Source organism: Artibeus jamaicensis, unplaced genomic scaffold, assembly GCF_021234435.1.
Source record: "Artibeus jamaicensis isolate MK-2021 breed Jamaican fruit bat unplaced genomic scaffold, CSHL_Jam_final contig_3174, whole genome shotgun sequence".
NCBI lineage: Eukaryota > Metazoa > Chordata > Mammalia > Chiroptera > Phyllostomidae > Artibeus > Artibeus jamaicensis.
The window spans coordinates 3,371,561-3,493,456 of NW_026521738.1; the positions used below are offsets into that span (position 1 = coordinate 3,371,561).

The 121,896-nt window shown below is 35.4% G+C and overlaps 1 protein-coding gene across 1 annotated transcript; it reads left to right on the plus strand.

The window, feature by feature from the left end:
• The first annotated feature begins 38,770 nt into the window (after positions 1-38,770).
• On the plus strand, positions 38,771-119,872 carry ZNF638 (zinc finger protein 638). Its single transcript, XM_037127228.2, has 28 exons — positions 38,771-38,866; positions 57,290-58,802; positions 63,234-63,295; positions 68,671-68,709; positions 70,025-70,317; positions 71,726-71,994; positions 73,832-73,978; positions 74,853-74,975; positions 83,666-83,721; positions 83,927-83,979; positions 87,386-87,436; positions 88,977-89,048; positions 89,941-90,027; positions 90,294-90,362; positions 90,719-90,759; positions 92,109-92,240; positions 94,156-94,284; positions 95,509-95,550; positions 96,042-96,176; positions 97,495-97,620; positions 102,658-102,695; positions 107,104-108,316; positions 109,213-109,278; positions 110,592-111,543; positions 112,375-112,479; positions 116,362-116,463; positions 117,209-117,327; positions 118,595-119,872. The coding sequence occupies exons 2-28, from the start codon at positions 57,492-57,494 to the stop codon at positions 118,658-118,660; spliced, it is 5,898 nt and encodes a 1,965-aa protein (XP_036983123.2). The 5' UTR covers positions 38,771-38,866; positions 57,290-57,491; the 3' UTR covers positions 118,661-119,872.
• The last annotated feature ends 2,024 nt before the right edge of the window (positions 119,873-121,896 follow it).

Genomic DNA, 121,896 nt, shown 5'->3' on the forward strand with positions numbered 1-121,896 from the left:
AGGGCCAGACTAAAAGTTTTCACCAAAACCACACCAAAAGCACAATTCATAAAAGAAAACATTGATTCATTAGAGTTCATCAAAGTTAAAAATTTTTGCTCTGCAAAAGACCTTGTTAAGAGGAAGAAAAGACATGCTACAGAGTGGGAGAAAACATTTGCAAACCACATTTCTGACAAAGGTCTAGGATATAGGATATATAAAGAATTCCAAAGCTAGAAAATGGGCAAATGACACAAGGAAACATTTTAACAAAAAGGATATACAGATGGCAGAAGCGAAACAGTGGAAGGAAGAATGAGCAAGAAAAAGATTCGTCCAGTGGGGAAAGAAGGCCGTGCTTCAATAGTTCTCATGCATGTTTTAGCTAGAGGTGAAGGTTCAAAATAATCACATGAAAAAGATGTTGAACATCATTAACCATTAGGGTAGTCCAAATTAAAACCACAATGACATATCATTATACAATTATTAGTATGGCTAAAATAAAAAATGGCAACAAATACCAATGCTGGAAAGGATGCCAAGAAACTGGATCACTTACACCTTGCTGGTGGGAATGTAGAATAGTACAGTCATTCCAGAAAACAATTTGGAAGTTTCTTTTCTTTCTTTAAGATTTAATTTTTTAGAGAGAGAGTGGAAGGGAGTGAGAAAGAGAGGGAGAGAAACATCAATTGGTTGCCCCTCATATGTGCCCAGACCAGGAACTGAACTCGCAACCCAGGCATGTGCCCTGACTGGAAAATGAACCTGTGACTTTTTGCTTTGCAGGACAATATCCAACTAACTGAGCTACATAGGTTAGGGAAATTTTGGCAGTTTTTTTTAAACCAACCATGCAATTACCATACAACCCAGGAATAATATTTGGGCTTTTATTTTTCCTAGAGAAATTAAAACTTTGTTTACACAAAAATCTATGCACTATGTCCCTAGCATCTGTATTCATAATAGCCAAAGACCGGAAACAACCTAATTGTTCTTCCACAGTTCTTTAAACTACAGTACACTCATATTGTGGAACACTATTTCAGCAATAAAAAGAACTGAATTACCGATACATGCAACAACTTAGGTGGATCTCCAGACTATTGTGCTAAATGAAAAGAGCCAATTCCAAAGGTTATATACCAGATGATTCCATTTATATAACATTCTTGAACTGACAAAATACAGACACGGTGAACAAACTAATGCCCCAAGTTATGGAAGGAGATAAGTACAAGAGGGAAGTAGGTATGGGTGTAAAAGGGCAACACAAGGGGTCCTTCTGGTAAAGGGAATGCTCTGTATCTGGACTGTGGCAATGTCAGTATCTTGGCTGTGATATTTTACTATAGTTCTGAAAGATGTTACCAAGAGGGAAAAGTAGATAAAGGATGCAAGAGGTGTCTCAGTATTTTTTCTTACAACTCCATGAGTCTCCAATTATGAAAAGTTTAGTTTAAAACATTTCTGCAAGTAAATTCAACAAAGTATCAGGATACAAAGTCAAAACACCAAGATCATTTGCATTTCTATATACAATGAACATCTGAAAAAGAAATGACAAAAACAATTCCATTTACAATAGCATCCAAAAGAATATAATACTTTGGAATTAGGTGAAAAATTGCATAATGAAAACCACAAAACATTACTGAAAGGAATTAAAGAAGACATAAAATGTCTTCTTTATTCATATTCATGTTCATGGCTTGTAAGACTTACTATTGTTAAAATGTTAATACTACTCAAATGATCTGCACATTCAATGCAGTCTCTCTTAAAATGTCAATGATATTCTTTGCAGATATAGAAAAATACATCTTAAAATTCATGTGGAATCTCAAGGGATCCTGAATAGCTAAAATAATCTTGAAAATGAAGAATAAAACTTGAGGATTCATACTTTGTAATTTCGAAATTTACTACAAAGCTACTGTAATTAAAACAGTGTGGTTTTGGCATAAAAACAAGGTTTTCATCTCCAAAATATATAAAGAACTCACATAACTCCACACCAGGAAGACAAACAATCCAATTAAAAATTCAGCAAAGGACCTGAACAGATACTTCTCCAAGGACATACAGAGGGCCCAAAGTCACATGAAAAAATGCTCACCATCACTGGCCATTAGAGAGATGCAAATTAAAACCATAGTGAGATATCATCTGACACTGGCCAGTATGGCCATCATTAATAAATCAGTAAACGACAAGTGCTGGCAAGGTTGTGGAGAAAAGGGAACCCTGTACACTGTTGGTGGTAATGCAGACTGGTGCAGCCACTGTGAAAAACGTTATGAAATTTCCTCAAAAACTAAAGATGGGACTGCCTTTTGATCCAGCAATTCCACTGCTGGGACTATACCCTAAGAAATCTGAAACACCAATTCAAAAGAACCTAGGCACCCCAGTGTTCACAGCAGCATTATTAACAATAGCCAAGTGCTGGAAACAGCCTAAGTGCCCATCAGTAAATGAATGGATCAAAAAACTGTGGTACATTTACACGATGGAATTCTATGCAGCAGAAAGAAAGAAGGAACTCCTACCCTTCGTGACAGCATGGACGGAACTGGAAAGCATTATGGTAAGTGAAATAAGCCAGGCGGTAAAAGACAAATACCATATGATCTCACCTATAAGTAGAACCTAATCAAGGAAATAAACAAATGAGCAAAACAGAATCAGAGACTTGGAAATAAAGAACAAACTGACAGTGACTAGAAGGGAGAGGGGAGGTGGGTAACAGAGGAAAGAAAGGGAAGGGGCAAGAAAAGGAACACGAATAGAGAACTCATGGGCATGGACAATGGGGGAGGGATTGAGTGTGGAATGGGGTGGGACAAGGTAGGGGTGAGCAATGGGGAAAAGGTGGGACAACTGTAAATGAACAAAAATAAAATAAATATTTAAAAAAACATGATGGCAGGAAAAAAGACAAGCATATAGAGAAACATAAAAACAGTCTGTATTCCAATAGAATAGAATGCAGAACCCAGAAACAAACATTTGCATATATGGTCAGATGATTTTTAAAAAATCCTTACCCAAGGAAATATTCTTATTGGTTTTAGAAAGAGGAATGGGCAAAGAGAGAAAGAGAGAGTGATATCAGTGAGAGAGAGAGACATCAATAAGAGAGAAACATCAATCCATTTCCTCCTGTATTCATCTCAACTGGGGGTTGAACCCACAACCTTGTTGTACAGGAACATACTCCAACCAACTGAGCCATCCAGCCAGGACTATGATCAAATGATTTTAAACAATGGGGCCTTCTCAAAAGGGAAAGGACAGTCTTTTCAACAAATGGTGCAGGGGAAACTGTATATTCATAATGCAAAAGAATGAAGTTGGACATCTACTTTACAATATTTAAAACATTTAACTCATAATATGTCAAGGCCATAAATGTAAGACCTAAACATACAGGCCCTGGCTGGGTAGCTCAGTTGGTTAGAGCCCCGGGCCAAGGTTGTGGGTTTGATCCCTGCTAAAGGCACATATGTTTTTCTCTCTCTCTGAAAAAAATCAATAAAATAAAAAATTTTTTTAGAAAGAAAGGATTGTTTCAGGCAAGGGCACCTTTCTTTGGGATAAGGGTAACTGGGGTCTTATCAGGCAGATTATATCACTGGTGTTGATCAAAAAATTCAAAATTGATTGGTTTAAGTACATTCCTGAAAGGGACTGAAACTGTAAGTCAGTCTTGATTTCTTGGCCTGGGGCAAACAAATCTACATTGGGCCTATTGTTTCTTTTTTTTTAAAGGCTATAAAAATGAACTTGACATTGAGAAAACTGACCCTAAAGAGAAGAGGGGAAAGGACTAATTTTGCCAGTAAATGATGCTGAAACATTCAGATAATATTATTTTAAAAAAGAAAGATAAAAAAAAACAAAAAAAACAAAAAAAACAAAACTTGGCCCAAACTCACACAATAACATAAGATTCATTTCTGGTTGATTGTAGTTTTAAATGTGAACAGCAAAAGGATAAAGTTCTTAGGTGATAATGTAGGAGACGTCTTCATAACCTTTGTATTGTAAAAGAGTTTTAAAAATAGGATCCAAATAATACTAACTATAAAGAGAAAGATAAGTAAATTGGACTACAATAAAAGAAAAATATTCTGCCCTGGCTGGTGTAGCTCAGTGGGTTGAGCCCAGGCCTGTGAAGTAAAGGGTCACCGGTTCGATTTCTAGTCAGAGCACATGCCTGGGTTGCAGGCCAGGTCCCCAGTAGGGGACACATGGGAGGAAACCACACATTGATGTTTCTCTCCCACTCTTTCTCCTTCCCTTCCCCTCTCTCTCAAAATAAATAAAATATTTTCAAAAAAATTAAAAATAAAAATAAAAATATTCTATTCATCAAAATGTACCATTAAGCCAATATAAAAAGATAAGACATAGCAAGGAGATATAAATATTTAGAAAACTCTAATTAATAATACTTAGTATATAGAATACAGAAAGAATGCCTACAAGTCAATAAGAAAAAGGTAAACAACCCAAAATAAATATAGGCAACAGTTTTAAATAGGACTTCACAAAGAAGCTATCCAAATAGCTAGTAAGTAGGGACATGCAAATTAAAACCTCAGTGAGATATCAATATACATTCATCAAAGTAGTTAAAATTAAAGACTTAGAACTCCAAGTATTGGTAAGAATGTGGAGCGACAGGTCCTATCTTAAGCTTCTGGTGGAGTGTGTAGGGGAAGGAAATAATTTTCCATCTACCCTTCCAGGTTCTTACTGAAACCAGTAAGAAAAGACAGAATTACAAGAGAAAAACAAACAATATTAATTATGTTTACACATATTTACTGTCAGGAGACCCACAAAAATATGAGTCTCAAAGAAGTGACTAGAGCAGGAAGCTTCATACTTTTTAAAGAAACATAAATTTGTGAAGAATTAACAAGGCAGAGGTATTTGGACTAAGGATACTAAATGGTGAAGAAATAACAAGGTTTGTTTATGCAGCCTTCTTGGCCCTTGTGTTCTCTGAGTCTGGTATGTATTCTCTGATCAGAATGCTTCCCTTTCTTCTGGTACAGGGAGGTTACCTTTCACATGGGAAATTTATCTCTTGCTTTGAGTGAGCAAAGATGGGGGTGGGGGTAGGTCAGAGCAACTTCAAACTCCTTCAGCTTAAGATCCATAATTTGAGGTAGCATGTTCTGAACACCATCATCTGTAAATTTGTAGAAAGCACTTTGGAAAAATGACTTGGTGTTATCTACTAAAGTTAAAGATATTCATACTCTATGACCCAGCATTTTTACTCCTTTGGTTTATATTAGGAAATCAACCATCAGTTTTATCAGTTTCCATGAGATTTTCTTTTTTTTTTACAGTTGACATACAATATTTTACTAGTTTCAGGTGTGCAACCCAGTGATTCAAATAACTTACAAAGTGATCACCCCAATAAATCTAGTACTCATCTAACACTATACATAGTTATTACAATGTTATTGACTATATTCCCTATGTGATGCTTTACATCCTGCGACTATTTTGTAGCTACCAATTTGTGTTCCTTAATTCCTTCATGATTTTCACCCATCCCCTCAACCCCCTCTCACTACTGGCAACCATCAAAATGTATCTGAATCTGTTTCTGTATATTTTGTTCTTTAGATCCTTCATATAAGTGTAGTCATATGATATTTGTCTTTGACTTATTTCACTCAGAACAATACCCTCTAGGTCCACCTATGTTGTTGCAAATGGCAAGATTTCATTATTTTTTATGGCCAAATCATATTCCATTGTATATATGTACCAACTTTTCTTTATTCATTTGTCTATTGATGGGGACTTAGACTGATCTCCTCTTGGCCATTCTGAATAATGCTGCAATGAACATATCAATTCATCTTTCTTTTTGAATTTTTGTCTTGAGTTTCTTCAGATAAATACTCAGAAGTGAAATTGCTGGGTCCTTTGTCTCCTGTTATACCCATTGTTTTAAAGTCTATTTTGTTTGGCATAAGTTTTGCTACCTCAGCTTTTTTGTTTATTTCCATCTTCATGAAATTTTTTTTTCATCCCTTTACTTTCAGTCTGTATGTCTTTCAATCTGAAGTGGGTCTCTTGTGACAGTATATGTAAAGGTCTTATTTTCTTATCCATTGAGACACCCCATGTCTTTTGATTGGTGCATTCATTCCATTTGCATTTAAAGTGATTATTGATAGATATGTATTTATTGCCCTTTTATTGTTCATATTTTTAATATTTTTTCTTCTTTTCCTTAAAGAAGACCCTTTAAAAACATTTTAAAAAATACTGGCTTAGTGGTGGTGAACTCCATTGGCTTCCCTCCCCCCCACTTTGGGAAGCTCTTTATCCTTCAATTCTAAATGATAGCTTTGTTGGGTAGAGTAATCTTCGTTGTAGGCCTTTTCTTTTCATCACTTTGAATATTTTGTGCCAATTCCTGATCATCTGCAAAGTTTCTGCTGAGAAATCACCAAACAGTTTTATGGGACCTCCCTTATGAGAAACTGCTTTTCCCTTGCTGCTTTTATGATTCTTTCATTGTCTTTAATCTTTGGCATTTTAATTATGATGTGTCTTAGTGTGGGTCTTTTTGCGTTCATCTTGTTTGGAACTCTCTGTGCTTCCTGGACTTGCGTGTCTACTTTCTTCGCCAAGTTAGGAAAGTATTCTGTTATTATTTTTTCAAATAGTTTTCCAATTTCTTGCTTCTGTTTTTTCCTTCCAGTACTCCCATCATGTGAAAGTTGGTACACTTGAAGTTGTCCCAGAGACCTCTCACTTATTTTTGTTGTTCTGATTGGGTGTTTTCTGCTATCTTATTTTCCAAATTGTTGATTTGATCCTCTGCTTTATCTAATGTACTGTTGATTCCTTCTCATGTGTTCTTCATTTCAGTTATTGTATTCTTTATTTCTAACCGGCTCTTTTTCATGTTTTCTATTTCTACTTTATGTTTCCCATCTCTTCATTGAAATTCTCACTGAGTTGATCTATTTTTCTCTTAAGTTCACTGAGCACCCTAATAACCAGTGTTTTGAACTCTGCCTCTGATAGATTGCTTATCTCCACTATGTTTAGTTCTTTTTTCTGGAGGCTTGTTCTGTTCTTTTGTTTGGGCCATATTTCTATGTCTCCTCATTTTGGCAGCCTCCCTGTGTTTGTTTCTATGTATTAGGTAGAGCTACTTTGACTCCCTGTCTTAATATCAAGGCCTCATATAGAAAAGCCACTGTTAACTGCGCACATGGGCCCATACATTAGATGGGATGGAGACCTAGGTAATGATTAGGGTGGGGCAACTTGTGTGAACCAGGTTGATGGAGACTCAGACATGGTGCCACCACACTGTGTGTGTCTCTGTGTTGGGGAGGGCTCAGAAAAGAACATATAGCTGCTGTCTAGCCTCTGGAGTTTTATCTGTGAGGAAGCTGTCCCCCAGCATATTTCAGTCCCTCCCATATGCCTCTGGTGCCATTCTAACTACTGCATCATTGCTGGAGCCCAGAGGGAGTGAGTCTGAGTAAGTCCTAAGTCTGTTGTGGGCCTTTAAGAGGAGACACCTAAGAATCCTGCAGTTTCTTGTACCATCCCAACCCCACTGGTTTTTACAGCCAGAAATTATGGAGTCTTATCTTCCTGTCTCTGGAGCCCTGGGCTTTGTGGTCTGGTGTGGGACTGGCATCCCTTGCTTCTGAGATATCACTCTTGATTTTTATCCATCACACATGGGTACAGGATTGGACCATTCCTACTCTTCACTTTTCCACATCCTGTGTCACTGCACATCTGACACATCTTTGTGTCACTGCCTCTCCATGTCTCTGCCCCTCCTACCTATCTGAATGAATGTGACTTCCTTAATTCCTTGGTTGTTGGACTTTCATACAGCCTGATTTTCTGACGGTTTTGAGTGATAATCATTTTGTAGTTTAGTTGCAATTTTTGCTGTGGTTGCTTGAATAGGTGAGCCATGTTTACCTTTGCTTCCATCTTGACTGGAAGTCCTGATTAACCTTTTCCAAACCCCTGACCTACCATTTTCTTCTCATTATAAAAAGGTTGGCTTGAGATTAGGTGTTAAGATGGTTTGGGGGGTGCATAATCCACTATCTTCTCAGATTGCCTGTCTCTGAATAAACCTCCCATAAATATTCAATCCTTGTCTCTACTTATTGGTTCTGGTAGTGACAGGCAGTATAAGTGCTGACTTTTCCTGTCTCAGTCATTTATGAGGAATGTCTGGGATTTCAGAAGCCCTCCATTTCATTTAGCCACAATATTCCCTGGTTTTCACAGCCAGAAGTTATTGGAATTTCTTGGCACTGGAACCCTTTGCTAAGGAGCCTAATACGGGCCTGAAACTCCTCGCTCCTCAAGTGGGACCTCTGCAACTATCCCTCCTGATTTTTTAACCTCTATATGTGGGTGTGGCACCTGCCCATTCATCATCTCCACCCTTTCTTCCAGTCTTGACATAGCTTTTTCTGTTTATCCTTAGTTATAGGACTTCTGTTCAGCTAGACTTCAGGCAGTTCTCAGTGATGATTCGGTAATTTAGTTGTAATTTTGATGTGGTCATGGGAGGTTGTGAGTACTGCTTTTACCAACTCTGCCATCTTGACAGGAAGCCATGGCCATGGGACTTTAAATGCTGAAATTGGGAGAGTTTTAGGCCACTTGGGACATTTGGTCTCCTAGTGTGTACTCAACAGAAACATGTACATGTGTACCAGGAAATGTGCGTGAGAATGTTTGTAGTATAATTATTTATCATAGTTCCAAACTAGAAACAACTTAAATGTCCTCCAACAATAGAGCAGATATGTTATAGTATGGTCAAAAAATGGAATATTATACAGCAATGAAAATATAACCATATAGGTGAATTTCACAAACATAATATTAAGTGAAGAAGCAATGTACGAGAAAATATAAGCTGTATGATTCTATTTATATGAAGTTCAAAAATAGAAAAACTATGCTCTGGCTGGTGTGGTTCAGTAGATTGAGTACCTGCCTGTGAACCAAGGGGTCACTTGTTCAATTCCCAGTCAGGGCACATGCCTGGGTTATGGGCCAGGTCCCCAGTAGAGTGTGCATGAGAGGCAACCATACATTGATGCATCTCTCCCTCTCTTCCTCCCTTCCCTTCTCTCTAAAAATGAATAAATAAAATATTTTTAAATAGAGAAACTAAAATGTTTAGGAATATAAGATATGATGGTAAAACTATAATGAAAAGCAAGGAATTATTAATTGTAACAGGCCCATAATAGTGTACTTTTGAAGAGGAGGGAAAGAGGGGATATTATTGAAAAGGGGCATAAGAAGATCTTATTGTTTAATTTCTTTACCTGGTGACAGTTATACAGATATTTATCCTGTCATGAGTTACTAAGTTACACATTTTTGTTTTGTTTTTTCCTGTATATACGTCATATTTTTCAAAGAGTACCTTTTTTTTCCCTCCCTCCCTCCCTCCCTCCCTCCCTCCCTCCCTCCCTCCCTCCCTCCCTCCCTTCCTTCTTCCTTTCTCCCTTCTTTCCTTCTATCTGAGACTTAGCACTGCTGGGGAATTATTAGAGATTAACAATACAAGTAAATTATTGCTCACCAGGAACACTACAGTAGTATCCTCTCACTGGTATCCTCCATAAACTATTGCAGACCTTCAAGCCATTGTGCACAATGAATTATATCTGGCAATTATCAGCCAGAATGACCTTTTCAAAATGTATATCTGATTGTGTTACTCTGGCCTAAAATCCTTCCACAAAGACTGGTTAAGTAAATGCTAGGATATCTCCATAAAATCAAACATTCTACAGTAGTTAAAAATAAGGAGATAGAGCCCTGAATGGTGTGGCTCAGTGGATTGAGCACCAGACTGGGAAGCGCAGGGTTGCTGGTTTGATTCCCAGTCAGGACACATGCCTGGGTTGTGGGCCAGGTCCCCAGCAGAGGGTGCATGAGAGGTAGCCACACATTGATGTTTCTCTCCCTCTCTTTCTCCCTCCCTTTATCTCTCTCTAAAAATAAATGAATAAAATGTTTAAAAAAAAAAGAATGATATAGAATTCTTTGTACTAATGTAATCTCAAAGAATTACTATTATTAGTACTACTAATAAATGAGTTTTATTGAGTCAAATAGCATTTTTCAAATGGCAAAGGAAAAAATAAAGAAAAAAACAAAACAAAAAAAAGAAAAAATAGGTAAAGGAGGGGGGTTGGGAAGATGAGTGAAAAAAGGTGAAAAAGATTAAGACATAGAACTTGCCAGTTTTAAAAAGAATCACAGGCATGTAAAGTACAGCATAGGGAATATAGACAATAATATTGTAATAACTATGTGTGGTGCCAGGTGGGTACTACACTAATTGGCTTAGTGGGGTGGTCACTTTCAAGGTATACAAATATCACTATGTTGAGACTAATATTATATGTCAACTGTAATTGAAAAATAAATTTCAAAAAATGGATAGAGGAATAGATACAGTGGAATTTCATCAATATTCTTTTATGTTGGTAAAAATCAACTAACTCATGTAGGTAAAAAGAAGAGAAATATATATTATTAAACCGGCAGGGGCCTGCCACTGTCCTTTTCCCCACTTTGTGAGTATGTAATCCATTCTGTAACAGTCTGTGGCTACGGCGTGTGAATGACTGTTAGGGTTTTACTGACCATTTATATAGAAGAGTTGTGTGTAATTCAGGAGGTCAGACAAGTGAACAGTGGTGGGACTTGCCACTACCAACTGTGCAGGACTATTTGTTTTAAGAGAGTGTCTCACACATTGCAGGGTTTTTTAGTATATCTGGCCCTCAACAACTAAATGCCAATAGTTCCTGAATTGTTGGGTCAACAAAAGAATCACCTCTACAGATCTTCAAACATTAGGTGTTGTGGTAGGGGTTAGGAGAAACTGTGTTGGGTTGAGAACACTAGAGGGAAAAAGAACTAATAAAAGGTCACAGAAAAAGCTGAGTAAAGAAGAATTAGAGAAACTGGCAACTTGGTCTACCAGATCGGTTGAACAGAACTGTGCATGCTGTATTTGAATAAAGATTTTAATGACTTTACAAAGATTATTTTGAGCATAAGCAAGGCATAAAAGCAGGCAAGGTGGTTGAACTTAAGTTCTATCTGATATTGAGGTTGGGCTTGCAGTTCCCATCACCAGGGAGTTTTGAGGAAGTGGGTTTAGCCTAAGGGACTCATCAGTCTTCCCCTCTGACCCTCACCCTGAAGTGTTTCCCTGGGACCTGCACTTATGTCTCCAGTGCCAGCATTTTCTTCCTCCCTCCCAGAGGAGGGGAAGGAGAAATACCTTTCAGAGGGGGGACCAACCCTGAGGTGAGGAAATTAGATAGTGACTAAATAATTCTGATTTGGTGTAATATGTTACTGGGTTAGACTAAGGAAACCCAGAATGAATTCAGCATAAAGAACTGTCTTCAGAGTATTCCACCTATGAAAAGGCACACAGACTTCCCCTGAGCAGGGCTTGGTGGAACAGCTTGCCTTGAAGAGGTTTTAGGTGTGGTCTGCCTTGGTCTAGTGCTTCAGTAATAGACAGGATTGTACCCAGTGTTAGTCACACTCTAAAAAAGATGTAGGAAAGTTCAGCAGCACACTGAGGGCGATCAAAATGATTTAAGAGCAGGCAAAATATCAGCCCTAAAATTGGCATTGAAATTTTTTCTGGAGCCCAGGCCAGAGGCATTTCAAGTTTTCAGTAGCAATACTATACAACACCACAAGATGGCAAAAGAACTCTGAAATACCTTTTATTTCTTTTTTAAATCTGGATTTAGGAGAGATCAGATGTTTCCTGATAAAACAAGGAAAAGAAAGTTTAAAAATGTTTGTATTTCAAAACTTGTGGAACGATTAAAATACTTGCTTTGGGAAATTTTTGCAGTCCTTGCTTATTTGTTTAGGCAAAAGATTTCGTACATGTTAAAGAGCAATATTGTGGTATCACTTATATGTGGATTAAAAAAAACTCCTCAAACCCATAGAAACAGAGTAGAAAAGTGGTTGTCAGGGCTGAGAGTTTGAGGAAGTAGGGAAAGGTTGGTAGAAGGGTCCACACGTTCCACTCTCAGATGGATAAGGTGGGGGGGGGGCGGAGAATGTAAAACATGGCGGTATAGGTGATAGCCCAGTATTATAGAACCGAAGTTTTCTAAACTTAACTATACTATTTCAAGTATCCCAAAGATATTGCATATGTTTGTATATTTGTATGATAAAATCATAAGTGTGAAATTAATGCCATGTACTTATCACTCATTTGAAGTAAGAAAATGTTAATGATACTTTTGAAGCCCCTCGTATTCCTGCTTATCCCATACCACTCCCTGAACTTCCCATTCTGACTTTTTGATTTCTTAATCTCTAACATTAAAAACATTTTCCCATTTATGTACATGTTTGTACATAATGTATTGCTTAGATTTACATGTGCCTTCCCATCAGGAGTATACAAGAATTAATGCTACTCCACATCTCCACCAACACTTGGCTTATTAGGTTTTGCCTGGTATGTACCAAGTGGTCCCTGCTGCAGTTACTCTGGCCTCCATAGTGTTACTCAGGACCTTCACACTTATTCTTTCCTCTGCCTGGAATGTTCTGTCCCCTGATATCCCCATGGTTTGCTCTGTTACCTCCTTCAGGCCTTACTCCACTGTCAGGTTCTCTCTGAGCCATTCCCAGTCCATCCCTTTTAAAATTTGGCATGCCTCTTCTACTCACTATCCATCTGCCTTCCCGGCTTCATTTTTCTCCAGAGTTCTAAATACCCTGCCTTTTCCCACTGGGACAAACCTGAACTCGACAAGGGCAGGGGTTTCGTGTGTCTTGTTCACTGTTGCATCACCAGAGCTTAGAGCAGTACCTTGCACAGGGTATACTTTACTAAATATTTGCTAGCTGAAAGGAATGAGTCTCATAGAAGTTTCAATTGCATTTTCTAAACAGTTAGATTGAGCAGAGTTCTATGGGTTATTTGTATTTCCCTACCTGTCAAATCTTTTGCCTTGTCAAATCTTCCTAATTTTCCTATCAGGTTGTTTAATACTTTATTGATTTTCAGGAGTTCCTTATAAATTCAGGTATAAACCTTTCTTAATTACTTGTGTGACAAATATTATTCTACTTCGTGATTTCATTTTTTAAAGATTTTATTTATGTTTTTAGAGAGAGGGAAACAGAGAGAGAAAGAGGGAGAGAAACATCAATGTGTGGTTGCCTCTTGCATGCCCCCTCCTGGGGACCTGGCCCACAGCCCAGGCATGCGCTCAGACTGGGAATCCAACCCATGACCCTTTGGTTCACAGGCTGGCATTCAATCCACTGAGTCACACCAGCCAGGGCTGTGATTTAATTTTTAACCTTTTTTAATGTTGGTCTTTTGATAAACATTTTTATTGAATTTACTGGGGTTACATTGGTTAATAAAATTATATACGTTTAAGGTGTACAATTATATAATATGTGATCTCTATATTGTATTATGTGTTCACCATCGCAAGTCATGTCCCTTTCCACCACCATTTATCCCCCCTTTTCCCTCTTCTACCTTTACCCACCCTCATTTCCCTCTGGTAATGACCATACAGTTGTCCGTTTATAAGGGTTTTACTTTTTGCTTAATCCCTTCACCTTTTTCACCCAGCCCCCCTACCTCCTTCACTCCAACAGTTATGCGTCTGTTTTTATATTGTTTGCTAGATTATTTTTTTCATTCGACTCCATATATAAGTGAAATCATATAGTATTTGTCTTTGTCTGACTGGCTTATTTCACTTAGTTTTATACCCTTCAGGTCATCCATACTGTCACAAAACATAAGATTTCCTTCTTTTTATGGCTGAGTAGTATTCCTTTGGGTAAATATACCACAGCTCTTTTACTCACTCATCTACTGATAGGCACTTGGGCTGCTTCCAAATCTTGGCTATTGTTAATAACACTGCAATGAACATAAGGGTGCATATATATTTGTATTCTTTCAAATTAGTGTTTGGGGTTTCTTTGAATAAATCCCTGGAAGTGGAATCACTGGGTCATCAATCAATTCCACTTTGATTTTTTGAGGTAATTCCATGCTGCTTTCCATAGTGGCTGCACCAATATGCATTCCCATAAATAGTGTACTAGGATTCCTTTTTCTCCACAACCTTGCCAGCACTTACTGTTTGTTCATTTATTAATAGTAGCCATTCTGACAGGTGCGAGGTGAAATCTCACTGTGGTTTTAATTTGGATTTCTCTGATGATTAGTGATGTTGATAATCTTTTCATAGGTCTATTGACTATCTGTATGTCCTCTCTGGAGAAGTATCTATTTAGATCCTTTGCCTGTTTTTTAATTTGATTATTTGGTTTCTGGTTTTGGGTTTTTGTTGCTTTATTTTCATTGTTGACACTATTACAGATGTCCCCATTCCCTGGAACCCCCTTGCTTACCTCCATCCAGCCCTCACCCCCCACTCTGTTCCCTCTGTCTATCGCCACCCTGTTGTCTGTGTCTATGAGTTATGCATCTATGTTCTTTGGCCAATTCCTTCATCATCTTTTATCCAGCCCCTCCTTCTCTCTGACAGCTGTCATTTTGTTCCATGTTTAAGATTTATAAGTTCTTTATAAATTGTAGATATTAATACCTTATCAGATGTATCAGTGAATATATTCTTTCATTCAGTGGATTGCCTTTTTATTCTGTTGGTAGTTTCCTTTGCTATGGAAAACTTTTTAGTTTGATGTAGTCCTATTTGTTTATTTTTCTTTTGTTCCCTTTGCTTGAGGAGATATATCAGAAAAAATACTGCTACAAGAAATATTCGAGATTTTACTGCCTATAATTTCTTCTAGAATTTTTATGGCTTCAAGTCTAATATTTAAGTCTTTAATCCATTTTGAGTTTATTCTTGTGTATGGTGTAAGAAGGTGGTCTAGGTTTTTTTTTTTTTTCACATATCTGTCCAATTCTTTCAACATCATTTATTGAACAGACTGTGTTTACTCCACTGTAAGTTCTTGCCTCCTTTGTCAAATGCTAATTGACCATAAAGGTGTGGGTTTATTTCTGGGCTCTCTATTTTGTTCCATTGATCTATATGTCCATTTGTATGCCAGTACCATGCTGTTTTGATTACTATAGCCTTGTAGTATATTTTCATATCAGGTGATGTGATTTCTCTAACTTTGATTTTCTTTCCCAAGATCACTGTGGCTATTTGTGGTCTTTTGTGATTTCATGTAAATTTTTGAAATATTTGTTTAGTTCTGTGAAATATGCCATTGGTCTCTTGATAGGAATTGCATTGAATCTATAGATTACTTTGGGCAGTATGGACATTTTAATGAAATTAATTCTTCCAATGTATGAAAGTGGTATTTACTTCCACTTATTTGTATCTTCTTCAGTTTCTTTCTTCATTGTCTTAAGACTTCCTGAGAAATAGAATCGGTCACCCTTTGGTTCATAGGCTGGCACTCAATCCACTGAACCGTACCAGCCAGGGTGCTGGATATTAATTTTGCATCCAGCTACTCACTGAATTTATTTATCAGTTCTAGTAGTTTTTTGGTGGAATCTTTAGGGTCCTCTGTATATAATACTATATCATATGTAAATAATGACAGTTTTACTTCTCCCTTTCCAGTTTAGATGTCTTTTACTTCTCCTTCTTGTCTGATTGCTGTGGCGAGGACTTCCAGTACTCTGTTGAATAAGAGTGGTAAAAGCAGACATTCCTATCTTGTTTCTGACCTTAAGGGAAATGCTTTTAGTCTTTGCCTATTGAGTATAATATTGACTGTAGTTTTGTCATATAGGGCCTTTATTATGTTGAGGTATGTTCCCTTTATTCCCACTTTTAAATCATAAATGGGTGCTGGATATCAAATGCTTTTCCTGCATCTATTGATGTGATCATGTGATTTTTATTCTTCATTTTGTTTATGTGGCGTATTATGGTTTTTGGTTTGCAGATATTATATTGACCTTGCATGCCTGGAATAAATCCCACCTTATTGTGGTGTATGATCTTTTTAATGTACATGAATCTGGCTTGCTAATATTTTGTTGAGGATTTTAGCATCTATGTTCATTGGGGATTTTGGCCCGTACATTTCTTTCTGTGTGGAGTCTTTATCTGGTTTTGGAATTAGGATAATGCTGGCCTCATAAAATGAGTTTTGGAGGCTTCCTGCCTCTTGAATTTTGGGGGGTATAGTTTGAGAATCATAGGCGTTAGTTCTTTTTTGTATGGTTGGTAAAATTCACTTGTGAAGCCGTCCAGTAAAGGGATTTTGTTTGTTGGGAGTTTTTGATTACTGCTTCAGTTATACTAGTTGTAATCTGTTTATTCAGATTCTCTGATGCTTCCTGATTCAGTTTTGCAAGATTGTATGTATCAGGGAATTTATCCATTTTGTTAGAATTGTCCAATTTGTTGGCATATAGTTGTTTGTAATATTTTCTTAGAATTCTTTGTTATTTCTGTGGAGTTTGTTGTTACTTCTCTTTCGTGTATGATTTTATTTATTTTGGTCCTTTCTCTTTCTTTATGAGTCTGGTTAGAGATTTGTAAATCTTATCTTTTCAAAGAATCAAGTCTTGGTTTCATCAATCTTCTGTATTTTTTTAGACTCTATTTCATTTATTTCTGCTCTGATTCTTTGTTTTTATTTTTAATCTAATATTTATTGTAGTTTTTCCATTATTATTTAGTCCCTGTATCATTTCCTTCCTTTTACTTACTCTGAGCTTTGTTTATTGTTCTTTTTAAAAATTTTTAGGTAAATTTAGATTGTTTATTTCAGATTTTTCTTGTTTCTTGAGACAGGCTTGTAATGCTATAAATTTCCCGCTCCAGGACTGCTTTTGCAGTGTCTTATAGATTTTAGATAGTTATATCCTTGTTTTTATTTGTTTCAAGGTATTTTTTGATTTCTTCCTTAATCTCATTGTCGATGCATTCATTGTTTAGTACCATGTTATTTAGCCTCCATGTGTCTTTGTGTGTTATTCAGTCATTTTATTTCTTGTGATTGATTTTTAGTTTCATACCATTATGGTCACATAAGATGCTTGATATGATTTTAATATTCTTAAATTTATCTAGACTTGTTTTGTGTCCTAACACGTGGTTTGTCATATAAAATATTCCATGTATACTTGAAAAGAAGTATATTCTGCTGCTTTGGGATGAAATGCTTTGAAGAAATTAATTAAATCCAACATAGTGTGTTGTTTAAGGCCACCATTTTCTTGCTGATTTTCTGTGTGGAAGATCTATTCATTGATGTCAGTGGGGTATTAAAATCCCCTACTATGATTGTATTACTGTCAGTCTCTCTCTTTCTGTCCATCAAGATTTGCCTTATATATTTAGATGCTCCTGTATAAATATATACAAGGTGCTCTTGTATATATTTATGTTGCAGGCATAAATATTTACAAGAGTTATATCCTCTTGTTTGAGTGTTCCCTTTATTATTATGTAGTGTCCTTTTTGTCTTTTACTGTAGCCTTTGTTTTAAAGTCTATTTTGTTAGATGTAAGTATTGCTACCCTAGCTTTTTTAAAATTTTCATTTGTATGAATATATTTTTCATCCCTTTACTTTTACTCTGTGTTAGTCTGTGTATATCTTTCCTTCTGAGGTGGGTCTCTTCTACACAGCATATATATGGGTCTTGTTTTCTTATCCATTTAGGTACCCTATGCCTTTGATCGGAGCACTTATGCCGTTTATATTTTAAGTGATTATTGATAGGCACATGTTTATTGCTATTTTTTAAATTATTTATTTATTTATCTTTACAGGGGAAGGGAATGAGAGAAAGAGAGAAATATCAATGTATGGTTGCCTCTTGTGAGTCCCCAGCCGGGAACTGGCCTGCAACCCAGGCATGTGCCCTGACTGGGAATCGAACTGCGATCGTGTGGTTCACAGGCCCGAGCTCAATCCACTGAGCTACACCAGCCAGGGGCTATTTTATTTTTTATAACTATGTTGTTGTTGTTGTTGTCCTCCTCCTCCTCCTCCTCCTCCTCCTCGTTCTTCTCCTATCTCTCCTCCTTATCCTTTTTCTTCTTTTTTAAGAAGACCCTTTTACATTTCTATAATACTGATTTGGTGGTAACAAACTCCTTTAGCTTTTTCTTGTCTGGGAATCTCTTTATTTCTCCCTCAAATTTAAATGATAGCCTTGCTGGGTAAAGTAGTCTTGGCTATTGGTCCTTCCTTTTCCTCATTTTGAATATTTCATGCCAATCCCTGACATGTTTCTTTTGAGAAGTTAACTGACAGTCTAATGCCTAATGGTAGTTTTCTTTTAGGTAATTAACTGCCTTTCTCTTGCTGGTTTTAACGTTTAATTCTCTTTTATCTTTGTAATTTTAACTACGATGTGTCTTGGACACATCTTGTTTGGTGCTGTGTGTGCTTCTTTACTTGCGTGTCTATTTCTCTCATGAAGCTAGGGAAGTTTTCAGTCATTACTTCTTTTCAGAGGCTCTTGGTCCCTGTTCTCTCTCCTCTCATTCTGGTACTTCTATGGTACAGATGTTTTTATGCTTCATGTTGTCCCAAAGGTCCCTTAAACTATATCTTTTTAAATGTTTTTCTTTTTACTCTTCTGATTGGGTGTTTTCTTCTGCAGTGATTCTGCCCTCTGCTTTATCCAACCTACTGTATTCCTTCTAATGTATTCTTTATTTCAGATATTGTATTCTTCATTTCTGATTTTTTTTAAGGTTTCGGTGTCTTTCTTTTTTAATCCTCACCTGAGGGTGTATTTTTACTGATTTTAGAGAGAGAAAGAAACATCAATCAGTTGCCTCTTGTACATTCCCCAACCAAGGATTGAACCTGCAATTTAGGTTTGTACCTTGACCAGGGATTGAACCTGAAACTTTTTGGTATACAGGATGACACTCCAACCAACTGAACCACCCAACCAGGGCTTGACATCCTCTTATATATTTACTATCTCTTTGGTTAAGTTTTCATTGATTTCATCCATTACTTCCCCTAAGTTCCTTAAGCATTTTTATAACCATTGTCTGGAGCTCTATATCTGTTAAATTGCTTGCCTGTATTTTATTTAGTTCACTTTCTGGAGAATTCTCTCATTCTTTCATTTGCGTCATGCTTCTTTGTCTCTCCATGTTGGCTGCCACTTTCTTTGTGTTTGTTTCTATGTGTTAGGTAGATCTGCTATGTCTCCCAGTCTCGGTAGGGGGACCTTATATAGTAGGTGTTATGTGGGCTCCTGTGGCACAGCCTTCTTGATCACCTGCACTAGGTGCTCCAGGAATGTTCCTTGTGTGGGTTACATTGTAATTTAGTTTTGATTGCTATTGGCCTGTTCGTGAGTGAGGTCAACCCTCAGGCTGGCTGACTGTGAGGATCAACTCCAACAACAGTGTATGAGGTGCTATGCAGGTACAGAATTTGCCTCCATAGGTTCTGGTGCCTGCTGAGAGCTCTCTTTGGATATGTCACTTGTGAAGCCAGTTAGATCCTGCTCTGATGTTGTTAAGCTGGCTGCTGGGTTCACTAGGTTTGGGGTCTCTTGGGAGGGACTCTGGTGCAGGTCAATGTCGTACAGTGCCTGTGACTGGCCTTCAGAAACCTATTTGGATCTATAAAGCAATTCGCAGTTTGTGGCTGCCTCTTTTGGGCCTGGGTATGTCTGGGAAGGATCAACTATGCATATAGGCTTGTTTTTTTTACCAGCATTGGACCTGGGGGCATGTCAGCAAATGTCCCTAGGAACCTCGAGGTTAGCTTCTTCCTGCCTCTGCCTGCTGGCTGCCTGTTAGGCTTAGTCACCGAAAGAGCCTCTGGGGATATACTTGTGTTGCATACATAGGTACTCAGTGAGTCACCAGGGCAAGAGGTGTTCTCCAGATCTATACAGGTTCAAGTCTTGGAGCCAGTTCTGGGTTTGAGGCCACTCAGCTTATGTCCCAGGCTATACTAAATCTAGCTGCCACGCATTGGGTGCTTGCACACATTTGTGGTGCAGCAGAGGTCTAGGGAGTCATCAGGGTAAGGCAGAAGAGTTTTTCAGACCTAAAGAGACTGAGATTAAGCTGTATGAAGCAAGGGCATGGGCATGCAACAGAAAAATTTCCTATCCTAGAGCTATGCAACTCTGTCTCTCCTAGGTTCTGTCATGAGCCAGATCTCAGTAGAAGGTCCACTGTGAGTTGAGAGAGGGGGAGGGGCTGTTCAGGCCTGGGGGAAAGTGGAGGGTGTGGCCTCATCTCAGAGCCACACAACTCAGATTGTCCCAGCCTCTGTCCAGAACGTGGCTGGGTGGAGCCACCAAAAGTTAAGTGGGTGGGGCTGCCCTCCAGGAGCTTGGAGAGTGGCACTATCTCATCTACTGGGTGGGAGAGGAGCCAGTCAGGATCACAGGTAAGTGAGAGGAATGGCCCCTGTCCCTAAGCCACACCACTTAGTTACTGACACCCCTTGAGTCTGCCCAGACCTCTAAACCTTGGCCCAGCCACTGACTCCTTAGCAGGGCAGAAGATCCACAAGTTAGGTCCACAAGAAGACAGGAGGGGTGGGCAATTGGTTTGCCACAGGCTGATGTCACACAGAGGGATATGCTCTACCCAAGAAAGATGGCGTCTGTGGTAGAGTGACTCAGCACAAACACAGGGGTTTCTAAGGGCTGTGCCCTGAGCTTTCTTCTCAGAGCCACAAACCCCAGTCTCTCCTCACACTGTAGTCTGTTCCACCCTCACTCTGCCAGAACCCAGGGGTGAGTGGCTGCAGACGAGTTTTTGTGCATTGGCCCTTTAAGAGTGTGCCTGAGTTTCTAGCGGACTCCATTCTCTCTCTGGCAAACAGAAACCCTACTGCTTTTTACAGCTAGATGTTATGTGGCACTTCTTCCAGGCTCTGGTGGTCTGGGCTGGGGAGCCTGCCTTGGGCTTGAGATCCCACGCTTTTTAGGGTGAACCCACCCCCAACACACACAGAGCTGAGGTAGCCTTCCAGAACCTCAGCCACCGCCTGTGGAAGCTGGAGCTAGCTCTTTTTGGGTCTCTGCATATCCTAACTGTCTCAATGTGGCTTCTTTTGTACAGCCTTGGTTACAAGATTTCGCTTCAGCTAGTTGGTTATTCAGGTTGATTGCTCTATATTTTAGTCCCAGGAGAAAGTGGGTGTGGCTGCCACCTACTCCACCATCATCTTGGATCCCCCTGATAAACATTTTTAATTTTTTCTTTTTTAGAGGAAAATGATACATAAACATTTTTAATTCTAAGTTAAATTCTTTAATATTTACCTTTACAGTTTGTGTTGTTTGAGTGTTGTGTGAGGAGTTTATTCCTATCCTGAAGTCATAAAGATACTTATCTATATCTTTTTGTAAAAGTTTTAAAGTTTTGCCTTTCATTTTCAAGGATCTTCTGGAATGGATTTGGGAGTATGCTATGAGATTGCTTAGGTCTTTCTCTGAGCTCTCTTTTTTGTTCCATTAGTGCTTATTTATTCTTGCATAATGCCACACTTTCTTATATATTATAATTTTCAATGTCTTTAGATATCTGGTAGGGCAATTCTCTTCTAATTTCTCTTCCATAGGAAAGTCTTAGCTATTCTTGGCTCATTATTCTTCCATAGCTTTTACAATTAGCTTATCAAATTCCAAAAAATTTGCAGTTAAGTTTCTGATTGAAGTTCAATTGAGTTTACACATGTATTTGTGCTCCGGCCCGCGGAGCAATCAACTGGGGCTCGACCACCTACCTAGAACAAATGGGTTGGGGGAACAAGAGGCGCGAAGAATGGCAGCAAGACAAAAGATTCTGATCAAGCTGCAAACTTTATTTTTCCGAACTGGGTATATATATAGGGGGGAGGGAGAGGAAGGAGATTAGGTTGCTTGCTATTGGCTAGCTTGAGACAAAGAAGGGCCCGCTTATTGATTACTTGGGTGCAACTGGTACTCGTGGACACCTCATGTGCCTGTAGCCGATTGGCTTGGGGAGCACACAGGTTCCTGTAATTAATGCAATGTTTTTAGCTAGAAGCCAGGTGTAAGGTTCCCAACATATTTGGGGGATATGTGCTATATATGTGCATATATTATTAACTGTTGCTACCTACAAGCATGGTACATAGCTCATGTTTACTTAGATATTCTTTAATATCTTTCAAAAAAGTTTCATAATTTTCTCCACATAGAATCTTTCATATAATTTTAAACATTATTTTGAAGATTCACTTTTGGCAGGCCCTGGCTGGGTAGCTCAGTTGGTTAGAGCGTCATCCTGATATGCCAAGGCTGTGAATTCAATCTCTGACCATGGCCCCAGCAACCCATGATTACATAAATAAGTAGAACAATAAATCGATCTCTCTTTTTCTCAAATCAATCAATAAAAAAATTTAAAGATTTATCCTTGGTACCTTAATTTAATCATTACCATAAATAGTTATTATTTAATTACACTTTCTGACCTTCTTTATTGATGTATAGGCATGGGGTTGATTTTGTAATTTGATCCTCTGTTACTTTGTTAAAAATATCTTATTAATTCTAGGTTTTTTTTTTTAATTTTAGTTATTTATCTGTTGATTCTTTGGAGTTTTTTATATATGCAATCATATCTTCAAAGAGTGATAATTCTATTTCTTTTTAATACTTGTGCCATTTTTTCTTGTCTTTCCTAGTTAACTAGACTCTCTAATATAATGCCAAAAAAGGCAGGGATAATGGGTATAGTGTGTTAAATAGTGTGCCTCAAAATTCACATCTACCTAGAACCTTAGGATGTAATGGACTGTGCCCTTATATGGAAATTGGATCATTGCATTTGAAAGTAAGAATTAAGATGAGATTATAAGGGATTAGGGTGGGCCCCAAATCCAATGACAGTGTCCTGAGAAGAAGCAGAAAAGGATACCAAAGACACAAAGAGATGAAGGTGGTGTGAAGATGGAAATATAAATTGTGGTAATTTATCTACAAGCCAAGGAATGCCAAGGACTCTCTGCAGGCACTGGAAGTTTGGAGAGAGGCCTGTCACAGTTTCTCTGTCAGAACTTTCAGAAGGAACCAACTCTACTAACACCCTGCTTTAGGACTTTTGGCCACCAGAAATGTGAGAATAAATTTCTGTTGTTTTAAGCCACCTAGTTTGTGGTTTGTTATTACATGCCCAGGAAACTAATACAATGGACATCTTTATCTTTTTTTGACATTATTGCCTTATTTATTTAGCGCTCTCCCTCCCTTAGCTTTAAATATGAAAGAATCTTATTTTTATTATATTCTTGTTAAAAGTTATTTTGAATAGGCAACAGATTCACATGATTCAAATTTAAAAGGTATAAAAGTCAACTGAGTACATTTGAAGATTTAATTGGCTTATTAAGCTATTCATGAATTGGACTGTATCCCATCTAGCAACAGAAGTATTGTAGAAAATGGAAGAGTATCATTAGCAAAAGAAGAAAAAGGGTTATTTTTAGTCCAGGACATCTTTTAAGGCAAAGGGAATAGCAAAAGTTTTACTTTGCAGATTGCTTCTTCTACCTTAGAAGGGGGAGAAGTGGATGAGAGCCCACATGCTACATTATTTTACTGACGCTTTACCAGAAAATTCCAGATGGGTTGATTAACATTACATTTTTAGGGAAGACCAAAATTGTAATTAGTTGAGGTATTAAGTCTAGGTTTGATATCATGGGCTTTTAGCACAGGTAACGCCATTTTGGTTCTGTAATTCTCTCTTTAACAAAAGGTATACTCCAGTCACCTACTGTACACAGTGTTCTGCCCTTTATTTTCACTTAATATAGTTCAGTGACCATTCCTGATCATTATACAAAGAGATTCCTTGCTCATTTCTATAACTTTGTAGTATTTTTATTGGATGTATGTACCATAGTTTAACTAATTTTTTTCTCAGTGAACATTTAGGATGTTTTCAATGTTTTGCAATAATAGTGCTCAATGAACAGCCTTAGATGTTAGTACAATTATGAGTATATCTGCTGGATAAATTCCTAGTAGTGGAAATGCTGTTTCAAAGAACATATGCTTCTGAAATTTTGGTAGATATTGCCAGATTGCCTTTTATAGAGATCACAACAATGTACACTCCAAATAGAAATACATGGGCATGCTGATTACTCACACTCTAACCAACATAGTCATGTTTTTGAATCTATGCTTATATGATAAGGGAGGTATCTTCATGTAATTTCAACTTACATTTTCTTATAAGTGAACTTGAGCATCTTTTCATATGCTTTTTACATTTCTTCGTCATATCCTTTGGCCATTTTACTATTGAGTTACTTTTTTCTTACTGATTTATAAGTGTTATATAAGGGAACTAGTCTTTTGTAATAGGACTTTCAAATACTTTCCTAGATACATTTCCTCTTTAATAATGTTTTCGTACTTTTTGATTTTGTGAAATTTTTGCAAGTTATTTCTTTCCATGGTATTAGTATGTAGTTGTGATAGATTCATAACCAGAAAAGAAATACAAATTTAATATGCCTGAGAGATTGTATTTTAAAAGAATCCTTATGTGACTTTGGCAATCTTTAGTCAAAATTGGGGGTCTCTTATTTGATATATTGGATTGGCCAAAAAGCCTGTTTAGTTTTTTCCATAAAATAAAAGACACATTTTACATTTTCACCAATTACTTTATTAATTTGGGTATTTTGAGTATGTCAGCTATCTCCCACTATTGGTTTCTAGTGGGCAGAGGCCAGGGGTGCTGCTAAACATCTTGCAATCTGCGACAGCCCCACAGCAAGGAATTATTTGGCCAAAATATCAATAGTACCAAGAAATTTCACAAACTACTTTTGACATGTTCAGTCAGTCACAGAACCTTCTCCATACACTGCACAGATTTTTTTTTGCATGTCAGTTGTGTTTTTACCTTTCCTGAAGTAATAAAGCATAATATGCCAAAAATGTTGCATATCTTCTTCCATCTCAATATTAAAATGGCTGCACAAAAATTCACCAATTTTGATAAGTTTTTTTTAAATGCATGCTGATATGGCAGCTGTCACAATATACAACCCAACAATATTGTTTGGAATGAAGTTAAAAGCAACTAAACACTACTAGAGCCATTGTACAGAAAAAATGTAATGGACTTTTTGGCCAACCCATTATGTTCTGGGTTTCAGGTAAAATTTTAAACCTGAGAACTGTATCCTGACTTATGCATAATTTTTTTAAAGTTTTCTTTGGCACAAGGAAAAAACTGTGGTCATTATAAAAAAATTAGAAAATAGACATACAAATAAAAATAAGCAGGAAGGAAACCCCTCAATCTCTCTCATTGTTAATGTCAGGCTTTTTATTTCATACAGGTATACTTTTGGATATGTGATTACATATTTTTTCCAATGGACACTTTAAACTTTTGCAGTTAATCTTAAAATTTAAAAATTTTATTTGTTGAATAATATAATATTCTATGGATATAAAAGAATGTGTGATCTGTCCTCAGTTATTTCTGTGAGCTCATTCTTTTATTTTATTTTTATTTTTAAAAACCATAACATTTATTGTGGAGCCAGTCATGGAAATCCTAGAGATGAACTGGAGGCTGCAACAGCTGCCCTGTTGGCTGTAGGAGGTGTTCCTTCCATAAACCATACCTGAATGCGAGGTATGCAGTTTTTAGGTGCCTCACGCAACCAATCTCGGTAGTGTTTTCTCATTTAGCCTTGGCACTCCAGTTGTACTTTCTCTTCCACTTGGTGGTAGTTGTGCTTCTTGCAGGTGGGCTTCCTTTTTTTTTTAAGAATTTATTTATTCATTTTTAGAGAGAGGGCGAGGGAGGGAGAGAAACATCCTTATTTGAAAGAAACATCTATTGGTTGCCTCCCTGACACCTGCAACCCAGGCATAATCAAACTGGCAACCTTCAGGCTGGTGCTCAGTCTGCTGAGCCACACCAGCCAGGGGCCACAGGTGGACTTCTGAAAGTGGTAGGCCTTGGAGCCACACCCAAGGCATAGTATGCACATCTTACTGTGCTGTAGTATCTTGCTTCTGCGGCCAAGACCAAAGAGCTCATTCTTTTATTATACTCATTAAATAGTATCTATCCTTAACACTTGGCCTTGCCCAGCTCTTCTCACTCAGTGTTATCACCCAAGGTAATCTCTTTGATGGCTCACAGCACCAATTATTGGATACGTGCCAGTGACTTCCAAATTTACAACTTAACTTATAAGCCTCTTCTGAGTCCCAGCCCAGGCATCTAAGTACTTATTTAGCATTTCTACTTGAGTCAAAGATACCTCAAACTCTACACATCCATTCTAGACAAAACTAATTAAAACCCCTCCCCCCTACCCTGGCAATCTTTCAGTATTTTGTATCTAAGAGAATGGTAAGATCACCTTGTTCCACTGACTAAGCCATAAACTTAGGAATCACCACTGATACATTCTTCACTTTTCTCCATATCTACTGCATTACCAAATGATACCATTTTTATTCTCCTAAACATCTCAAGTCTTTTTATTTCTTAGTGTCTTCAAAGCCAACATCTTAGTCTGTGCCACAGGTGGCAAGCCCAGGGCCCACAGGCCAAATCCAGCCCTTCACCTTGTGTTTATCTGGCCCGGCACCTTGTTTCTACCCAGCGGCAGCACCGAGCTCCTTGCCACTAGTTAAGGAGTAGTTACATTTACACAGTCCTAAAATTACACTCAGCCTTTTGAAGACAATCGTGACGCTGATGTGGCCCCGGGTGAAAATGAGTTTGATACCCTATGCTATGATCTTTGGTCAGAGCAACTGGTTTCCTGCATCTAGTCAGGCCCCCATCTTATACATTTTCTATATCATTGCTTCACAAAGTATCTGTGGTGAAGGACCAGCTTTAAAAAAATATCCAATCTGTCACAGAGCAGTATCTTTATAAAATACAATAAAAATAAATTACTTGTAAAAATGAAATGAAAAACAAAGCTGTACAAAAATAAAAGCTTTGTATTCTTATTAGATTTAACAGACATAAAATTGCTGTCAAATTGATATAAAAGTTTCCGAGCACTCAATTTTTGCACTTAACATGATGTGTACTGTTCTATCTCTAGTGCTTAGCATAATGCCTAGCATAGTAGAAGACACAAGTGAAATGAAAGACATAAATTTGGTAATTTGGGGACAATCAAGTTGTTTCCAATGAATGGCCACTATAAATACTACATGAACGTGTTACAGAACAGACCTGGGTGGAGGATGAATGATATACTATTACTGAATGGACCTACCTTGTGCTCCAGGGGTCCCCCACCCTGTACTAGTTTTGCCATACCTGCTGCCAGGGAAAGATGTCTCTCAATGCCAGAGATTGGTGAAAAGGAAAGGGATTATTTATTTAAAGAGTTATACAAGCTTAAGAGTAATAACTTAATGTCTTCACTGAGATCCCAAAGTCCTTTAGAATACCCACAAATGCACAGTCCTTCCTTCCCCTTCTGCCCAGTGTGGGGTACTGTTATCTCAGAAAAAGAAATAGAAGTCTATGGTTCTCCTCTGCCCGAGCCTCGAGGTCCCAAAAAGACCCCGCATGGTTGCCACACCTGGATTTAAATCCCAGCGACAATCACCTCCTGCTGCACCACTTCCGACTCCTCCCACAATTGGTCACAGCTGCCAGCATTCCCGTATTTTTCCAGCTTTACTGGGCTGCCATAGTAAGTACAGGCAGATGCAGCCCTGTGGTGTAGAGCCAATCATCTATGAGCTCTTATGCAGGCTCTGTAACCAGGGGGAGTTGCCTCCCTGTTACATCAGGGGTTGAAGTCACTCCCATCCCCCCTGGCTTGAAGTATGGCCACAGCTATTTAACATATCTATGAAACCAGTTAAAGGTTACAGATATGTTAAATGACTGTTCTAGAGGTTATCTGCAAAAGTGTTGCTATTCAAAACAACTCTCAATGGCCCTGCTCGGTGCATCCCATCCCCCAGCTCAGACTTGTGGGGGTGAGGACATCCTATATATTATTTTTTCTAAAATTTCCTGGACACCGAGTTCTGGATCCCATTACCTATTTTGGGCCCCCTGTTGGCTGCACCCTGTTACAAACATACCCATAATTATGTTTTCATCTCTAGGATCAATTCCTAAATATAGTATTTCTATATGCAGGGTAGAGATGTATTATTTAAAAGGTTTTTATTAAGCTAAATTGCCTTCCAGAAAAACTACATCCTATCCACATCAACACTAAATGTGAATGCTCATTTCTTTTCCTTGGTGATGAACCTCTTTCTCTGTTAAGCTCCTTCACTCAATTTAATTGCTTGTCTTGGCCTCTGTGTTAGGGCATCTTTAAGGTAAGGGAGCACAGCTTATCTTTCCCTTATCGCCAGTCTGCATTCCAGAGACCGGTTCATTATCCTTGTGGTATTTACCTTTATCTCAACTAGAGTAGTTTGAGGTAGGTGGAGGAGGCAGCAGGGACCTTGATTCTTCAGGCTGTCCAGGTTCTTTGGGTCTTCCCTGATCCTGATCACATCTCTCATTGTGTTTCATTTAGCTTGACAGAAATTTTGACTAACCTATTGTAGAAAGCCATTTTGGGATTGCTAACTGTAGGCAATAAAGGTATCTCTTGGCAAGGCTTGATGGTTTCCTATTTGCTTTCTGATGGACCTATTTGACTGAAGCTTGTTCTTTCTTGCAAGAATTAGATATCAGAAATAGCCAATTACTGTATGTGACTTTGAATATATTTTTTTTACTTTGAGATACAGAAAAAATGGATTCAAGCAAATAGATTTATTGTCTTACATAACTAGAGTCCAAAAGTAAGGTGGGCTTCAAATTGGTAAAGATCATCAATGACTCCTTTATATCATCATGGACCCAGGTTTATTCCTGTCTTCCTTTGCTATTCTCAGTGGAGGCTTTATCCTAAGACTGTCTTCTTGTGGTGGTGAGGGGGCCTGCCAGTAACTATAGAGGACAGAGACTTCCTTAGTGATGTCTTGGAGTAGAGGCAGGGAAGGGCTTTCCACTGAAGTGGAAAATCTTTTCTCTTAGTGGACCAACCTAGAGCACATCTAAAATGTTTCTAAGAACCTTTTTAAGCTTCAGATTTGATAGGCACAAAGTCATTCTTTCAAGTTGCAGCAGTTTACCAGATCCTTTGTAACCACAGAATGAGGTTACTTCCCAGGGGTCCTCAAGACATTACCTATTTTAAAGTCTATCATAGCCACCTTACCCCTTTTCTGTTATCAGTTTACATAGTATATGGGACTCTGGTTTTCAAGTGATAAATACACGACTCAAATTGGCTTAAGGAAAATGGGAATTTATTGATACCTGGAAGTGAAAAGGCTGTGGAATAGTCTGGCCTTGGGCATGGCTGGATATAAGGACTCAAGTGTTGTCTTCCATATCCTCCTTTTTCTCCCTAACAGATTTTCTCCAGTTGTAGTCACGAGGTTCACCAGAAACCCAAGACTCATAGCTTATCGAGCTTAGCAATTTTGGTAGAAGAGAACATCATCACTGATAACTCTGGAAGAAAAATTCCAGGGAAGATTCTATTTGGCCACATTCTATTCCTGAATCAATTACTGTGGCCATGGGAATGGAATATTTTGATTGGTCAGGTCTGGATCATGTGTCTACTATGGTCAGGAAAAACAGATCAGCCATACCTAAACTACTTACAGGTGGTTCCCCTCTGGACAAGAGCTTAGTTACTAGAAGAAGGGAAGATGAATGCTGGAAAGACAAAAATAACAGCTGCTCACTATAGTAGAATTTTAGTAATTCAAAGGAGGCAGTTTTACTAGAGTAGTAAATCACAAATTGTGGTTCCCAGCCTTACTGAAATGGATACTCTGGGGGTGGGGCCAGCAATGTGTCTTAATAAACCCATCAATCAGGTGATTATGCTGCATAATAAAGCTTGAGCACCACTAAAAAATGGTTTCTGTCAGGGGCTGTGGAAGTGCAGTGGAACTAACAATTAATTCTGGGTATGGGAAGGGGCTGTTTCTTAGGTGAGATGGAATCTAATTTGGGCCCTAAAGGAGGACGTAGACCTCAACATGTGAAGTTTTCATTTCTTGCTCAGCAACTTCCTACTTTTCTCTTTCATTGAAGCCTGTCTGATGCCCATTTATCATATTGTTCGTTGAGCCATATTATGTTTCAGCTCTCCCTTGTCCTAGAGAACTTTTTCTCTTTTTCTTCACTGATGAAAACCTTAGACATCCTTGAAAGTTCATGTCAAACTTTCCTCTCTTCCAGGAAACCTCGCCTGATAAATTCAACTTTCACTAATATGTATCCACTCTATATGCCATCTTCTTTCATTCTTTTAGTAGGATGAAAACATATCAATTTCTTATATACCAGGTACTATGTATTGGACTTGCATAAATGAATTATACTGTCTGGTTTCAAGGATATCTGCATATTCTTTCAGATGCCATCAGAATGCCCTCTAAAAAAGGCTCTACTAGTTTACATACTCACCAGCATATGAGACTGCGTAGTCCTGCACATACTCACCACCAATAATGCTGTCAGTCTTTCTCATTTTTGCCAGTCTGGTAAGTGAACAATATTTGATGCTGTTTCAATTCACAATCCTTTGATGACTAATAAATTTGAACATCTTTTCTTTACAGACTATTTGCATTTATTCTTCTAGAACCTGCTTGTTAGTATCTATCTTTGTTCAGCTGCTTTGGGTGAAGGTGACTGAAGTTTAAACATGTAAAAAAATACATAGTTTTTAATAAATAAATTGCAGCATTTTGGGGTCCTCCCTTGCATATACTATGTTTTTCCTACACATATGTAGCTGTGATAAAGTTTAATTTATAAATAAGGCACAGTAAGAAATTATCAATAAAATAACTAATAAAACAATTATAACAACATACTGTATTAAAAGTAATATGAATTTTGTCAATGTCTCTCTCAAAGTATCTTTTTATACTGTAGAAATCATATAATGGCTTCTCTTTGGCATATTCGAATTGCCAGCATCCCTATTCCTGCACCCTGGGGCCATTATTAAGTAAAATAACAGAAAATGGGACACAAGCACTGTGATACCACGACAGTCGATCGAATAACCAATAGCTACTAACTGACCAAGTGGCCAGCAGCATGTACAGATGGATGCACTATACAAAGGGATGTTTCACATCACAGGCAGAACAGTCCAGGATGGCATTTCATCATGCTACTCAGAATGGCATCCAATGTAACCCTCATCAATTGTTTATTTCTGGAATTTTTTAAATTTAATATTTTTGGACCAGGGTTAACTATGGGTAAGTAAAACCATGGAAAGTTAAACCACATATACGGGAAGACTTACAATAAATGTCTGTTTAACCTTATAAGGAAATGCCAAACCATTTTCTAGAGTGCCTTCTAGTTTGCATTCCCGCCAGCAATGTTTAAGAGTGCTGTATGCTCGATTTCCTATAAGCACTCGGTATTGTCAAGTTTTAGCCATTCCTATGTGTGTGATAATATCTCACTGTGGATTTAAATTTTTTATTTATTTATTTTTAGAGAGAGGGGAAGGGAGAGAGAAAGAGAGAGAGAAACATCAGTGTGTGGTTGCCTCTCACGTGGACCCACTGGGGACCTGGCCTGCAACCCAGGCATATGCCCCGCCCCAGAATCAAACTTGCGACCCTCTGGTTCGCAGCCTGTGCTCAATACACTGAGCTACACCAGCCAGGGCTCACTGTGGTTTTAATTTGCATTCCCTAATCGCTAATGATGTTGAACATTTTTTCATGTCCTTTTTAGTGAATGTCTGTTCAAATCCTTTGTTTACATTTTAATTGGATTGTTTTCTTATTGTTTAGTTTTAAGAGTTCTTTTTCTATATTCTTGGTACAAGTCCTTTGTCAAATATGTGATTCACACATATTTTCTCCCTGTCAGTAGCTTGTCTTTTTATCTTCTTAAGGGTGTCTTTCAAAGAACAAAACTTTATTTTGGAAAAATTCAATTAATCAATTTTTTTCTCTTTTTAGATTATGGTTTTGGTATCATGTCTTCCATGTCATGAATTCTTATTCATTTATCCTCCGGTCATGAAGACTTTCCACTATATTTTCTTCTAAAAAATTACTGTTTTATGCTCTACATTTAAATTTGTAATTCATTTGAGAGTATGCCTTCATCTTGTATTTTCTAGAAGAGATTGGGTAGAATTAATGTTATTTTTTTCTTTTCAATGATGGGTATCCCCTGTAACTATCTGGGGGTGGAGATTTTTTTCTTAAAATCTTTTTAACTACAAATTCAATTTATTTGACAGTTACAAGACTATTATGTCACCCATTCCATATTGGGTTAGTTTTGGTAGTTCACATTTTCAAAGAATTGGTCTCTTTCATGAAAATTATAGAATTTATTGACATAAAATTGCTTGTGATGTTCCTTTATTTATTCCTTTCAATATTTGTCTCATGTCACCTCTTTCATATCTGATATTGATCATTTCATTCTTTTTTTTCTGGCCAATCTCACTAGAGATTTATGAATTATACTGATCTTCCTAAAGAACCACTGATTTTCACTGATGGTTCTATTGTTTTCTCATTTTCTATTCCATTGATTTCTGCTCTTATTTTTATCATTTCCTTCCTTTCAGAATGGCTGTGAATGAGGCCCAACACAAAATCGTAAATTTACTTAAAACATTATGAGATTTTGTTTTGTGATTATGTGTCGCAATGTTTTTTTTTAAAAATGACTTTATTTATTACTTTTGGGGGGGGAGGGAGGGAGAAAAAGAGAGGAGAAACATCAATGTTCGAGAGATACATTGATTGGTTGCCTCTCACACGCCCCTAACTGGTGACCTGGCCTGCAACGCAGGCATGTGCCCTGACTGGGAATTGAACCAGCAACCTTTTGGTTCACAGGCTAGTCAATCCATTGAGCCACACCAGCCAGGGCAACATGTCACAATGATTTAATGCGTGGCCCAAGACAACTCTTGTTTTTCCAGTGCGGTCCAGAGGTGCCAAAAGGTAGGACACCCCTGTTTGTTTTGGATTTATTTTGTTTTTCTTTTTTTTAGTTTCTTATGGAGGAAGATTATTAGATTACTGATTCTGATACCTTTCTTCTTCTAATATAAGCTCTTAATGCTAAAAAATTCCCTTTGAATTTTGATAGGATGTATTTTTATTTTCATTCTGTTCAAAATATATTATATTTCTTTTGAGACATTTTCTTAGACTTGTGGATTTCTTAGAAGTATATGCTTTAATTTCCCAATATTTGGAGATTTTGTTACCTTTCTGTTATTGATTTCTAGTTTAACTCCATTATGATCTGAGAACATTCTTAGTGGGATTTTAATTATTTTCCCTTTGTTAACTTGTTTTATGATCAAGGATATGGCCTATCTTGTGAATGTTCCTCATGCACCTGAGAAGCATCTACATTCTTGTGTTGTTGTTTTTATACCATATTCTATAAATGACAATTAGATCCAGTTGGTTAATAATGTTATTCAGTTCTTCTTTATTTTTGCTGTTTTTCTGTCTGCAATTTTTAAAAAATAAGGCAGTAGGCCATGTTTCTATTTTATACAAGATTTTATTTACTTATTTCTAGAGAGAGGAGAAGAGAGGAAGAAAGAGAGGGAGAGAATATCAATGTGTGGTTGCCTCTTGTGTACCTCCAACTGGGGATCTGGCCTGCAACCCAGGGATGTGCCCTGACTGCGAACCAAACCAGCAACCCTTTGGTTCACAGGCTGGCACTCAGTCCATTGAGCCCCATCAGCCAGGGCAACTGTACACTAATTTTATCTATTGCTGAGAAAGGAGTTTTGAAGTCTTCAGCTGTAAGGCTTCATGTATTTTTAAGCTCTCTTAGGTGCATCCACATATAGGGTTTTTATGTCTTCTTGATGACTAGACCCTTATAATAATATGAAATGTCCTTCTTTTTTTGAATTTTAATTTTCTTTGTTCAATATTAGTACAGCCACTTTGCTTTCCTCAATTGTCCTTTATGTGGTATATCTTTGTATTCTTTTATTCTTAACTTACCTATGTCATTATATTGGAAGTAAATCCTTTTTAGACAACGTATATAGTAGTCCCCCCTTATCTGCTGTTTTGCTTTCCACAGTTTCAGTTAGCTACAGTCAACCATGATCCAAAACTATTAAATGGAAAATTCCAGAACTAAACAAGTAATAAGTTTTAAACTGAGCAGAGTTCTGGTAGTGTGATGAAGTCTTGTGCCATCCATCTCTCCCTCTTGGGGCATGAAACAGTCCTCTGTCAAGTATATCCTTGCTGTCTCCAGTTAGTTACTTAGTAGCTGTCTCTGAAATCAAATCAACCTTCGTGGAATTACAGTGCTTGTGTTCAGTGACCCTCACAGTAGCCTAATGTTAGTCACAGGGCCTATGTTTTTACCTCACTTTATCTCTTCATGTACATTGATCGTGTCATATCATCAGAAGAAGGAAGTAGAGTACAATCAGATATTTTGAATGAAAAACCATCTTCACATAATTTTTATTACAGTACATTGCTATAATTGTTCTATTTTATTGTGTTACTGTTGTTAATCTTATTGGTCTAATTTATAAGTTATATTTTATCATAGGTATGTACGTATAGGAAAACACAGTGTATATAGGTTTCAGTACTGTCTCTGGTGTCAGGCATCCACTGGGATCTTGGAACACATTCCTTGTGGATAAACAGTGGCAGGGAGAGCTGCGTTTTATCTGTTTTGATAACCTGTGCCTTTAGTTGGTTTGATTAGACCATTTATATTTAATGTAAGTATTAATATGTTTGGATTTAGGAATATTATTTTATTATTTTATTTTCCCCTCTATTTTTGACTTTTGTTTTACTTTTTTACCTTTTGAAATATTTGAACATTGTTAGTATTTTTTTCCAATTTTTTAGTGTGATTTTGAGTATATCAGTTTGTATAGTGTCTATTTCTCTTTTTACAATTTTTTTCTAGGAATTAAAAAAATACATACTAAGCTGTTTAGAGTCTACTTACAATTAGTATTTTACCCCTTTAACTGGAATGTAGGCATTCCAGCAGCATGCCACGTGTAGGTCAATTTTTCTTCCCTCTATATGATGATATAGCTGACTCATATACATCTAAGTATGTCAGAATTCCCAGAAGACAGTAACTTTGTGTCCATACATCAAATGTGTTTAAGGAACTACAGTGGATAAGAATAGGATATTATATTTACCCTGATGTTTGCTTTTCAGGGGTTCTTCTCTTACTCTTGATTTTTGTGTATATTATTGACACCGAGTTGCTACAAAGTCAGTCTTGTCTAATATTGGTATAGCTACTTCAAGTGTATTTTTAAATAGTTTATTTACTTCAGGTCTTTTGAAAGAGTCAAGATGTGTGTTGGAAGTATAAGCAGGGTAGAAGAACATGGCTGTTGCCTATAAAGGTGTAGTTTATAAAGAATTAGAAGAGAAGAAGAGAGGAATTTTCTGGCCCAATCTATTGCTTAATGGTTTAAAAGGGATCATCTCCCAAGGAAAAATATGTAAGGCCTAAGAAAGACCAAGGTCTTCTCTACTGAGGTATGAATTTCACTCTTTGTACAGGAAGGAATTTATAACAGAGAGTATAAAATGTCATTCCAGCCTTCTACTATCAACCTGTTTGTATCTCAGAGTCTAAAGTATGTGTCCTGTAGAATACAGTTGGATGTATGTTTTTATATTTTCATTGAACCTGAAAATCTCTGCCTTTTGATTAGATACTTTAACCTATTCGCATTTAGTGTTATTGATAGGTCTGTCATTTTACTTTTCATTTTATGTTCACCCCATGACTTTCCCCTTAGTTCATCCTGTATGGTTTTCTTTTGCTTTGTGAATACTTTTGTAGTGTATCATCTTAGTTCTTTTAATAATTTTCCCCCACATATTGATTTTTTAAATATTATTTTCTTAGTTGTTGCTCTAGGGTTAACTGTGTACTCTTAACTTCTTCTTTTCTGAATCCATTCAGAAAATAAAGGTAGAACTCTATTTCAGATAACAAAAATGATAAATTGTAGATTAATTAAACATCTAACTATAAAAAGAAAATTGTGAAGTTGCAAACAAAAATTTAAAAAGCTTAGGATAATTTTTGTATAATTTCTGGGTATGTTTGCTTCTGGGGGTGGGGCAAGGTTTCTTAGCCAAAAAGAACACTCAGAAGTCAGAAAAAGATTGATTACATTTGATTGTATTTAAATTTTATCATAACAAAAGATAGAGACAAAATATTAATGGAAGAAATCAATTGCTTTTTGTCAACATATTTGACAAAAAGTTAATTTTCCTATATACTAAGAACTATCTCCTGATTAAAAAAAGAGACAACCAGCTCCTTAGAAATATGAGCAAGGAATATTAAAAGGGGTTTTTTAAAGAGGAAATGCACATGGCTAGTAGATCTGAAAGGATGCTCAGAAAAAAGAGTAAAAGGATGCTCAATAACACATGAACACACAAAATTTTTTATCCATTGGGTTCATTCATTCATTCATTAAATAAACGCTGAATTTTTACTGTGTGCCAAAAATCATTCTAGATATTGGAAATAAAGCAGTGAAGAAAACAAAGATATCTGAGAACTCATGTTCTAGTGGAGAGATATAGATAAGAAACAATATGAAATAAATTATATAGCATGTTAGAAGGTGATAAGTATGGGAGTAAAAGACAGAATACTATACTTGAACAATAATTAAAATTTAAAAAATGCTAAAAAAGAGAAGGTGATAAGTGCCATAGAAATAAAGAAAACTTTGTAAGGGGGCAACATAAATGAAAGTAATTTAAGAGGTTACTGTACCTAACTCTAGGGAAATGAATTTGAAAACCTAGATGATGTGAATGCTTTTTAAGAAGAATATAAATTACAAAAATGATTGTGGAGGAGAAAGAAATTCTAATCAAATTAGATATCATAAAATATCTAGACAAAGTTGTTCAAGAGCAGCCCCTAGAAAAAGCACCAGAAGAGATGTTTCAGAGGTGGATTCTACCAAACTAAAGAACTGACAAGTCCAATGATATTTAAGTTGTTTCAGATTTCAGAGAAAAAAGTGAGGTTGTGGAGAAATGGTCATTTTCCTATGTGTATAATGGAAGTGGGAATTAGTACAGTATAAACTCTTTGGAAAGTATACTAACAATATCTATTAAAATTATATACATATATATGTCTTCTAGCAAACAGTCTAACTACTGGGATTCTAGCCTTAACAAATAAAAATATCAGTTCATAAGGCTATTTGTATATAGCAATGTTTGCAGTATAAAAAATACTCAAAACAACTTCAGTGTTTAATAACAGGTTGAATAATTCATGATGGAGCCATACTATGAATATTATGCCATAATTTTAAAAGAGAGGATTATATATAGCTTACGTAGGAAAATGCCTGGCTAATATGTAAATTTTGGGCAAAAGAATAAAGAATATTTCCCAATACATGCAGATAACTTTTGTGTATATATGCATGACTATAATGTATGGAGGGAAACGCATCACACTTTAACATTGGTTATTTGGAGTTTGGGGAGAGCTCGTTGGTCATTTCTTTCTTGTTTGGCTTGTTGACTTAGGCAGGGTTTTTAGTTTGAAATGAAAATTTGATGAGACATTTTATAAAAGACTTTTTTCTTCCTGACTTTTCTAATGTGAATAAAACAAATATATCAGCTTGGGTGCTAGATAAAACTGATGCATTGGACTCAGGGTAGGTGATATGGTTTCTTTGATATCAGTAAGGCAGGACGTGTGAGCTCTCCCAGATTTTCCCCAGTGATTGAGTTTTTATGTTGTAGTAAGTAGAGTGACCTTGAGAAGCTACTCAAGTTCTCTCAAAGTAAGGAATTTGGTAAAATGAGGGTTGAAAATACCACACGTTTTCATTATGAAATGGTATATGAAAGGATTTGGGGTGTTAAGCTTTTAACTCATTATGTTTTTTTTTAATTCATTGATTCGAGAAAGAGATTTTGTTGTTCCACTTTTCATGCGTTCACTGGTTGGCTCTTCTGTGTGCCCTCCCCAGCATCAAACCGCAACCTTGGCTTATTGGGACAACACTAATCAGCTGAGTATCCATCCGGCCAGGACCAGTTCAACGTTTTAATTCAATTCTCACTTCCTGACATTTTGAGTCGCTATGATATAATGTATATGTCATATATCACATATGTCATAGACATATATCTATCTTATATCACATGTAATGTATAGACATAGACATATATCCATATATATATATATCCCTACGTGACTGCTGTAGGGATTGGGAAAAGTGCAAGACGAGAGGATAAAGGTAGGTAAAATCTTAACCATGCAAAGCATTATGATATCAAGTGCCAGATGAATATTACCTAATTTAATGTACTAGTGAAGGCAGAAATGATCGGGGAAGACTTCACGGAAGAGGTGAGACAACACAGGTTAGCTATGCACAAGATTTAAATATGACAGGTATTGATACTACCTTGCCTGGTGCTCGAGTTTTCCAAGATGCCCGAGTAGGTGCGAGAGCGACCCCTTCCGGAACCAAGCTTCTCTGGCCCCTTTTTCCGTGCCCCCGGGCGAGCCCGGTGCGGGTGGTACGCAGGCGCCGGGAGCTGAGGAGAAAACGCACAGGCTCAATTGAGCATGCGTGCAGTTCACTGGAGGAGGTGGCTTCTTCGGTGTCGGACTGGAGGCTGGACGCAAAACTGTGTGGGGCGCAAATGGGATCCGGCTGTTAGTCCGGTAGGCATAGGTAGGACCGCGGCTTCGTGGGGAGTAGGGGGCTGGAAGGCGGGAGCCCATGGCGTTGGGGTTCTGAGCCTTTCGTAGGAGATCCGGGCCGACTATTGTATCTGTGTCGCAGCGGCTGCGCACAAAATGGCGGCTGGCAGACGGCGGGGGCGGGAGGAGGTCGGGGGACCCCCAGGATGGGAAGGGAAGCTTAGCTTCTCTGCTATCTCGTCGGCTCATCTCACCGCCCGGGAGGGCCGGGTCGGGCACCCGTGCTGGGACCGTGCTTCCGAAAGAGTCGCCTGACGCCGTTGCACTGGGCCGAGAAACAAGAAACACCTTTGGCAAAGGAATCGGCGGCCCCTTCCCCATAGGCGCCGGGCCTTTCTGTACCGCGCCAGGCCTGACAGCCAGAGCCAGCGGTGGCGAGGGAGCTCCGGCGGAGGATTAACCGTTTCCATTGGGCATTGAAGAGAGGCGGTGGAGTTTGAGCTGAGCCCTGTGGTTAGCGACGTTGTGCAAGAAACGAGGAGAGCGTGTTTGGGGCTGGGGGACTCGCGATGAAGGGGGAATGCCAAGGTTCAGCGGCTTTTGCTGATCCGGGTTTCTTCCGCCTGCCTTGTGCAAGTATGCAAGAAATTGTCTACTCAGTGAGGGACATGGAGGGCTGACAAATGGCCCTGATGTTTTATTTCCCAGCCTCTCAGGGGGGTCTTGGATACGGATTGTTAGTGATGTGTTTCGGTCTGGTTCCTAGCCCGGGCCCCGTTCTGTTAAAGATGGGAGGATGTATACCACAAATACGAATCCTTGAGGTCGTTTGACTCAGATCTCATATTGTTTGTGGTAAATGCGAATGAAGGAGACATATTCCTGCAAGATCCATTGGATTGGAACTAGCGGAACTAGATAATGAAGGGTGCCTCGAGCTAATTTTTGTTAATCTTCAACTTTACTTTTAGGCGAAATTTGGGGGGAAATACTGGTTAATCTGAAGGAGTTCTGAAGAAAAACTTGTTTACAAGATCTTATGTTCATTCAAATTCTTTTGCTAATGAGATTCGGAATTATGCACAAAAATTTGTCTTTTTTTTTTTCTTTATTTTATGTAGCGTTATTTTTCAGGGATACTTGCTGGTTCATATTTGCAGTTAAAATTGATAACCTGGAAAATGATTTACAGAAAATTTGAATTTAATGAAATTTATACATAAAAATAAACTCATAATTTTTATTATTTTAGCACACATAACTAAATTTTGTTGATGTTAGGTATTTAAAAAATTCGACAGCGTTTCACTACACTTTATTTTGTATTAGCATACACTATAATAGGCATTTTTAAATTGTTATGTGGACTCAATATGTTAATACACTAAACTATGCTGGGCATTCATTCCCTTCTTGGTTGTATTGAAGCAAATAAGGCTAAAGATAAAACAGTTGAAAGAAATCACAAAAATTTCATTTTTTATTTTTATTTTATTAGAATCTCACTCATTTTATTAGTTAATTTATGTCACAACACGTTTGTTACCTTGAGTGTGTTGTATTTTAGTTTTGTAATCTCTGGTGTGTAGTCTTTCATTATGGAGGGTGTATATAGCAGATGTTATGGTTTAAAAAATGCTTCTCTGGTTAGTGATTACTTTCTATTTCATGGCTCTCAAAGATTTTTCTCTTGGGTGCTTTCAAGAAGGTGATTTCTGGAAATTTTGTTTTCATGTAGTGAAAGAAAATGAGGGAAATAGTTTAGTGGAAAGAGAAAAGGCTTTGGAATCAGAAGATCTGGACTCAAATCCTTGTTTTTCCCTCTTACTGTATGTGTGAGGTTTGGGGTAAGTTATTTTAGTCTTTCTGAACTTGTATTTTCTTATCTGTAAAATGGTGGTAATACCTGCTTGGGAATGTTGTGAGGATTGAGTGGTACAATATGTGGAATGCTCCTAGGCTGTGACACATATTAGGTGCTTAATAAATATCAGCTGTTACTTTTATTACAACCGGTGGATACTATCTTATAATGAAAAAGAAGGGGCTTAAAGGAATTTAGATTAAATTGATAAAAGTTTTGGAGCTGAAAGATTAATATTTCATTAAGAATTTTGTGCATCTATAAACTTTGTATATGCCTGTCTTGTAGCACTTATCAGAACATATTATAACCATTTATTTATATGATTACATTCACTTTTGTTATCTGTCACAGTGCCTGGTGTTAGATGCTCACAGATACAGTGAATGAACTCAGCTGGTAGTTAATCAGAGCCAGGATAAGTAAATAAGAGCATGTAGGACAGACTGACTTTTGGAGCCCAGATTCTACTATAGCTTGATATTTACTGGTCAAGGTTTGGATAAATCTTTCCAAAACCTTAATAAAATGCTGTACATACTAAGAAACAGTATTTCCAATGTAGGTACCCAGTAACATAATTTGGGTTGTTTTGTGTAGAAACAGGAGGTGTTGAGTGTTGAAATGTGGTTAAGAGATGCTCTAAAACTGAAACTAATTATATTTGTGGAATGCTAGTAAGCCCCCATTGTATCCATCTTTACCGATTATTTCATTGCTCCAACTTTATTTACTGTAGTCTATTTGTGATTGAAAATTAAAATGAAAGGAAAATAGATAAATGGAAGATAAAAAGAGTAACAAAAAGGAAGAGGATAAGGAAAAGGTGAAGTATAAAAATAAAACATAGCTCTAATGATCAGTGAGGGTCTTGCCTTGCCAGGTGGCTCAGTTGGTTGGATCATCCTTGTATACCCAGAAGGTTGTTGGTTTGATCCCTGGTCAAGACACATACCTAGGTTATGGTTTTCATGCCCCATTGGGGCATATTCCAGAGGTGGGCAGTTAATGTTTCTCACATTGATGTTTTTCTCATTCTCTTTTATCTTCTCCCCACCGCCCCTACCCCCCTCTACCTTTTTTTTTTTTCCTCCTTTCTCCCTCTCTCCCTTTTTTGGGTGAGTTGGTTTTTTTTTTTTTTTTTTTTTTTTTATGAGAAAGGTTTTGCTTTAAAAGAAAAAATTTTAAGGTTCACATTTTGATGTTTTCTTAGTGTTTACATTGGGGTACTTACATTTTAGGTTGTGTTTCAACTTTTGAATCCCTTGAACACTAAAATGTTTGTATTGTTCCAGTCTTTTTAAAGTTTTTATACTTTTTTCTGCAGTCTTCATTTTATTAAATTTTAAACTAATCCCCCTGTTGTTCCTGCTAATGAGCAAATGTTGCTGTTTTGAATTTCTTTACTTCTGTAAAAAACATTTTATTTTTAAACATAATACAAAAGCAGAGAATATAATACAGTGATTCACTACCCATGTATTTATCACCAACTTTAACAGTTACAAGCTAATGATCAATCTTGTCTCTAACTTCCATCCTATTTTTTTAAAGCAAATCCCATATCATTCATCAATTTATAGTTTAAAAGTTTCCTTCTAAACATTTAGAGGAAAACATGCTTGACACACCTAAAATAATAATTCCTTAATATTATATATTTAGTCGGTGGTCAAATGTGCCCAGTGTATTTCATATACTACACACATGTATACATGTATTAATATGTTTCTACTACCATGTTGAAAATTTCAGAAATTATCCAAGTCAATAAAAGGAGCAAATACCTACCTACTTCTTAAATACCATATTTTCTATTGTCTAACCTTTTTTTAGCACCTGTGGCATGTCAGGAGGTATAATTTTAATTATTTTCATACAACATTCTTAAGCGGGTGTTGTTTTTATTGCTATTTTCACATGATCAAACTGGGTCTGGGGCTAACTAGCTTGTGTGGGGTGACATTTTCAGCAAGCAGCAGGGCTAGAATTAAAACACTAAATCTAGGGTCAAGTTCTTAAAAACCACTATGCTACATTAGTGTTAAATATTTATGGGAGTTAACCAATTTTGCATGAAGTCATTTAGTGGCAACCCTCCTACAGGGTGGGTGTCTTGAGATCAGTGGAAATTTCCCCAAAGATTAGATTATTACACATTGCATAATGGGCTGACTAACAGCCTGTAGTAGTTAGGAAGTGAGCATGATGCAGAAAAAGAAGGGCCAAATCCAGGCATTTGCTTAGGGCTGATGTTCTTTACCATGTTGCCGGTTTTCTGCCTTTTGCCATACTTGCTTACAGTCCAGTTCTTTTTTGACTTAGTATATAATGTATAACTCAGATATTCCAGTGTTGGACATACTTTGAGTCATTAAGTACTTTTGAATGAGTAAAGCCTTGGCCGACAGGAATTCCTTGTCTCTTCCTGTTTCTTCTCTGTCCTCCTCCTACCCACCTTCCCGCACAACTATTCCCCCCACCTCCAAACTATTTGAGCATAAGTTGCCTACATTACATGCTCCTTTACTCTTGTTTATTTTATAAGACTAGGATATTTTCTTTCATAGTCACAGTATAGTTACCAACTCAGTACATTTAACATTGATAAAAATCTTTGATTACCATATTCTGATTTTGTCCATTGACCCAATAATGTTCTGTCCCACCCCTTTTCCTTAGTACAGGATCAGTCTAGGATTAGATAATGGCATTTAGTTGTCATGTCTCTTCAGTCTTCTGTATTCTAGAACAGTTCCAAAACCTTCTTTATCTTTGTGAAATTGACGTTTTTGAAGAATACAATCTACTTTTTAAAAAAATAGAACATTTTTCATTTTGGATTTTTCTGATGTTTTCTCTTAATTTGATTCAGATTATGAATGCTTGGCCAGAAAAATCATCTAAGTGATGCTTTGTCCCCACTGTATCAGATTTGGAGGTGCATGGTGTACATCTGCCCTTCATGGATGATCTGTTTGGTTACATATTTGGTCAAAATGTTTGGTTTCCCCACACCACTCCTTCAACTAACTGGCCTGTAGAGAGACATTTTAGGATTTAACATGCACAAATGATTCTTGCCTGAACCAGTCTTTCATAAGATGGTTACAAAAATAATGATTCTCCACCTAAGCAGTCCCTCTACATTTACATTGTTTTATGGGTATGTAGTTATAGACTCCTGGTTTTTTCAGTGGTTTATAATTTATTACTCTCCAGTTCTTTCTTTCTTCCATTTTGTATTTGTAGTTTTGTCTTCCACAGTGAGAACCGTGGCTCCCAGCACTATCAAAACACTTACTTGCTTTTACTTTACCCAATTTGCTACAAAAAAAGTGAACCCCCCAAAAGAAACTACTAAAAAGAATAAGAATTTATTTGTAGTTCTTTTTTTCTAGCTATCCGAAAACTGAGGGTATATAAATCAAATAGTGGGTTCATAACTAACTTGCATTGCTTTTCTTTTTCCCCCTTCAGTGGGTTATAGTATACATTTGGAAAATGATTGAGTCAATTTACTTTTAATTTTATATTTTTTCCCATCTTTGTTTTAGAGATGTAGATTGTTAACATGCTTCTAAAAGTCAGAACTATGTAATAAGATGAACTTTATGCAACATTACCATTTCCTTTTAAGACTATTAATTTCTGCAGGGTTGTCCAACCTGCTGGCCGTATGCAGCCCAATGCAAATTTGTAAATTTACTTGAACATTATGAGGGTTTTTTTTGTTTTTGTTAGTTTTGTGTATTTAATGTGTAGCCCAAGACAACTCCTCTTCTTCCAGTGTCACCCAGAGATGCCAAAAGGTTGGACACCCTTGCAGGTAACCAGCTTCATTGTTTTCTGTGTTATCCTACCTATGTTTCTTTTTATAATCATAAACAGATATTTGTTTATTTTTTTCATTTTTTACATATAAAAGTAAGATACTATATATGTTCTTTTGTACTTTGTAAAGACTTTAAGGCATTTGGCATTTTAGGCATTTTGTGAGATAGTTTAGGTATACTAAATTGAAGATTTTGGAAATCTATTTTTGGCAGATGGGAATTTTTTTTTGGCTCATATGCTGCATGAAAGAAGTGAGCAACCAAATGGTGGGGAGGGCAGGAATGCAGGTATGCTTCAGGCACAGTTGAAACTGAGTAGTGAATGTCTTCAACACTGTATTTACCTTTCAGCCCTGCTTACCTCTTATATGCTGGTCATGTTTTGTTTCAGTGTTTGTTCTTTCTTACTCAAGTAATAATATTGCTATCAACAACATTTGAGTTTTGTCAGCATCCATCACTTTTCTCATTCCTGGTTTAAAAAATCCTAGGAAAGATTTCTTTATGCCCCATTGGATCAGGTGGTTTCTCTTGGACTAATGTATTATATTTGTTGAGGGTAGCAAAGTAAGCAGGACCACCAGTGCTCATCTCTGGGGCATCATTTACTGTGAGTACAATGTTATATTACTATGCATACCATTGTGTATGCAATGGACATGATCCTAAAATATAAAAAGCACCCTTTTAATTATACTCACACATCCTGTTTATTATAAAGTTGTTTTCCCACAAATAATAACTTAAATCATTGCTGGGGATTATTAATGTATGGTTCTCATGGTGATTTGTTCCTGTTGTCAGCAAGTTGATCTTCTATTTTTTTTCCTTATCTGAAGTCATGTTTATCAATCCTTCAGGTAGCAGTGAAGTTTGTGATATACTTCATGTTACCAAATAATGTTTCTAATTTTCTGCTTATTTCTTTCACAATTTTCTTGATGTACCACACTTTGGCATTTTAACATACAACATGATATTCTCTATCCACCCTTATGGCACCTTCAGAATTAATGACTTCTATACTTTTTGTGAGATTGGAGGTTACAAAACGTATGGTGGAAAAGAGTTGGCTGGGTGGATCTACCCATGTTCCAGGAGAAATTAGCATATTGAGTGCCAGTTAAACTAAGGAAAGCACCAGTGATAAGTATTTACTCTTGTATTATTAATCCAGTGTCATACCTGCATTCTTAGGTGTGTGAACGTGGATTTCTATGTCGAGGTAAACAGTCCCTAACAAAGCAGTACCAAAGGAGGTATGTGGGTATCTACCTAGAAAAGTACCATAATGTTAAAAGTTTCCCTTTTTGGTAAGATTATACAAAAACTGTTTTTATTCTTTCTGTTTGTCATGAGGGTGGTTTTTCTTTCTTTTGGGGTGGTGGTGGTCATGAACATATGTTACTTTTTTACAATTAGAAAAACAAAGCTGTAAAGTAAGTTTAAGTTTTATATATCTAGAGTACAACATGGAAAGAACACCAAGAGTTAAGGTTCTAGTTGTGATCTTAGCACTTGGTTCCAAGGCCTTACCTAATTTGTAAACTGCAATTCTCTTGCTCACAGGCTTGGGAGACTCAGATGAGATAATAAGTTTACTTATTTACTATTACTTATTTATAACTTTTAAACTGTGAAGTGCTATAAAGTTCAAGTATAGAACTTGATATACATCTTTTTGTAAATGTAATAGAGAAATTATGACTTGGTTGATGACACTTAGATTTTTTCAGATTTCTTTCTTTCAAGATTTTTTTTTTTTTAATCTTTAGAGAAAGGGGAGGGAGAAAGAGTGAGAGAAAAGTCAATGTGTGGTCACCTCTTGCATGCCCTCAGCTGGGGATGTAGCCCTAACCCAGGCTTGTGCCCTCACTGAGAATTGAACTGGCGACCCTTTGCTTCACAGTCCAGAGATCAGTCCACTGAGCCACACCAGCCAAAGCGGATTTCAGATTTCTTTACGAATATTTAAAGAAAATTGAGGTTTCCTTTTTTTCCCTGAAAGACTGCATCAAAATAACAGGCAGTTTGAGATTGTGTATCTCAGAAATACGTTATAGCACCTAATGGTGATATCTTTTTAGTCCATCAAGCCTTTATTTCATGTTTGCCTCAGCAACTCAGTTTCTGTTTGGTGTTTTGGAAAGAATTTTATGGTTGACATTTTATTGAATATTTCTTATTCAGAGTGGTATGTTCTTAAAAGGACATATAAAAGAGTTTTTAACTGTTATTTGTCAAAATAATAAATTTTCTTCAGGAGTTCACAGTGTTTTGTGACTGTTAAGTGTCTTGTTTAGAAAAATGTTAAATAGGAAAATTAGAATGTTGATTGAAAATAGCAAACAGTATAGTTCTAATTTCATACAATAAAGTTTGGTGTACCCTCCTTTCCTTACCATCTACACATGCATGCATGTACACAAAACTAGAAATGCCAAAATATTTGTTCACTGTAGGTGATGGTTTTATTGGTAAGGATTTCAGTTGCTACTTTTTATTTTTTATAATAAACATACGTTACTTACCAGGAATAAAAATCTATTTTAAAGGGATAATACTATTTAATTGCATTCAAAGGAGTTAATAATTAAGAACTCAGATATCAACACAGATTTTTCCAAGTTAGTTTAATGATTTCATAAGTTGACCATCCATATATTCCTCTATATAAATGAACCTCTTTATGGCCAGAGCTTCTGGGGTTAAATGAAAAAAGCTTTATAGTGAATGGTTCTTTATTTGTCCATTTGTTTTCCAGGTGTTAATGCCAGGTGTTAGTTTACCTTTGTCTTACTGGTTACTATTTTTTAATCACATTGTTTTTAGTTTATATCAGGATCATTCTCAAAAGATAGAGGTTTATTTTCTTGGGTGTGGCATAACCTAATTCTTAATCAGATACCTTATCAAGAACCCTTTGCTTGTTGCTTAATTTTATGTTCATTTCACAAATTAGTTTTGTTAACCAAAAAGGTATGATGAAACAGAAAAAGAATATGAAAGTGTTTAATAACTGACAAGTCAGTTCAGGCAGGTAGAAAGGACCAGTGTAGGAAATAATGTACTAAAATGAGATTTTTGACTTAAATCTGCGGCGTTTTTTAATACATTGCTTGTTAATCATAACGAGTTAGATGGTTTTGGCTGTTTTTAGACCTTGGTGTGATAATGTTAGGTTGAGAAATACGAAGTTGTGTTGATTTTATACTCCTTTTTTTTTAATCTGTTAATAATGTCATACGGAATATTTAAGCACTTCAACTTCTTATTTTGGAAATGTTCAAACATTTAAAAAAGTAGAGAGGAAAGGTAATAAATCTTTATGAAATTGTCATTCAGCTTCCACAGCGAATGTTTGCCAATCCTGCTTCATCAAACTTTCTTACCTACCACCTATCCCTATCCCTCACTCAGACACATACCCCTTTCTTTTCTAGATTATTTTAAAGAAAATCACAGATTTGTCGTTTTACTTGTTAAGTACTTGAGTCTACAACATTTGATTTTTATGCCAGCTTATTAGCAAATCTATGTGCATAACTGGATTTTCAGTTCATAATAGCCAAGGAAAATGGGTTACTTTAGACTAGAGCATTCTGTTGTGGAGTTTTTGAGGATCTTGCTTTTTTCTCATCTCTGCATTTTGTGCCCTTTTCCCCTCCCCTTGAAAACAGTTGCATTATTAGGAATTACTGTTTCAAAACACTGTTTTATAAAGAGCAGCTAACTTTTCAGATTGCTTGAAGAGATTCTTCTTGGGTGATATTTAGAAAAAATCTTGAGGAATGGTTTTGATTTGAAGTGACAGTATTCTAGGTAGTGGAGTATGGATGAAGTATGGAAGCAAGAATGTGTTGGAAGTGGTCAGGAGATAGCAGATAGACCAATTTAGCTGAAGCAGAAGGTCTTAAGTGTTGTGATTATTAGCTCACAAGATGTAAAAGGTAGATTGAGGTCAGGTTATGGTACTGAATGGCAGGTTGAGTTTGGATACTATCTTGCAGCAGTGAAGTGGTAAAGATTTTCATGTAGAGGAGTGGTACTAAAAGAAGTATTTATAAGATATTAATCAGTTAGTGACTGATGGGGATGAAGGCTAGCTGTGGTGTAGAGTGTGTAGCCTTGTCAGAAATGTGTAGTTAATAAGTTTACTTATTTATAACTTTTAAAATTCCCTCACAGCTGTCTCATTACAGTATTTAATGAAGAAGCATTAACCCACACTATTCTAAATTTTCTAAAAGTTGGTAAATATAGTGGGTTGAGAATGGGCCTGCGAACCAAAGGGTTGGGGTCCAATTCCCAGCAGGGGACACATGAGAGGCAACCATACATTGATATTTCTGTCCTCTCCTCCCCTTCTCCTCTGAAGATAAATAAATAAAATCTTTAAAAAATAAAGAAAAAAGTTGGTAAATACATGTTTAGTTAGACTTTGTTAGCTGAAATCTCACTTCTTCCAGTTCCCTCAAAATTTTTTAAGTTAACTCAGCTGCAAACATTTATTATCTCTTCCAGAAATAAATTCTTTTCTGATACTTAAGCCTTGTATTAATACTGACATACTGTACTGCAGTTGGTTCACTTTGTTTTTCTTATTAGGTTGCTTGTAGTTTGGTTTTAGGAATCATGTTTTATTTGGCTTTAAATCTGCAGGGACTAACATGACTGTCATTATTAAACTCAGAAATGTTTAATGGATTGAATGAATGATTCTGAATTTATCCCTTTCCATTAAAATCAAAAAAGAAGGGGAAAGAGATCTGTGGTGGTAAAGAAACAGCCTCTGAGAACTTATTGACCACAGCAAGTGAATATGTATATATCCTCCTCACCCCATCCCCCAACAGCATGCAGTATATGGACATTCTAAAGAAATTTTCAGTTTTCTAAACTACTGAGTTGCCTCTGGAATGCTCCCCTCTGCTGAAAAATCAAAACGACAACAAAAAACAAAGATGAGATGTACAGAAGTGGTAATAGCAACAAAAAGTAATGGACACGTGGCAATGTAGGAGAGCCTGTGGCTAAAAATTGGATATGGGGAGAGAAGTACATAGGGAGTTGTCATAACCACCTAAATTTAGGCCTTGAAGTCCTAGATTCTGCAACCCCTAAGTAGGACTTGTTAACCTTTTTGGGTTATAGGCCTTTAAAAAAATTGGATGATAGATTCTCTCATTTAGAATTTATTGCCTGCCTCCGAAGAAAGCAAAACACTTTTCTGGAATATTGTTCCCCTCCTGGTTTCAACATTTACAATTTGTCTTATGTCTCCAAATTCTGAAGCTCCTTTCTAACCAAGAAAGAGTTTCCTTGTTTTCCGTGTGGTTCCCAGCCCTTGCCATTAAAAACCTTTCAAGCCGCAGCTGGCATGACTCAGTGGATTGACTGCCAGCCTGTGAGCCAAAGGGTCATGGCTTTGACTCCTAGTCAGGGCACATGCCTGGGTTGTGGGCCAGGTCCCCGGTAAGGGGTACATGAGAGGCAACCACACACTGATGTTTCTCTCCCTCTTTTTCTCCCTTTCCCTCAGTCTAAAAATAAATAAATAAAATCTTTTTAAAAAGAAAAGCCTTTCAATACTGTGGCCTGTGCTCTGTGTTTAAAAAATTTTTTTATTTAGAACCTCAGTTGAATTTTTTTTTAACTGAATCTGTATTTTTGTCAAGGCAGTGAGAGCTAAATATTACTTGGCTGGAAGAATAAGAAAAACAAAAAACTCAAAATACGTTGTTGAAGCACATTATTATGAAGTAGTTTTAAAAACATTTAAATTGAAATAGATTCATTTTTTATATAGCTATTAGGATACTCAGTTATCCAGAAAATGACACATTCTTTAATGGATCTGGATAATAAAGATATTTACTGTATGAAACATTTGTTCTGAGTATCTGGCTATCACGTTTATTAACCTTGATTGTATAAATTCTGTGATATTAACAGTATTTTAAGATTATTGTCAGATTAATAAATGCCATTGTTGGTAGAAGACCCCTTGGGTTTCTTTACTTATAATAGCAGATTTGGAATACCTAGGACTCTTAAATTTCTCATATTGGGGTTAGAAATAAACTTGACTTTTTCTTTTTTTTAAATATATTTTAGTAATTATGCCATTACATTACAGTTGTTCTATTTCCCCCCTTCATTCCCCTCTACCCTGAACACCCCTCCCCCACCATTCTCCCCTTTAGTTTATGACCATGTGTCTCAAGTTCTTTAGATTCTGTATTTCCCCTACTATTCTTGCCCCCCCCATCTATTTTCTACCTACTGTCTATGCTACTTACTTTCTGTACCTTCTCCCCCCTTCTCCTCCTCCCATTCCTCTGTTGCTAACCCTCCTTGAGATCTTCATTTCTATGGTTCTGCTCCTGATCTAGCTGTCCTCTTAGTTTGCTTTGGTTTTAGGTGTGGTTGTTAATAACTGTGAGTTTGCTGTCCTTTCACTGTTCATCTTTTTTATCTTCTTTTTCTTAGGTAAGTCCCTTTAACACTTCCTATAATAAGGGCTTGGTAATGATGAACTCCTTGAATTTGATCTTATCTGAGAAGCACTATATCTGACCTTCCATTCTAAATGAAAGCTTTGCTGGATAGATCAATCTTGGTTGTAGGTCTTTGGATTTCATGACTTGGAATACTTCTTTCCAGCCCCTTCTTGCCTGTAAGGTCTCTTTTGAGAAATCAGCTGACAATCTGACGGGAACTCCTTTGTAGGTGACTGTCCCCTTACCTCTTGTTGCTTCTAAGATTCTCTTCTTCATTTTCATCTTGGCTAATGTAATTATGATGTGCCTTGGTGTGTTCCTTCTTGGGTCCAACTTCTTTGGGACTCTCTGGGCTTCCTGGATTTCCTGGAAGTCTTATTTCCCTTGCCAGGTTGGGGAAGTTCTCCTTTATTATTTGTTCAAATAAGTTTTCCAGTCGTGGCTGTTCCTCTTTCCCTTCTGGTACCCCTATAATTTGGATGTTGGAACGTTTAAAGATGTCCTGGAGGTTCCTAAGCCTTTCCTCATTTTTTTGAATTCTTGTTTCTTCATCCTTTTCTGTTTGGTCATTTTTTTCCTCCTTCTGGTCCACTCCTTTGATTTGAGTCCCAGTGTCCTTTCCATTACTATTGGTTTCCTGTGTATTTCCCTTCATTTCAATTAGTTTAGCCTTCATATGTTCCTCTAATTTGTGACTAACATGAACCAGTTCTGTGAGCATCCTGATCACCAGTGTTTTGAACTGTGCATCTGAAAGTTTGGCTATTTCTTTATCACTTAGATTTATGGGCTCTGGGGCTCTGAGTTGTTCTTGAGCCATGTTTTGATCTGTTTGTGCTTACAGAGGAGGAGCAGAGCCCTAGGTGTTCACCAGGGTGGGGCCTCGCGGGTAGCTGGTTTGTGACATTGCATGTGGGGGCAAAGGTCAGAGAGGGACATTGGCGACTCCGTCTGCAGCTTCCCGCCTCTGGGGCCTGTGCAGTCCGTCTCACCACTGCTAGCTCCTTCACCTGTTTATCTGCGCGCAAATGTGACCATGGTCCTCCCTCAGTGGGTCTGCCCGCTTCTCTACACCTGAGGTCCGCCCACGGCTGCTGGTGCACCTGGGTCACATGCCCGGGTCAGTCCGGTGGATCTTTCCTGCCCGACCTCACTCTGCTGCTGGCTCTGCCCCTCTTACCGGTTTGGCTGAAGGGTTCGTTGTTGTCAGACTTCTGTGTAGTTCAATTTTCTGAGGTTTGGCTGCGTTTTTCTTGCTAAAACTTTGTTTTTTTAAACTTGGTTATGTGAGAAGGTACAATGCTTCCACCCAGGCCTCCATCTTGGCGGAAGTCCAGAAATCAACTTGACTTTAATTGTAGGTGAAAATACTGTTTACATCTCTACGTACATAATACTGTTGTATAGGCGTTTCATCTTTAACTAGTATTTTATTTTATTTCCTGTCCATGGGATAATATAAAAAGGGAAAATAACTTGAAGGGTTTTTTAATCCACTAGTTCTTACCCTTAGTATCTACCCTAATTGGGATGTATAATAGCATTCCTTTTTTTTCCATCTGGAAAATATGGATATACCATGGTTATTCAGTAAGTTTCCAGTTTCAGCAAACCCTCTTAATTGCAGAGGTGTGAAAAGGAAAACTTCCAGGAGATTTTTAACTGTATTTTACATTTTAGTTTCTTTAATCTTACAAGAGATTAGCTCCACCTTAAAAACTGAAGTGTTATAAAGGGATCTATTCTGGCTTAATAACGTTACTATTTTCCGATCTAGAACAGCAATGCCAATTTTTTTAATTGAATAACAGTTGGATATGAAATTACTCTGATACATTTATTGTTAAGAAGACAGTTTCTCTTTCTGTCTCTTTTTTATTTTTAAAAGATACCCTGAATGGTCTGACAGTTGATTTTAGAATTTTATTTTTATGGGTTGAATGAGAAAGCCTGTGTTTTCTATCACAGCCTAAGTTTCTGTGAGGTGTTAATATTTGCATAGTTTTACTGTTGGGCATCGTTGATAGGACTGAAATTTAAGCATGAGAAAGGGGAGGAAAAATGTGACAACAGGATGCTGATGGTGTGGGGCTTGCCCATCCTTAATTGGATTTGAAGAAATAAGTCCAGATAATTATATAATTGCAAAGTGAAGTTTGTAAGGCCTTATAAATAAAGCTTGAAATATAAACTTCTTTTTAATTAAAGCGTTTTATTTGGAGTGAATGTGAATAACTCTAAGAGAAGATTAAACAGTAACTTACCTGGATGATTAAAAAATGTACTTACATTTGAAAACTATGCAAATGAAATATGAATATATTTAAACTTCATTCACAGAGAAATACAAGATTTTTAAAAGTTTTAACCATTGAAGGCACGTTATTTGGAATATAGATTGTAGGCAGACTTTTTATTATAGTTTCAAAGTCAGTTCTTGCGAATGCCCAACATTGTGTTTCATGCATCTGACTTAAAATTCACATCATTGTAGTGAGAATAGAAATGTAGACAACTAAACACATGTATAGTAAAGCAATTTATTATAATTTTTCTTTTATTGATGCTTTCATGCACTAACCACATTGTCAAACTTTTTCTACCAGGACTAGAATCTATACAGGATTAGAAAGGGTATGGGCTCTGGCTGCTGTGACTCAGTGGATTGAATGCTGGCCTACGAACCAAAGCGTTGCCAGTTTGATTCCCAGTCAGGGCACATGCCTAGGTTGTGGGCCAGGTCCCTAGTTGGGGGTGCATGAGAGGTAACCACACATTGTTGTTTCTCTCCCTCTCTTTCTTCCTTTCTCTAAAAATAAAAATTAAAATTAAAAAATAGAAAGGGTATGGTAGCATGAAGTGTTTGATGATTCTATATTAGTGGATTATTTCTGAAAATGTTACGAAATACAAACTAAAAGGAAATAAAATATGCTAGACTTAAAAGTCTGAAATTAGGAAGGAATCTTGAGATAAAAGTTAGAAGTGTTGGCTTAAGGCACAGAAGGAATAAAGAAACTTAATCTCAAAAAGAAGTTGGTGGAGGAGACTACTGAAAGTGACATTTGCTTATAATGATAGATATTTCAGGATATGCATGCCAAGAGAGAAATGTCCTTATCTCTAGCTAGCAGGTTCTGGAATCAGAATGCTTAATAAAAACCTATGGCTGAACAGGCCTCTAACTTGTCTTACCGAGAGAGAGGGAAAAGATCTCTTTGGGAGAGCTAGAGCTGTTGATTTTGTCTTCATTATATTAGGTTTTTCACCGTGGACTAATGATATAGGAAATCTAGTATAATTTTCAAGGCCCCACAAAATGCAAACAAGCCAAAACTCTGCTTATTGATAGTTGAAATTTTTTTGTTAGGAAAAAGCCTTTTAATTCTTCTCATGTATATTTTAGACTGTTGATGTGAAACACTGGTATCATTTCAGGAGTGCTATTCAGTGATATAGTCAGTCAGTGTTTCTCTCTCCTTTTCTCCCTCCCCCTTTCTCAAAAATTAATCAGCATGTCTTTGGGTGAGGACCAAAAAAATAAGGGTAGCACATGAATGCATTTCAAATTTTCTTAACCAGGGTACATTGTAGAACACCTATAATCTTACAGGACACTAGTTTCTACAGAATAGAGTATGTGAAGGGCTGCTGTCTTGGAACCTAAAAATGTATAATTATTCCATGTGAGGCAGTGCTAGGCACACTAGGAAGTACATTTTGGCCTCCAAAGAACTTAAAATGTAGGTACTTTTGTGATACTTGTTCACAGTTCCATGTGATTATTAGATGACTGATTGAAATCTGTTCCTTTTTGGTTTATTATGGGGGAGAAACAATATTCGGAAGAGATTGTGCTTTTGAAGTTGTGAAAGGAGTCTTCACCAATTAAGGAAAATAGTGCAGAAAGAGTGTACGTGACAAACTGCTTGCAGAAGCAGTGATTGTTTTTAAAGATGGGGTAAAGACAACATTGTTCTTGGAAGTATTTTTATTTTGTAGAAGGTAGGTACAGTTTCATATGATTCATGATTATTTAAAAAGACTTGGAGTTTGTTATAAAAGAACATTATTTACAGAGACTTTGGGTATTGTTCAGTAAGCTTGTGTCTGCTGCTCGTATCTGGTGAATAAGACGCCTGTATAATTTTTATTGTATTTTTGTCTTTCATTCTAATTTGAAAATTAATAGTCTATGTCAATTATGAAGACTTTTAATGTAGTCATTCAAATAGCTTAACAAATATTTGAGGGTATTTTGAGTAGCAGTAGAGTTATATCCTTGGGAGATAAAACAACAATGAATATACCTTCAGTTGACACTAGATTGTTGAAAAAGACTGCACATATGAGCACAAAAATAAGATAGTAAAAGGTACAAGTCCCAAAATGGTATAAGCAATAAAAATGAAAGTTTGTTGGACGACTCACTCTGGGCCTTGGTGGTCAAGGAAGTTTTAACGGAGATTGACCTTGAAGGATGAGTAAAATCAAATAAATCTGGTTGAGGGCAAGGTTGTTTTGTTCATGTGTTTTGATTAGAAGAGAGAAGGTAGAAAGAGCTAATAGGAGCAGAGGCCTAGCTGGAATAAGTGTTCAGTAAAATTAGAAGGGCAGAGATTGGCTAGATTGGTTGTATCTTACATAAAACTATAGTAAGTAAAGGGAATGAGATTCTCTTTGAGTTTTGAACAGAGAATGATGTGGCAGTAATGTCTTTTTATATAGATTAGATGTGGTGACAACTTGCACCTTGTGGTGCAAGGTGGTTGGGAGAGTGTTGCCAGATAAAGTCCATTTCTGAGCAGAATCACCATTTCACTAACATTGTGTAAAGAAGAAAGTATTCAGTAGAGTTGTAGATGAAATGGTAGTTTGAACCAAAAAGTGATCATCATCAAATAGGACAAATAGTGTGGGTTTTCATAGTGAGCATGAATGACTGAAGACCTCATGTTTCTCACCCTGCATTTCTATTGGGTATAAAAGTTGAAACTTCATAGAAAGCATAGGCCTGGTCTGTGCCTTTTTTTTTTTCTTTTCCAAACTGAGAGGGAAGACAAGTTCTGTGACTGCTGACCTTGGTCCTGAATAATAGCCAAAGTACTATTTCTCTGAGAACTGTGTTGGAATGAGTTGTGCTGTATTCCAACAGGCTGGGCAGCAGCCAGTAATACAGTGTTGGGGAACTGCAAGACATTCTTGCTCACATCTATTGGTAGATAAGAGCGTGGATTATATGGGGCCAAATTAACTGAAGTGCAAATCTCAGCCTGGTCACTGACTTTGTATGTAAGTTACTTAACTTGTCTGTACCTTAGTATTCTCCTCATAAAACTATACATATCTCAGGGGGTTGTTGTAAGAAATGAATCAATCTAAGTATAAAGTACATGTACAGTACTCTATAAAGATAATTATTGTTATCTATGTACACAGAGGTGGGCAAAAGTAGGTTTACAGTTGTGAGTATGTAAAAGTTTGTTCTTTTCTAAACATTAATTATTGTAGTATATATTCGTATTTATTCATACTACAACTGTAAACCCACTTTTGTCCATCCCTGTGTTAGTCTGTGCTCTTACTTTGGAAGGAATCCAAGGGAATGATAACTGGTTTTGCTACATATTTTTATATGTTCTAATTAATTCCGTGCTACTGTACACTCTTTTGTCAAATTCTAGTCAAGTTATTGGTGACAAGCATTCATCTTAGAAGAAACAACTAACAGAACCTTAAGCATAGTCTAATTGCTATATGGAATTTATTAAATGTAATTCCAAGGAAGCTGTGGCTTGGAGAAATGGGTCTTGTAAAATTTTGGGGTTATATTCCTATTTTCATTGTTTGTACATCTGAAGACATAAATATTAAGTGTTTGCACATTTCAAAGTATTTTTAATGCCTTCATCTTTTTTTTCAGTAGTAAAGCGTGCAATCCTCAGTTTTTCAAGATTATTTAGAAGTTGTAAATATCTCTCAGCACCTAGGACAGCACCCAGTGCAACACAGTATACGTGAACTCTGGCTTAAGGTTTGGGGTTTGTGTTCTGGATTTGGGAAAGAAAAGAAGAGAAAGTTTGGGGGAAGTTTAAAATCGTTGTACACACTTATTCTAAAAGTGTATGAAATGCATAATGTTTTCATGGCTTTGTTTCAAAATGTTTTACACTGGCTGTAGAACCCACTTCATGAAGTAGTTTGAGTTAAAATGATCTAATATTTGTGTTTTAACTTTCAGCTTTGTGTTATTCTTGGAAAATTTCGCACCACTTGTGAATTCCTTGAACCTGGGCATTGCAAACCCACTTCTGTTGGGCCCATCTCCTTTGCACTTTGCTCAGATTAAGACTCAGTTGGCGCTTCAGCAGTTGAATGCCGTTGCCTCACATAGTTCAACACCACCTTATACTTTATTAAATCAGGCTTTCTTGAAAATAGCCATGTCGAGACCCAGGTTTAATCCTCGAGGAAACTTTCCACTTCAGAGGCCACGAGCACCTAACCCTTCTGGGATGAGGCCTCCAGGACCATTTATGAGGCCTGGACCTATGGGTCTTCCAAGATTTTACCCAGCAGGGAGAGCCCGTGGAATTCCACACAGATTTGCTGGCCATGAAACTTACCAGAACATGGGACCACAGAGAATGAATGTTCAGGTAACTCAACACCGAACTGATCCAAGATTGACCAAAGAAAAACTGGATTTTCATGAAGCACAACAAAAGAAGGGGAAGCCTCATGGTAGCCGGTGGGATGATGAGCCTCAGATACCTGCATCAGTGGGAGTGAAACAGAGTTCTGTAACACAGGTTACAGAGCAGAGTCCTAAAGTGCAGAGCCGCTATACAAAAGAGAGTGCCTCAAGTATCTTAGCAAGTTTTGGATTATCTAATGAAGATTTAGAAGAACTCAGTCGCTATCCTGATGAACAGCTAACTCCTGAAAATATGCCATTGATTTTGAGGGATATAAGAATGCGAAAAATGGGGCGCCGATTACCTAATTTACCTTCTCAGAGCAGAAATAAGGAAACACTTGTTAGCGAGGCAGTTTCAAGTAATGTGATTGATTATGGGCATGCGAGCAAATATGGCTATACAGAAGATCCACTTGAAGTACGTATTTATGATCCTGAAATTCCAACTGATGAGGTCAAGAATGAATTTCGGTCACAGAGCATTTCTGCATCTGTTCCCGCACCAAATGTTATATGTAATTCTATGTTTCCTGTTGAAGATGTGTTTCGACAGATGGACTTCCCAAGTGAGTCCTCCAATAATCAGTCCTTTTTCCCAGTTGAGAGTGGAACCAAGATGTCAGGCTTACACATTTCAGGAAGACAGTCAGTCTTTGAACCTATAAAATCTGTCAGCCAGTCCATTAGTCAACCAGTTAACCAGACAATGAGTCGGTCTCTGATTCCTCCATCTATGAGCCAGCAGCCTTTTTCATCGGAACTAGTTTCATCTGTAAGCCATCAAGAGCGGATCCCACGTGAGCCTGTTATTAATTCATCTAATGTACATGGATCAGGAGGCAGTAAAAAGAATTACCAGCCAGAGTCTGACATTCCCATTCGGTCTCCCTTTGGGATTGTGAAAGCGTCCTGGCTACCGAAGTTTTCACATACTGATGCCCAGAAGATGAAGAGACTTCCAACTCCTTCTATGATGAATGATTATTATGCAGCATCTCCAAGAATATTTCCACATTTCTGTTCTCTGTGTAACGTAGAATGTAGTCATTTGAAGGTGAGTGTTTTTAAACATCACTGTATAATGCTACTCCGCGCCTGAGTTTCCTCTGAATTCTCATGTATGCTGGTGTTAACTAGGCATTAAGAAAATGGTAGAAGTTAATTTTGATTGCAACGTCAATGCTTGGTTGTAATCTTAGATTACATCCTAAGTACTGAATTGAATATTAGGCTTTCTGTAGTCCTGTGACTGGGCGCACTACATGGTTTGTCCATGTATTTTAAACTTTTGATCAGTTATCAGAAATTTATGCAACAAAATATATATATATATGTAATATAAACTGTATAAGACAGTGTCACGTGAGTCAGTTTCAACAAGAGAATAAAAAGAAAAAGTTGGAATAAAACAATTGTACTATACACTTTGAAGAGATAGTATACTGTAGCCTTGCATGTATCTACTCGTCTTGGGCTAAAGATGGTTAATGTCAACTTAAGTATTTCCTTACTCTGTCTGGACTAGGATTTTTAGTGTTTCACAGGAAGGAGTTTCCTAAAATAACTTAATCATAGCAAATATTTGGGCACCACCTGTGGGCTCAGCGAATAGAGTATAAAAATAATAGAAGTTTAGAGAAAAATCTTTTAAAAATAAAGAAGCTTTAGGTATCTTCATGGCTAGTACAACTAAAAGGATGTATTTCCAGAGGTGCTGAGAAATAATGTAAAATATATTTTGATAGTAAACACTGGTGGATTTGAGTAGGAATTTCCAAGTATATTTAATTTACTTATATATGTTTGGAAACCATTGTTTCTTCCATTTACTGGTATGATTTGTAGATTTATATCATAAATGGTCAGGAAGAAATGTCCTCCTCCTGGGAACAAGCTTTGATTCAAGGCCATAGCATTGGTTGTATACTTTGAATAGTCTTAAAAACCTGCAGGTATTAATTCTCTTGTTTTTTTCTCCTTCCAGTGCTGCCCTTTTGTCTTTCTATTACACACTCATCAGGTTTCAGCCAACAAGAATCTGATACCTAGTTCTGATGCTTTTGTGTTCAGATTAACAACAGCAAAGGAAAGCAGCATTTTACTGCATTTTAGCCAGATTTGCTGAGTTCTGATTAAAATAATAGTTGCCTTGCTATGTCAAAGGGGATAGCAGAGTCTTGAAAAAAATCTCAAAGTAATTTATAGTACTTAGTTATAATTTGTAAGTAGCCCTGGCTGAAGTTCTGAATTTAGTGTTAAGCTTTCTGTGTTTCATTTAATTTGAACTCTCAGTCATAATGAATCCAAGAAAAATACCTTAAAATAAAGAACTTAAATGTTTTAATTTTTATTCTGTAAATTAGAAGAGGTGTTCATTCATTTTGTATATACTGATTAGTAGTTTTATACATGAGTGTGTTGAATGCCTAAGGCAGAAATGAAGAACATACAAAATTTAGATGTTCCTAAACAGTTTAGAGAATCTTATTGTTTCCTAATTATGCACCTAAGGAATTAAAAAAATAGAGAACAACAAATGGTTTGATGATTGTCTTTAACTTGTTTGGGTATGCTGTAGGAGAGAGATATTTCATATTTTTACCTTGATTTCAGATTCATATCAGTTCAGGCCAGGGTTATCAATTTACCAACACCTATTATGCATTTAGCAGTATGTAATTAAAAAGAAGTATAAATATACTTAGACATCAAGAAACTTGTCTAGTTAGATAAAACTAATTGAGGGGTGGTGACTAATTGCACTAAGTTTTTCTGTACTTGAATGACTTGGGAGTAAAGACTTAATGGAGTAGGTTGAAAGTGGGTATTGAATGATGAGAATAGGCTTCACTATGCCTGAAGTAGGAGGAATTACATGTCAAATGTGAGCAACATATAAATACAAAGGGCCTTTAAAAGATAGCCTAAGAAGTTTAGACTTGAGGCAAGGGGGATTAGGAAGCTGATTAAAGTTCTCGATATGTGATGTAGCATGTAAAAAGTATATTTTAGGGAGATAGATGTGGTTGCATGCACAGCATGAATATGAATAAGAGGTGATCATTATAGAGTTCACAGATTGTCATTTAAAACACCTTTTAACAGAAGGGCACAATAGAGCTAACCAGTGAATGTTTCGCTACCAGATTGCTAAATGATAGGGATTTATGAACATGGGTTTATATTATACAAACTCTCTCTCTTGACTGTGATATATTTTTTCTTGCCTTCTACGTGTGTATATATATGACATTATAAATATGTGGCAAATAAATGTAAAATATCAGTTGCAAATTTTTTCTTGCTAAGTAACATTTGAAAATATATTATCCCCACCTCTGGAGTCTAAAAATGTAGCCTGAAAAAGACACTACAGAATTGAAGTGTATTTTTATTTTTAAATTGGGATTTAGATGTTCACTGAGGAGCTATCTTGAATTTACAAGTTACGTCTTTTATGCCCTTGGTTCAGAAGGCTGTGCTTGGTTTAAAAGCTGTCTTTCTGGCTGAAATAATTCAGTTTGAGGAAGTATTGACAAAAGATTTTTGAGGTAGTTAGAGGATAAAGAGTAAACTCTGATATGGCTAGGTATTTTCACAGTTTGATTCTGGGCCCTGTCAACTCTGTAGTTCTTGCAGCATCTCCTGCTTGGTTAGGTAATTATGTTTTCTCTGGAGAGGCAGTATTGCTTTGGGATCTTTTTAAAATTTTCATATTGTTTTTAGAGAGTCATGAGACTGCGGTGGCACAGATATATTGACTGAGCTTAAAGTAAGTGAAGTGGACCTATTAAAGGACAGTGTGTGTGTGTGTGTGTGTGTGTGTGTGTGTGTGTGTGTGTGTGTGTGTATGTAGAACTGGAGAAGGATATGCCTTAAATAGGGCAGTTATCAGCATCAGCTGATAGTTTCTGTATGGAATACACATCCAGAATTATATCTTTATACTTTTTCAAGAAAAGCTGAAAATCTGGATTTGGGGGTCAGTATCTCTGGATTTTTAACTGTTGGCAACTTATTCAAGTAAACTCTCTATGGTCCAAATAAATCATGCCCAATTTACTACCTGTCAGTGTGTCTGTTTCATGTAAACAGTGTCCAATTACTGTCACAGACATGGGTTTAGCAGTACTAGAGACTTGGTAATTGCCATTCTCTACTAAGCTTTCTGTTTCTGTCGCTGAGCAGGATATGCAAACATATCTATTTTGCAATCCACATTTGTTTCTATGGCTTAATGAATACTTTAGCTGTCAGGAGTGTCCAGCCTGTGTGCCCGTGGGCCACATGCAGCCCAGGATGCCGTCCAACACAAGCAGCCCAACACAAGATCATAAATTTACTTAAAACTTTTTTTTGTTCATTGGTTTTCATTAGTGATAGTGTATTTAATGTGTGGCCCAAGACAACTCTTTTTCCAGTGTGGCCCAGAGATGCCACCAGGTTGGACACCCCTGGTTAGAGTTTTTCATAACGCGTTGTTAAGTATTGGCAAGTATCTTTCACTTATTTTCAGGTGGTTTGTAACAAAGCAGGTTCCATAAAGTCAACTGTAGTTTTAAGTGGAAATTTCTAGTTGGTCTTTAGCAATAACAAAATTAAATGTTTTGAAATGGAAATGAATAATATTTGTCTCAAGGAAACTTTTAAAATACAGAACTGTTCAGTAAGTTTCTGCCTATCCAAGTGCTAGAGAAACAATGAAACTGACTAATATACATGTTGCTTTCAAATAATGTTTCACTTGGGGGACTGTATCTATGAAAACTGTATTGCTTTTTTTATCATATGTATCTTCTAGGAGCTATTTATGGGTACAGAGTGTAATTTTAGCACAGATTTGTAAATAAAGTAATGGATAAGAAAGCATTTTGTTTATTGTAAAGCTCTATATGAAGGGATGTTGTGTCTTTGAAACGGTGTTACTTTCCCTTAAATCTTAAAAATGAATTAGATTTTGTCAACAGCTTTTCATATTTTACTAATCTTATCCTTTGCCAATATAGTTTGGAATGGCACTGGCCTATGAGGTAGGATTTTTTTATTGTTAATGTTATTAGCTTGAATTTTAGAGGTAAAAGTCATTGAAATCCTAAATTTTGAAGATGCCATTTGAAATACCATTATATTTATAGAGTTTTTGGTGTTCTCTGGTGTGTTATTTTTATATGAGATGAGTTATTTCTCATCCATGGTTTTCTCCAAGTTTAAATATATATTGATTTCAAAATGAGTATACAAAGGTATGATTTTCTAGTATGGTTTTTATACTAAAATGATTTGAAGTGGCATTAATGAGGTGTGGTATTAAGTGCCTTTATTTGGAGGCCTTTATTTTTGTTTGTAAAAGATTTTATTGAGTAACCAAATGCTATCTGTTAACTGGCTTTGTTTAATTTGGGGGAAACGTCAACTTAAAAAGCCTAATTTCATAATTCAGCATGAGAACTATTCTAATTTCATCACTTTTCTCCTTTTACAATAGGATTGGATTCAGCATCAAAATACATCTACTCATATTGAAAGCTGCCGACAGTTACGTCAACAGTAAGAACAACTTTTTCTTTTTTATACGTAGCAAATTTATAAAATAGCTAATACTCAGATATGAATGTTCAATATCTTCTATGTGGTACTTTGAAGAAAAATATTTCTAGAAAACTATTGCCTATTTAAAGTATGCATTTCATAAAAGTATATTTAATTTTTTTCCAAAAGGAAAGAAATGTGATAATTTCTTCTCACTTCTTCCTAATTTAATTTCAGATAGATTTTTTAAAAAATCATTGGTTTATTTCTTGCTGGTTTGTGTTCCTTGGGATGGTTAATCTGTTTTACAGTAGAGAGTCTTCCCTTCTCCTATTTCCCCACCCCCCCCAAAAAAAAAAAAAAAGAAGATGATACATAACTAAAAACTACCTGATCCAGACATCAGTGTTTAATTTCAGGTCTAAAGCTGTCCTTTGGCTTAGAACCTGTTTTTCAGAATAAGCTTTATGTAGTAGATATATAAGCTAGACATGCTGGTTTCTCACATTGGTTCTTTAATTCTTGCACCTTTTACTTTAACACAGGGTACCTATGAAATAGGTGAAAAGCATGATTTTAACAGTATTCTCTTTTGTCCCTTGGAGTAACACAAAATTAAGTTGTGTTTCCCCTAGCATCATTTTAAACATGCTGATAAGTAAATAACAAGTTCCTGGTCAGTAGACTTACAATACCATGTTCTTGGGCAAATGGATCTGTGGCAGCTGTTTTGGTTTTTGTTCTTTTTCTTTTCTTTTCTTTTCTTTTTTATTTTTAGAGAAGAGGAGGTAATGGGGAGAGAAACAATTTGTTTTTCCACTTAATTTATTCATTCAGTGGTTGATTCTTTTATGTGTCTTGACCAGGGATTGAACCTACAGCTTTAGGTATTGGCCAGTGCTTTAACCAACTGATCTACCCAGCTAAGGCTTTATTTTGTTCTTTATGAAAATATCACCAATTTTTTTTTAGATTATTTAGGGCTCTAGTATTATGTGATAAACCTAACTCTAGTTCTTAAGGTAAGAGAATGTATTAGCTTATTTAACAGAGAAGCTTAAAGAATGGTTATAGTTTCAGAGCAGCTGAATTGGATGCTCAACAGAAATCGCAGTGTGAGAAATATTTCGGGTTTTTGGTTCTCTTGCTTTGGCACACTTTTCAGGCACACTTTTCTCTACAGAGCAAAATGATCCCCATAGTTCTGGACTTAAGTGATCTGTATTAGCTAGCCATTTCAGGAGTTAAAAAGAAGTAAGTACCTCTTTCCTCATAACTGCTGCAGAAACCCTTGGTTGTACTCTTTTGGGGTTAGTTGTCATCTCTAAACCAATTTAAATGGTTGTGGGAATAGGATATTCTACCTCAGTTGTTGTCATGTGGCTCTTCCTGGAGTTGTGTGTGATATTCATGTAGACTAAGAATAGAGATTGGACTTGCTTTCTTGTATAGATTCTGTACAGAGAAACATAGATTATCATGTAGAGAAAATTGTTACCTGTACTGGATAGGCCTACAGCCACTGTAAATAGAAAATCTCTTAAGCCACAAATTTTCCTGAAGATACCCTATGGAGTGTCTGATTTTTATAAAGGTAAAAGATTTAGGGGGTAGAAATTAGTTATTTACTCACGGATTTAGGTAGGAGTGAGTTATAAGTAGGCATTAATGCTAGTAAGAGGATTCTAGTTATATGTACTGTCATTAACTTACTAGAGCAAATGAAATGGATACCTTCTGTTAAAGCCTTTTCTGTAAATAATCTTTTTTTTTTTAATGCACATTTTTTTAAGCTTGTGCTTTCAGCGCTTGTCACTTTAATGGCAAATCTATCCTATATTTTTACCTTTTCAGGTTGTATGATTTTGAATAATTCCTTCCTGGCTTTCTCTCCATTTCAAAAAATAAAAATAAGCAATAATGATTAACAGATAAACTAGATTTGATTAGGTGCTTGGGATCCTTCCATGGCCAAATAATATATGGTACTCTCTATTCTTTGGGGTTTTTTAAATTATGCTTTTTTCTTTTTTTTTTTTTTTTTTTTAGGTTTTATTTATTTATCTTTAGAGGGGAAGGGAAGGAGAGAAATATCAATGTATGGTGGTTGCTTTTTGTGCATCCCCTGCCAGAAACTGGACTGCAACCCAGGCATGTGCCCTGACTGGGAATTGAACTGCCATCCTTTGGTTCGCAGGCCCACACTCAATCCACTGAACTTCATCAGCCAGGGCTATTCTTTGTTTTTTTAAGCTGCCTTGTGTTCCATTTTGTTTTTATACCTTAATTTGTTTCGTCTTTCTTCTACTAATGTGTGTTTGGGTTCTTATTTCTTTTCTTAAGGCTAAATTCTCTTTGTCTTTCTTGGATCTTTCTGGACACGAGAGTTGTTGGTTAACTTGAAAAAAGATACAGAATATCAGAGTTTTAATATTAAAAATAATAAATAATAGCTATATGTTTATCGAATGCTGGGCATTATTCTAAGTATTTTATATAATTCTACAAAGCAGTGATATGTGATATATGTATAATGATTATTTATGATTTTACCAGTGAGGAAACTGAGGCACAGAGAGGCAAATTTCATATCACAACAAATAACGGGCATAGCTAGTGCAAGGAATTTTTGCTCCCCCCGCCCCGAACATTTTATTCTGAAAATTTTCTAAGCCGCAAAAAAAAATTGAAAGGATAATAAGCATATATTCTTTATCTTTATTCACCAATTATTAATATTTGCTACATCTATTTTATATCTTTATATATTTTTTGAACTATTTGAAAATAAATTGCAAACATTATGATAATTCACTCCTCAATTCAACATGTCTTCCACCTGTTTCCCAAATGCCTTTTATAGTTTCCGGCCTACCCCCGTAGCATCATTCCTAATCCAGGATTCAATCAAGATTCATGGATTCCAGTCTCTTAATTGAGAATGGTCCACCCTGTGGCCTTTATTTTTGAGGACATTTTTTCATGATGTTGACTTATTTTGAAACATCCAAGAAAATTGTTTTGCACAATATATCACATTCTGTACAATTTGTTTCTGATTCAGGTTGAACATTTTTGTCATGATTTTATAGGTGATGTGTATACTTGTTGCATCATATTGGGTTCCAGATGTCATTTGCTTCAGACCTTGTTCTTAGCCATTGTATTGTGTAGCATATGTAAGGAGTATCATGCTTCTGAAACACATTTAAAACTAGTTAGGCAATATATAGACAGCCCAAGCCCACAGAATAGTATATATGTGTTATCTTTCTGCTCTGGGCAACAGAGACAAGAACTTGCATTCTGGCTGTCAGCCTAGTGAAGGATGAACATTATTACCAACTCTCGAATAATAGTCCTCAAGTTCTTGTGAAAACATAAACTGTGAAAGTCTAGGAATTCAATAACTTGCATGTGTTGACAACCAGCTATATTTTGAGCATTGTACATATAAGAAAGCAAGACTTACTCATGTTAAGTAACTGGCTTTCAAATACACAATCATTAAATGGCAGGACTTACACTTAGATCCAGCTTTATTTGATTCCAAAGGTGTTATATTAAAGCACTATATCATAAAATTAGAAATTGGTCTTCTCACATGGTACAGAGTAATGAAAGTTTGAAAAAGTATAGGAGTAGATGAAATAGAATTATCCATATTTTGATAATTGTTGATGCTAGGTGATGGACACATTGGATTTAAGTTAACTTTTTTTTCTGTCTTCATAATTTGTCACTCAAAGCAAGAAGGCAGCAAAAGTTTTCTCAAAAGTCTGACGGTAGTTTTGTACGTATGTCTCATTGGTTAAAATTATCACTGGCTATCTATCTTTTAAGGAGGCTGGGAAAACAAATAACTTAGTTTTGTTAGCCTTTATAGTAAAGGCAGGCAAAGGGAAAAGGTGTTGAGAATTGCTGTCAAGTTAAACTGCTAACAATGTCTGAGACAAAGAGCAATAAATAAAAACAACTTTATGTTTATTAAGTTTTTTACCTAACTTTATTTTCCTGCCAGGTGACTGCTGAAAGTCTTCTGCTTCCACTTTCAGCCTGGCTCTCTTCTTGGTTACTAAAATTCTTGAGTATTGGTAGTTTCTAATGGTTTAATAATCATTTACAATTAGAGTCCAGATTCTCTAGAAAGGTTAAGGGTAACATGTCTTTTTCTTAGGCTTCTACAATGTTACTGTTCCTCCTTTCTTTTCTGTGATTATCCTTAAATCTCTTTCTTTGGGTTATCTCTGTCTGTTGTACTCTTAAGTGTTGTTTCGCCTCAGAGTCTGTCCTCAGCCCTCTTTTTTTCCACAGACTGCCGCTTTGTGTTAGTCTTTCACTTTTAGTACTGTAGTTATGGCTTCCACAGGCCTGATTTCTAAATATCTCAACCCTCATCTTTTCCCCTAATTTCTGATTATTCTGAAAATATCCCTATGTTCTCTTCAGAAATGTATTTGCCTCCCATTGCCTTTTATTTACGTGTAACCTCTTTATCTGACTGATTTCAAGGACCTTCACAATTTATCTCTGAGATACCTTTCCAGGTTTTCCCCTCATAATTCCTTTTCATCATTTTCATGCTTCAGCCAGAGTGGTTTCCAGAATAGAACACATGTTTTGCTTCCACTCCTTTTTTTCTGTGTTGCCTGATTCATGCCTGTTCTTAGACCTTTTTAAGGGCTACCTGAAAAGCAACATTTTCTGTGAATTCTCTCCTGATTCCTTCCACCAGTTATATCTTTCTGAGGACCACTTGGTACATTGTAAGGGGCACCATTCATGTATGTCATATTCTGTAGAGTAGTATCCCCTGGAGTTCTGCAAAATATGGGAAATATCTTCCCTTTTTAACCCCTACCTGAGCTTATATCTTGTACCTCTAATTTACTTTTGATGTGTACTCTGTTTTGCTTAAAAATTTTTGAAGTCTTTCAAGTATGGGGAATCTGTTTCTTTTTCCTGAAATGACTACTAGTGTAATACTTTATTGAGTTAGACCAGCAATTTTCACCCTTTTTCATCTCATGGCACACATAAACTAATTACTAAAATTCAGTGACATACCAAAAAGTATATTTTTGCTGATCTGACAAAAAATTAGGTGTTGGCTGTTGCCATTTTTTAATTTGAGAGTTTAAGGGAAAAGAGGTCAGTGCCTCTGACTAGTCAGGTATTGAATGTTTTAAATCTTCTTGCATGGCACACTGGTTGAAAATTCACTGAATGAGATAATCAAAATATTTTATTTCCAAGAAAATTTTTGTATTAAAGTAAATTACTATGTAAACAGGTTTTGTTTTTTATGTAAACAGATATATTTCAGGGAAAGATCAATTGGCCCTTACAGTCTTGTTTTAACTGTTAATTAATATTGTTTATTTTCAAAATAGATACCCTGATTGGAATCCTGAGATCCTCCCATCAAGAAGGTAATTATTTTTTTTAGCATCGTAACTCAATTTTCTTTTTAAAAGTAAGCAAGTACTTTTTTTTAAAAAAAGACATTTTTTTAAAAATTGAGTCCTATTTTGACTCTTTTTACGTTTAAACAGCAGGCAAATGAAAACCTCCACAAATCTTTCTCTAGTTATTCTAGATTAAATATTATAGTTCTTCTCTGAACATCTACTTGTTTAGTCTGTTCTCAGAATACTTTATACTTTTTTATTATTTTATATTTGTGAAGCCTTAGATTATACATGCTTTGAAGCCTAGGAATGGGTTTTTTTTATGTTTATTGATTTTAAAGAGAGAGAAGCATCAATGTGAGAAACATCGATTGGCTACCTCCCATATGCACCCTGACTGGGGATTGGACCTGCAACTCAGGCATGTGCCTTGAACAGTAATTGAACCCCCAACCTCCTAGTATAAGGGACAGTGCTCCAACTAACTGGGCCACACCACCCAGTCCTGGAAATAGTTTTATTAAGCTTTGTATTCCTTGGGGGGGGGGTCCCTATTCAATATGCATGTATACAAGTACAGCAGGTCAAAGAAATATTTGTAGATGGCACTCTTTTAGGAAAAAAATGTTGAAAACATTTTTTATATACTGCATTTTGCCATGTATAATGTGCGTTTTTTTTGCCTAAATTTTTGAGGGAAAAATAAGGATATGCATTATACATGGGTAGTACTAATTCTGCATCTATAAAAATGTTTTTAATGCTTTTGTCCAAGTTCATGTGTTAAAAATGTAACTCTAGAAAGCAGTAACTATATCTGTATGTAAAATAATACCCTGGAATATGATAATTGGTTTTGTTTTTAAATATAAATAAATGAATGAATGAATAAATAATTGAATTAAAAAATGAATGAAATATTTTTTCCCCTGAAAGTTTGTGCCCAAAACGTGGGTGTACATTATACACAGGAGTGCGTTATACACAGCAAAATATGGTAAATTATTTCATAAATTCTCTATATGGCTTAATACTTTAAAAACATATTTGGATGTAATAGTGGCACAGGAAAAAACCAGGAAATTGATGATGATATTCTTCTGTAAATTAGAAAAACAGAGAGATCCAAGCAGTTAAGAGGGCTGGTCATCTGTTCTAATTTCTTATTTCTCTCAAGGCTGAATTTCATCATAACAAAGTTTTATTTTTAATTAATACATAGTTTCAGAGTTTGGTATTATTAATAGTCTGTTTTTAAGAAGGTACTTCTGTCATTTAAATAGCTTAAATTTACACTAAATTGCTGAATCTTGTGTGTCTTTTTTGTATTTTGTAGAAATGAAGGCAATAGAAAAGAAAATGAAACTCCAAGAAGACGTTCTCATTCCCCCAGTCCTAGACATTCTAGGAGATCGAGTTCAAGTCACAGATTCCATCGATCTCGAAGCCCAACACGTTATATGTATAGACCAAGAAGTCGAAGTCCAAGAATTTGCCATCGTTTCATTCCCAGATATAGATCCAGGTCTCGTTCACCATATCGAAAGAGAATTCCATTTAGAGATAGCCCAAAAAGCTATCGATCAGTTAGCCCTGAAAGGATATCGAGGAGATCAGTGAAATCATCAGGTACACTTGTGATCATGAATAAATCTGCTTATTTTGACTAAATTTTTAAAGATTTTTTTGTTTGAGTTTTTATACTTGTATATTTTTAATAAGCTTGAAATGGTGACTTCTCTACTACTGTCAAGATTTAACAAAAGTTGACAGTTGAGCTATTCACCTCAGCTCTTTTTAAACTTTTTAAGAAACAAAATATTCTATTTTATTAAATACTAGAATTGCTGTATGAAATGTGATCTATATCCCAACCTAGTATATTTTCCTTCCCTTTATTAACTATTAGAAGAAATGTGCAGGACTGTATATATCCATCCAACATTAATTTTAAAAATCAAGGATGTAGACATCCTAGTTGGCCTTAGTCTATAATAATTGATTATAGACTTCCATGGATTACTTTAAAGCTTTTTGAAATTATTTATATTTTCAGCTTGGATGTTAATTGGTTGTGACCTTTCTAGAAATAGCTCTATTATATATTGTATATATTCTTGGGGATCTTTTTAGAGGTCTGAGAGGTCTTCCCTATTATAACTACATGTCTATGTGAAGCTGGATTTTCTTTATATATTTCAACCAGAAAATGTATCCAGCAGAATGCATGCATAAGCAGATACAAGAATTTAGGTATCCTCTCTTAAGCCCAACATTAAAGTGTTTGGAGAAGTGTACAACAGTGCTGCTTATCTAATTTTTTTCGGGAATTCAGGTTTTTCATAAAAACATGTTATCTTTGTCAGCACAGGAGTTTATTATTATTAAGTCAATAAATATTTTTAAAATACTGTTTTTGCTTCTTAACATAATAAATACTGATAAATATAACACAAAAACTTTTTGGGGTCCTCAAGTTTTAAAAGTGTAGAGGAATACAGAAACCAAGATTTGGAGACCACTGGTATAAGGGAAGCTCTCTGAATAATGGAATTTCATGTAAAAGTCTTTTGAGTGAAGAAGTAAAGATTAAGAATTTGTTGTGTATATATACTTCCTATTTGGCCTAACAGTGGCTCTATGTGATAAATATTTGGGCAGTTGAGGATGATGGTAGTGGTGGTGGTGATGATGATGATGATGATGATTTTAATATAACGAGCCCTGGCCAGCACTGTTCATTTGGTTGGAGTATTGCCCATAGACTAAAGGTTGCAGGTTTGATTCCCAGTCAGGGCACATAACGTAGGTTGCGGCTTTGATCCCAATCCAGGTGCATTTGATCCCCATCTGGGTATGCTCAGAATGGGGATCAGACACATCTGTCCTCCTTTCCTTTCTGCTCTCCCTTTCTGCCTCTAAAAGGCATTGAAAAAATGTCCTCTGGTGAGGGTAAAAGAAAAACAAATAATGTGATGAGATGGTTTCTACCTTAAGTTCTTTTCAATTAAAGTAGTACTCACATCCTTTTCACTAGATAGAAAAAGAGCATTAGAAGATGTAGCACAACAACCTGGACATGTGTCAGAATTCAATAAACAGAAGCATTTTGAAGCAGTTGAAGCAGGACAGTCACCAGCACAAAAGCCTAAAACTGGCAGTGGATCAAAGCCATCAGTTAAATCTACAAAGAATGATTCAAGTTTAGGAGGCTGTTCTACTCGCTACAAATCAAAGAATCTTGAAGATGGCACCTTATCAGAATGTAAACAGGTGTCTGATAAAGCTGTTTCTCTCCAGCGTAAGGTCAGTAGTTCTTTAATTTGTTAAATTAGTTCCGTGCATACATTTGCTATCATGACAAAGAGAAAATCATCTGAACTTTTTTTTTTTTCCAAAAGTTTGAAATCATGATTTGTTAAATTCTGTTGGTATGGAATATTTTATTGTTTTTTTCTTATGAATATAATAAAAATGCTATAATTCAAAATTTTGTTGTTTATAAATCCTAGCGGTTTGGCATTTGATCTGTCAAAAATGACATTTTGGTGGTTTGCTGTTTTTGATTAGTCATATAATCAGATCATGATGAGATTTTGCTGTTTGGGGAAAGTGAATGTAATCACCAGTAACATTAATGAATTTTTGTAATCTTTGTTAGTAAGCTATAAGAGTTCATATCTACTGAGAATAGATCATTTCAACCTGTTTTATACATTTTGCAGAACGATTCGAAGTCAAATACTTTGTTGTTGAGTGTAGAATAGTCTCTTTTCGGAGTACTGTTTTTTGTGTGTGTGTTTTGTGACTTTTAACCTGCTAGTTACGATACTGAGGTTTTGTTTTATTGTTAATTAAATTGATATTATAGTAAATAATATACAAAACATCTTGAGATTATCAGAATAACTCCTAATAGGTGAGATTATTAAATGTTTGTTGTAATATTAAAAAGTTTTGCCCTGGCTGGTTTGGCTCAGTGGATTAAGTGCCAGCCTGTGAACCAAAGGATCACCGCTGGTTTGATTCCCAGTCAGGGTACATGTCTGGGTTGCAGGCCAGGTCCTCAGTAGTAAATGAGACCACACCATTGTGTGGTAAATGAGAGGCAACCACACAATGTAGTTTCTCTCCCTCTCTCCCTCCCTTCCCCTCTCTCTAAAAAGAATAAAATCTTTTTATTAGAAAAAAGCCTTTAAGTAATTAGGTACACATTATTTTTAACACTTTCTGAGTACTTTAAACAACTACAGTTTGCTAACCCAAAGACCTTATATTTGGAGAGATAAACTTGAAATTATCAAACTGTAATTATATTATTTTGAAGAGCATTGGGAAGAAAGGTTGGAAATTTTGAAAAAGCTAAATTAGTCTAACTTTTTTTTTTTTTAAGATTTTATTTATTTATCTTTAGAGGAGAAGGGAAGGAGAGGAGGAGAGAATATCAATGTATGGTTGCTTCTAGTGCGTCTCCTGCTGGGAACTGGCCTGCAACCCAGGCATGTGCCCTGACTGGGAATCGAACCGTGATCCTCTGATTCGCAGGCCTGAGCTCAATCCACTGAGCTGCACCAGCCAGGGCTAGTCTAACTTTTATTTGTTTGTTTGTTTCAAGTTTTCTAGGTGGTGGCAGTGGGAGTTTTTAAATTTTCTTTTTAAGTTGGTTTTTGTACCACAGGTGGTAAATTTGATAAAAATTTATTCAAATTGTATGTATTATATATGAGCCTTTTAAAATATTATAGCTATTAAGATATTTTCAATTGTTAGAAAACAGCGAACATAGCTGTAATTTCAGCTTTATTAGTGGTGGACCATGCAGATTCATATAGAAAAATATTCATAGTTTTGAGACCATTCCATAGGTCTTGTATGCTATATATTGCCTCTAAACAGAAAAGAGCATCTGTGATTGGTTACCTATAAACTCATTACCAGTGATGGGTTCATGAGTGGTAAAATATAAGACATCTTAACCACTTTTCTTTACCTCTTAAAATTTTTTTTAATTGTGGTAAAATAGTTAGAAAAGACTGTTTAAAGGACTAAGGTTTATGGTTGAAGAATTTATATTAAGAATTTTTATTAATGTCTTTGTGCATTAATTTTGTTTATTTATTATTTTATTTCATCCCAAAAATAGCTTCGGAAAGACCAGCCTTTGTATTATGGTTCAGTTCTTCTTATATCTGAATTGCCAGAGGATGGCTATACTGAAGAAGATATTATAAAAATATTTCAACCATTTGGAAAAGTTAATGATGTCCTGATTGTTCCATATAGAAAGGAGGTGAGTCATTTAGTCTGTTCTGAAAATACATATACATAGTTATTGCTTTATGAAGACCATTGTTAGATCTTTTAGTTACTTTTACTACATACATGCATAAACTGTTAATTGAGAATTATATAAATATTGGACTCAAATGAACAAGTTCTAAAATACTGTTTTATATCCTGTAGTACAGGGTTTGGCAGATAGTAAAGGTTTAGGCTTTGCATGCCATAGGATTGCAACTGCTCACCTCTGCCATTGTAGTGCAAATGCAGCCATAGGTAATACATAAATGAATGAGCATGGCTGTATTTAAAAAAATATTTTTAAAAACAGGTGGTGGGACTTGATTTGCCAACTATTACTTTAGTATACCAATAAGCTTATACTCAAACAAGTGATTTTGTTAGTATGGTAATTTTTATGTGTGGGCTGTATTCCTGTAACTCAAAATAAGTAAAATTTATCAAAACTATGAATAGCCCCAGACTAAGCAGAGCATAAGGTTTTGAGGTAAGATGAGGGAATATAGTAGATATTATTTTGTTGTGGAAAACCCTAAAAATGTCAGACTTACAGCAGCTAGATCGGATCCTCCCTTATCACTGATTGTCCATTGAGTCCTGCCTTCCTGTTACTTATTGTTCCGTGAGGCTGCCATGCATTCCTATTTCCCTCTTGATAATAGTATAGAAATTGTATGAGATTAAAGGTCCATTTCATGTGTGAAAACATCCTAAAGATCAAATTATATCCTAAAGGTCAAAACCAAAAGAGAGGTACAATCAGGACTTGAGGTAATTTCATAGTTCTTTGTTTTACAAAGTAGTATGAGTCATGCAGAGAATTTTAGCTAGATTTTTTTTAATAATAATACATTTTGTTTTAGGCTTACTTGAAAATGGAATTTAAGGAGGCAGTAAATGCAGTTATGAAGTACATTGAAACAACACCTCTTTTAGTAAAAGGGAAAAATGTGAAAGTGTGTGTTCCAGGAAAGAAAAAAACACAGGTAAACTGGATTTAGATCTGTTCATCATTGTTGTTTATTAAAGTTTTTTTGCTTAGGTGTGGCATGTACAGAAAAATGCATCAAACATTTACACAACAGATTATATGTGTATAGATTGAAATACATTGAAATTAACTTATTTATATGTACATATACAGTCATGTTTTGCCAAACAGTGGGGATATCTTCTGAGAAATGTATCAGGTGATTTTGTCATTATAGGAACATTACAGAGTACACTTACACAAAATGACACAGCCTGCTACACACCTAGGCTGTATGGTAATAGCCTATTACTTCTGGGCTATAAATCTGTACAGCATGTTATATTGAGTACTGCCAGCAATTATAACACAATGGTAAATATTTGTGTATTTAAACATATCTAAACATAGAAAAGGCACAGTAAAAATACAGTGTGAAAGAAAATGGTGCATCTATATAGGGCACTTACTATAAAATGAAGCTTCTAGGACTGGAAGTTGCTCAGGGTGAGTGAATATGAAGGCTTAGGACATTATTGTACACTACTGTAGACTATAAATACTGTATACTCAAGCTACACTAAATTTATGAAACTACTTTTGTTCAATAATAAATCAACTTTAGCTTACTGTAACATTTTTACTTTATAAACTTTAAAATGTTTTAGAACATTGACTGCTTTGTAATAAATACTTAGCTTCTTCTGGATTGCCTACAGAAGGACCTTCCTGACACTCTTTTCAGAAATATGTCCATGGTGGTTTGCTTGGTTGTTTCTTTTTTTCATCATAGATTTTCCTGTAGGCAGATAATGCACCATGAACATTCCTCTCTATTAATGAAAATTTTTCATTGTTGGGGTCCATCTTTTCAAACCTTTTTAAGGAGCTTGTCGGAAGTCTACAATAGCTTTTGCTAAACCATTCTCTTGTGAATTTCTTTGGGGATTCTTCTTACGGTACCACCGTAATTTATGTGGTTTGTCTTTGGTCATTAGGCAGTACATGACTGCATAGCTTATGCACAATATTAAATGGCAGACATTAGACTAGGAGAAAATACTTTACAAAATTAGGAAATATCTATGAAAGAAACCTCTATCTAGGTTACAACATTCTAGAAGGCCTTTGTATACATACTTCTTTCACATCCTTACAGCCCTTCTTTCTGCCAAGAAGTAGCCTCTCACCTGATTTCTTATACCATAGTTGAGTGTGCCTGTTTTGGACTTTATATAAATACAGTTGTGAAGTATGTATTCTTTGGGGCCTATCTATAGTGGAATTTCCTGGATTATAGAATATGCAGTGAGAGGTATATCAGATACCAGATTGCCCATTAACTAGCTATAATAATTTACAGTGATGATCTGTGAATATACTGGTGTTTCTGTATTATCAGTAGTATCTTAATGTTTTTTACATTAAAATACAATATGTAAAAAATGCTATCTGATCTTGGATTTTCCCGATTGTATTGAACTTCACCATCTTTTAATTATTAGCTATTTCTATTACTGTTTTAGTGAGTTGTATTTTTTTTCCCATTTTCCTATAAGGTTGTCTTTTTAAAAAATTTCATCTGAAGGTGTTCATTATTCTAGGTACACATTTTGTATTTCATGGTAGAAGCATTTTCTTCTAGTCCGTTGGTTGTATTGTATACATGTATAAAGTTTTTAATTTCCGCATAGTCAAGTTTATTGGTTTTTTTCTCTTACAGCTTTTTTTCTCTTTGTCTTGTTTTGGAAGATCTTTGTACCAAAAGACATGCTTTCATTACTTCTTAAATCTATAATATATGGTATAATGTGTGATTGAAATCGATATTGTTTCCAAAATGTGTAGCCAAATAGCCCAACATCACTTATGCCTAATTTTTTGTTGTTTTTTTTGTTTATTTGAAAGCTGTCTTTATGTCTATAAGTTACCCTATATACACAGATGTATTTCAGGACTATTCTATTACATCAGTCTGTTTAGTTTTGTGCCATTGCTATGTGATTTCAATTGCTAAAACTATAAAATTTATAATATTTGCCTATTTTTCTAGTAGAATTTTTTTCTTTGTTCTTTCTTAAATTTATTTATTTTTAATCCTGAACCTTCTCACTACATACATGTTTTAGAATTAGCTTAAGTTCTCTGAAAAATTTTACTGGGAGTTTAATTGATATTTATTGAATTTGTACTGTCTTTCTGTCCAAAAACATGGCTACCTTTTCATCTTTTAGATTTTAGTTAGTGGTGGTCTACTTTTTTCCCATAACGTTCTTATACATTTTGGAGGGGGTGTTGAGTTTACTTCATATTTATATTCACTTGTATATATCATATATATTTGAGTTGGTATTTAGAGAAAGGATTTTTATTTCTCTTTTTTTTCTCCTCTAGTTTTTTTCTTTTTATTTTTTAAAATTTTATTGATTATGCCATTACAGTTGTTCTCTTCCCCCCCTTCATTCCCCTCCACCCTGCACCCCCTGCCCCAATTCCCCCCTTTAGTTTATGACCATGTGTCTCAAGTTCTTTAGGTTCTGTATTTCCCATACTATTCTTGCCCCCCTATCTATTTTCTACCTACCATCTATGCTACTTATTTTCTGTACCTTCTCCCCCCTTCTCCTCCTCCCACTCCCCTGTTGTTAACCCTCCATGAGATCTTCATTTCTGTTTCCGCTTCTGATCTAGCTGTCCTCTTAGTTTGCTTTGGTTTTAGGTGTTTGTTAATAACTGTGAGTTTGCTGTCCTTTCACTGTTCATCTTTTTTATCTTCTTTTTCTTAGATAAGTCCCTTTAACATTTCATATAATAAGGGCTTGGTGATGATGAACTCCTTGAATTTGATCTTATCTGAGAAGCACTATATCTGACCTTCCATTCTAAATGAAAGTTTTGCTGGATAGAGTAATCTTGGTTGTAGATCTTTGGATTTTATGACTTGAAATACCTCTTTCCAGCCCTTTCTTGCCTGTAAGGTCTCTTTTGAGAAATCAGCTGACAGTCTGATGGGAACTCCTTTGTAAGTGACTGTCCCCTTATCTCTTGCTGCTTCTAGGATTCTCTCCTTCATTTTCATCTTGGCTAATGTAATGATGATGTGCCTTGGTGTGTTCCTTCTTGAGTCCAACTTCTTTGGGACTCTGAGCTTCTGGATTTCCTGGAAGTCTATTTCCTTTTCCAGATTGGGGAAATTCTCCTTTATTATTTGTTCAAATAAGTTTTCCACTGGTGGCTGTTCCTTTTCCCCTTCTGGTACCCCTATAATTCGGATGTTGGAGCGTTTAAAGATGTCCTGGAGGTTCCTAAGTCTCTTCTCATTTTTTTGAATTCTTTTTTGTTCATATTTTCCTGTTTGGCCATTATTTTCTTCCTTCTGGTTTACTCCCTTGATTTGAGGCCCAGTTTCCTCTTCATCACTATTGGTTTCCTGTGCAATTCCCTTCATTTCAATTAGTTTAGCCTTCATATGTTCCTCTAATTTGTGACTAAAATCAACCAATTCTGTGAGCATCCTGATCACCAGTGTTTTGAACTGTGCATCTGAAAATTTGGCTATTTCTTTGTCGTTGAGATTTATGGGCTCTGGGGCTTTGAGGTCTTCTTGAGCCATTTTTGGTCTGTTTGTGCCTGTTAATTATGAGGAGCGGAGCCTTAGGTGTTCACCAGGGCAGGGCCGCTGAGGTCGCTGAGTTGTGATGCTGTATGTGGGAGTGGGGTCAGAGCAGGGAAATGGTGGCCCCCTCTGCTGCCTCTTGCTGCTGGGGCCTGCTGGGGCCCCGTCTCACTGCCCACTCCCTCGCTGGTCTATCTGTGCACGAATGCGGGACCACAGTCAACCTGCAGCCCTGTACCCTTGCTGGGTACGCCGGTCGCTCACTGGGTCTGCCCGTTGCAACCCCACACCTGGGATCCCCGCGCCTGAGTCCATCTGACCGAGTTTTCCTGGGCAACCGTGCTCTGCCAGGTGCTGGCTTCGCCCCTCTTACTGGTCAGGCTGAAGAATTTGTTGTTATCAGACTTCTGAAAAGTTCAATTTTCTGTGTTCTGGCTGTGTTTTCTGTTGCTAATATTATGTTGTCTCCCACTTGGTTGTGAGAGAAAGCACAACGTCTCCACCTATGCCTCCGTCTTGGCGGAAGTTATTTCTCATTTTTAATAGATTAATCTATCATCCTAGTTTACACCTGCTACTTGCCAGTTATTTAGTTCGATTATCCTGATTTGAATAATGAATTCTATAGTAACCATAGTCATTTCCAATTTTGTCATTCGGAATTTTTTTTATCAACTAGAGTTGAACAAATAAGAGGGGTTTTTTTGTTTTGTTTTTGTTTTTTACCCATAACAGAAAATCTACAGATAGGTTGTTTATGTCTTGTACCACAGCTCCATGTCTTTAGGAACCCTGCCTTTTTGTTTATGTGTATGTGTTCCATCATCTCTGGCATGTACTTTTCATCCTCACTTATAAGATGGTTGCTCTGCCATTTGGCATCAGTTCTATCTTGTAGAACGAAAGGAATAAAATCAAGAGCTAAATGGAGTTTGATTTTTTTTTCCCTTTTTTCTGGGAAGAATTAGGAACTTTCACCCACATTTGCCTTATGAGAACTGGGATACATAACCACCTGTAGTTACAGAGGAAGTTAAGGGGAAGCAAGAATTGAATTGGATGCATAGTTTAAGAACTTAAATTTTATCCTATAGACATTTAAATATTATTTGAGTAAGAGTATGACAATGAAATGGATAGAATAGAAAGATTCATCTGGAACAAAGAATTAGTGGGGCAGTGACTCCAAAGGCAAAGAAAGCTTAGCTGATTGATTAAAGGGAAGACGTGAAAAGATCACTCAAGTCTAGATCATGACTATAGTCTTCATCCTATTGTGGTAATAGAACAGTTTTTAGAATAGAATGTAACCTTGAGAATAGAAAAGAAGAACAGATTATACCAGTGACTCTTGAGCAAGATCTGGCTGACCATTAAATTTGGAGAACTGAGTAAAAAGGTCAGTCTTCATTAATTGTGAAAAATTTGTTCTGGGAAAATAGGTGACTAAGGATACATTTAGGGTATTAGAGTGTTTCATATAGATTAAAATAATGTTTTGGGGTGACCTTTTGATGAGGTTGGTAGAGTAGTAATGTAAGTCTAAGAGCCCTACCATATTTACTGTCTTGGTATTCATAAAAATGCATAGTGGAAAGTGTCAGCATTGAAGACTAGAGAACATACCATCCACCTTTCAAAAACATTAATGTTCTTCAACGAGATATGATTTGGATGGTGTTGAGTTGAAGGAGCTTTAGAAGACTATTTTAAGATTCTTTGTTGTGATAGAACATCAGGCTTAGGGATTGACTGAAGGGGGATTTCCAGTTCAACTCTGGTTATTCTTCAGGTTGGAAGTATATGGAGATAATCTTTACAGCCTGTTACTAGAAAGGACAACATCAAGTATTCCTGCTACAGCAAGTCCAAAAGAGGCTGGAAGCTTACACTAGGAAAAAGGGGCTATTCTATAGCTTTCTTGGTCCAGATCATAATTTTGAAATAAGTAGTCAAAGTCAAGAAAAAATTTTTCTGCCTACATTTGATGTTTCATGTTAGGGCTGCATTTGACTCTGGCAGTGATTCACACATTCTCTCCATTTTGCTGCTTCTTGGAATCAGTAAAGAAATGTTACAGAAAAGGTAAAAATTTTCTGCATACACGTATTTAAACTCAGAGGATAAAAGTATGGTCTGTACACTCTGACAGGAAGTCATTTACCTTGTTCTTTAATTATAAGCTAGCCTAGACATCAGTTTTTTGTTTTGCTTTTTTTGTTAGATTATATTTATATTTTTTTTAAGAGAGAGGAAGGGAGGGAGAAAGGGAGAGAAATATTGATCAGTTGTGCATACCCACCCACCCACCCCCCAAGTCAGGGACCTGACCTGTAACCCAGGCACGTGCCTTGACCAGGAATCAAACTGGCAACCTTTCAGTTTGCAGTTCGTGGGGCGATGCCCAACCCACTGAGCCACCCCAGTCAGGGCTAGACATCAGTTCTTAACAATGATTCTCAACTTTTTTTTTTTGAGCTACTACCAATAATGTGATGAAAGCAAGCATACTTACAAAAATTTTTCTTAAAGAACCAGAGGCCCTGGATCTAGAAAAAAGAACGATAAAGTTTTTCAACAAACCATCTCAGCTGTGAAATAGTGCAGCGGCTCAGTCCTCTGCAAAAAACCAACAAAAACCCTAAGATTTTTTAAATTTCAATTTAGTGTATTCAGCAAGGTTCATGGGGACATTATATCAAGCTTAGAACAAGCAGTCAACTAAGATCCAAGATTTCATGGAAATGAGAAACAGTGCTGGAAAGCAGTACACACTGGTTTGAGCATTATGGAAAATATAATGAGTAACAAAGGAGGTAAAACCAAAAAGGTACAATCAGAATTCAGATGAGAGTTTAATTTCACTTGCATTCAAAAACTATTTTTAAACATCTGTTAAAGTGTCAGGCATTGTGGTGTTTGCAGATGATGCAGTGGTGAATGAAACAGGTGTGCTTCTTACCTTCTTGGAGGTTAGTCTATTTACCATATTTTGCCTTGTGTAATGTGCTCCCATGTATACTGCACACCCACATTTTTGGCCCAAACCTTCAGGGGAAAAATATTTTGTTTATTTATTTATTTGTTTATTTGTTTATTTATTTATTTAGCACTTGTGTTTTGTATCATAAAGGAATTTTAGCATTTGTTTTGGAGCATTCTTGTACAATAAATTTTATATAACAAATAATTACAGAACACAAGAAAAGATACAAGGTATTTCAGGCACTACCCATGTATAATGTCCATCCTTATTTTTCCCTCAAATATTTGGGCAAAAAAGTGCACATTATACACAGCAAAAATGGTACAAGGTTTAAGATCGTAAAATGAAGAAGAAGAAAGATATAATGGATACATCTAGGAGATCCAAAGTGCATTTAACTGGAATTAGAAAAGGAGGACACGACTTGAATACTGGTGAAGATTTTAAATTGTGTAGTTATGGAGGGGCAACCTGCAGTAGTCCCAGGAGAAACAGTATAACTGTAAAAAGTAATAGTCTAGCCCTAGGTAGCAGAACAACACATTTTCAAGGTTGAGTGCGAAGATTGATTCATTGTAGTTAAATATAGCTGTATCAAGTCAAATACTAAAATTGCATGCTAGGACATTATTCTGAGACATGCAAGGGGTCATAAAGTACGTTACATATCTTTCCTAAAATTTTACTATAAAAATGAAGAACATAGGAAATAGAGAAGTTATGTAAAATTATTGGTAGTGTGCAGTGAAACCATTTAAACAGTAAAATCTAATTATATTTTTATAAAATAAATTGCAAAAAGTATTTACTAAAAATTACAGAAAAATAACTTGTCTCAAATATATTATCAGTAATTGGTATGTAGCCAAGGGGTAAGGACTGAATTTTTATATTTATACAGAGGAAATCAATATTATCAATATTTTTTAATTGAAAATAATCACTAGTAGAATAAAGAAAGAGGTAGGAGGATGAATATTTTCTAACTCATTGGGGTGTGAGGGAGGTCATTTGGCATAAAGTTCTATATAGTGCAAAAGGAAAAGCAAGGATGCCCAAAAATGGAAAATAATATGACAGTTACTGTGCAGTTCAGATGAGTTTAACATATATTTACTGAATGTCCATTAATTGCCAGGCATAATTTTAGGCACTGGAGATAGTAAAACAAAGTCCCTGTTGTCACTGAGTTTCACTTCAAGGGGTAGGGAGAGAAAGACCACAAGGAAACTAAAAATTTACACATATTATGTGTGTTAGCAAGTGCTGCAGAGTATAAAAATAACAGAAAAAGGAAATAGAAGTGCTTTTATTGGGGAATGAGGCTCTGCACAGTTTTCAGTAAGGCAGTTATGAAAGAGCAAACACCTGAAAGAGATGAGTGAACAAGCCATTCTCTGGATTCAGAACATTTCAGACAGAAAAAAGAGTAACTGCAAAAGACTTTTGAGATCCACGCTTATGTAGCTTGTTCGAGGAGGATAAAGGATACTTGGGGTTGGAAGTAAATAAATATAGGAGAGGTGTGTGGTGATTTGGGCTAGAGGGTGGATAGAATGTGTGGTATAGACTCTTATTGGCCATTGTAAGTATTGACTTTCTCTAAGGGTGATGAAAGGCCTTGAGTCTTAGCGTGGCAAGATTTATACTGAGAATAGAGTGGAGGCGAGTAAAAGGGCAAGTACAGAAGCAGAGATACTATTACAAGGTTATTGTAGTAATCAAAGCAAAAGATAGGGGTAGATTGGATCGGTGTGATAGCAGACATCTGAAATGTCATAGTGCTAGCGTCTACAGCCACACCACTCTGAATGTGCCTGATTTCATCCTAGGTATCATAGTGCTATTTGAAATAATGTTTCTAAAAGATAGTGTTAAGAAAATGTAGATCAGTGGTAAAAGGTAGACTATAGAATTATGCCGTGTGTGATCACAGATTGAAGAAAATATTTTTATGTCTAAATAGAAAAGGGTAATAGGCATTCTTTAGGGTAAGAAGTTTTTTGGTTTTTTTTTTTTTTTGGTATTATGCTCTTCTCTATTTTCTAAAGATTTTTATAACTGGGGAAGAAGCTAAATTTTTCTTCAAAATATTTTTTCATAGAACAAAGAAGTGAAGAAAAAGACAGATTCAAAGAAGACATCTGCATCTACTTTAAAGTAAGTGATTCCATGATTTCATATGTGAGAATGAATGTGCATGTGAAATAAAAATTTTGTTTTTACAACTGCATTTTTAATGTCTTATCACTGATTCCAGCTTAAATGGTACAGTGTTCAAATATTTTAAACTTTTAGATTTAAGCTTTGCATCTGTAGAAGGTTTAGAACTTGAAATTAACTAAATTTTTCTTCTTTTAAATAGAAAAGATACAGATGCCTCCAAAGCTGTTGAAACTGTGACTTCAGCTTCTGCCAGTAAGTTGTTGCTTTTGACACCCCTCCAAATATAGAAACTTATTGCAAGATGATGCTGGGAAACTGTATTTGTTGCTTTAGTAGTAGGGACCCAAATTGGCCCCTGTATCAAGTTATTTACTACTGTGTAGTTATGACACCTCTTCTGGAATACCTGTCATAGTTCTACAGTTAATAGCTGTTTCCATTAGTTTTGCAATGCCTCCCTTCATTCCCTCCCAATAAACCCTCAAGACAAAACATAAAATATGTTAAGATGGCTTTTCTGTCCCCCTTTGTTTTTGAAAGAGCTGAAATGAATGAAAAAAAGACTGAACAGAAATACTGTTGCACTCAAATGCCAAGTTTTTTCTTTACACACAGGAAAGCACTCAGGCCTTTATTATGAATCTGACTAAATGAATTGTTTGTACAACTTTAATAAACTAGGTTACATTTTATTCATTTTAGGATTGGAAACATATAGACAAAGAAGTTATTGCCAAAGTATACACTTTAGAGTCTAGTGGGAATAAACGGCTTGGTTGTATAGGACAAGACAGAAAAGCTAAAATGAAGTAGATATAAAATATGTTCAGAATGACAGTGACCAGAGGGGAGAGGGAAGGGAATTTAAGGGGAAAAAGGGGGAGGGATTTGGAGGAACAAATAGGAAGGACACAGGGACGAGAACTAAGGGGGGTGGAAATGGGAGGGAGGTGGGGAGCAAGGGGTGGGGGAGGCTGGGATGGGAGAAATAGACAAAAAACTGTACTTGAAAAAGAACTAAATAAAATTTAAAAATATATATATTCAGAATGTTAAATTGTGTTTTATGTTCTCTTTTGGAAAGGCATTTGTATAGTGTGTTCTGTTTCTTGATTCAGAATAGATTAAGGGTTTTTGCTACTAAAACTAATATTCAGGTGACTGGAAAATTAGATTTCATAGGATATAATTTTTCATAATGTTTAGTATACTAAAGTTATTGGCAGTTAGTGAAGGTGACTGTGGATGGGCTCTCGAGGGTAGTAAATTTTGACTGAAGTTTTAAATGTGAATGTGTAAACAAATATATAGGGGCAGAAGATACTTCAGTTAGGTAACAGAATTGAGAAATCACTTTATAGAGAGCCTTTGAAAATTTATGCTAGAAGGTTTTTTTTTTTTAGATTAATTTTTATTTTTAGAGAGACAGGAAGAGAAAGAGAGGGAGAAACATCAGTGTGTGGTTGCCTCTCATGCGCCCCTACTGGGGACCTGGCCTGCAACCCAGGCTTGTGACCAGACTGGGAATCCAACCTGTGACCCTTTAGTTTTCAGGCTGGCACTCAATCCACTGAGCCACACCAGCCAAGGCTCACTTATGAATATATTGATGGTAACATTTAAGTAAAATATTAGCATGTAGTGACTGGGAGCACATTAAAGGAATAATACACTGTTCCTAAGAGAGGGGATCATATCAGGACTATAAGGGTGTTTCAAAATTAGGTGATATGTTCATTGAGTGTACTGTATTAAAGAAAGATAAATGCTGTAAGAGATAGTTTAACATTCATTCCTAGCATTAAAAAATTCTTTGCATCTTTTTAATATGATGGTGTGTTTGTATATCTGTACTTTTATTCATATACATAGAAACATACACATACCAAGTCAGAAGCCAGCATATGCATAATAATGAAACAGTGGAAGTGTTCTCATTAAGGTTGGCAACAAAGCAAGGAATACTCATCACTTTTGTGAGTTTACATAAATATTCTAAATGTGATAGCTGCTAGCCAGTGTACCATGTCAAGAGGCATAAAAATTGGAAAGTAGGATACAACATTAGTATTTGCAAATAATGTATGTATGTATGTATGTATGTATGTATGGTGGAAAACTCATATGTATGGAAAATCCAAAAGAATATTGAAATATTGTTAAATATAATTAGCCAGTTAGCCATCTTAATTCTCTTAATTAATAGATTTCCATTGCTTTATTATATAATAAGAATAACTGCTGCCCTGGCTGGTGTAGCTGGCCTGTGAACCAGAGGATTGCGGTTCGATTCCCAGTCAGGGCACATGCCTGGGTTGCAGGCCAGTTCCCAGAGGGGACCCACGAGAGGAAACCATACATTGATATTTCTCCCCTCTCTCCTTCCCTTCCCCTCTGAAGATAAATAAATAAAATTTTTAAAAAAATAACTGCTTATGTATAATTTAAAATATTTCATTTATAATAATAAAAAAGATAAAAGCTATGAAAAGAAAGCTTTACTACTAAGAGGCATAAAATAAAATGAGAAAAATGAGAAAACAGTTCATTTTTGGATAGAAAGCCTCACTATTAAAATCTGCCTGTTTTGTATATTGAAACATAAATATTATGAACCTAGTAAAATACCGGTAAGATTTTTTAAGACATGGAAGTTGATTATAAGCTGATAATTTATACATAAAAAATATAGAAATAGAATATGCAGGAAGATTCTGCAAAGGAAGAGTAATTAGGATGGACTAGCACTAACATAAATACATTATAAAATTAAAGATTCAGAATAGTTTCATAAAGTTGAATAGATAAACAGAAGACCGGTAGGGCAAAAGAAATATTCTCTAAGTGTGAACTATCAGTAAACCATTATGGAAATGTTCCAAATTAGTGAGAAAAAGATCATTAAAGTTCATTAAATTAACTATCCTCTTTATAAAAGTAGAGAACTTAAAATATCAGACTCCAGGTGGATTAAAGATTAAATGTTATACATAAACTGCTAAAGTATTGAAAAGAAAAACGTGGGGTTTTTCTGTTTGAAATTTCAGAGGAGGAAGTCTTTTTTTTTTTTTTCAGGAAGACATCTGACTGCATAAAAGTATTTTTAATAAGTATTTTATATAACTTTTTAAAAGAAATTGTTATTTGTGTGATACAGACTAATTTTCCTAATATAGAGAGTTCTAATAAAAAAATCTTCCAACAACTCAAAAGATAAATTGGCAAATGTAGGCAAGTCAAAGAGAGATGAATTACACATGAACATTGACATAAGTTTACTCATAATTAAATTAACAAAAATTGTCATAACAGTTTCTGTCTCAGATTGGAATGATTAATAACTTACATACTGTATTTGTATAGAAATAGGGACACCCTATCCTTATGTACTAGTAATGGGAGTATTAATTGGTATGGTCTTTCTGGAAGACAATTTAATGTTAATTGTTAAAATTTAAATGAATGTTATTGTGTCAACAAGTTTGTATCTAAGCATTTACCTATAGTTACAGTTCCATGAGTATACAAAAATGAGTACAGGGGTGTTTCTTACAGTGTGGTTTTTTTTTCCACAATCATTGCCAGGTTAGCTCCTTTTGTAAGTCTGAATGATGTTATTTGTAATTTGTTATTGATAACATTTTTTTTATTGTTGTAGCCAAAACTGGACAAGCCAAGACATCTGTAGCCAAAGTGAATAAATCTTCAGGTATGGTTTTTATTAGGATTCTAGACGTATTAGTTAACTTGAAATTCTTTAAGTATATAGCAGTAGTCTTGTATTTAATTTAACATAACAGATGCTGAATGTATAGTAGTCTTTGAAATTTATAGTCATCTAGAAATTTTGAGGAAGGAGATTCAGCAGATAATACTGTGTCCTTGCAGTAATTGTCCAAATAAGATAATTTGACTGGGCAATTATTTCTCATGATGGATATCAGAGATATTTCCCTCTCTCTCTTTTATTTCTCTTTTATTTACTTTCTTTTATAAAATAATCCAGACAGATTTACTGCAAATTGTGTTCTCTTTGTAGTTTTTAAGGGTCATTGTGGTTATTAAAGTAATTTTAATTTTTTCTCTTTCCTTAGCATCATCTTCCTATTTTTCCTTCTATTTCTGTTAAATGCCAGTTAATTAAATAGATAGAGATCAATGTGTTAAATTCTTCCCTATAATGCTAGAAAGGGAAAGAAGCAGCCTTGAACTGACACATATCACATGTGGCAGAGGCAGAACATTCATATAATATCTGATGGGGCTAGGGATGGCTAGAAAGCTTATTTTGAAGATGCATTTATTTAGGAAACAGGTTGATACTACTTTTATGGTACATTTATGTGAATTATTGGTGGAGATTTGGGTGAATGAGTGCTAAAGCCACTGGCTAACATTTCAACTGTTGGAAATTAATTTTAGGTATTTGTGGTAGTAACAGAGATAAGTGAATGAAATAATTTAAGGGCTCATTAGGGCTTATGTTACTGTAGTGTGACAAAATATTTTAATGACTAGTTAAACTTGGAATTCAACTTGGACCTACTAACTTCTGGTCTGGGCTTTTTCCTCATACTACCTTGCTAGTTGTTATAAATCCTAATTTTCAGAGCCAAGTTTCCTGTTTTCTGAATGGAAATGGTTTTGGCTCTATCATGACCTTTTTATTGACACTTTGATGATCACAGTCTTACAGACAACAACATCTTGGAAAATAAGCAACAGCACCAGATACATATATAAAAGGAAAGGTATGAGCAATAAAAGTAGTCCTGTTCAGATACAGCCCACTAGGAATGAGTTCAGTAATCTTTATGTGGCCTGACCATGATGTAGGTGTTCTTTAAGGCTTTTCAGTTAACTTGGAGCCAAGGAAGCACGGGCCAAGAGGCCTCAAATGTAATTGCTTTTGGAACCATTAAAAGCTACATAGAACTATTTTTATATCCTTACAATTACTAATTTTGCTTCAAGTTGATCCATACCTTCAGAAATTTAACTTGCCTGAATGACACTTTTATGTACCCAAATTGAAAGATGAATGCTTACCTCAGCGATAGTTTTCTTCCTAAAAACATTTTATCATCATTGCTACATTTTAAAAATGGCCTGTGCACCAAAGATTACAGCATTTTATGTTTTAAGTAAAACATAGCCTGTAGCTCTTATATTATTTTCTTGTGAGGTTCTTTGGGGATCGTTGATACTAACTAAATAAACCAATTTTGACTACAACTTTTGTGATTTAGGGAAATCAGTGGGTTCTGTAAAATCTGTGGTAACAGTAGCTGCTAAAGGTAATAAAGCGTCAATGAAAACAGGTAAGACCTTTGGGAAGAAGAGGTTTTATTAAGTATTTTCTTTATCTGCCTTAAGGAATATAAAATGTAATCAAAAACAAGTTTTAAATTTATATAATTTGTACCACCTAATAACGTCTTGAAAAGTTTAATAGGTACTTTGATATTTAAAACCTAAATATATAGTATATTAAATTTTTGGTACTTTGATCTTTGACATTATGTGCCATCATAAACGTATTTTTGTGTTGAAACATTTTTGACAGGTATACAGGGTGGGGCAAAAATAGGTTTACTGTCAGAAGCATGAGAAACAGTTTATTCTTGTATTGTTATTATTTTTCATTTGAACAACTGTAAACTTACTTGCTCCATCCTGTATGATTATACTTAGCTGTGCCCCCATAAGTTATTTAATCTTTGTTTTCCTCATTTTTTAGAGCTGTCATTTCATATACCTTCTCTAGCTGTACAGTTCTGATGTTTGTTACTGTAAAGATTTTTCTTTCCATGTTATATTTTCTATATATAAAGAACTGGAACACTGTTTTAAATAAATATAACATGTTTAACATGATCTGTTTAGGATTACTATTAGTATTTTTATAATAGAGTAATGTAATTTTAAAGAACCTTTGTAGCAATTATAAAATGTGGTTTTTGTGTGTGTGTAATTATAATATGCTCAGTCATAAGGGTTAAATTTGTGGCTCATTCATGGCCATCAATAAAAATGTATCTCAGTTTAAATTTGTTTAAACAGATATTGAAAATAAATGGACATAAATATAAAGAAAAGAATTGCTTTTTTCTATAATAAATTCGAACTACTCATTTACTAATATGTTAATATGAAACATAGTAAAGGACCAAACAGGCCCTTAGAATAATGGTTCAATTGTTCTTTCAACAGCAAAATCCAGTGGAAAGAAGTCTCTAGAAGTCAAAAAATCTGGCAATGTCAAAAACAAAGATGCCATTAAACCTGTGACTGTAGCAGGTAACCTTGAAATACTGTCATTTAATGCTTTTTTCCTTAAGATCCTCTTGGTGTTCATTCAAGGATATTTTGAAATTATTGCTTAAATATCTTTAAATAGATTATATTGTTTTCAAAGAGAAACTTGTATTACTTTGACTTAAATCAGATTATCCTAAGAAGAGTTGAAGTGACAAAATAAATGAGCATAAGTTTCTGTTTAGATTTGTTAGTTTAGTTAAATTAGTGCAGTTTTTTAGACTACTAAAGCAGACTATTTCTTGCAGAAAACTCTGAAATAAAGACCAGTATGGAAGTCAAAGCCACTGAAAACAATGCAAAAGAAGCTATTTCAGGTAGGCCAATAGAAATTTTATTTCGTTCTCTTGTGTCAAAGATAGAAAAATAAAATTTTAAGAAAAATAAAGTTTTGTGTGTCATGTATATATGTATATATTTAAATATCAGGGTCATACCTAGGTGAAATTAAGACTCTTATGATTCAGATCTTTACCCCATCTCTTGATTACTCTGAAATTGTGTTCTTCAAGTAAAACTAAATATTTAAAAGCCATTGTTACTTTTGTGGCTCTTTCTTAAATTCTCTATTCTTTTGTCAGTTGTGTACATTTTCATGTGGTTACTATATTAATACATTGTGAGATCTTGGTAAATACATATATCTGTATAAATTCTTATTTTGTTCCTTCAGAAGCTGCTTTGGTGTCCACAGAAAATGAAACTGTTAACAAGGTCAGTTTTTATATTTTACTTATTTTTCTAAAGCTTGAAGAATTTGATGCAACTTGTTTTTACTATAAACCCACTTAAAAAGTATGCAGGATTTGGCATAGTGAAAAAATCTCAATTATTTTTGACTTTCAAAATATGGGTTGAACTCAGAAACCTTGAGCTGCAGAGTAAGTCAAAAGCTTAGGAACAGAATATCAGTAAATGTACATGATTGTGAGGGTTACTATTCACTGAGAACAAAACATTAGGCCAAAATCATTTTTTGAGTAGAACCTCTTGAATTTTAGATCAAAATAGAACCAGTTGAATTTCGTGAAATCCCTAGAGGCAAATGGGAAATGTGTTAATATTTAGAATATCAGTTCTTTGTGTTTTTAGAGAAGCAAGTAGGGTTTGCAGTTTTATTTGAAGAGTGTAAAGCTCAACTTACGGTTTTTCTATGGTTACATCTGTCATTGCAAATGTATTAAAGTCTCATTAATTTAGGTTTTATTGGTTAAGATTTTAAGTGCTAAGCATAATTTTACTTTTGACTAGTAGATCCATTTAAGTAGTAAACAGTATGTCTTCCTATTTTGTTTTAGGAAGAATATTTTGAAGTACTAATAGAGTATTTTAAATTCACTTAAAGTACTTGAGAAGGAACCATTTATGAATATAGTTGTTATACTGGTAAAATCATTCTCAATTGGTTTATGACAATTACAACTTCCTACCTTTTTATTTTTCCAGAAGAAAAGTCAAAAGTTGCCAAAATTTCTATTGTATACCTTTGAGGATAGCCCCAATATCCACTTAAGGAAAAAAATGGAATTGACAAGTCATCTTGAAGAATAGAGTAGATCTGAGAAAAGAGAATGTAGAAAAGAAAGTATTTACTTGGTAGTGGGGGGTTGGGTTACAAAGTAAGGATATTAAGAGACTAGGTAAGTTTTTTTTATATTGCCTAAAAGTGGTTATTTTATTCAGTAAGATAAAAGGATATGTACTTTTTCGGAGATTGTGGGTGTTGGCATCACAAGACACACAGAAATGGCAAGAGTAACTGAAAGTAAGAAGCTGTAGTCATAGACAGGCAAACTTGTGTTTTTAAATCACTGAACAAAAGAGAATTAAAGGCCTTGACTTGATGGCAGTCAGTATGGCTGACATTCCTCCATGTACTTGAAGAGAGGACATTTGCATTTTGTCTTGTTTTTAGTTTGAGGTTCAGACTAGCATTCTGAATTGATCAATTTTAGTATTAAATGCAATTTAAATATTAACATGGTCTGTAGTGTATGTAAGCTTGGGTAAATATAAAAGCAGTTAAAGAAATTTTAATGTTAATTCTTAAATTTGTTTTGAAGGAAACAGAGGAAATGTGCGTGGTACTTATTTCCAATTTGCCAGATAAAGGATATTCTATAGAAGAAGTTCATAACCTAGTAAAACCATTTGGTGATACGAACGATATTCTGATTTTGTCATCTCATAAAAAGGTAAGAATTGATAATAAGCTATTCTTGTCTGCAAGTACACTTTGAATAATTTTAAGTTCACAAAATAAAGGTTTAAAATCAGTACCTCAAAATAATTAAGCTGTTTTAAGCTAAGGAATTTTAAAAATATAAAACATATATCCTATTTTGAATTATTCTGATGAGACATAGTTTTAATGATGGGAAGAAATGGCTTACTAATGTGTCACATGGTAATAATGCGTTTGCTCAGATTTTTAGTTTAATAGAAATTTTTACATTTTTTAGGTTAATACAGGTTTTTAAATGATTCATAAAATTTTGTAGAGCACTTTTTTGTTCTTCTTTCTGCTATTTTACCAGTGATACTCAAATGGGAATATGGTTACTCGGAATAATGATGTTATCAGTACTTAGAACAACCTGGGTTTATTTGTATATTTTAGGTGTTCTTTGATAAGTATATACTGCATTTATAATTTTAACATAAAAACATTGTTAATAATGAACTAATGAAATATTTTATAGAAGGTAAGATAGACTTCAGGAGTGTTTAAATAGTGGAAATGACACCATGAGATTGGTGTTTCTACAATAGAAAAGAGTTGGTGATCATTAACGATCCTTGAGAATAGTGAAGGATATATGTTTGATGGGAACCTGAGCCAGTGTGCTTGAGAAAACAGGAGGGTTAGTACAGATGAGTTATATGCCACTTCATATTAAAAGTAGATTATTTGTGTGGTTGCACAACCTTGTAAATATACTAAAAACCATTGAATTGTATATTTAAACAGGTGAACTTTAGATATGTATATTATATTTCAGTAAAGCTGTTAAAAAAGATTGTTTGCAGTGTTTAGAGATAAAGAATAAAAAGGAATGCATTTTTTAATTAAAAATTTTTCTATGACAATACATTGAAAGAGGAGAAAATTGTGGAATCTCAGAGCAAGTAATTCAGAGTCATACTTTCTTTATATTAGAGTTGAGCAGGATTTTTAACTCTTTTGAGACTTAATTCTTTCCTAGATATTTGGGAAAGTATTAGAGAGAATTATATAAACATTTAAATATTTGTAAAATTAACATAATAAAAGCAAAATGGAAATAAATATGCATGTAAAATGGGAAAGGATTCATGTCTGCATTATGCTATAAAATACAGGATCTGCAAATAATGCCTTTTTATTACAAAATCATAAGCGTATAATCTAATATATAACAATATCACACTCAAGCACACCTTATAACCTTTTAGGTGAAATGTTCAAATTAAAACTATAAATTATTACATCCATATTATTGCCCTGCTAACCGCACTTAAGTAGGCATCACTTCTGCTGGACCTTGTATTTAAAATTTTGATAAACAGGCAAATGGCATAAAGACAATTTGTTTTTTAAAAGTTACAATTACAAACAAATATTATATAGAGATTTTTCACCTCATTAACTAACATCTTTGCTTACCCAAGGTATGAAAATTAAATCCAAAATGAATGAAGCTATAGTTGTATACCTATGAAAACAAAACTACAAATAACTTGGCAATCATTACACATTTCTTTGGTTCTGTCATTTCTCATATTTTTCTATTTTATTGATTATTAAATGTATTAACAGATTTTAATTAAATATCTGCTAAGTGCCAGACACTGCTGTAGGTACTAAGGATACAGTGATAAGCAAAATTTTTCTTAATGTCAGTTACTAGAATGTCCTCTCTTTTTTATTTAGTGTTGCCTTATGAGTTCATTCATGCATTAATTTTGCTTATGGTTGTAATATTCTGAGTTTATTGGCCTTGTGTTTCTGAGGAATACATATTTTATCTTAAAAGTATTTATTGTTATTCACTTTCTTTGATTCCTATTACATTTTTTTCAAGAAAAAAGTTAAAAGACTTCTCATTTTTGTAATTTCTGTTTTAAAAGGCAATTTTAGAAATAAATAGGAAATCTGCTGATTCTATGATAAAATTTTATACCTGCTTCCCAATATCAGTGGATGGAAATCAACTCTCAATAAGTATGGCTCCTGAAAACATGAGTGTAAAAGATGAGGTAAATAATACCACTGTTTTAATTAATTTTTAATTAGATTTAGTCTGTTGGTTTTTAGGGGTTTTTTTCTTTTTAACGTTTTTTTCTCAGACACTGAGAAAGCTTCTTTCTGTCCTTTCATGGTCTGCCATCCCACTGTTTTAGAGTTACTTTTATTTGAGGGAACTCTATCCCTTATGTATGTTCAGTTGGAATAAAAGTTAACTATCATCTGTAGAGTACTATTTCTACTCTTTGTACTCTTTCTCTCTGCCATTATGTCATACAAACCAGAGTCCCACAGGTTATCTTTAATTTTTTTTCTCATTTCTCCCAGTTTGCCACTAGATCTTTTGTTTTAAATCCTAAATATTTCTGAAATGTGTTCCCCATTCACCCTTGTTTCACCTCTTAAAACCTCCTATTAAAGTAGTTCTTTTTATCCTCTACCATCATTTTTGTCTCCCTGAACATCTTTTTCCAGAAAGTCATGAGGCTGACATAAAATTCAAATCTGTTCAAATTTAACTGATTTAGAAATGCTTCATTGTTTTTGTATGACATACAAACTGCTAAAAAGCATGAGGCGGATATTAGAATCTCTAAAGCCTTCTATTGAGAATCAGTGTGATGCAATTGCTGAGATTGTTTTATTCATGTCAGTAGTATTGAAGAGAAAAAAGGTTTAAGAATTGTAGGCTCAGAAGATAAAGTTTGTTTCTTGTATATATAAGCCTTCTATTAGCTTTGACATTCTTGTCTCATGCCACTTTTGGCCTTTATAATTCAATAGCTATACACTAATTCAGTAGCTAAACCAAAATGCTGTACACTTGTACCATTTGTTGTTTTTTACTATCCTACATCTTTGTTTTTCCTCATTCCCTACTTTGCTTAGTTAACTTTTTGTTTTATAATTTGAATTTTCTTACTATCTGCTAAATTAAATCTCGTATGTGAATTTGAGTGCCCTCCCCTAAATTTTACCACCATATTAATCTTTAATGTATTTAGGGGAGTAGAGTAAATTAAGGCATATTGGTAGGGGAGAACTTGTATAACTTATAACTTGTTTAGGAAGAAGGGAATATTGTGGAAGGAACAGAACTTTTGCTGACTCTTCATTTTATGAAACAGTGCTTACTAATTATTCATAAAAATTATTTTATTATAAAACATGACTAATTAAGTATATGAATGAAGAAGAGCTGACACCTTCAACCTTGTTCCATTTTGGTTTTCTAGGAAGCTGTATTTATAGCCTTGATTAAAGAAAAGGATCCAGAGGTGAGTTTTGCATTAAGTGCTTTTCTACTCTCGTTTAATCGATAGGAACATTGGTTGTTTATGTGTTCACCTGCTAGAAATTAAAGGAAATCTTAGTATTGATTTTAAAATATTGAGGTGATAGAGATGTCAGATGGGTCTTCTCTTGGTAAAAAAAAAAGAAATCAAGGGTGATGGTAATCCCTGATAAGAGATATTTTATAGATATTGGAGCCATATTAAGAGCCAAATAGGTTAGTACCTGTCTGAGAATGTTTGGGGAAAATATTATGTTGATACTTATACTTCCTGTTTAATGTATTGATTCATTGATACCTCAAATCTAAAACTTGTTATCTTCACCCATATAGTAATTTTTTTTAGTCTTGGGAGAAGATATCACTTGACCCCCCCAAAAATTAAATTACTGTTAATCTATGTTGTACATTTGATACTTAAGCTGTGTATGTTTGTGTTTTTCATATGCTGTCTCTTAAAAAAAAAAACTACAGGCAAATACAGATAAAATACATAGTCGATTCATACATCTTGATAACTTACCAGAAGATGGACTTCAGTGTGTACTTTGTATTGGACTTCAGTTTGGGAATGTGGATCACCATCTATACTTGAGTAATAAAAACAAGGTAACAAGGTCCCTTCTATTTTTGCTCTATGTTCATGGAGAATATAAAAGTGGACCCTATATTCTTATGGTCTGCAGCTTTTAATTTAGCTTCTGAACTAGACCAGTGTATTTTCTTTGGGCTATGACAAGGAAGAGATGATCTTTCTCTCTCCTGAAAACTTCTAGTTTCAGGGGGAAATAAAACTTGCACAGAAGAGAAAGGTGATATATTACAAAGAGCATTATCTTGTGGGGGTAAGTTTTAATGTGAGTTTATCCGGCTTTAACTACATTTGTACCCTGGCTAAGTTGGTTTACACTTTTAGTTCTCATTTGTAATATGAAAAGACTTTACCACTTATTTTCTAAAGTCCCTTCCAACCATAAAACACATGGGGAGTTAGATCTCTTTGTTAGATATATGGAAAGAAGTATAAAATGATCATTCCTTAATTCTATGTTTTGCCTTCTTTCCTTAGAAGAAATTATTAACTTCTTTACATTAGCGATGTCCTCTGTGTTTAATACTTAATTTTATATATATCCATTAAAAGTAGATTTCGATCAACCTTATATTACCTAGAAAGGTAGGATTTGGTATGAATGTTGGAGATATTTACTTTTATAAAAAGTACCTAACTGACCAACAACTAATTATTAATTTCTTTGACATGCTTCTAACTGATGCATAGAACATGTTTGGAACTTTAGAAATAGTGGTATAGGTTGGAAGGGAGATGACAGTTTTTATTGTAAAATATATATAACAAAGTTTACCATTTATCTATATTTAAGTTTCAGTTCAGTGGCATTGTATACTCACATTGTTTTGCAGTCATAGTTCTCTATCTTCAGAACTTCTTCATCTTCCAAAACTGAAAAACTTTGTCCATTAAACAGTAACTCCCCATTCTCCCTCTTCCTAGGCCCTGGCAACCACCATTCTGCCATTCTACTTTCTGTCTCTCGGAATTTGACTACTCTTGGTACCTCCTATAAGTGGAATCATACAGTATTTGTTCTTTTGTGACTGGCTTATTTCACTTAGTAATTGTCTTCTACCATGTGTTGTAGCATATATCAGAATTTCCTTTTTAAGGCTAAATAATATTCCATTGTATGCATATACCATGCTCTGTAGATGGACACTTGAGTTACTATTAACTTTTGGCTTTTGTGAATAATGCTGGTAGGAATGTGGATGTACAAATATCTGTGCAATTCCCTGCTTTCAGTCCTTTTGGGTACATATTAAGTAGTGGAATTGCTGGATCATAGGATAATTCTATTTCTGATTTTTTAGGAGCTATTCATACTTTTTTTTATCTTCTCCAAAGGCAATTCTTCAGTTAGATAGTCCTGAATCTGCTCAGTCAATGTACAGCTTTCTAAAACAAAATCCGCAGAACATTGGTGACCATGTATTGACCTGCACATTATCTCCAAAGGTAGACTCATTGGAGGTAAGAGTTCTTTGTATCAATTTTTGTGCTATTAGAAAATGAAGTAAGCAAAAAGGTCAGTCTTTCAAAGTTAGATGATATACACTGAAGGTAATTTCAAAAATTATTTTTGTACAGTGATCAAACTGATTCAGAGTTTAGATTCCTTCATTTAAAAATTTGTTTTGTAATCACTGTTCCAACCTTTATATTTATGGAACAGCATAAATTTGAGACTAAATTGAGGTAATTTTGAAAAATGTAGCATAAACCTTATTTTGGACATGTGTATGGAGTGATTCCGTATGTGTAATATGGTTATTTCCAAATGCAGAGACTACTTGGAATTCATTTTGGCACTGTCCTGGTAATGTTTGTTTATTCTTTATTTTTATTTGTTTAAATTATATTTATTATAAACTCTTCTTGTATAAGAGATAAGATTTTATAGGTTCTTTGCTTATATACTAATAATGCATGTAGGAAACTATGGATAGTCCATTTTTGAAAGAATGGGATTCAAACTCATGTTTTCTCTTTCTAATAACTTCATTGTATCTCAGTAGCAGTAGGTAAATAGTAGGGCTTAAATTTGGTGACTTTATGTTTTTCAGTTGTTAATCTGCCAAAAATCTTGTGCTAGTAGCTTAAGAAAATGAAAATTCACTTTAAAACCAAATTAAATAGAGCACCTGGAAGTAAATGCATTGTGATGTATGCTGATACTGATGCAGACACAACTTGAGGGAGTTGTGTAAACTGGTAATTTTAGGGAAAATTGTAGAAATTTTTAGTCCTTTTTTTAAAAAGAACATTGTATTTTTAAAATATTGTTTTTGATCTGTTTTTAAGGTTTTGCTTTGTTCAGCTAAGTTCAGAATTAAAATAAACACTGACTATACAGAAATTTTTCTTCCAAAAGTATGGCCCTTAAGAGTTAAAATGAAACAAGTGAAAATTGCAGAAAACCTCTGCCTGAATTAATACTTTACTTCCTCACGCTCACTCAGAATCTTATTCTTACAACTTAATTAAATTGGAGATCCCATTTGGCTTATTGTGAAAGTATTAGCTGCAGAATTCAGTAGTAATGAGAGTGGTTCTATAAAGAAGGAAATTATATAATTTATACACTTAGAGGTGACTTTTGTATGTTCCCAATCATTTCTCCAAATGATGCTGTTTTTGCTTTCTACAGTATTTAGATTATGGCTTTTCTAAAACAGTTTAGGATTTTTTTATTTTTCTTAAAAAAAAAAAGACTGTCTTCATGTTATTCAGGTCTTGTAACTTACTAATTGTTAAATAGAATCTATTCTCTTCTTAGAGCTATTCTTCTGACTCCTTGTTCTAAATGTATTGTCATTTTCTTTGTAAAGCAGCCATACATCTTTGACTTTCTTGAGTTATTTTTGTTATTTCTTGGGTTCTCTATCTCCCACACTCTTGGATTACTTTTCCGTTTGCTAGAGTACATTGTCAAAAAATTTTCCCCAGAAAGTGTGTGTGGGCAGTAAACTTTCAAATATGAATTTGTGCATATTTGAAAATGACTTTATTTTGTCTTTATGTATTTCACTGATTATTAATCTAGGTGGAGAATTCTGTGCTCAGATTTTTTTTTTCCTAACCAGTATTGTTGAGAAGCCTGATTCCAGTCATACCTTTATGTATTCTACTTTTTTTCTTTCATAAAGCTTTTAGAATTTATTCATTAAACAAATACTTACCTAATTCTTTTCCTGTGTCAGCCCTGTTTTAGATTTTGGAGTACATTGATGAACAGATCAATCAATGTCCTAATCCTCAAGGAGCTTTCTTAGTGGAGGAGATGAACTATAACTAGATCAATACATATAATGTCATGTGGTAAAAAGTGCTTTGGAGAGTGATGGATGGGGATATGTATATCAGGCATAGACTCGAGTAGAATTATTTGAGAGTTTGGAAGGAAGTAAGAGAGGAATAGCTCTATGAATATATCAAGGAGGTGAGGTGTTTTTAGAAGAGCAAAGGCCTTAAGGACATTTGGTGATTGAAGAATCTTCAAGGAGGATTACCTGCTTAGAATGTGTACTCAAGAAATTTATAAAATCTAAAGATTAGTGTGTTAATGCACCTGAGGAAAGTTTTCCTCATTTCTATAATTATTTCTTTTCTTCAATTTTAATGTTCTATTTTTCTGGAAATAACACCTATACCAATTCTATGGATGCTATATTCTGTTGAATTTTTCTTTAGAAAAATTCTTTAGTGATGTTTTCAACTCTTCAGTTCTCTGCAATACTTTCAGCTTATCTCGTTCATTTTTGTGCATTTTTTTCTTTTACTCATTTATGAAGAAGTAAGCTAGCTAATAAAGGTATCTGGTACAAATTTCTTCTACTATCATGTACAGCCCCCCTCTCCCCTAGACTGTTTTCCCATGAGTGGGAAACTGCTTGGAAACACTGTGTGCATGGGGTTTATCAACTGCCATCTTTAATTTTAGTTATAAATCATTATGCTGTAGACTCCATACCCCACCAGATACTCCAGTAAAGGAGGCCTTCGCTCTGATACTCCCAACGCCCACACCAGGAATCCTCTCTGGGCACAATTTTTTTAAAGTACAATTCTCAGTTTTTAATTTGACAAAATATAAAGAAATACAATTCTCAATTCAGAGTACACAACTACAGAAAACAGAGCTAGCATGTGTAAGCTGTAAAAGGCATATGTTTTTGCTTTCTGATGTGTTCTTTGGAACACAGGCACTTAAGCCTGTACTCGTGTTTGATACATAAAAGCTGAATTTTAATTTCTGCTTCCATTTTGGGCCCAAAACATTGCTCTCTTAGTGGTTCAAACATGTGTTTAAAAGAATTATTCTTTTTTTAAAATATATTTTATTGATTATGCCATTACAGTTGTTCTATTTCCCCCCTTCATTCCCCTCCACCCTGCACACCCCCTCCCCCACCATTCCCGGCCTTTAGTTTATGTCCATGTGTCTCAAGTTCTTTAGCTTCTACATTTCCCATACTATTTTTGCCCTCCCCTCCTATTTTCTCCCTACCATCTATGCTACTTATTTTCTGTATCTTTTTCCCCCTTCTCCTCCTCCCACTCCCCTGTTGCTAACCCTTCATGTGATCTTCATTTCTATGGTTCTGCTCCTGATCTAGCTGTCCTCTTAGTTTGCTTTTGTTTTAGGTGTGGTTGTTAATAACTGTGAGTTTGCTGTTCTTTCACTGTTCATATTTTTTATCTTCTTTTTCTTAGGTAAGTCCCTTTAACATTTCATATAATAAGGGCTTGGGGATGATGAACTCCTTGAATTTGACCTTATCTGAGAAGCACTTTCTCTGCCCTGCCATTCTAAATGAAAACTTTGCTGCGTAGAGCAGTCTTGGATGTAGGTCTTTGGATTTCATGACTTGGAATACTTCTTTCCAGCCCCTTCTTGCCTGTAAGGTCTCTTTTGAGAAATCTGCTGACAGTCTGATGGGAACTCCTTTGTAGGTGCCTGTTCCCTTACCTCTTGCTGCTTCTACAATTCTCTCCTTCATTTTAATCTTGGCTATGTAATGATGATATGCCTTGGTGTGTTCCTTCTTGGGTCCAACTTCTTTGGGACTCTTTGAGCTTCCTGGATTTCCTGGAAGTCCTTTTTTTTTTTTTGGTCAGATTGGGGAAGTTCTCCTTTATTGTTCAATTAAGTTTTCCACTTGCTCTTTCTCTTCCCCTTTTGGTACCCCTATGATTCAGATGTTGGAACATTTAAAGATGTTCTGGAAGTTCCTAAGCCTCCCCTCATTTTTTTTTTTTTTAATTCTTCTTTCTTCATATTTTTCTGTTTGGTCATTTTTTTTTTTATTTCTGGTTCACTCCATTGATTTGAGTCCCAGTTTCCTTTCCATCACTATTGGTTTCCTGTGCATTTCCCTTTATTTCGATTAGTTTAGCCTTCATATGTTCCTCTAATTTGTGACTAAAATCAACCAGTTCTGTGAGCATCCTGATCACCAGTGTTTTGAACTGTGCATCTGATAGGTTGGCTATTTCTTGGTTGCTTAGAGTTATGGGCTCTGGGACTTTGAGTTTTTCTTGAGCCATAATGTTTTGGTCTGTTCGCAGTTGTTACTCATGAGGAGCGGAGCCTTAGGTGTTTACCAGGGCAGGGCTACCCAGGTCACTGGGTTGTGACGCTGTATGTGGGGGTGGGGTCAAAGAGGGGCAATGGCGGTCCCCTCTGCTGCTTCCCGCCACTTGGGCCTGCGTGGTCCATCTCACTGCTTGCCCCTTCGCTGGTTTATCTGCACTCGAATGTGTGACTGTGGTCAGCCTGCTGCCTTGTGCCCTCACTGGGTCAGCCTGTTGCTACCCCACACCTAGGATCCACCCACGGTCGGGGATCTTTTCTGCCTGACCCTGCTCTGCTGCTGGTTCAGCCCCTCTTACAGGTCTGACCGAAGGGTTTTTTGTTGTTGCACTTCCATATAGTTCAATTTTCTGTGTTTTGGCTGTGTTTTTTGTTACTAAAACTTTGTTGTCTTTAAACTTGGTTGTGCGAGAAGGAGCAGTGTTTCCACCTATGCCTCCATCTTGGCAGAAGTAAAAAAGGATTATTCTTAAATTTTGTGTACTTCTAGATGTTTTGAGAGAAAGCTTTTTAAGTCAACTAGTTTCCCTTAAAGTTTTTTTAGTAGTAATTGCACAATGAAGGTGTTGATATTTGAGGTTGAATATTTTTATTCTTAGCAAAAGATGGCATTTCCATGCTTTTAAAATTAGAAATTCGCTTTTTATTTGTGTCAACACTAAGGAAATGTAACTTTTCTCATTAGTTGCTGTGTGTCAGTTATTCTCTGTAACCTAACTTTACCTAATGAGAAAGAAATCCTAGAACCTGATAGTTACATGGACATTGAAAACTAACTTTCAATATATTTTTAAGGTGTAGTTTGTATTTTTTTTAGCTTAAATTTTTTAAGAGCTAAAATCATTGCATTGATGGGTTAAATATTTAAAGTCCAGGAGAATAGCCTCTGATAAAATGTGGAATTGTGTTTACAGGCTCAAGCTGAGAAAGACCAAGAAGTAGGAAAAGAAAGGTAAGTTTGCTAACATATTTGTGCAGTATTTAGTTAATTAGTGCATTTCATGTTTGTGTTTTGTAGTAATTGTTCACATGTAGCAAAAATTTCATATTTTACATGTTCGTGTGTTGTGGGTTTTTTCTTTGGTTTTGACTAAAGGGTGGTTCTTCTGTTTGTTTTTGTCTCTCAAAATTTACTGTTTTTTAGAAACTGTATAAACACAGTTTGAATTAAATACATAAATATGACTTTACAACGTGTTTTAAGATTCTTGAACAACTCAACTCTAATCAGTACTGTATTCTTGTTAGATTTGTTCTATTTCAAAGTAGTTACATACACATAATTGTAAAATTTTTAACTTTTGCATAATCTTTTAGAATTTTATTGACACCAAAAAAATACTGTTCTCTGTATATTTTCATATTTTGTTAAAGCAACTCGGGTGGGAAAGGGGTATTTGTAAAACAAAGTAATGTGTACGCTGCTTTATATTTTCAGAGGATGAAAGCTCTTTCTTCAGAGTCTACACAAACTAGTGATTCACAACTTTGTTTTGACCACATTGTCTTCTTAGTCACTTTCTCATCCTGGTGAATCCATCCTTATCACCACCTTTGCCCCACCAATGAATAATTTCTCTTTTACTACTCTTCACTGGAATTTACTGATTAAGACTTCTTTTTCCTTCTTTATATACTAAGTAATTTATCCCTATTTGTTAGAATCAGTGTACTAAGAGCTTGTAAGTATGAATGAGCATTTTGAAAGTGCTTAAAATATGGAGAGTTATTGCTGCACTAATTTTAAGATGCCTGGAAAACAGGATGCCTTACCAATTTTTCTTCTCAATAATTAATTTTTATGAAATGAGGCTTTTAAATGATAAAGATGGTTATGTATATGTTTAAATATATTGGTAACTTGAAGCAATAGGTTTAAAGTATGTGTCAGTACATACTTCTTTAAGTTGTACGTTATCATACCAATTATATTCATATGCCTGAGAATACCAACAGCAGTGTTTGATATAAAAGCCCACAAAGAGCTTAATAAATAACGATGCCATAGGTAGTATTAAAGATAGACCTACAGTTTGGCCACAGTAACTCTGGCTGGTGAATAAGTAGGCTCTTTGAAAAATCTACTTTACATATTTCATCTGACAGAATTTCCTTCAGGTATGCAAGTATAGGTATCATCTGTATTTGGGTCATTTTTTTCTCCTCTGTTATTTTGAGTTACCTTTTAAAATCAAATATATTTCTTAATGAATTCAGAGGTAATTGTCTAATCTTAAATTAATTAAAGAAATTCTAGCACTAGAACTTTAATTCCCACTTTGTACTTTTTTCTGGCTTTTGTGATGTTAGAGAAAAAGATGTGGGGTTTAGCCCAGATATTTCACATCTGTTTATTGGAGTAAACCGATCCAATACTGATTTTTTTAAGTACTTGTGGGTACTAATTCATAATGAGTGTGATCCTTTGTTTATAATTAAAGTATTTAAATCTGTTTTTTTACTTAAAGGAAATTTCACATGGGTATATTAATAATTGAATAAAAATTCTACATCTTACCTGTTCTCATCTCCCTTTTCCCCCTTTGTATAAACATTATTCATATGATTAAGGCTGCCAGTAAGGATACAAGATAAAATTTTCACCAGTTCAATAATAATGTTAGGAAGTTTTCAGTGGCCCTCTGAAATAAATACTAATCTTCATTGTTGTTAAGTCTCAGTCTAAAGTTTCTTATCAAGTGTATGGTATAGTGTTAACATTTATTCTCATGCCCAGCTTTTATTGTATGCCTTTTCTAAAGATTTTGAAACTGGTATTATGGGGGTAGGGGTGGGAAATTAATGCCTGTATCCTGAATGCCTTCCTGGAATCCTTTTTTGTGCCATTTCTCAGAATATGATTCTTTTCTTTTCTTTTTTTGAGGGACTGGTTGTTTCACTCTAGAGTTAATAATTTTTCATTTATTTGAAATTTCAAACTGACATTTCAAGCTCACTGGATAAACATTGAGGCTTTTACAAAACCATATTAGCCAGAAAACTAGATACTAACTTTTGCTAAATGAATTCTATGAAAAAAGCACTATAATTTTTTAAAAATAGCACACAAGAACAAATATGAAATTGAGCCATTTTCCCAAGTAGGTCTGTGCTCTCAAGTAGGTTTGAAATTGGGACTGCTGTGTAATGATTCATCTTATAGAAAAGATAATAGGGTTTTTTTTTTTTTTTAATCAACAAACTTTAGTGAAAGGGGAAGGATTTGCTATATCCTGCAGCCAGGAATCAAACTCTTTATCGCTATTCTTGACCAATATATTGGAATTTTTGTGTAGCCCTAATTTGTAGAGGCTTTAGGGTTATGTGCAGTTCTCTAATGAGGCAGGAATTTGAATTTATTATTAGAAAAGAGTCTTGTCATTTAAAAACAAAATCTCATGGATTTTTTTTTTTTAAGATTTTATTTATTTATCTTTAGAGGGGAAGGGGGAAGGAGAGAGGGAGAGAAACATCAATGTATGGTTGCCTCTCATGCGTCCCCTGCTGGGAACTGGCCTGCAACCCAGGCATGTGCCCTGACTGGGAATCGAACTGTGATCGTGTGGTTTGCAGGCCCACGCTCAATCTACTGAGCTACACCAGCCAGGGCCACAAAATCTCATGTTTTGAATAATATTTACATAACTGCTGCAACTGAATGTTATTCTTGTCTTTGTCATATTTGTGCTTGTCCACAAGTTTTATTTTGATTAAGAATCAAAATAAGTCTTAAGAATCTGGAACGGTTAAAATCAGCCATTGGTATTTTTTAATATAAGAGATATGAATTATTTCAAATAACCTTTAAACCCTTTCAGCATCCAAAGGATAGCTTATGCAAATTAATAATGTATTGATTAAGCCCTATAATTACTCACTGTTTAACTTAAATTCCTCAACCTCTTTGCCTTTACATTTTTCAAGACATGTTTTTCTGCTGTCTTAGAAAAGTTTTCTCCTTTGGAAATTTAAACTTACCAACGTTAGGGGGAGGAGTACTTTGTTGGCTCAAATTTGTAGACCCTCATGTGGGTAGCATTTACTTTTTCCAAACTTCTAAAATATTAACATGTCAGGACATAGATATACATTGTTTTGTATTAAATAAAGGTTATATGACTACCCCTTGAGAAGCGTATCATAAGGGTCATCTCATTTTCTCCTTTTTTTAAGGAAAAAAGTCAGTACTCTTTACTATGAGGTACTGATGTGGCATGATCACTTTCTGGTGTCTTTCTCTAATCTGCTGCTTCTGATATAATTAAGTGAATGTACTTGTTGAACTTCAATTTGAGTTGATAACATGCTGGATGGACACTTTCTTCGGAAGCTTCAATTTTCCTTGTTATTCTTCAAGACTACATCTGATCTTTGGAGCATTAATGTAGTCCATTGTGTCTCTGTCTCAGTGAAAGTAGTTGAATCACAGAATCTCACTTTTGTTTACCTTGGATTTGGGAAGACCATGATGAAATAAGATTAATTACATATAGTTGACTCATACTCCCTCCATTTCTTATGAATAATTTTACTTAACATTTTTAAGTTATATGTTGGAATTTTTAATTATTCTCTGTAACTGTTATGAGAAGTAATCCTCATAATATAGCCAAAGGCACATACTTTATAATAAGACTACATATTTATGTTAGGGAGATTCTATCAGTTTCACCTCTAACTTTAAATCTCCAAGAGACAATTTAAAAGATACTTCAATGAAAGTTTTAAGTATTAGTTATAAATACAGTTCTTGGGAAATTAAAAACAAATCTTTCTCATCCAGAAAAGAAGGAAAACAAATAAAGTGACTTGATTAATAGTATGGCCTTTTCTTTCTACCAGTTTCTACTCATGTTCCTTTTAGGTAAGGTTGACTTAATAATACTTTAAATTTCAATATATGGATTATTATTTTTTATTACAGAACTATACACATATTTTATTCTTTCATTTACCACTGTTGGGAAGATAGAACCTAATAATAATTTAAGATGTTCACATTCAGTCTTTCAATGTCAGATGCAGACTTAACACAGGAAAAAAAATTGGTTGTAACTTAAATGAGTGCAAGGATCCTGCCAGTGGTTATAATTTTGCCATTTCCTTTGTACTAAAAAAGTCTTCAATGCAATGGAGGATTTCTTAAAAATTTTTATATTGTTTACCTTATTTACATCAAAACATCTTAACCATTTTAATGCTGATTGGCTGGATTTCCCAATGCTTATCATTAATGCATCAGGAAGTCTTAACAATTGGCATCAACAGGATTTTTTATGATGGTTGAATTCTCATCATAGTTTGATTTTTGTTTGTGTTTTTGTTTGTGTTCTTTTTTGTTTGTTTTTAAATACTTTTAGCCCTGACTTGAAAAACAATCCAGTTGATGAAAGTGAGGTGCAAACAGCAACTGATAGTCCCTCTGTTAGACCTAGTGGGGTTGAAGAAGAAACTATTCCCAGCATTCAAACAGGAACTTCTGTACAGCAGGAAGAGTCTTGTGAGGAAGAACCTGAAAAAACACTATGTGACTCTGACTTTGCTATTGAAACATTGGAAGTTGAGACTCAAGGAGAGGAAGTCAAAGTGGAAATTCCTCTTGTAGCATCCATTCCAACCACTATTGAATTATTTACTGAAAATGTAGAGGAGTCTGTCTTAAATCAGCAGGTATACACCGGTGACTTTGGGAAGGAAGAAACAGAAATGATTAATCCTGAAACAGAATTAGCAACACCTGACAGTGCATTTATAGAAGAAAGGAACATTCAAGGAATTCTAGAAGAATCTCCATCTGAAGCAGAAGATTTCTTTTCTGGGATTACACAGGCTATGATAGAAGCTATAGCTGAAGTGGACAAACATGAAACTGATTCAGAAATAGTGCCATCTACTTGTGTTATGGCCTTGGTACCAGGAGTTTCCACTGGGGATGAGAAGACAATGAACAAAAAGGGAATTTCTGAAAAAAGTAACATGGATGAAAAGGAGGAGAATGAATTTAATACTAAGGAAACCAAAACAGATCTGCAAATAGGAACAGAGAAGCCTGAAAAGAATGATGTTAGGATGGTTGCAGAGAAGTTGGGAAAAGTTGTAGCAGTGAAAGAAAAGCCTGCAGAAAACACTGTGATCAAGGCATACCCAAATAAAGGAGTGGGTCAGACCAATAAGCTTGATGAAACTAGTAAAACTAGTGTGCTGGCTGTATCTAGTGCACCTAGCAGTAAATCAAGGATCAAGGCTGGTGTGGTCTCTTCTCCAAAGGCAAAAACTACAGCTTCAAAATCTGAAAACCAGAAAAGTTTCCTTAAATCTGTACTCAGAGACCAAATAAATGCTGAAAAGAAACTTTTGGTCAAGGAATCGGCTCTTAAACCTGCAAGTGCCAGGCTGGCTGAAAGCATCAGTAAATTCAAAACTACTCAGAGCGGTATTACCAGAGGAGGCAGTGGAAGGATCTCAGCCCTCCAAGAGAAGGATTCTAAACTGGATTACAGGGACATTACAAAACAGTCTCAGGAAACAGAGGCTAGACCTTCCATCATGAAACGGGATGACAGCAACAATAAGGTGAGGAGGGTAGGAAGAATGGCTCAGTGTATTTTTGAAGTAATTAGCTCTCCTATTATAGCTGTGGAGTAGGAGATATAATCTTGTTTATACTTTTGTCTCCTCACTTCACTCCCAAGCTTCCATTTATTTCCCTTTCTGATTCCATTGATCTAAACCAGTAGACATTTAGAAAAATAAGCTCAAGTTTATAATTAACAGGTTTGAAGAGCATTATTTGAATAAAATGTGGTCAGAAACAACTTTGTGGTTGAAAAATAAAGTCTGCAGAGAGTCTCTAGAGGTGATTTAGCACTGTACTTCTGAATGGGAAATTATTTTCTCCTTTAAATTGAAGCTTCATTTATCAGCTTACTGATTACCCAACTTAGACATTGTTGGGAAAGGTCAGTAAAACTGAATTTAATCACAACTTTCAGACTATGCCTATACTGTTAAATAACTGCCAACTTAGTTTGGTATACCTGTTATATATTAGCATAACTCAGCGATTTTCAACCTTTTTCACCTTATGGCACCGATCACATAAACTAATTGCTAACTTCTGCGTGCGGCACACCAAAAAATACATATTTTGCCAATCTGCCAAAAAATAATAGGTATAATTTTGATTCATTCACACTGGATGTCTATTGTTGTGTTGGCTGTTGTCATTTCTTTTTTATTTGACAATCAAAAGGAAAGAGGTCAGTGACCCTGACTAAATAGTCTGGTATTGCATGTTTTAAAAATTCTCGCGGCACACCAGTGTGCAGTGGCACACCGGTTGAAAATCGCTGGCATAACTGAATGTGTTTGGGTAATGTTTGAATTCTCTCTCTCTCTTTTGTCAGAACATTAATAACCTAATTGTAAATTCTTTTTCTTTTCCTGTACTTTTTTACTTAATATTTCAGACTTTGGTTGGGCAAAACACTAAGAATCCTAAAAGCACCACTGGTAGAAGTTCCAAATCTAAAGAGGTGAGAAACTGTTTGTTTATTAACACAAACCGTTCTGTTTCATCCATCCATAGATGAGTTCATCTACCTTATAACATGTGTCTCTCATAATAATTAGATTGCTACAGAGCATAGGATAGGAATGAGATGTTTTATTTTCTTTGGACCAGTTTTTCTTTTGTACCAGTTTGTTTTTGATCTTGAAGTAGGCTTGTTGTGTTCTTGGTATGGGGCAAAAGTTACCCAGGGATGGAAAGAGAATTAGAAGAGGAAAATACATTCAACCTCATATTGACAAGAAAGATTATAAACATAGAATAAAATCATATGGGAGAAGAAGACTGGCATTTGAATGGAGTCTTTCTCCCTCATTATGCAGTACTTCGAAAAATTTGGTCATTTTGATAAATGGATGGGCTCTAAGGTCTATTTCTCTGGAACCCCGTTACACTGCCAAACATACACCTTACATTTTATATTTGATTGTTTACTGCTTTAGATTTTCACCATTCATAGAATATTTTTTTCAGTTGTTTTAATTACTCCCCTTTTTAGGGGAGGAATTTGGGGCCTATATTATTGGGGCCAAGGGGTAATATTAGTATTAAGAAGCAGAAGTAAGGATATGGTTAACTCTATTGGCTTACTAAGTTGATAATACAATTGCTTACAGAATCTCCCCCCTAAATTACTGGGTATATGTTCAAGCGTCATTATCATATGTACTAGAAATTGATCATTGATAGCCTACTAAATATATAAGAAGCCTATTGGGAATTTATTTTCTTTAGTTATTGACATTATTTTTCAAATTATAAATACTTTTTTTTGAAGTGTAGTAATATTAAGTCTTAGTGATTTTCCATGTAACTTCATCAGTATGTAAATTTGGTGTCTTAAAACGTGTAATATATGTACATTGGTCAATGGAACAGTCTAGGTAGCTACTTCCTAGCTACATTGATATATTTTAACATATGGAACAGTAAATTCTTTACATTATATTAATTGTTTCGTAAATGCTTTAAATGTAGCTTTTTGTGCATCGTATTTTAAAAATGTATATGTCATTTAGTCTTACTAAAATTAAGTTAAGGTAGAATTAGATTGTTATTACTGGGATTTTGCCTTGGCATTATTTACTTTGTGAATTATAGCTAATTCGTTTTGGGGGCTTTTAAAAATAACTGATTTTAGCCTTTAGGAAATATCTCTGCAACCAAATTTTCACAAATGATAATTCATGCTTATTTATTAGGACAGTTTGAGACCTAGCCACTTGATCAGTAGTAGTTCACAATTCCGTGACTTTTTTTTAAATACCTTTCCAACAGGAACCACTATTTCCATTTAACTTGGATGAATTTGTTACTGTGGATGAGGTTATAGAAGAAGTGAATCCTCTACAAGCCAAGCAGAATCCACTAAAGGGAAAAAGGAAAGAAGGTTTCAAAAATATCCCAACTTCCGAACTTAATTTAAAGAAGAAGAAGGGGAAAACTTCTGTACCTCATGTTGTTGAGGGAGAATTATCTTTTGTAACATTAGATGAGATTGGGGAAGAGGAAGATGCAGCTGCACATCTAGCACAAGCTCTAGTCACTGTAGATGAAGTAATTGATGAAGAAGAAATAAATATGGAAGAAATGGTAAAAAATTCAAATTCACTTCTTACATTAGATGAGTTAATAGATCAAGATGATTGCATTTCCCATGGTGAACCTAAAGATGTTACTGTATTGTCAGTGGCTGAAGAGCAAGATCTTCTCAAACAGGAACGCTTGGTAACTGTGGATGAAATTGGAGAAGTAGAAGAACTACCTTTAAATGAGTCAGCAGACTTCAGTTTTGCCAGTTTAAATACTAAAGGAAATGAGGGAAATACTGGAAGGGATTCCATTGGATTTATTTCTTCTCAGATGCCTGAAGACCCTTCTACTTTAGTTACTGTAGATGAAATACAGGATGACAGCAGTGACCTGCACTTAGTGACTTTGGATGAAGTAACTGAAGAGGACGAAGACTCTCTGGCAGATTTTAACAACCTTAAAGAAGAGCTCAATTTTGTTACTGTAGATGAAGTTGGAGAGGAGGAAGATGGAGATGATTTAAAAGTTGAGTTAGCACAAAGCAAAATTGACCATCCCACAGATAAAAGAGGGGATAGGAAAAAAAGAGCTGTGGACACAAGGAAGACAAAACTTGAAGCCTTGTCCCAAGGTGGTCCAATAAGTGAGAATGTTTTGGAAGAAGATCTGAAAACCATGATTGAAAGGCACTTTCAAGGTAGATACTTAGAAGTAATGTTTTTTCTTTTTTTATGAGGGTATTACATTTAAATTTTTTTAATGTTTTATACTTTAAAATATTTTCTATTTAATATATGCAAATTACTAATATTTTCACTGTGTTCATACAAGAAGCTAACAAGTAGTTATGGCCAGTGATATTTTCCAAATATATACAAGTTTCACAAATTTCTCTTAGTTACAGAGTAGAACTTGCCCTAACTCATTGTACCTCAAGAAAAGATGACAAAACCAAAAACCAAACTAGAGTACCCAAATTAGAATTGGAATGAAAATGGTACATTTGCATTATTGGGGAAACCAGCTTTGGTTAAGAAGGATGTTTATACCAGACTGCCTCTCAGTTTTTTGCTTAGATTTCAGATTTAGAAAAGTTCATGAAGGTACTGTTTTCATTTTTAAGTTATATTTTGAGGGTACAGAATAAGAAGCCAGCTCACTTATTTTGAGGGAGATCAAAATAATTTTCAGTAAGGAAATCTTGAAAAAGTTAACCAAACTAAGAATAAAAAGTACTAGGGAAGGTCCTACCCATTTGTGGAACAAAGTAGAAAAATATGTATAGGCTTCTTAGGGAAAGATGGGAAGTCATAGTTTGGAACAAGAAAAATAAAAAAATAAATAAAAGAACGTGTAGACTAATGCTGAATGTTTTCTTAATAGAATTGTTTATATCAGAAATAAGTTGTCTTTCCAAATTTGAGTATTCTCTTGTTTGCACAAAACGTATTAATATTAAAATTGTCATTCAGAATTAAAAGCAATTTAAATACTTACTGTAGCAATAACTTAGACTTTCTTTTTAAAGCTAAAGTGCCAACCAAGAGAGTTAGAATTGGGAAAACACCACCACTGGAAAAAGCTGTTGAGACAGAACCAGAGCCAGATGAAGAGGCCTACCAAATTAGTGAAGGTAAAGCAGGATTGATGGAGGGGGGGGGAGGGCCGAAAAACACTGGGGGGTTGGGGGAGTCAGCCTTAATAATAATTAGCTCTGTATCAATATTTTTACCTTTGTAATTTAGAGAGATAATAGGATATAATGAAATGGGACAATAGAATGATAGACAATCCTGTTATAATCGAAGGTGACAGATTTGTGGAAATGATCCATGAAAGGTTATTCTGACCATGTTGTGATATCAAGTGAAAATCATTTATTAACTATCTCTTATTTATAGATCTGTTGCTTTGTGGATGCTGCCAAGCAGCCAACCAGTGAATTAAGATGTCTTAATAGCATTAATAGTATTATGTTGAAACAAATAGGGAATATTGTCTAAGTGAAGGAGAATTCGCTATTCGCGCAGCAACTATTTGTCATTGTGTCCATCATGTTCATAGAAAAATGCTAAAAGGGGTAGGTAATAAAAGCACACTGTTCCAGATCTCAAGTTTATTGATTCAGAGAGATAAAGCAAAAAATCCACACTACCCAAATAACTCAAACAGCTCTTAAACCATTCTCTTTGTAGCACCCTTTTTGCCCTCTTGCTTTTCTGTCTTCTCTAAGGAAAAATTACCAACTGTGATTTAGTCAAAGTTCATTGAGTCTGATCTTAGCTGGGTCTTTACTGCTGTTCCACAGTCTGTTATAGGCCTCTTTCCTTTCCCATTTTTTTAACTAGCTGTAATATAAGCCTCTTTCCCCTCTCTGCATCACCTAGCCTGTTGTTCCCTGGATAACCTTGCTTTCATTTCATATTTACAAGAGCAAAGCAAATATACCATCTCCCAGCAGCCAGCTTTTGTTTTACCTATATAGACTCTTCACATAAAAAATATGTCCAACTCTTTCCCATTTAAAAAACCATGCCCTTAACTTTGGAGTCCCTTCTAGCTCTTATCTTTTCTTATTTCTTTTAGAGCAAAGCAGTTATAAAGAACACCCATTTTTACTTCTTCATCTCCCATTAAACCGTTTCTGTTTTGTCTTTCTGAACCACCTTTCTGAATTGGTGTTGATTGAGAACTTCCATTGGGTTGGTGTGAAACCTGATTTAAGGGTTTTTTTTCTTACTAAGTTGGTTTTATTTGATTTCTCCATTATTTTTTCCTATTGATCATGTCCTCTCTCTTGAAGCGCTCTCTCAAATGGGTACTCCTCTGTCTTTGCCTCTTCTCTATAACCTCTCTTCAATACTAAGCTATAGTTAGTGGTTTAATTGAAGAATGAACAATAGAGCCCTGACCAATGTGGCTTGGTTGGGTGTTGCCCCACAAAGCAGAAGGTGCCTTGTTCAATATATTTCCATTAATGGAGACACAGTGTGTTTGATAGTGCATTTTCTAGCTTAAGATCATTTTTAAACTTAAAATACTTGTTTTACTCTAACTTATAATTTATTTATTTTGTTGATTTGAGAGAAAGCTAGTGAGTAACATTGATTTTGTTGTTCCATTTATCTATGCATTCATTGGTTGCTTCCTGTATGTGCCCTGACTGGGGATTGAACCTGCAACCTTGGTATATTGGGACAGTGCTCCAGCCAGCTGAGCTACCCACTTAGGGTTCTATTTAAATTATTATATAATTATTGATATTATTATGAAATAAATATGTTGAGTTTCAGGAGCAGGTGTGTTTGAAAAAGTTTATTGCTTTGATGAGGGAATAAAACTTTCTGGGGAAGATACTGGAGGCTCTTTGAACCATCAGGCCAAGAAAAGGGAGGTAGCTTTTTTTAATTGACTCTTAAGGGGTTTATGACCAGTAAAATGCTAGGAATAGGAAAATAAGTAATGATACCATAATTCCTAGCAACCTCTCAGATTTGGTAAAGAAAGCGTAATTGCCTAGTGAGAATGTTGAACTTGAAATCACAAGTCATGGTACTAACCTCTTTCACTTACTGGCCGTGCAACCTTGGGCATATCAGTTTCTTCCTTTCTTGGTTTTGGTTTCTCCACCTATGAAGAAATAGGGAGAATAATGATTGACTTGCTTAATCACATGAGATAGATGCTGAATGCATGATATTTATGTGAAATGGTTTTGTCAAGTACATTACAGCAGTGTAAGGTGTTTCAGCTACTGAGGAGTAACTGAGGTTGCTTAGAACCATTGTCTGTTTTTGTCTTCCTCCAAGATTATGTTATGCAGTGTCTGGAGTGCTTCTTACATATTATTCATTCTGCTGGGCTTTAAACTTTGTGTCTTTTCTTTTTTCAGACATTAATTAATTTATTTTTAGGCAATATCTTTTATTTTTATTGTTCAATTACAGTCATTCCATTTTTTCCCCGTTGCTCTCCTCTGCCCTGCCTGCCCTCATCCCCATCTCCACTCCCACACTTAATCCCCACCCCATTGTCCATGCCCTTGGGTCCTTTATACACATCCCTTGACTTGCCCCTTCTCCTTCTTCCCTCCATTATCCTCTTCCCACATCCCCTCTGTCACTGACAATTTGCTCTTTATTTCCGTGTCTGATTCTGTTTTGCTCATTTGTTTTGTTGATTAGGTTCCACTTATAGGTGAGATCATGAGGTATTTGTCTTTTACCACCTGGCTTATTTTACTTGGCATGATACTCTCCAGTTCCATCCATGGATAGGAGTTCCTTATTTCTGTCTGCTGCTTAGTATTCCACTATGTAAATGTACTATTTACTGATGGGCACATAGGCTGTTTCTAGCACTCGGCTATTGTAAATAACACTGCTATGAACATAGAGGTGCATAGGTTCTTTTGAATTGGTGTTTCGGGTTCTTAGGGTATAATCCCAGCACTGGGATTGCTGGATTGAAAGGCAATTTGATGTTAGGTTTTTGAGGAAATTCCATATTGTTTCCCACAGACTGACTGCACCAGTCTGCATTCCCACCAACAGTGTACTAGGGTTCCCTTCTCTCTATGACCTCAGCAGCACTTGTTTTTTATTGATTTGGTTATTATGGCCATTCTGAATGGTGTGAAGTGGTATCTCCCTGTGCTTTTAATTTGCATCTCTCTGATAGTGTTATTGAGCATTCTTTCATATGTCTATGGGTCTCCTGTATGTCCTGCTTGGAGAAGTTCATGTCCTTTGCCCATTTTTTAATTGGGTTGTTTGTCTTCCTGGTGGGAGTGTGAGTTCTTTATATATTTTGGAGATCAAACCCTTGCCTGAAGTATATCATCAGCAAATACGTTTTCCCATACGGTTGGTTCGCTTTTCATTCTGTTGGTGTTTTCTTTAGCCGTGCAGAAGCTTCTTAATTTGATGTCTCATTTGTTTATTCTTTCCCATGTATCCCTTGCACTGGGGGACGTATTGGTGAAGATATTGCTGTGTGGGATATCTGAGATTTTCCTGGCTTATGTTCTCATTTTGTCGAACAAGGGTCTTAGCCAATTTAGGTTTGGTTGGGGGTTTGGTTGTTTCTAGTTTTTGTTTGTTTATTTGATTTTGGATAATGGTTGGTTCAGGGCATCAGAATTATTCTCTACTCATGTCCTTTTTTCCTTAATCCCCACTCCCCAACCCAATACTGCACACACAAGTTAACTCTTGCTGGTAATAATTGAACAACTTTCATTACCCTTTAAATTCTTTCTAGAACTTATAAATACAATCAGCTGTTAGCTTTAGTCTTTTTTTCTTTACTATTCAGTAAGGTTAAATATCTACCCATTTATTGCTTACATCAAAGAATCTTGGAAGAGTTGTCAGGTGAGGTTAACCACGGGAGATTTACTTAGAGAGGTGAGCCACACATTAATCTTTGAAGAAAGGGACTTGCTAATGTTAGCTTTACAAAGGCTAAGTCTATTTTGAGTAACTTTTTTCCCTTAAAAAATTAATGACTTTAGTTGATGAAGAATCTGGCTTTAAGGATTTAGAACCAGAACGAAAACGCAAGAAGATTGAGGACTCTCCCTTAGGGAAATCAGCAGCAGCTGATGTCTCTGAAGGTAAAGTAGCAATGACATTTTTTTCCTTATTCATATGAATTAAAAATTCAGTACCATAATAAAGGTTCTTTTGATTAGATGAGTAAAGAAATAACCTTGCGTAGATGATTATTTTAGAGTAGAAATTATCAGTGTTACACATTGGCATTTCTATAAAGTTTGATAAGCTATGTTTTCACCTAGCAAGGATATTTTTATTGATTGCACTCTTGAAGTCTGGGATATGTCTTTTTTTATTTCTGATACTTTTGTTTTTGCTCTGATAATTAAATTAACACTTGACCCAGAAGAAATTTCATTTAAGTAGAACACACTGAAAAGCTTGGCTTACAAATTTTGTTCATGGCTAACTGAGATGGTCTGAGGGCTCCTTATTTGTCAGAATATTCCTCAGTCAGGTAGTTGCCCATCATTCTGCCTCTTTCCTGTTTTATTTTAATAGGAGATTCCAAAGAGGTTTATTTCAAAGGATCCCTAGGAGTTTCTTTTCCAATGAGTTGCAGTTCTGAAGGAATTCCATGTGTTCCTGGATGATCTGGAATATTATAGAACTTGTTTAAAAATAAAACGAAGACCTTATTTTTGTGATTAAAAGGTTAATTGTTCTTGGTTTCTGGATACATAGTAGTATATATTATGTTTGTATGTAAACTGTGCTTAGTTTAGATGAATTAATTAAATGGCTACAGATAAATTATTATACATTTTCCTCCTTTCTCTTTCCCCTCTCTCTTCCTGCCTATAGATTTAGACTTTCTTGTACCGAAGCCTGGATTCTTCTGTCCAATTTGTTCCCTCTTCTACTCAGGTGAAAAAGCAATGACAAATCACTGCAAGAGTACCCGACATAAGCAAAATACAGAGGTAAATTCCTTTATTCTTAACTCATAAAATCTTCAGATGTGATGGTATTTTACTCAAACTACCTAAGTATCCACCTAAAATGTACATTCTTTCCCTTTAGGAGAACTTTTGAAGGTTTGTGCCAGTTGATTTCTCTTAAATTCAGAATCCTATTCCTCTCTTGTATCATACCTTGCTGGTAACTTGTAGTCTTTCTCTCCTTTGGCAGCATTTGCCAGAGTAGAGTCTGTAGATCACTAATCCCATGTGATACTTCAGTAAGTGTGGTAAACTATTCTGATGTGCTCTTGCAGAATCATGGACACATAGCATATTAAAGTTTCTGATTTGTCTAGTCAGAAAGAACCACTTAAACTATTCAACCCATTTTAGAGACTGACTGATTTACAACCCCTCCCTTTTTTCAAGTTCTATACATCTTCAGGGAGTGCTACTCTAGAGAGTCATCATCAGTTATTATTCTGATTCCTCCTGTTTAAAACAGAGTTGCTTTATACATTTTCCATATTGAATTTATTGAGCTCTTATTTGCTGGGAACATATTTAACCCCCCCTGTCAACTTTATTTAGGTAGATTCTGTCATCTCAAAGTATCTAATTCCAAAGTCACATAGCTAGTTAATGGAAGGCCTAGTATTTGAACTTAGTCTGTTTTATTCTAGGCTGAAGCCCTAATTGCCTAATTGCTGTGCTCCAATTTTTCTAGCTTTCTTTGTGTATTTTTCATATACAAAAGCCCTGTTGCTCTCTTTGCATCTTTATATTTCTGTTCCTTTGCCCTCTCCCAGTCCCACCTTTATAGCTGAATATTCCTCATCTTTTAAGTTTCTACTTAAATATCAGCTTTTCAGAAAGGCTTTTGCCTAAGAAAGACTTCTCCCCCCAAAAGAGTCAACTCGATTGATTAATTAATTTGTTAATTTTTCCTTTATAGGAAGGGCTTCCCACCACCCAAAATTACCTTATTTTTTTTTTATTGTGTTTCTCTTCTTCCACTAAAATGTAACCTTCTTGATATAAAGGGCCTCACCTATATTTTTGACCGAAGTCCCCAAGCACAAAGCCCAATGCCTGGTATATCATTAGTAATAGGTGACTGATGAATGGAAGGGAGGAATGTTAATGTAAGGCACTGTATTTCTAATCTTTATTTTGTAGGCTCAGGCTCTTTTTATTTGTAAATACAATGAAATATATTACATTTGTTTATATGACACAGCAAAGCAACATCTAATAAATATTTTGTATTGCAAATTGATTTTAACAGAAGTTCATGGCCAAGCAAAGAAAGGAAAAGGAGCAGAATGAGGTTGAAGAAAGAAGCTCTAGGTGATTGGGGGGAAGGGGGGAAACTGTTAGACATTTGTTTAGGGTCCAGTTGATTTGTGTACTTTTGTTATCACTTAATTTGTAATTTTTGTTTCAGAAGCAAATATTCATGTTGTACAAATTTCTGATTGCCCTTGATGTAGAGGCTGCTGGGGAAAGTATGATGGGTTTGATTTTTATATCAAATCATCAGGCATGGAGAAATATCTTTTAGAAGTGTTCAAATAAATGTTCCTACTGTATATTTAAAATACCATCTTGTGTATTTGGCTGATTTATTAAAGATTTGTTTGCCTCTGATTGCAGACAGGCTTCTTCTCTATGACTACACCACGATGGCTTGGGATGTTTGGGGATTCTTTCTGTATTATAGCGTGACAGTGTTTTACTTTTATTCAGCTGTCCATATATTGTAAGTCAAAGATTTCTTAAAACTCCCATTTTTTTCTGGCTAAAATTGGTTTGTAGCATATTTGGCCCAGGTACATTTGAGTAAAATTCCACAAGATTTTTCTTTAATGTGTTGGAAAGATACTTTTTTTCTGCTTCTAGATATATCTACAATTTCTGCCAGACACATTTAAGGTAGCTCCTTGCAAGTCATTTAGTATTAGCTTGAAAGTACAAAGAAGCCTTTACCTCTGTGCAGCATTAGAATCAATTTTTAAACACTTGAATTATTATTTCACTTGTGTGTAAAGACATGTGTAAAGGGTACAAAAAACAATACAGTGATTGTTAAATGCTGGAACACAGCCCTGTACTATAAATTTTAGATTAGGCCATGCTATAGGCATAAGCCGGCTGACTTTGAATTATTTTAGTATTTAAATTTTTTTAGCTCTTCTAAGATTAGAGTGCACCAATTAATAGAGGGTGGATGAGTAGCAGGAAACGAACTACTTTTTAAGGTCTCTCTCATGACAGCACAAGAATTACCTCATAGCCAGCAAGAGTGGAGTAAGGAATAGAAAGCAGCAGCTTTCTGTTGTTGCTCCCCAAACTCACTATACACTTGGTTCAGACAGCCTCAGCCTGAGAAAAGTTTACATGCTACAGACTAAGTAATGGGATAGGGATGGGGTTGGATTGAGAGTGCCAAGAGTCTGTTTTAATTAAAACTCTATAGGTAAATGAGGTAGTAAGTGAGAGAAGAGCTATTCAAAGTTTAGAGAGTAAGGTGCCTGCAAGCTAAAGTAGAGTAAATAAGAAACTTTCTTTTAAAAGAATATTCTCCTGATCTGCTTCTGAAGCTTTTAAAACCGGAGAAGTTAGGAGCCTCTTAGATCTTGCCTGGAGCAACCTTGGAATTCACTCTTAAGAATTGAAGTGTGAAACTTTTGTTTCCTTCAAATTAGTTATCTAGAAATCGGGATTCTAAATTAGAATAAAAGGAACCACTAAAGGAAAAAATTGGTAAGGGTGATTTTTGTGTTCATCTCAGTGGTAGATATTCATGGTTTAGTACTAAATAATGTCCCTCTCTTGTTGATTTTTGCGCTCGAGACTAGGGACTTCTGTCATAGGGCTCCAAACACAAAACATTTCTCTGTTTTTCTAAAAATAAGCATAAGCTCTGTATATACATTTTTATTTTGTCCTAGATTTTTTTTTTGTTTTAGAAAGCATTCTAATACCCTCCTCCATTATTCACAATTCACATATTAAGTGTTATTTACTTAGCAGTTTCTGCTTACTTGTTGGTTGAGGGATACAAATGAATTGCAGCTTACTTTTAAGTTTCTATCATTACATCATCTAGACTCCAAAGCAAGAAAAGATTGCATTCACAACCACCTCTATAAAAGTTTTTAGATTTTATGACTCTTCTGGCACAGAATGCTGAGGAAGTTTGCTTGTTCCAGACTACTTATTTGGAATATAAAAGAGAAATTTATGAGTCAGGTTCTACAGTTTTAAATGTTTATTTTAATATTTAATTTGATTGTGGAAGATATCAAGCATATTAAAAGGAATAGTATTATTTATCCTTATATACTATACCTAATTTCAACAATTATCAACTCAAGGTCAAATATATATATTTTTTATACTGTTTCCTCATTATTTTAAAGTAAATCTTAACATGTCATTTAACCCATAAGTGTTTCATTAAGTAGTTCTAAAAGAAGAATTTTTTTTAACATAACCAATAATATCATTGAAAGTATTTTTTATTTAAATAAAATTCAATTCAGATTTTCTACTGTCTTAAATGATTTCTACTGTTTTGTTTTAATCAAGATCCAAATAAGGTCCATACATTGTGACTGGCTTGATAGGTCTTTTAAATTATTTTTAGTATATATACTCTTTTCTTGGAATTTATTTGATGAAGAAATGAGATAATTTGGTTTTGTAAAGCCATGCTGCTCAAATGGTGGTCTTTGCGTCTGATGCCATTTCAAGAGCTGTTCAGTGCCAGTTTGTGATGGCTTAAGTACAAAAATTGAGAGTGTTTACAAACTTGATCATAATTTGACAGTGATTTTTGTCTGTCTATTGAATCTAATAATAAAAAATTGGGATTTGTATGTTTTTTGTGGTTCTTTATTTATTGTAAATATTTCCTGGTTTTTTATAAAGTATTAAGTCTGTGATTGGAAAATTAGAGGGAAGAGGAAGGAAAAATAAACTGGTCCATCACATATTTTGAGAAGCACTGCTGAATGATTTTCCACAGTCTGGATTTTGTTGATTGCGGTTCTAAAGTGTAATTTAAACATATTTCTGTTCTCTGTATATCTTATAAATTGGTAATTGAATATAGAAAGTTGATCAGAATTTGGTTCTTTTTATTTATTTTTGGCAAGACTGATTCAGACAGTGATAATGGACTTCTGATCAGGAGGCATGAGATACATGATTGCTTTCTTGGGGATACTAGTAACAATTGATACTTAAAGCTTTGATGCCTTTATTTATTAGGCCTTGAACAATGGTGATATTTTAATTCTATATTCCTTCATGTGTAAGCTGGAATACTTTTCTGAAAAGAGAAACTTGCTCTCATCTGCTATTTGGTTATTCAGTGTTATAGTTTGTATAAGAAAGACAAATATTTGATGCTTTTATTTACCATTTTTTTCAGAATGAGTTGTTTCATTGTCATCCGCCAACTGTGATGAACTACTAAGTATTAAATTGAACTCATGAAGTTAATTTAACATATTTGATATTGAAAACCTTCGCAGCATTAACCTTTTATCATGTTCAAATTTTCTCATTTTTGGCCTTTTT

What these genes read in the sequence shown, in the direction of transcription:
- ZNF638 (XM_037127228.2), top strand. Translation starts at nt 57,492, where the DNA reads ATGTCGAGACCCAGGTTTAATCCTCGAGGAAACTTTCCACTTCAGAGG. An exon ending in GAGATCCTCCCATCAAGAAG is followed by an intron (nt 68,710 to 70,024) that starts GTAATTATTTTT and finishes TGTATTTTGTAG; the next exon opens with AAATGAAGGCAATAGAAAAG. An exon ending in TAAACCTGTGACTGTAGCAG is followed by an intron (nt 90,028 to 90,293) that starts GTAACCTTGAAA and finishes TATTTCTTGCAG; the next exon opens with AAAACTCTGAAATAAAGACC.